We start from the raw sequence: 124075 nt of genomic DNA on the forward strand, positions 1-124075 counted from the left end.
GGGATAGTGCGTGATCCCCCCTGGGTGTATATCTCACACTGAACAGGGCTATTGGGAGACAGTCTGTCCAGGGTAGCCCTGTTTCCTGCGTCATTTTGAGCATTTTGCTCTTTAGTGTGCCATTAAGTCTCTCTACCTTTCCACTACTCTGGGGGTGGTAAGGTGTATGGAACAGCAGACTGCTACCAAGGGCCTGCCAAATTTCTTTGGTGACGTTGGCAGTGAACGCTGGACCTTGGTCACTTTCGATGACCTCTGGGATTCCGAACCTGCAGACGAGTTCTGAGAGTAGTTTCTTAGCAGTAGTCTTTGCAGTCATATTGCTCACTGCGTATGCTTCTGGCCAGCCGGAGAAGACATCTACTACTACTAGGGCGTATTCGTATCGCCCGCTCTTTGGCATTTGGATGTGGTCAATCTGGATCCGTTGAAAGGGATACATGGGTCTGGCAAGGTGTTTTGCAGGAACCCTCTCCATACGTCCTGGGTTGCATTCCGCACAAGTAACGCACGACTTACAGTATCGGTCAGTCAGAACCGAGATTCCAGGGGCCACGTAGTACTTCTGAATGAGGGCGTTCATCAGCATTTTGGATAAGTGCGTGGGTCCATGAGCCCATTGTACCACTGCCGGGTACAGAGATCTTGGAAGACAGGGTTTCCTTGAGATTTGATACAGCCCTCTTCTGTCTTTGGTAGCCCCCTTATCTTCCCAGATTTTCAGCTCTTCTGGCGTAACTCTCGCCTGTGCTTCTGAAAGACTTCTTACATCTGGGGTGGTAGGCACTTCTGGTCCCGTCCGAGCGACCATTTCCATTGGCTGATCCTCCACTCGAGTCTCACTTCCTTCGTCTGGACCTGCTGCTGCTTCTTTAGCTGCCTTGTCGGCTAGATAGTTTCCTCTAGCTTCTGGTGAATTTAACTTTCCGTGAGCCTTGACCTTCAGCACAGCCACTTGGGTAGGTAGAAGTAGCGCATCCATCAGTTCTCCGATAGCCTCATGATGTTTCACTGGAGTACCAGCTGTCGTCAGGAATCCCCTGGTTTTCCATATTAGTCCAAAGTCATGAGCCACTCCAAGAGCATACCTGGAGTCCGTGTAGATATTTGCAGTCTTCCCTTTGGCCAATTTACAGGCTGAAATCAGGGCTTGCAGTTCTGCTTCTTGTGCAGACATCGTTGAAGGCAGTCTCTGAGCTTGGAGGATGGTGTCTTCCGTAGTGATTGCATACCCCGTGTGAAACCTTCCCTTGCTGTCCGCGTACCTGGAACCGTCAATAAAAATTGTAAGTTCGGGATTCTGCAGTGGGGCATCTAGGACAGTAGGTAGGTGTGAGGTTTGTTGTTTCATGAGCTCAAAGCAATCATGTTCGGGCACCCCCGGATCATTTGTTTCTTTTTCCTCTTCTGACTCTACACCCCCTTCAGGAAGTGGGAGGAGAGTGGAGGGGTTGAGTATATGGCATCGGCGTAGAGTCACATTATCCGGAAGGAGGAGCGAACATTGCAGTCTGAGGTGTCTTGCTGCCGAAAGATGTTTTGGTTGCGTTTGATTGAGGATGGCCATGATGTCATGAGGAGCTTGAACGATCAAAGCGTGTCCCAAAACAAGGTCCGAGGTTTTGTCCAACAGGACCTGAGCAGCAAAAACGGCCCTTAGGCAGGAGGGCCCTCCTCGGGCTACTGTGTCTAGCTGTGCAGAGTAGTAGCCAACTGGCCTCATTCTGGGGCCGTGAGATTGGGCAAGGACACCCGTCGCATGTCCCTGCCGTTCGCTGACGAAAAGGTGGAAGTCCTTGTTATAGTCCGGCAGGCCCAATGCAGGGGCTGTAGAGATGGCTGTCTTCAAAAGATAGAAACTTTCAAGCGCCTCTGGTCCTAGAAGAAATGGATCCGTCTTTAAAGCATCGTACAGAGGTTGCATCAGTAGAGAGGCTTCTGGGATCCATGATCTGCAGTAGGAGATTAGGCCAAGGAAAGCCTGTAATGCCCGCGTGGAGTTTGGCACTTGTATCCTCTGGACTGCCAGTATCCGTTCGTGGGTGAGGTGCCTGGCCCCCTGCGTGATGCAGTGACCAAGGAAAACCACCGAAGTGGAGCACCACTGGAGCTTGGATAGGGATGCTTTGCAACCTTGGTCGGCCAGGAAGTAAAGCAGGCTTTCCGACGCCGCCTCAGCTGTGGGGAGGTCATCAGCGCACAGCAAGAGGTCATCAACATATTGTAGGAGAACCACCGTAGTGTGTTCAGATTGCCATGGTGCGAGGATAGACGCAATGGCTTTCGCGAACTGACTTGGAGAATTCTGGGCCCCCTGAGGCATCACAGTCCATGTATATTGCCGGCCATCATGGGTGAAGGCGAAGAGAAATTGGCAGGACGGGTCCAACGGGATGCTGAAGAAGGCATTTGCAAGATCCACGACTGTGAAGTATGTGGCGGTGGGCGGTACCCCCGCCAACAGGGTATGTGGATTAGGCACAAGGGGTGTGTCCAAAATGGTGGCCTCGTTCACTGCTCGGAGGTCCTGCACCATACGGTATTTCACTGGCATCCCCTTGGGTGTCTTCTTCTTTACTGGAAACAACGGGGTGTTGCAGGGAGATTCACAGGGTATGAGTGCCCCATTTTCCAAGAGTGCCTTCACTTGCCCTGCGATAGCCTGTGAGACAGCAATCTTGAGTGGATACTGCGGCCGACGTGGTAGGCTGGCTCCAGGTTTCAGTTTAACTACCACAGGTGGCACTCGGAGTTTACCGATGTCTTCCGGGCCTTTGGACCACAGTTTATCTGGAATTCGCTGGAGGACATCAGCCGGCACTGTATTAGGGTTTTCCGTGCTGACTGCAAGGAGTAAAGGTTCTGATGCCAGAATCATCGTATCTTCTTCCGACAAAGGCGATGACACCTTTATTCCTCCATCCTCGGTATAAGTGATGGTGGCTTGTAGCTTGGATAGCAGGTCTGCTCCCAGCAGGTTTAGCGGAGATGTCTTGTGGATCACAAACCGTGCTAACACATTAGGGAGAGAGCCAATCCGTAGGGGTTTTGAAAGGCGGTGAGAGGTAGGACGTCCTTCTATGCCCATGGTCAAGATTTCGACATTGTCCAGCAGGGTCTTGAAAGGGAAATCCGCTTCCTTAATCACACTTCTGGCTGCACCTGTGTCCAGGAGGAAGGTAGTGGGACGGCCTGCAACGGAGAGGGTAACCTGGGCTTGTGGACCCGGCAGATCAATGTTGGTATCCCGCTGAGACATGGCCATAATGGACGCAGGCTTGCCACTGTCCTATTGTAGAAGGTCAGTGGCTGGAGGAGGTGGGGGAGGAAGTTGCTCTTTGGTACTTTGGCCGGAACGTCGCCTTCTTGGAGCGCGGCAGTCACGGCGGAGGTGTCCAGGGCGACCACAATTGTAGCATGTACGCAGATCTGGTTGTCCAGGCTGTGGCACCCGAAATCTCTGCAGGGATGGGTCCTCTGCCAGCATTGCAAGTGTGTGTCCTTTTCCTTCTAGCCCCTTTGCTACCAGTAACAGCGTATCCATGGACAATGTCTTGTATTCCGGACGAGATGTGATGAGGCCTTTCCGTATGGGTTCACGAAGTCCTGACACAAAGGCAGATGAAAGCATTTGGGCATGCGCTTTGGTTTGCGTGGAGAAGCCTAGGTCATTAAACAACTGAATCAGGCGAGTGTGGTACTTCTCCACAGATTCCCCCTTTTCCTGGGTGACGTCTTGGATGGTGGTCGCTTGATCTGCAAGACGATCCTGGGCCCACACCTTGATCTGTTCACAGAACTGGATACCGGATTCATATGTAACGTCGCTCTCCACCTTCAGTGGGTCCAGGTGCTTTTCAATCACTGGCCAGTAGGTGTCTCCTGCTTTAACTTCAGTAAGGGCTTGGAGGTCCTTCCAGGTAGCACTAAAATTCTTCTGAATCTGCACCAGTCTCCGGTAAAAAGGCATCGGCTGTCTCTCCGGGTCAGGGAGACTGGTGTTAAGGGTAGACGCCTGAGTGGGAGTAAAAGAAACGTACAACACAGGAGCATCGGCTGGAAGCCGGACTCCTGCGGACTTGGGAGGCTGTTGGCTGTGGGCTAAACGTGCGGGCCCTGGCATCCGGGCCCGCTGGTCTCCACTTGCGTTAATGAAGTGTTCAAGGCGATCCTGCGCACTTCGGATATCTCTCTGTACTCCTTGGAACTCCCCCAGGAGGCTACGGGCTACATTGGCACTAGCGGGGGATGGATCTGCCCATGGATGGAGTCCGTAGCCAGGGGCAACGCTCGGGGAACCATCTTCCCCTAACATCATGAGGGGAAGGCTGCCAGAATTGAACTGGTTAGCTTGTTCTACAGTGCCTTCTAGGGATAGAGGCACAGCGCTGGATGGCACATGAAAAGAGCCATCTGCATGCAGCACTGGATACAGAGACGTCAGAGAATTAGGATTCCCGGGTGTAGCAAGATGGCCGCCGGAGGAAGGGGCGGGGCCAGGTGAGGCAAGATGGCCGCCAGAGGAAGGGGCGGGGCCAGGTGAGGCAAGATGGCCGCCGGAGGAAGGGGCGGGGCCAGGTGAGGCAAGATGGCCGCTGGAGGAAGGGGCGGGGCCAGGTGAGGCAAGATGGCCGCTGGAGGAAGGGGCGGGGCCAGGTGAGGCAAGATGGCCGCTGGAGGAAGGGGCGGGGCCAGGTGAGGCAAGATGGCCGCCGGAGGAAGGGGCGGGGCCAGGTGAGGCAAGATGGCCGCTGGAGGAAGGGGCGGGGCCAGGTGAGGCAAGATGGCCGCTGGAGGAAGGGGCGGGGCCAGGTGAGGCAAGATGGCCGCTGGAGGAAGAAGGGGCGGGGCCAGGTCCTGTCCCTGATGGGGAGGGACCGGAAGTGATGTTACCGACACTAGAAGTGGACACAAAGGAAGAAGTAACATCACGGTAGGGGCGGGGCGCCCCACAATTACTGCAGACCTCACGCCATGTGGGATTTTGAACATTACAAACAAGGCAAGTCCAGCAGGGATGGCCGCCATCATAGGGAGGGGGTATAGTGGACACAAAGGCATTACACTGTTCATGATACAAGTAATACACATCCCCCCCCTCCTTCACCTCCTCCTCCACCCAACTCTGCTCGTGTATCCCTTTTGCTACTCTATACCACGCCTCAGCAGACTGCAGCACCCCCCTATCTGCCAGAGCCCCCTTTTTGTCCTTCAAAACTTTCCTCCATTGTTCTGGCTGTAATCTACCACCCCTAATCTTCTCCCATCCTGCAGCTTTCCTGATCCTCTCCCATTGTTCAGCAAACTCTGCTCCCTCCCTTTCAGCAACCAAATCACAAGCTCTATGGCCTTTGTCCTTGCTCACTTTGTTCCCCATTTTCTAAACCACCTGCGTCTATGCCTAACCTTCTCAATCTGCTCAACTCTATTCTACCTACCAAGTCTATTCTATCCGAAGTTTCTGGACACAGTAGTGTTCCTCTTGTAAAATCTGCTTTCTTCAAATCCTTCCAATATAACCCCTCTTTCCCACTCAGATCACAATGCACATTAATTCTATAACACCGAACAAACGGTACAGACGGGATTACTGGAGAATACCCACAACGGCTCAAGGTATATGGCTCACCTACCTTAGCAACAGCCCACCCTCCACTAGTAATCCCCAACAGCACTCCCTGAACACAGTTTGGACAGGACATTTAGCTATACACAGAGACTGACGATTATATTCAGTGACCAAAGACCTCAACAGTATCCGGAGCTGTCAGCCGTCACAACGCACGGCTAAAATTCCCACGTATTCCTCCCTTTGTACAAGAGCATATACCGAGCTCAATCATACAAAAATGAATACGCGTTTTCCAAATTTACCTGCCCGCTCTCCAAGCGTATTAGAGCAACCGTGCCCTATTACCTAGGGGAGCGTGGCCCTCGGGCGTGCACCCTCAAAGCGTATAGGAACATAGACTATGTCCTGCTATACACTCGAGTCCGCCCCTCTACACACAAAAGGTTAATCCTCACAGAATTTGTCTCTTGGTCTTAGGTACACAGTCTTTAACCGTCTCAGACACAACAGCCACAGCATGCAAAATACCCCTAGACAGGTAACATGGTGATTTTTCGGGTGGACAGAACTAGAGTTATTACCTGCCTTTCAGTGAAGGTCTAGTCTGGATCAGATACAGGCAGATTTAGCAGTTAGAAATCAGATTGACACAGGTAGATAAAGCAATCTTACCGTGTTCTGTAGATTTTGGGCCCCTGAGTTCCGCGTGCTATCTGCCGGTCTCTATACGTTCCAGGCTGCGACCTCACAGATCCACCCGCCCACCAAGGGACACCACTGAACTGGAATATGGTTTTCTCCAGCGGGCTTCAGGGTATTCTGCAGCTTCCTAATTGTGTAGAAGTAGTATGCGCACACTGACCAGGTCAAACACAAGGTATCAGTCTCATGCTCAACATGGCTCTCCTGGGAGGAACATCCAGACAGGGCCTTTTATTGAAAAAGTATAACACCTGCCCTTTATGGGCGTTTAACAGATTACATCAGTAACATATATATATTCTTATTCGCTGGGTTATATAGAATTCCCCGCCTCCCCCTCTCCCCAACTCTCTCAAGTAGAAGCCTTTGTCTTTAACATGTGTCCAAATCTGAAAGTGAAAGTAGGTATCCCTTTGTTGGAGAAGGTCCTGTGTGGGGGATGGGGAGGGACTGGGAAAACACTCAATATTGAATACAGGTATATATATATATATATATATGTATAACACTAGGACCTTCAACTCTTAGAGGCTGCTTGTGTAACATATATATATATTCAGCTAACATTATACCACACATCTTTCTCCATGCCATTGTCCGGCAACTACCATGATGAAATTGTGTGGCCATTACACTCCACAGAGCTAAAAGTCATTACAATAACATAATACATTTGGTTTATATAAATCAATAGACATTTTATACTAATTATCATGTCTACTACAGTAGCGTATAATGACCGGCCGATACGCGCTCGTGTGAAAGAAGCCTTAGATAGTGGAAAGCAGGAGTAGAACTCTTCATATACGCTGAGGGATGGAAGGCGCGTTCTACTGATCCCCACTGGCCACTTCCAGACGAGCGTATTGACGCGGGTGCATAGTACGGATCCATAATAGCGCCGTGTTACGGATAACTTTGCCGCTGTACGTCATCAGTATTCCGTCTGTATTTGCTGCCATTGGTTTAATTCCCTACCGTGCAAATAAGGATCCATATTTGCTGAACAGAAAGTAGCACCGAGGAATGCAAATATGGAAGCGAAAACGGACAACAATAGGTCACGCCATGTTGTTAAAACACGGACCAAATCTGGAGTTAAATACAGTCATCAGAAACCAGAATTAGGGTGCGTTTACACGGAATGAGTATCGGAAATAAATCGCCATGTAATGTTATATTACAGCATTTATTACGCACCCATAGAGAACACTAAGGCTCTAGCCAGCGTAATACACAGTGAGATAGAACATGCTGCGCGGATGATATACCATGTATATACACAAGTGTGGATCAGCGGTAATCAATGTACTTTCATTGACTCTTTTCACCGTGATTATGCGCAGGTACATGGCATGCGTGATACCATAAATCACGTCCGTGTGAGCCCGGCCGTAGGGCGAGTGACAACGCCCGCCACAATGTACAATGTAGATGAATGACATTGTAACAAACTCCAGCCACTTACAGCAGATGGGTCTTGTGGATTCTCAGACGCCTCAGGTCTTCACCATGAACCTCACTTGTTGCACGCAGTAGCGCAGTATGCAACCTTATTATTCAGAAAACGGAATGGGCGCTGCCCGCTTTTTCTGGAAACCCAATTGAAATCAATGAGGAATAAAACGTCTCACTTTCTTTCCATTTCATATGAGTTTCTTTCCTCCAAAAACGGAGCAGATAGACAGACACCCTGAACCGCCCCCAACGCCGGTGGACCGCAGCCTCAGTGGGTGTGTTCTTGTGTGCGTCCGGTATACTCTGTATACCTTGATTATACTCTGCTCAGTCATAGCATTGTGTTATTTGGGGAGGGATTTACTGCACTCAGGGCCATCGCTAGGGGCCAAACTGGGCAATCAAAGTCACTGGGAGCGTAAACCCCCCCACAGCCACACGGAATCCCTCCGAGGCCGCTCTGCGTTTCCTGCGCACCCATTGACTTGAATGGGTGATTCTAGTCTGTTTTTCACACACCAAAATCACCCATTCAAGTCAGTGGGTGCGCAAGAAACGCAGAGCGGCCTCGGATGGATTCCGTGTGGCTGTGGGGGAACGGCCTCGGATGTTAACGCATGTGCGCTGCATTGTTCGCGAATGTTGCTAGTAGAAAAAAAAGGTTGAAAAACCTTCTTTTAGGTTTCATCTCCCTAGTACAAGAGCCGAGGATCTGCGGGACTCCAATTCGTATGTAGACCCATTACCTTTTGGTGTCCCTAAAAAGACCCTCTGCTATTGTATATGGGCCAATTACCGGTTTACCCCGGGTGTCCCTACACAAACTCACTGCTACTGAATACCGATGTTTGCTTTATTATTGGTCTTTTGACAAATTAAAGATGCTTTGTTTTAGTGGATGATTTGAAGTAACGCTGCAGGAGCCATCAGGAACAGTTTCGTCATGAAATTACAAAGAGCGCTCCGACTGGGTCTGGAGCCTCCAGAAAAGACCCTATACCTACATGACTCAGCTCATGTTTCTACTATGAGTAACAGAACTGCATAAGTAACACTTGTAACAAAAACGAACCCAACCCCCAATGCAATTCTGACCTTGACCCTAGTCTAACCCTGGTCTGACCCTAACCGTAACCCTGGTCTGACCCTAACCATAACCCTCGTCTGACCCTAACCCTAGTCTAACCGTAACCCTGGTCTGACCCTAACCGTAACTCTCATCTGACCCTAACCATAACCCTCGTCTGACCCTAACCCTAGTCTAACCGTAACCCTTGTCTGACCCTAACTGTAACTCTGGTCTGACCCTAACCATAACCCTCGTCTGACCCTAACCCTAGTCTAACCGTAACCCTGGTCTGACCCTAACCGTAACTCTCATCTGACCCTAACCATAACCCTCGTCTGACCCTAACCCTAGTCTAACCGTAACCCTTGTCTGACCCTAACTGTAACTCTGGTCTGACCCTAACCATAACCCTCGTCTGACCCTAACCCTAGTCTAACCGTAACCCTGGTCTGACCCTAACCGTAACTCTGGTCTGACCCTAACCATAACCCTCGTCTGACCCTAACCATAACCCTCGTCTGACCCTAACCCTAGTCTAACCGTAACCCTTGTCTGACCCTAACTGTAACCCTTGTCTGACCCTAATCCTAGTCTAACCGTAACCCTGGTCTGACCCTAACCATAACCCTCGTCTGAACCTAACCATAACCCTCGTCTGACTCTAACCGTAACCCTCGTCTGGCCCTAACCGTAACCCTCGTCTGACCCTAACCCTAGTCTAACCGTAACCCTTGTCTGACCCTAACTGTAACCCTCGTCTGACCCTAACCCTAGACTTTTTTCTTCTTTTTTTTGTTTGACTGACAACCTGGAGGTCGAGGAGCAATAGGAAAAGGAAGGTTTGGAGGAGTTCCCTTCCCCTGCCACCCCAACTACGCAGCCACCAGCTACGAATCTGCCCAAGCAGGGACATCTCAGGGTATGCCACAAAGGGCAAACGTAAGAAGAACTGCTAGACTGGCAGAAGACAGAGGGATACACCTTCTTCTGATGCAGAGATAGCTAGCCAGGTCCTCAAATTTGTAAGTGTACATAGATAAGAACACCAGGCAGATATCTTTGCCAAAACTATGGCCTCAAACTGCTATACATGATACCTGCCCAATCGGCCATCCTCACCATACTAGAGGAGTTCACCCCTTCGAATAACCCATCGGAAGTCGCTGTCCAGCTGGAGCACAGCTGCCATCATTAGCACCAGTTCCAACATCACATAGGCCCATGTCCGAGATGTCTTACCCCCACCCCCCCTTATTTTCAGGAGACATACCCTGTCCAATACGCAAGGCCAGAAGTTAATTATGGCCCACTTTCCATTCTGACCTACCCTCGGCAGCAGCCATCACACCAACAGTCCAAGGCTACCCACACCCTTGCTGGTGCTACACACTCCAGTCCGTTGCAGATGCTGCAACTTCACCCTTGGGATCTCCCCCACTTTTTAAAGATCTGTAATTTTTTGCTTTATCGTCACATTATGTTTATTCATTTATATCATAAGAGTTCACAAAAAAAGTTGAAATCACAAAAAGGGATTTTTGATTTTTTTTTTTTGGGGGGGGGGGTCATCATCATCTTCATAGGAGCTTAACCTCAGAGAGCCTTCTTTGCAGATTTTGCACAAAATCCCAGACTAAATAATGAATCATGCGCGGTTATTTTGTCCTGGAAGATGAAGCAGGCCGCTAAGGAAGCCAGAGGGACCTCATGAATCCCCCATTCATAGCACACTCCATTGTGTCATCACAGTAGAGCCCAGAACAGCAGGACTGTGACATCATCAGAATAAAGTCCAGGCAAACACAGTTGTAACAGTAGATACAATAGAGTTCAAGTTGGCTATATTGTGACTCCAGGGCCAGCACCATTGTGACAGTATAATAGAAGAACCTAGAAAAGTCCACCAACTTGGGCGCGGAATAAAACTCAGAAGTTCTTTATTATGTATTAAAAACATTAAAAAAATGTGCAGACATCTCACAGCTTTACCTCCGTGTGCCAACTAATGGCAGCAGGGTACACAGATGAAGAACCGAGAAGATGTATGCCACATATCACCCTAAAGGCTCTTGCACACTTGCGTTTTTCTTGCACTTTTTTCCCCGTGATATTGCTTCATTTTTTTAACGCAAATGTCAATGGGACTTTCCAATGTTAAAAACACAATCGCACAAAAGTTTGTGCTTTGCAATTTTAGTGCAATTTTAAGGGTTTTTAACATTAGAAAGTCCCATTGACATTTGCGTTTAAAAAACGCAGCGATATCGTTTGAAAAAAAAGTGCAAGATAAATGCAAGTGTGCAAGAGCCCTAAGGCCCCATTCACACAAGCATTGCGAATTTTGGCCGCCCACATCGTGGCCGAAAATCGCATGAGAAAGCCACGACCGAGTCACAGTCATGTTTTCGCGCCCATTCACATGACTGTATGCGGCTCGTATACGCTGCAGTCCGAAGTTCCATGGGTTCCTTCAACTGGCTCAATAGAGACAGCTGCTAAACTCCCTCCCCCTCTCTTTGCCAGCAGTTCCCATAGACTTCTATGGGAGCTGCCGGCTGATCGCGGCAAAAAAGATAGGGCAAGACCCATCTTTGCCAGTCGCGTCAAAATTCGGTCGCCGGAATCGGCAGTGTATGACCTATCTTTTCCGGCCAGCTGATTTTGCGCAACTAAACATCGTCCAGCTGAATGAATGCATTGAAATCGAATGCTTCAGATGGTCGCGATTTTCGGCCAATGTTTTACCGCAGCAAAAGAGCCGCAATAAAACGCTGGTGTGAATGAGGCCTTAAAAATAAGCAATAAATCATTCCGAGAGGAAACCAGCGATCCAATTAAAAAAACGGACTGCGTCATTTCTGAATAACTAAGATTTCCAGTCACTGCCCCTAATAAATACGTTATCTATGTCATAAAAGTGGACGCTGCTGATATTACAGCGGTGAAGTTCTACAATATGCCTTACTGCATCAGATCTATTAACTTGTGTTCTCTTGATGTAAAATAAGTGTTGACCAATCCTAATCCTGTATTTACGAGTCCATCCTACATATCTCATATTGCAAAATACAATTTAGAAATGTTTTTATAATCTTTGCATTTTTTAATAGCAGCCCCCCACCCGCCCAGAATCAGGATAGGGCTTATTTTAGGGCTAGGTCTTATTTTGGGGAGACATGGTACTAGGTACATGGCTGCTGCTATTTGTAATGGGCCTGGGCATATGGTTGGTTCCGAGAGTGCTGTTATTGGCACCAACATCCCAAGTGGCAGAGGCTGTGGCTTGGGTGTTTTTTTGGTCTCTTTCCACCCTTTCTTTTAATGTTCATTTCTAATTTTGAGAACAGGCGCGCAGCGCTGTGTGCACTAATGTAACTGCGCAGTACCGCACGCTGCCTTATTGATAAACCATACCCTCGCCCACTCCACTATAAGGTGCACACTGAGCTGCCGAGTCCTGCTCCGTCACGCTGCCCCTCGCAGAGCTTCTCACAGCTATGTGCACTGCCTTTTATATTGTCTCCTGCTTGGCTGAGAGGACTGTTTGCAAGGCATTATGGGCTGCCCTGAGGTCATGTGCTCCTTCTCCTGGCTGCCATGTGGCATCAGCCATCTTAGTTGGTTCTGCCAAGATGAACCGCATAGGGTCCGGGTTCGCTCAGAAGCAAACTCTTAGTAAAGTTTGACCCAAATTCCGGTTCTACGGGTTCAGTTCGCTCATCTCTAGCAAGTACCAGAATATTCCTCCATCACGGCTTCATTCCTAGATTCTCCAGCGTATACACAACAGCTAACTCTATGCAAATATACATTTCCTCTATTTATCCATGATAACTTTCCAGAGTTCAGAGGGTTAACTTTTCCAACTCACTTTCATTTTTTTCTAAAAAAATTGGTGCGTCCGTAATTTGTTTTGAAGAAGAGCTGGTTTAGTTTAGTGATTGTGACCATTATTTTACAGCACAATGGCCCAACATACTAGATTCACCGGCTCTGGGACAGCCATTGTATACGGAATATATACCTCTATGGAGAACTGCGGACCCAAAACATCCAAAATAATACAAAATGAAGAATAAAGACAATACAGAGAAAACAAGTCCTTACATGTAGCAGTCAGAGAGGCGGACACTGTAACCCACCTTCTATCTAGAGGACCCTTCATCAGGGCCCTGTAAGTACATATATGTCCCAGAGAAATACAATGGAGCCGCTGGGTGAAAGACTTGTATCCTGAGGCCATTGTGACCTGTGGGATCCCTGTAATTTCTGCTACTGTGTTTATATGATTTTGAGCTGAAGGGCTACTTCACACAAACGTGTGGTGACAGCGTATTACGTAATATGCTGTACCAATCTGCCATAGGCTTCCATGTTGACGCTCACATATATTGCATAAAATGCAGCCGCAATAAAGATCGCAGCATGTTCCCACGGTGGCCAGAATACCGTTGTGGAGCAGTACGATTATGTTGATACCAAATGTATAATCCGAGTGTGCTCTGTGGAGTGTGCTCCGGTAATGATGAACAGCTAGAGAACGTGCTCAAGAGATGCTATTCTCCAAGGTCTAATCCAATTGCTTACATTCCTAGGAGCTTCTTAATAATGGAAGGCAAATGTCAGGCCAGTAGACATCATGCAGGGTGGAGCAGATTCAACTTCTGAGCCCGCTCCTTACACCACCTGCAAGAGCCCACCATACATTAATGGTGAGAGGCCATTAACAGGTTAAAAGAAGGAGCAGCGGTGGTAGGCACGTATATCACTATAGTAAACCTCTCATCCAGTTACCTAAGTGATCACTGTATGAACCTGTTTCCAAATGGATTCCAATAATGGTCGGGACCACAGGACACCCCAGAGAGAGAGAGCCTTCAGCCTTCCACAGTACCAACCTAGGGGAGAAAACGATTTGTAGCCACTGGTACTCTGCACCGACACGTTATATACAGTTTCTAGGTATTTTGTAGTCCTAGAGGACTTATAAGAGAAAACAATCCTATATATGCCCCAGGTCTGAGAGGTCTGAAGGGCGGTCTTATTTATCAAGAAAGGATACATAAGAGGACAGCTAGATACATGTAGCTGACCCTGGCCAGTGCAGAGCATGGGAACACAGTCAGGGCCAATGAGGAGAAAGTTGTGTAAGTGGAGTCCCCAGGAGTCCAGGAATGGAAATCCAGAAAATGTGTAAAGTGTCCTCAAGGACTCTTCCCACTGGCTACAAAATCACAAGATTTTGTAGCGTTGCAACATCACTACAAGACACATGTATGTAAGGCTCATGGTTACCAATGGGTTCCTTCAGGCTACAAAACATCTCATGTGTAAGAACTAATTGGGAACCATGAGCTTCACATTCATGTGTCTTGTAGCAATGTCACATTGCTACAAAATCTCGTGATTTTGTAGCCTGTGTGAAAGAGGTCTAAAGTGTACTTGCACTTTCAGAGGACTTAGGCTGCCTATCCATGGGTGTTATGATATCCCATGGCGGATCTCCGCCGCCCGGGAGCAGGAGCCAGCAAACGGATCACCGCCACGGAGCCATCGGGGAGCAGGGACCAGCAGACAGATATCCGCCGCGGAGCTGCCGGGGAGCAGGAGCCAGCAGACGGATCACCGCCACGGAGCCACCGGGGAGCAGGAGCCAGCAGACAGATCTCCGCCGCGGAGCTGCCGGGGAGCAGGAGCCAGCAGACGGATCACCGCCACGGAGCCACCGGGGAGCAGGAGCCAGCAGACAGATCTCCGCCGCGGAGCAGGAGCCAGCAGACGGATCACCTCCACGGAGCCACCGGGGAGCAGGAGCCAGCAGACAGATCTCCACCGCGGAGCCGCCGGGGAGCAGGAGCCAGCAGACGGATCACCGCCACGGAGCCACCGGGGAGCAGGAGCCAGCAGACAGATCTCCGCCGTGGAGCTGCCGGGGAGCAGGAGCCAGCAGACGGATCTCCGCCGGTCAGCCCTATCTGACAGATAGGCTCACCGCGGAGAATCACGGCAATTTGCAGCATGCTGTGATTTGCCGGCCCCTCATGGACAGAGGGGTTGCACTTTCCATAGCAACGCTATGGAAAGCGTTCACTGCGTTCCCCATGGCTGGATTGTCGCCACGGTGAACGCAGTGAAAATTTGCCCGTGGACAGGAGCCCTTACTAGGAGAATAATACTATTTCTGGCCATTGTATGACCTGTATCCTACTTTTTCCCTTCTCTATGACCAGTTTCCAGTCTTCTCTGAGCTGGTAGATGGAGACTGCTGCTATGACGTCTGTCACACAGCCGGTGTGGACCTACGGTGAAATTGATTTGGCTTTGGCTATTCTGGAGGGGAAGTAACTAAGGTTCCCCTGATTTTCACTCTTTAACCACGCTAATTGTGATCTGCTGTTAGCCACAGATGCCCCCAGGCCGATACCCCAAGAATAGTTTGAGTTAGAAGCACTATAATACGACAACGGAGTAACAGGCAGAGGTGTAGTCCATATACAAACTCAGGGCAGTTGGAGTTCTTGTGTAACGGTGAGACAGGCAAAGGGCCGGGGCAGGCAGCAAAAACACCAATTATGGTCAAAGTACAAGCCAAGGTCAGCACAGGAAAAGATGGGAAAGCTGGGTGAATTAGGCATGGGTCAACTAGAAATCAGTCAAAACACAACAGCATCATGGAAAACTATACTAAACCAATTGCTCAGGCACCCTTTAGTGGGAGAGGGTGCCCTAAACAGCTATGGGCATGTCTAGAATGGCTGGAGATGGGAAAGCTGGGTGTGCACACTGGCTCTTTAAAAGACAGGCTGAGCACCCATGCACATGGGTGTCAGTGACCGGACGGATGGTGTGATGTCTGCACATGACAGAAGAGGGACGTTGCTGGCGGGAGGAAGGGGGAGCTGTCGGCTGCAAACAGCAGCCAAAAGTTTCCCATACACCACACATGGAGAAAGCAGCAGAATCTGCTCCCTTAGGGCTCACTCATACGGGCGTATGCCGCCTACGTACTATGCGTGTATTCTTCACGCATGTAATATGTGGTGCTGAAAGCCCATTGACTTCTATTGGATCACTCCCACCTGCTTGGAAAAAACGCAGCATGTCCTATTTTGGTGCGCATCATGCAAATACACATGTACATAGACTTGTATAGAAGAGCGCATGCACAGGGCTCTGATTCGCAGGATTCGAATCGCGGCATGCTGCGAAATGCAGCGAGTCTCTGCGGTGGTGCCTATCTGTCAGGGTAGACTTATTAGCTTGACAAAGACCATCTATTTAACGGTCGAAACGTCGCTTCCTTTTGATGATGTGATGTCTCTATGAAAATATAAAAATCTCTTATTGCACCTGGAAATTTGGACTCTGCTGCCTACTTTTCTTCTTTATTGGATTTACCTCTTGGGACCAGGATTCAGTCCCGAGCAGGCGTGCAGTACCTCTTTTGTGGAAAGGAGCCCCCCCTTATGGGTTATGGTGAGTGCTGCTGAGAATCTCTTCTTTCTACCGCAGAGAACTGTCAGTTCTTTCCCCTGCGGCGGAATATCGCTAGCGATATTCCGCCTCGCCCGTGGACAGGGGGCCTAACTATTTGGGCCGATATAGGGGGCACTAATACTACTGAGGGCACTGTGGGGGTCACTATTACTACTGGGACTAATATAGGGAACACTTACTACTGAGGCCACTGGAGGTCACTATTATTACTGGGGCTAATATAGGGGTCACTATTACTACTGAGGCCGATATAGGGGGACACTATTACTACTGAGGCCACTGTGGGGGGCACTATTATTACTAGGGCTAATATAGGGGGCACTATTACTACTGAGGCCACTGTGGGGGGCACTATTATTACTAGGGCTAATATAGGGGGCACTATTACTACTGAGGCCACTGGGGGTCACTATTATTACTGGGGCTAGTATAGGGGGCACTATTACTACTGAGGCCACTGGGGGTCACTATTACTACTGAGGCCGATATAGGGGGACACTATTACTACTGAGGCCACTGTGGGGGGCACTATTATTACTAGGGCTAATATAGGGGGCACTATTACTACTGAGGCCACTGGGGGTCACTATTATTACTGGGGCTAGTATAGGGGGCACTATTACTACTGAGGCCACTGGGGGTCACTATTACTACTGAGGCCGATATAGGGGGACACTATTACTACTGAGGCCACTGTGGGGGGCACTATTATTACTAAGGCCACTGGGAGACATTATTACTACTGAGGCCGATATAGGGGGACACTATTACTACTAAGGCCGATATAGGGGGACACTATTATTACTGAGGCCACTCTGCACGTGGCAGCAGACCTGAAGCTGACTTAGGCCGCCTGCACACGGGCGGAAATCCCGCGGCGGTATTTCCGCCACTGAAAGTTTGCATAGGAGTGCATTACAATACGCACTCCTATGCAGACGGCATGTCCTATTTTTGTGCGGGGCTCGCACTCACCCGGCCGACGGCTTCGGTCTGCGCATGCGCCAGCTGCGCGACAGCCGGCACATGAAAGAGCCGGGGCCGCCAGGCGCGGGTGAGTACGCGCTCCTCCCTGCAGGCTCTCGGGTCGGGTCGGGTCCCGGCGAGAATTCTCGCTGCCGGATCCGACCCGCTCGTCTGCAGGCGGCCTTAGGGTATGTTTACACGTGGCAGAAATGTTGCGGAATGTCCAGAGAGGAAATTTCTGCGGCAAATTACGCAGCATTTACGGCTCCAAAAAACCAGTCAAAACTCTCACCTCCTCCCCGGCTTCCAGCTCCCAGCAGCCTGGCCAGGTGTGGCGCCGCTGATCAAGTGACGCCACTACAGGCCGCTGGGAACCAGAAGCTGGGGAGTGCTGAGAGCGGGAAGCCTACGGAGGAGGTGAGGGCAAGCGATGCATGGTATTTTCAGTCTAAATCCACGGAAACGCTAAGGAATTTGCTGCCTTTTTTTTTAAGCGGCCCTGTACTTTTTATAACGACGGAGGTAATACCATGCGGTGTGATAAGCCCCGCCCCTGACAACACCCCTACGCCCCGCTTTGACCCTGGGAAAATCCGGTCACCTTATGTATATTCTCGCTGTCCACAGACTTTAATGGGCAATCTCAGCCTGTAATACAGACCACAATGGGACAGGCTGCGATTTTTTTCACGTCTGAAAACCCCAATGCAAATCAATGGAAATCAGCCGTCCGTAAAAAAATACACGCATAATACGGAGCGCAAATATGCCATGTGAATAAGTCCTTATAGACGACCATTGGGAGGCAAACATAAGGCCGCTTTCCTACGGCCGAGAAAATCGTGCGAGATTTGTGCGTTGCGAGATGCTCACATCACACGAATATACTTTCTTTTGAACAGGGTCATTCACAGGAGCGCTCTCCTAACTTTGGGTGTTCCCTTGGAACGCTCCGCCCGTTGTTTTCAATGGGGTCGGGAAAACATTGCACGGCCTGTGAAGCGCCCGTGATGCGAAAGAGGGTAACACTCCAGGATTCTCCACCGCGGCTTTCAGTCATGCTGGAGGATCGCTGCTTCCCTGATTGCTACTTTTTACATAAAACACCGCGCATCCGCAGGGAAGTGATGACTTTCATGGCCCAAAATCGTGCTTGTATGTTTTCCACATGGATGGCCCGCTGTGCTTCCACGCAGAAAAACCATGACATCCGGGATCTCCTGAATAAGCCCCCGTCTTCTGCCGCACGAGGCGCTGTGTTCAGCAAACTATCACCGCGCCCCGCAAGTCCTTGAAAACTGAACAACTAAATGAATGTCGTTTACACCAAACGAACTAACGATTATTTTTATACAGGCTGAAACGAAGCGATGAGCGACAAGCGAGCGAATACTACACGGCGGCCGTGCACTTACACGTAACGATTATCGCTCGCTTCCACTCGTTTGAATGAATTTAGAGTGATAATCGTTGCATGTAAATGAGCCTTCAGGCCCCTCACATGTATTTGTGTGACGCTCGGCGCAGCTTGTTTTTGTGGAGTGAACGATGCTTTTGTGTGCTTATCACCATATTTACGCCCCCTATTTGCGCCGGCAGGACGTGTTCATTAACCGCGGTAAACAAAGATGCACCAATTGAATTGATAATTAGTGTAATGAGTCCCAGAATTGCGCAGCTCATCACGCATCTCATAGCTGATTGCACACACCTTTGGGCACTCCGCATTGACTTCTAGGGGACCTTCTGTGCGCAAATGCACAGGAACATACGTGCCTGTGAGCGAACCGATTGGAATCAATAGGAATCTACGTATTACAGATCGGTCAGTGTGAATCTAGCCTACCAGTGGAGTCTGCAGCTGCTTCCATCACTGTACACAGTGATGGCTGCTATGGACAATGTAGTACCACACTGTATGGGGTCCATGAGGTAAAGCCCCGCTATACACACGGCCAGCGGACGCAACGGTGCTTGGGGTAATTAGCTGCACACAAGCCGGGATCTGTACAGATCCCATAAAGACTACAAGTCCCGGCATGCCCTGCGCCGGGAAGCTACACGCCGTGGTGGGAGGAGCCGCTGCCGCCGCCGCAGGGGAGAGAGCGAGCAAGATGGAGAGTAGGAAGTCTGCAGGTATGCCGGGCCGGGGACGGGGGCACGGCGGGCCGGTATATCACAGCCCCCACCTCGCGGCGCCTCCCCGTCCTGACGCCTCCTATCATACTGCGGACGGTAGGGGGCGCTCCACGAGCAGTAGCTCTTCAGCAGCCAACCCCTCAGTGAGCGCAGTGCCCCTCTTACTGATCCCACTAACGGGGTGCACAGACCTCTGCTTGCTGACCGCCAGCGGAGGAATCTAGCCGTTTAACCCCTCACATGCCACCATCCATAACAACTGCAGCATGTAAGCAGATGGCAGAGGGAAGCCGTCCCCATTTGGTACCCATCACACCTCACAGTGCGATCACAAGGTACCAATGGGTTGCCATAGCAGCCGGAATCCCGACAAAGACCACCGTTATTCACCGTGTAGCTTAGCCTGTCGGACCCCCGGCCTCCGCGTAGCCTGTCGGACCCCCGGCCTCCGCGTAGCCTGTCGGACCCCCGGCCTCCGCGTAGCCTGTCGGACCCCCGGCCTCCACGTAGCGTAGCCTAGTAGACCCTGGCAGATTGTGATCGGCTCCCCTCATAGGTCGGGTCAGATTCCGCATGCGGGGGGTCGGCAGTGAAGCCCGGCCGGTGACCCTGCGGACCTCATTAAGCTGTATGACCGCGAAGGCTCGCAGGCGGTCGTGCGTAGTACAGTTTTGTCTTAAGGGGGGGTCTTGTATTTCCCACGCCGTCGCTCAGTGATGACGCGGGTACCGCAGCCTGTACGCTATGATAATTGTATATGGGCTGTGGGTTGGACGGCCCCCATGGACATCAAAGGCGGCCGGCCGCACGGATTCTGTGACAAAATAGAGCATACTGCAATTTGAAAAAAAATTCCTTCCACTCCTGTGAACAGAAAAGCATAAATGGAGGCCTTACCCACGGAGGGCGATCGGGGATCGGCAGTACAAATCCACAGGCTTAGTAGAATGTAATGCGGTGTACCATCCTAGTGAGCGAGTGATCGCATCTTCAAGGACTAAAGAAAAGCTCAAGAAAGTTTTATTTACAGAAAAAGAAACCTTTTAATTGGATAAAATACCTAACTCCAACGCCTGAGGCCGCCTCCCACCGGCAAACGCCATTCTCACCGCAAGGAAGTTGTGGCAAAATTGGGTCTCTTTTACCCACGATTTCTGAGCGTTCGCGCTGCTTTTTCTCGCAGAAACATGGTTGCCGCTTGCGATTTTCTCACGATTTTTTAGCGCGAATGTCAGTAGGACTTTCTAATGTTAAAAACGCATCGCACTAAAATCTCAGATTCGCGCTTTGCAATAAAACGGACGCGCCAAAGGGGCGTAGGAGATGGAAAAGGGCAAAACAGAGAAAGACGGAGCGCGCCACCATTGTTTTATTTATTTATTTCTCACAACATCGCAAATGTGAAGGCAACCATTGAAAAGCATGGGTTTGAATTTTATAATTCTGCGTTTTCACTCCCTCTCGCATCAGGCGAAAATCGTGTGCCTTTTTTTTTTTTTTTTTTTTTTGCATTAAAAGTGTGAAGGCTTTCTTAACCCCTTCCCTCCACAGAACATAAGGGCACGTCATGGCAGCGGGGTACTTACTGCAACAGGGCGTAATCGTACGTCTTGGGGATAGTGTGAGATCAGAAGAGCTCTCGCGCTATCCTGCAGCAGGAGCTCGCTGTCATTGATAGCTGGCCTCCAGCTACAACAGCAGGGGTGCATTGGAGCAGGGACCCACACTGTTAACCCCTTCCCTGTCGCGATCTATAGATCGCGACATGGGAAGAGTTCACAGAGCACGCTCCCTCTGTGACCTCATCGGGCTCTCGTGATGTAATTGCAAAGAGCCCGGCTGGTTGCCATGGTAACAGGATGCCACCTACAGGCGTCCTGTATTACCATAGCCTGTGATCACTGTAAGAAGTGATAAGGCATGGCAGAAGAGAAGTCCTGTAATGCCTTATCATAGCGATCATCAGTGCTATGGTGTGAGTGACCCAGAGGAACACAAAAGGTGTAAAAAAAAAAGATCAAATTAATGTACAAAATAGATAAACGGAAAAAACAATCCCACATATTTGGTATCATCGTGTCCGTAACGACATGTACAATAAAATGCACATGCTTATCCTACACGGCAAAAAGCGTAAAAAACCCTTTTTTTGGGGGGTAAAAGCGTATTAGCATTTTACCTCCCAAAAAAACGCAATAAACGTGATCAAAAACACTGTATGTAGTGCAACAGTAGTAAAAAAAAAAAAATCTCTATATGTGGAGTCGCAGTAATCGTGCCAATCAGATAAGGAAGTTGCGTTATTTTTACTGAATAGCGAACGCCGTAAAAATAAACCCCAAATCTATGGTGTGATTTCTGGGGTGTTTTTCCATCCGTGTCTATTTCGGGACGACTCATAAGAAATCTCCCAGAGTTTTGTCGGCTGTCACAGTTATGGGGTCGTCAGTCGGTGGTGACCTATGGCATCCGGTGGCAGACCGCTCCCTGGAAGCTACCAGGAAGGACAGAGGGCTTGGGGTGTGGGGTCCACACAGGGCGGATTTGCTGGGGTTTTGCCGTGGATTGCCGTTGCATATCCGCACTGCGGCAAAACCGCTGCGTTTGCAGTGCAATGCAGCACAAATGAGATTTGCCAAAAAGCTGTTCTCACAGGACGGTGTTCTGCACAGCCGCAGTGCGAAAATGCAACTGCGTCGCAGTTTTGAAAGATGCAGCACGTCCTTTCTTTGGTCTTTTCCACAGGGCTTTTTTGTCCATAGACCTCTATGGTTGCAGCCAAAACTGCACCAAATACGCGACAAAAGTAAAAAAAAGCGCTGCGGAAAAAACCGCTTGCGGATTTTTCCGCACGAAAATCCGCAAGCCCAAATTAACCTTTGAAGCAGTTTTGCCGCAGAAGCAGTTCTTCTGCGTCAAAACCGCAAGGGCAAAACCACGTCAAATCAGCCCTGTGTGAACCCAGCCTTAACGCTACAGGACGTACGGTCACGCTCTGGGTTTGTATGGAGGGGATTGCGGGTCCCGATACAATGTGTGTGCCGGCTGTTTCTGATAGCCAGCACCCGACTACAACAGCTCCAATAAGCCACACTGCTGATTGGAACTTTACACTCTGCCGACAGCAGCATTTCAGCATGTTCGGGGGTCCCCCCTCCCCCTGCGATGAGATCGTGGGTTGCCATGGCAGCCAGGGCTGCCAATGTATATTGACCATCAAGCCATGCCAGATAATAGATTGCCTGTCAGATCGCGGTATGAAGTTCTTGTGGGAACTAAAAAAAAATGTAAAAATTTGTTTAAAAAAGTTTTATTAGTTATGAAAAAAAAGTTATACAAGTTTAAAATCAAACCCCTTTTGCCTTATTTCTAATAAGAGTCTGAATAATAAAACATAAATGATTGACTGGAAACCCACAGACTGCAGTTCAGGGTCGGCGCCTCCTTCAATAGGCCAATAGGGTAATATTAACGCTTCATGGTGATAAGCACATGTATTCTCTTCTATATGTCCTTAAACTACGTTCTTCCTTTCCTCCTCAGGTGTGTGAATAAGGGTTCCCCCCCCCCCCCTTTTTTTGCCTTTTTCCTATTTTTTTATAGACTAATCTAAGTATGGTGGCCGCAGGAAGAGCTGTGATTACCAGGAATGATCAGATGGGGCTCAGATGGGTACAGCTTTTGGCTCAGTTGATAGACAGTGATGCTGATTGCGGGTTATTAGCATCATTAGGAATGTATCACTGTCGTTCCTTAATTACCTGATTGTGTTCAGTTGTAATAAGTGGTCTGTTTAACGAGCGATGATCGGAAATCTGTAAAAACCAAAACGCGTCAAAAAATGATTAAGCAGAAAACATAAAAACATATTTGGTATCGCTGCGTCCGTAAAAGTCAGATCTATTAAAAGAACTCCTTATTTACCGCGCACGGTGAACGTCATCGTAACAAAAAATGAGGCCAAAACTGCGGGGTTTTTGGTCACCACGTCTCCAAGAAAAAATTTAAATAAAAAGTGATCAAAAAGCCTTCTGTACTCCAAAATGGTACCAATAGAAAGGACAGGACGTCCCATGAAAAATGAGCCCTCGCAGAACTAGGTTGATGGAAAAATAAGAACGTTATGGCGGCAGAAAATAATGAAAAGAAATTACATATCTGTGGGGGAAAAAAAATTGGAGCAGTGCAGCAAAAAAACCCCAAACTATATAAATGGGATGTCGTAGTAATCCTACCGACCCACAGAATAAAGTTATGTCATTCTTGTTGCAGGGTGTACGCCGTAGAAACAAGACCCCCAAAGATGGCAGGATTTCTATTTTTCCATTTCACGCCACCTAGAATTTAAAAAAAAGTTTTTCAGTACATTATATGGTACCATTTGAAAAATACAACTCGCCCCGCCAAAACAAACAAGCCCTCTGACATCTACCGCATATGCTCGAGTATATACAGTAGGTCGATTGATAAATAAGAGTTATGATTTTTGAAAGTGGGGGAACTGAAACTGGGGGGAGCAATAAAAAGGGCCTCGCCCTTAAGAGGTTAAAGTGTAACTGTCATTACATTTTTTTAAATGTACAGAATCGGTGATTCTAAGCACCTTTGCATTAGGTTTTCCTTCAAAACCCCTTTAGTCTTATGCAGCTAGTGAAATCCGTATTCACCTAACGGCATAGCAGAAGAGGGCTCTTTAGTTGTGCCTGTACTGTTCTCTCTAGTGCAGGCACAGCTGTTTCCATGTAACACTGTAGGAATGTTTTTTTTATCTATCTTTAACTTGTCCTCTTGTGCCCTGCTCCCCCACCCCCACACACTCGTGTTGTTAGTCTCGGCGACTCTGTTCCCAATGCTGTGAAGGAGAAGCCATTCTAGACTGCAGACAGCTTCTCCCCTCCACAGCGCCTGCTCTCTGCTGCGCTCTATGCACTGTCTGTGACTGTACACTTTATGAACTGAGACCCTGATGGTGCATCAGGTATACATTAAAATCAATGACAGCTACGCCTGCAGTTACAAATGCCACAGGGTTCGGTGCTGTCTGCTTCCAGTGCGTACCCCGTTATGTGTGCCTGCGTTATGACACTGACATCGGGTGCCCAATCAGCTGATTGGCCAGAGTCCTGAGAGGTGAATTCCAGCGGCTCAACTATTAAAGGGGTTTCGTCATTAGAAAAAAAGATTCTATGTTTGCCTATTCCTCCCCTGTTACTCTTCTTGCCGCATCCTCTCCTCCTGGCTCCTGCAGTCCCCAGGGTCACCTCACCTGCAGCCGTCCGGATCCTCCTCCTTCCAGTGACGAAGCATACATTGCTGGCATTCTCTTTCCTGCAGGTCAGTGTACCCGGTCACTAGTGACATAGCATTCACAGCCTAGCAGGGAGTGCCGAGCTATTGCTGAGACTGCCCATGTGCGCTGTCTCTCTGCAATAGTATATGAACTCTCATGGCGAGACAGCGGGCATGTGCAGGCTAGGCAACAGCTTGGCATTCCTTCCCAGGCAGTGAACGTTACATTACTAGTGACGTAACCTACACTGACCTGCTATAAAGAGAATGGACACTCCATAACTAGAAGAGGCCGGCTTGCGGTGAGGTGACCCCGGGGACTGGAGAAGATGCGGTAAGAAGACTGACGGGGGAGGAATAGGGAAGTACTGATTTTTTTTTTTTTTTTCTATTTTAATTTTTCCCTAATGACAAAACCCCTTTAATGTTTTATCCAGGTCATCAATAGTGTTTGCCTGGTAAACCCCATTAGGAACATTCAGCAATTGGAATTGCACAGTTCTGGTCTGTATCTCTTGTATTGGAGCAGCACCCGTACATACTCAGGTCACAGCTCTGTGCAGGGCAGGATCCAATGGTTTGCTTGGCAGCTGATCTACAGCAACGGCCTTGGTCACGAGCGCTTGGTGAATGCTACACGGCCCCGGTTAGAAGACGGACAGACAGAACCAATTTCAAGCTGCTTTCACACTGAGGTTTTGTGATCCATCTGACGTATGTGCCACGCCGCAGATATCAAACGGATCCACAGCCCCACTCATCAGACAGATGCTCCTTCGGACTCCATTCATCGGGAATAGTTTCTTTCTGGATGGAATCACACTTTCACCCAGAAACATTCGTTAAAGAAGTATCTCTGTTAAACGGACACCATAAGATTATGTTTATATGGCAGAACCCGCCGCATGGATTCCGTCTGTAAAACCGTGGAGCCACACGGCTGTTTGGCCAGCCCTTTGGGCCGCGGAGCCACACTGCTGGCTGTTTGGCCAGCCCTTTGGGCCGCGGAGCCACACGGCTGGCTGTTTGGCCAGCCCTTTGGGCCGCGGAGCCACACGGCTGGCTGTTTGGCCAGCCCTTTGGGCCGCGGAGCCACACGGCTGGCTGTTTGGCCAGCCCTTTGGGCCGCGGAGCCACACGGCTGGCTGTTTGGCCAGCCCTTTGGGCCGCGGAGCCACACGGCTGGCTGTTTGGCCAGCCCTTTGGGCCGCGGAGCCACACGGCTGGCTGTTTGGCCAGCCCTTTGGGCCGCGGAGCCACACGGCTGGCTGTTCGGCGCTTATTTTCATGTGAAGCAGTGACCTGACACTTCTTGAGGGAGATCTGCATGGCTACGCAGCCATGCAGACAATTCCAGGGCAGTTTCAGCCGTGTGAACATGGAGATGCAATTGGAAAAATCACGGCATGCTCTTATTTTGCCCCAGAATCCACGTGGATTGCCTCTATAGATGTCAATGGAGGCGTCTGACCTGCAGCCCATATGCGATTAACTTGCGTATGGGTTGTGGGTACCAACATCATTTCTAAGCGATGGTGCGGTAAGTACAAAAAAACAAACTGTACCGTGCATGACCGCCTGCCAGCCACCGCAGTCATCCACAAGAGGTACGCAGGGTCACCGGCCGGGCTCACAGCCAGATTCTGACCCGCTGAGAGCCCGGCCTAAGGCTGTATTTACACAGTCTAGCGTGATATGTCTGAGAAACTCTGACCTATATCGCGCTTGGAAACCTGCAATTTTGAGGCTCCTGCTATGTGTTCAAAAACATGTGATTTGCATTGAATTACAGCACGATTTTCATGCTCGTGAAAAAAAAATCACAGTTTTCCAATAGCTACCGGTAAATGGGGAAAAATCAACTAACGCTTGCATGCAAATCACATGGTGTGTGAGCGCTGCGGAATAAGTTGGCGCTATACAAATAAAGATTGTCCAGAGATAGGACCTCACGGGAGATCGAAAAATTGCTTGTTTTAATTAAGTAGTGGAAAGTAAAGGGTTATTTCAACGCGCAAGTTTTCTGCTTCTCGCAATCACATCAGACTGATGCATTATTTCGCCCGTAAATACTCTTGTGTTCCGCTTATTTTTCATGAGCCTAATTCACAGTACTAAAAACCCAGACCGCTTGCTGCAAGAATGCGTCACGGACAGAACTCTGTGGCGCAGAGTGTAAGGGCAGCAGAATGCAGTCCTAAGCTCTCGCTCACGACCTGAAGGTTGCGGGTTCAGGAAGCCGTCTCTAGGTCGGTAAAATGAGCACCCAGCTTGCTGGGGGGTAATAAACAAATTACCTGAATATCGCCCTTCCCCCTATATGACTATGGCCTTATAAAGCCATGGACTACTCTGAAGGTGTCCTGTGGTTTCTGTCATAAAGTACACGGCTGCCATGAAGGAGTGTACTTGGGTTAGTAGCCGTATATGCGCAGTGTAGTATGCAGTGATTAGAACCCATTGATTGCAATGGGTTAATTCACAGCTCTGTATTTGTCACGTGGCTCTCGGTCGCATGAAAAAAAACCGCAGCATATTCAATATAGGTACATATTCCACACCAAAACAGCCCATAGAAGTGAATGGGGATGTGTAAATGCACGGGAAACCTGCGTATTCGCTGCGTGTTTTCACAAGTCAATGGGATTTTGCATGATGTATTTACGGATGTAAAGAAGACGATGGGCAGAAATCCGCAGCGAATCCACCGCACGTTCACGGACTGAGATGTGCAATGTGTTCTTGCATAGCTACATGCAGTATATATGTATACGTGTTTGTTCTGACTTCAGGTATAGGTGGCAGGAGGTTTGCATCCGCCCCTCCGAAACCCGCAAAGACAAGTACATATATTCAGTATCAAGAGGAACTGATCGAGAAGAAGAAAAGAGAAATTGAGGCCAAAGCTCAGCAGCAGGCCAAGCAGTCTCAGCAGAACATCCCCGTCCGCGGCGCAGAGTAAGTTCAATGCTTTCCTTTTTTCGACAAGTAATTGTAACGCTCTTAGGCCGCTCTCACACGTGCGTTAACAAAACCACGACATTTTACCACAATTTCACATGCTATTTTTTTAACGCACTACAATGGATGATTAGCTGCGTTAAAAAACACTTAAAACAGACAAAAAAAGAGCGGACATCAATGGAGGCCATTGTACGGCGTTTAGCGCGGTGTTTGAAGCACTGCACTAAATGTTGTAACAAGTGGTGTGTGAGAGCGGCCTCAGGATGCTCAGCACTGCCAGCCAAATAGTATTGCGTGAGAGATGGCCTCCCGTGTATAGTCGCTGGTGAGAGAAGCTGGCGGAGCGCCACGCTCACGGGTACCAGGGACTGATAACTAGGAGTGTGTGATGGTTGCTATTGGCTACACGGCGCCATATTGGTAGGGCAGCACAGTATAACTAATGAAATATCAAATGCCACATGCTCATTCTAAAGGCCCTTTTACACTGGACGATTATTGTTCTGGTGGTTCAGGCGCCCGCGGTACTACAGGGTTTTGAACGATAATCGCCCCGTGTAAAAGCATGCAGAAACTGAATGACTGGACGAGAATCTTCAAGTCGTTTAGTTTTAAGTAGCTTAAAATCCCGAATGACGATCATTCAGTGTAAACAGCAGCCGTTCAGTACTGACCGACCGCTACTTACAGTGAACGGGGAGGGACGGGGGAGAGTGAGGAGAGAAATCTCCAGCTGTCCGCGCTGTGAGCGAGCCAGCGATACTCGCTCCTGTGTGACAGCACGGGAGCGAGTACATGTGGGGATGAGTGCTGGGTATGGTGTGCCTGACACTCGTCTCGTGTAAAAGGGCCTTAACAGTAGATGAGATCTGTTACCTGTAAAGTGTATTGTTGGTGCGTTGATTCTCTCTCTGCCTCCCTCTGCTTTGCAGCTCTGCAGTTGCATCTTCCTCCACATCAAATAAATTTGCAAATGACGGCAGCTTCTTACAGCAGTTTCTGAAGTTACAGAAGGAGAAGACGAGCCCTGGTAAGTTGGATATTTGTGCATTAAAGGGAATCTGTCACTTACCTTTAGCCCTATCAGCTAAACTTATGGGCTGAAAGTAGGTGACCCGCTGAGTCCGGAGATGCAAGTTTTTATACCTCTCTTCCCCCGTCGTCTCCCTAGTGTCAGTGCATTGAGCAGAGGTAGTCCGCCCATTACAGAATTAGACTGTATAGCTTATTTAGGAGACTATGGGAGCTAACAATAAATTGTCTGCATCAGAATTAATGCTATAGATGTGCTGATGCATTATGGGATAGATGGGAAAGTGAAACCCAAATCTTTCAACATCAAAATGGTGGCTGATAAGGGGGCTAAACTGTAGGAAAGGGGCTGGAATACACAGAGGAGACCTCCAGAGGGCGACAGGCAATAGCTGCAATCAGCCGAGCGGCTGATTGGCGCTATTAACCCTTTAAATGCCCCAAACGATGTTCGGAGGTCCCGGGAAATCTATTAGAATTTATAATCTCTGCAGACACATTTTATGAAGCGCTCTGCACAATTTAGATGGAAGCAGTCCAATATATGATCATTGAAACGACATTTTACAGTATTTCTAATCTGCAGTGATTTGACTTTTTTTTCCCCTCTTGTCCAGAGAATTCATCCGCGGCTTCTAGTGGCGGCTCATCGGCTACTCAGAGGAAGCCTCTTCTAATAGGCAAACGGCACGGGTCCTCCGTGGAGATGCTCAGTCAAATGAAGACTTTTACTCGCACTAAGCAGACGCCAAAGCTAAATCGTAGTTCTGTCTTTAAATCTCCTGAGGAAGATGATGATGATGAAGAGGACTATGAGCAGTGGCTGGAAATAAAAAGTAAGTTTCATGTGGGAGACTGTTGAGGAGCAGGCGGCTGACGTAGCATGATGTAGTATTGGTAGTAGCAGTATATAATCAGGCTTGCTGTGCTACATTTTGTAACGGAGTTGCACCTTTCACAAAGGCCCTCCCTGATGGAGTAGTGGGATAATTTTAATGCATTAAGCTTCCCCAATATATTATTTATTTGGCCAGTATGTGGGTAATCTCATGTCTCTGTTGAGCATTACGGCTCTTTAGTTTGCTGAGATGGACAAATTATTTTTTCAGACGTTTTTAAGAAAACTTGAAGTCTGTAAAGAGATGACCTTAGCCAGCCAATAAAGCATCTCTTAGCAGTAAGACCACCCATAGTTTACGCTGCTGTTATTGAAGCTTAGTAAGGCAGGGGCTCTTGTTCTATATAGGACTGTTTGCAGAGAGTGGAATGTATGAAAAAGTCTTTAAAAACAGCTTCACCTCTAGATCTCCAAGACAAGGAAGAATAAGACCAAACTAGAGCTCTGAACTGACATTAGTTTTGGTGAACAAATGTCATCTGTGCTGTGTGCTTTAACCCTTTGCAATCCAATTTTGGATTCAGGGTTTCCTAGTAGGCTTACTCATTCTGCCATTATACAATGGCGCCATCTGCTGGCTAGAGTCAGTACTGCGGTATGGGACTTGCTGGAGAGGCCCCTCGACAACAGAGCTGCCACTAATCTACAGTAATAATACCCTGCCGGACGTCAGAGCTGTACAGCCTTCAATCAGAATGTCTTTAGACATCAGACAGTTGATTGGAAAGGGTTAAAGGATTCAGCTGCTCTACTGTGTTTTGCTGTCTTGCATTAAACATCCTATATAGAACAAAATACATGTCCTAGGATTATGTGACACAAAACAATCCTCTATTTAAAGGGGTTGTCCAATTATCTTCTGGATAGGCAATCAGTAGCAGATTAGCAGGAGTCCCCCACACATCAGCTGTTCACTTGTCTGCTGCACTTAAACACACAGCTGGTTTCTACAGGAAGCAGACAGCTCCAATCTTACTGCAGTGGTCTGGCTTGGTACTGCAGATTTCCTACTAAAATGAATGGGAACTTGGACTGCAATACCAAGGCAGGTTACTGCAATGGGATTGGAGCTGTCTGCTCCTTGCTTGAGTTAAGCTAATTGGTGAGGGTACTGAGTGGCAAACAGCCGCTGATCTGCTATGGATGGCCTATCGTGAGATAAGCCTTCAATGGTACCTCAGATCTTCAAATAACCAGTCCTAGTTGAGTGTGGTCTACAGTCTGTCTTGATCCTGAAAAAAGAAAACTTGCACCTGGCAATTTTCTAAAGAGAAAATCTAATGTTCAGACATGATGTAACATACATTTGTTACATGTAGACCTAAAATATACGTATATCATTGTTTATACAGTCTTGTCATTTTGGTATATTATTCTTTCTATCTAATATACACTTTATGGGACACTTGAACTACATTAAATGTCTAGATACTAAATGTACATGGATGCCAGCCACGAGGGCTGACAGGTACGCATTTGTTGCTTTCTCATTCCTGCTCTGTTCCCTTCCTTTCCTTTGCCTTGGTACTCTTCCTAGCAGTTAAATGCCTGTTGACTGTTTGCTGTGTGAATTGAATCCCAGTACTGACAGCCTGCTTAAAGTTTCACCCCCAGAGGACTCAGAAACACGCAAAGTGGTGGAGCAGTTGGCTCGATTTGTAGCTGAAGGGGGCAGAGAGCTAGAAAAAATGGCAATGGAAGATTACAAGGACAATCCATCTTTTGGGTGAGTCGGACAACAGAGTGTATGCATATTGTAGGGTCAGTGGCATTGCCCTAATAAATCTGAAGCCAATGTCTAATGGGCTTTAAACTATGGCCATCTATTTATTCCATGGCGAATTTCCAACATGGATATGTTTATTCTTACCTCATCTAATTCTCTAACTTCCTGGTGCCGTACAAACTTGAAATTTGGCACAACCATTCTTTAGGTCCTAAAGAGAAAAAGTGAAGCAGTCACAACTTGATTATTTAATTCTAAGCGTGAAAAACTGTAAAAATCTACAATACATGAAATATAATTTTTTTCTCAAAAACCATAGTGCCTCGGGAAATGATTTGTATACTGAGGAGAATCTACCTCACCTTTCTATGTGTATATAACAAGGAGACTCTACCTCCTCTGTGTGTGTCTATACCGAGGAGAATATACTGAAAGGCTGTAAAGTACATAAGGAAGCAGCCATGAACTGCAGGAATGGAGCAGGCCTTTAAGGCTTTGAAGGGGCTACAACCTCCAGTCTGGGGGTAAATTTAAACAAAAAGGGGCATTACCTTTAAAGGAAAAAAAGTGAGATGGCTGGCACATGCAGCCTGAGGAGAATCTAACACTCCTCTGTATATACATATTTTATTCCTCAGTTCCTCTGAACTAACCATGACTCCATAACCTTTTCAGTGCAAACAGGTAGACAAAAAACCTGTACCAAATTAACCCGGGCCGGATATATCCGCTAGTACAATATATACACAGAAAAAGGGGATAAAATAGAAATGCCAGTCTTATGAAGTTGGTTCGATTGTTCTGTTTGTGAGGAGCAAGCGGAAATATGAACAGTCCTGTATAGAAGATACAGCTCTTTGGTCTGACAGTCTGCACCCCCCACAGTCCTAAAGCCTGTGCGCGCTGTATCTCTGATCCCCCTCTGTGACCCCAGGGAGCGGCTGGATGAGTGGATGCACTGACCTTCCAGATGAAAACACAATGCAGTATTTCGGCCATATGTCCCCAGGAGGACAACCTGACCGCCGTGTTTTATTACATTAATTTATCACATGGCTTTATTAAATCTGTCCAAACAGGGATCCAAGCAATTATTAAAAGGGCCCACAATAAATATAGGAACAGCAGGGGATAGAGCCACAAATTCCATCACCTTAATACTTTCCCTGAAAAATGGAGGGGAGATAAAATAGTTCTTCTAAGCAGTAGGATGGGTTCACACAGGACGGATTCCCATTGGAAATCTCGCGGTTTGGCCGCAGCAAAAAACGCGAGCTTTCCGCCGGGTATAACCGCCGCGGCGGCTTTGAAGCGGCCCGGCCGCATGCTTTTCCGTTGCGGCCGGCTCTCCCATAGAGGAGAGCGCGGCCGTGACATAAATAAACAAAAAAACTAAAGTAAATAGACATGCTGCTTCTTTTGAAACCGCGGCGGCCGGATTTACCGCAGCGGATTAGCCGTCCCGTGTCGACAGGGTTTCTGAGAAACCTCGTCCACATGGCTGGCTAATCCCGAGATTAGCGTCCGCGGGCGGTTTTGCCGCGGGCGGATCTGCTGCGGCAGAACCACGGCAAATCCACCCTGTGTGAACCTAGGCGTAGTATATCAGAGGGTGCATTCACACCAGTGAGGGTCTCGCAGGACGCACAACACTCGCACGGAAATGGACCCAATTGTTAACAACGGGTCTGTTTACAGGCACCATTTTTCTACAGACAACGCTGCGAGACAGAACAAAGTTCTTTGATTTTTTCCTACAGAAAAATCAGCAGAAATCTTTCCCATTGTTTCTATTGGGTGAGGGGAAAAAAATTGCATCGCATTCGCATGTACATGCGAGTTTCATGCAAATGCGATTTAAATTTTCCATTTGAAAATGCAATGTGATTTCCCCCCCCCCCCCCCCCCCACGTGTGAAAAGTGCATTCAGCCATGCAGTGAGATTCTGTCGCAAATTGCAGTCAAGCATGATATTGGTCTGAGTTTCTCAGCCACATATTGCGCTCGCCCCGTGTGAATGCACCCCAAGACACATAACTCCCCTTTGAATCTGTAAAGGATGACTCGTACCTGAAAAGGATGCTTTTATGAATCGGTATAATTACTCCACGTGAGTAGCTCGAGCGGCAGAATGAAAAGAATGTGCCTATAAGGAATGATGGAGCAAGTGTACAGTTATCTTATCTTTTTTTTACTTGGTGTATGAGTCTTTTATACACAAACAATAGCTGCTTGAAATTGCTGAATAGATAAAAAAGCAGCTTAACCCGCACATTCCACGCAATTATATTAACCTTTTGATATTCATTATGTGTCACACCTATTCGTATAATTAGATGCTGGTTGCATTGCATGATAGACATGGAGGAGAGAGAATCAAAAACAACGAACCCCATACACAGAGAGGGAAGCCAAGACCGTATTACTTTGTCACAACTAGAAAAAGATCACTTAGAGTGTTTGTTTTCTATGCCGTTTGGCGTATCCACACTACTAGCTTGTACTAAAGTAGTCTGCAGAATGGTATTCGAAGAAGCAGCTGAAGCATATAAACCAGGGCCATGCTTGCCCATCTTAATTATGAAGTGAGATAACATTAAAAGTCCCATCAGAGGAGGCAAATAAAGCTGTAGTTATTTCATAAATATTTCTTCCTGAGATTGCAGGAGGCTTTGAGTGAGCAAACTCCACTAACCTGTTCGCCGCTTCATACAGCGATCAGAATGTTTGAGTATTCCACAAGTTCAGCCTGCTCAATACTCGATGCTACTTCCATTGTCAGGCATACATCCTCCGGGTGCAGTGTATCCACTGTAGCATTCACAGATGTCTGCACCTGAGTGCCATCTTGAAGCGCACTTTCGCAGCAGCCTCTATCCTCTTCGTCATCACAGCTTCCATTGAGCAGCAGACAGGCCTCGCAGCAAACCAGCCTCGGCTATTACCGCTCCTACACTTCTTCACGCCTGTACTCTCCCACAGGAGGGATCATGATCCAACACGACTAATGGCCGAGAAACCAGTAAACACAATTGGCACAGCAGAGGTAGAAACACCACATTAGTAAGAGAGCTAAACCTAGCTCTGCAGCCGTGGCCTCACTGACTCTCTACCTGTGTTGTTGTTTTTTGTTTTTTTTTGCTTTTTTTTCATGCCCTTGTTCATCCTTACTGGCTTTCTTGGCTCCTGATGCTGTCAAGATATCAAGTGGGAGGTCCCCACTGCTCACTGTCAATAAGTAATGACGTCACCCAATGACAGTGAGCGGTGAAGACTGCCCACTTGACACATTGGCAGCGCTGGAATCTGGCCCTAAGAAGAGTCCATCTGGGTGAATGGAGGTGAAGATAAGTCAGTGGGCCATTGACTGCAGACTTATGCAATAAACTACACAGATTTTCTCTCATGACAGGCTCTGTTTAAGCATACTGCTATAGGAGCATGTTGAAGGCTAGCGGTATACTACATGTGGACATGCTAATAAGACTGATGCACAGTTTCTTTTTCTGCAGATTTCTGCATGATCAGAACAGCCGAGAGTTCCTGTATTACCGAAAGAAGATAGCGGACTATAAACAGGAAAGTCAAAAACTGAAAGCTGCACCAAGTAAAGGTCTGTGCTCTTCTTTTTTTTTTTTTTTTTTTCCCCTCTGTAATTTATTTTAGTTTAGATTAAAAATGAGTTTAGTGATTTTTTTTTTTTCTATTTTAAAGCTAAACAGGCCCCGTCCCTTTTTTATTTTTACAAATGGGATCATTATTAAAACAAACAGCAAAAATAAAGCCTCCATACTGTAGTCTACATCCCCCAAAGGATTTGCGCCCGCAATTCCAGTGTGTGGCATCCTGAACGTTCTCCCACAAGCCCTCTCAGCACCAGATGATGTGAGAACACGAGATCTCACTAGTTATGGCAAGGTCACTAATCACTGCCTTAGTAAGGCGGTAGTTGATAAATAAGCATTAACCAATGACTGCCTTATTACGGCAATAAATGGTGTTCTTGTATTTGTAATGCAAGATCTCGTTTTCAGGCACTGGTTGCTGCTGCCCCCCATCATATTCGGATGGCGTAAACAACCAGGGGACTCTGATAGCGGTATAGTGTGTTGTGTTTTTCATTGTTTTTTTTCCCTATTCGGTGAAGCATTTCTTTGGAATTGTGGGGGCTATTGAATTTTAAAATAAAAATGATAGTCAGGTTTAGGTGATGAAATGTAGAAAAATCACAACAAGAACACCTAACTTAAACTATCCCCTATATGCATGTAGACATTACAGGCAGGTTAGGTGTTTGCCGTCAATACGGTCCCATTTTACGTGTCATGCCACACAACAGAACTCCTGTCTGGATGCTAGAATACATGTATAAAACAAATGGCTTGTTGAAAGGTTCTAGGTGTCGTCCATGACTAGGAGGAAAGTGTCTGCTGGTATCTCTGTACATCCTCTTTGTAGTCCGCGGAGCGCGTGGCAGACATTGGGAAAAGAAATAAAAGCAGCTCTTTACTGACCTTCCTGAACTCATCGTATAGTAATTGTATATACATGGTATATGTATAGTATTGGCGAACAACCTTCTTATGTTCTTTAATGGAGGTTTATTAAGACTTGAGATTTCCTATTTTCGATCAGATGTTGGACGTGTCCGTCACAGTCAGCCCTCCCCACTTTTCAAAACTTTGGAGAGGACAGAAAATTAGCAAATTATAACGCAAATATGGCGTGGCAAGGCTTATTTGTACACCCTAAAACTGCCGCAAGTCATTTGATATAGTCTATTTTCTTGCGATTCATAACCATATTAAAGATGGTGTAACGTTGCTAGTGTTTTTTTTTTCAGTGGATTAAAACATTTTTTTGTAAATCTAGAATCAGAAATCTCTTACAGACCTCCAGGATGATAAGATTTCATTTTTGCTGGTGTAGTCAGTTAGTTGAGTGCTGTGTTGACTAGATACAATGGCAGTAACCTGTGATAAGTATTAGGTCTGTACATGTTTCCAGCCTCTGGATGTAAACAGGAATACTTTGCCTGTTGACAGCAAACGGAGATCTTAGAAATGTCGCCTGGCCGACCACCACTCTACACAACTTCCTTAAAGGGGTTGTCTCGTGAAAGCAAGTGGGGTTATACACTTCTGTATGGCCATATTAATGCACTTTGTAATATACATCGTGCATTAAATATGAACCATACTGAAGTTATTCACTTACCTGCTCCGTTGCTAGCGTCCCCGTCGCCATGGCTGTGTCTAATTTCGGTGTCGTCTTGCTTTTTTAGACGCGCTTGCGCAGATGGGTCTTCTCCCTTCGGCTCAGCTCGGAAGCAGCGGTGTTTTGGCTCCGCCCCCTTGTACGCGTCATCGCGTAGCTCCGCCCCATGACGTGTGCCGATTCCAGCCTCCTGATTGGCTGGAATCGGCACATGTGACGGGGCGGAGCTACGTGATGACGCGTACAAGGGGGCGGAGCCAAAACACCGCTGCTTCCGAGCTGAGCTGAAGGGAGAAGACCCATCTGCGCAAGCGCGTCTAAAAAAGCAAGAAGACACCGAAATTAGACGGAGCCATGGCGACGGGGACGCTAGCAACGGAGCAGGTAAGTGAATAACTTCTGTATGGCTCATATTTAATGCACGATGTATATTACAAAGTGCATTAATATGGCCATACAGAAGTACTTAACCCCACTTGCTTTCGCGAGACAACCCCCTTAAGATCCTGTTTCCTGAAAGCTGAATGCCTAATTCTTTCCAATTCATTGGTCATGTTGTTGGAAGGAGTCGGGGTTCTATCTGCTGGTGAAACAATTGTGGTGGACAGTGTTGAATGTTTACGGCCAACCATGGTTGGTCTGCTCAGTGGGTCAGTCACCTAAACTACGACTATGGAATGCTTGATAAGCCATTTATCACCGTAGGTATTGAGAAAAGGATCGGACCTTTTAGACATCGGCGGCTCCCAGTGATGAGACCAGTTAGAGGATCCAGTGTGATTCTGTTTGCTCTTACCTTTCAGTTCCAGAGGATGAAGAAACAAAGATGTTTGCAGAGAAGCTCGCTAGTTTTGTGGCAGATGGCGGTCCTGAGGTGGAAGCCATCGCTCTACAAAATAACAGAGAAAACCCTGCCTTCAGGTAATGCATGTATACCAAGACTGCCTGTGCCCACTGACCAAGAGATTGAGTTATAATGCACATTCATACTCCCTTTGTTCTGAAGCAGAATGGCAACTGTGGAGATGATGGAGGGGGTGTTGTCATGGAGTAATATAGTTCTACAAGAGAACTTTCTAGTTTTTTTTTTTACCATTTATTTTTGTCTTTGCAGGGGATATTTTTTGGGATTGTCATACTTAAACTACCCTATCTTGTTTCCATCACTTCAAGGTTTTTGTATGACACGAATGGCAAAGGATACCAGTATTATAAGATGAAGGTGGAGGAATTCAGACGAGCCAAACAATCTTCTACTGACAGCCGTTTCTTGCCAGATTTTAAACGTAAGTTATCCCCAGAGCCCTGTTCTGCCATCTCTCAACCCCCTGCTTCCTCATCTACTAGTAGTCCAACAACACAGCAGCAATCCTCGGAGCAAGCAGCTGCAAAGAAAAAGAGGAAGAGCCGGTGGGGGCCGGAGGAAGACAAAGTAGAGCTGCCCCCCGTTACTGTGATCACTGAGCCCCCCAATACAACTATTCTAACAGGTGAGATTTCTACTATCCGGCTTCAGAAAGCATAAATGCTTGTACCCAGTTAATGGATTCACAACTTACATTTTTATAATTCTTCTCCACTTATTTCTAGCCCAGGATCTAAAAGGCTTAGGTTATGAGAATGGAAAACCAGTGGGGTTGGTCGGAGTCACAGAGTTATCAGACGCCCAAAAGAAACAGTTAAAAGAACAGCAGGAGGTAGGATAAAAAGTCCTCCGCTCTAAAGTGAACCAAAGATGTATTATTTATACATACCTACACAATTACTGTATCGTTATGTAACTACATATAGCTATAGACTCACCTTTATGCCATATATGTAACCTGGCCGTCCAGGATTGTATGATACGAACACTCTAAAGGGGTTTTCCAAGATTTAAAAAAAATATTTAATTACCTTACTGCTTTGTTCCTGGTAGCTCCTGCAGTGGACACATGACCGCTGCAGCCCATCACCGGCATCAGTTGTCACATGACATTGATGCATATGTGACCATTGAAGTCATGTGACAGGCATGTAACCACAGCAGGAGCTTCTGTAACTGTTATTTGCCTCCCCCCTCCTTTTTCCTTTTCCCTCCACGCCACTCAGTGCTGTTGCCTCTATCGAATCTGACCATCTTGTGATTGCCGGGTGCACCATTGCATGGCAGAGCTGTTGGGCCTGGGCAGACCCATATTAGTTCTGCCAGTGATTAGTCATTAGAGAGGTCTGTTTACCCCTGTAATTATGACTCCTATGGTCGACAAGGTAGTGGGCCAAACCACCCTCTCCTCCTATAATCAGCTCTCACCCTTCCGTCCGCCCTCTCTCATCAGTTATCAGCTGAGCTTTCCGCTGTGTGAGTACCGAGAGGAGAGGGCCGAATGATGGGCCAGAGCTGTTCCTTATGGGGAGAGGTGGGAGAATAAAATTATACAGGGAAGCAGATTTGGGTATCTAATTACAAACAAACTACATACGTTTTTTTTTTTTTTTTAACTTTTACATACCAGTAAGTTCCATTTTCTACCAAATCACAGCGCTGGGTCTTTCGTTTACCGTTTTATGGTCCCTGAGGTGCATATAAAACCAAGTTCAATTTCCTGTATCACTTGTAAATTTGCTTGTGCCGGGGCCGCTGTTTTTGGAAATCGCGTTGCTCTTGAACAATAGATTCAGAATTAGCAAACTCAAGCACCAAAACTATTTCTCCTGTCATGTCACCATTTTCCTATTATCTGTAAACAATAAAAATAAAGCGTCGCAATGCGGCAGAAAATGGAACTTACTGCTGTGTCATAACTTTAACTTTGTCATAAAGTCCCCAAATCTCCGCCTGCACATGTATGTGTAAATGTTACAGATTTATTTTCCATATAGATATTCTGCATGCGTATTCCACACGTTGACTGGGAAAATTCCACATGCAAATCTGCGGGAAAAACAAAGTAAAAATGAATTTTAGAAGCGGAATTCACATGGAGTTTTTCCACAGTGAGCTCCGCCATCTGAGCATATCCTGAGGCCTTAGTCACACGGGCGTTTTTTCGCGTGATTTGCGGATCGCATGACGGATGCGCATCCGCAAATCGCGTGACCGGGGCCAAAAAAATCGCCTGAAAAATCTGCTCCTAGCCGCGTTTCATTAGAAACGGGCCGGAGCTGTCCAGCGCATTGAATTCAATGGAGCCGACAATACAGCCGGCTCCATTGAAAGCAATACGCTGCGGGCGAGCGTGGGATGAATTGTCAGGAAGGGCTTAAATATATAAGCCCTTCCCTGCAATTCATCCAGAAATGTGTAAAAATAAAAAAATATATATATACTCACCTTGTCCCGGCAGACGGAGTTCAGCGCGGCCGGCCTGCAGGGGGTGTGAGTCAGACCTGCCTCTGATTGGCTCAGCACTGAGCCAATCAGAGGCAGGTCTCACACACACCCATTCATGAATTCATGAATGGGTGTGAGTGAGAGCTGCCTCTGGCTCAGTGCAGGGACCAATCAGGGGCAGCTCTCACTCACACCCATTCATGAATTCATGATTGGGTGTGAATGAGTGCTCCTCTGATTGGCTCAGCGCAGGGACCAATCAGGGGCAGCTCTCGTTCACTCCCACTCACACCCACTGCTGGCCGGCCGCGCTGAACTCCGTCTGCCGGGACAAGTTGAGTGTGTATATATATATATTTTTTTTATTTTTACACATTTCTGGATGAATTGCAGGGAAGGGCTTATATATTTAAGCCCTTCCCGACAATTCATCCCGCGATCGCCGGCAGCCCATTGCTTTCAATGGAGTCGGCTGTATTGCCGGCTCCATTGAATTCAATGGGCAAACATCATTCTTCTCTGCCACAGCTATTACAGCTATGGCAGAGAAGAATGATTTGTCTTCTATATGTTCTCATTGGGGTCGGCGCTGCTGCCGCCGGCCCCATTGAGCGCATATAGAGAAGAGAACAGGAATCGCAGATCACAGATAGGTGCGATCTGCGATTTCTGTTCTATAATATCGGCCGAGCGCATAAAAAGTGCTCATGTGTCCGATATGGCCCAATGGTTTTAAAAAAATCGCCGGACGCATGCGCAAATCGCGCGAAAAAACGCCCGTCTGACTAAGGCTTGAGGGCGCTTTTACAAAGGTGGGATTGGACTGCAATTTTCACCACAACACATGGTACATTCCAGACCAAAATCTGCAGGACGACCTGTGGGATTGTGACATGGAAAATTGGCTTAAATCTGCCTGCAATTCCACATCAAAATCCCCAGCTCTGTGCATTTTGATGCAGAATTCTGAAACGGCAGCTTGAGCTTCCTTCAGTGGTGCATCCCAGCAGAATACTCCTGCCCATGAGAGAGCACACTGGGGGAATAAAGCAAGACTAAGTGAAAACAAACAAAAAGTGTGTGTGTGTGTGTGTGTGTGTGTGTGTGTGTGTGTGTGTAAACCTCAAACCTTCTTTATTATTTACATCCATGAAATTTTGATCCATCAAAATACCACTTTACGTACCGCGCACATTGTCAGAAAAACACCAGAGTTGCAAATTTGTGGTCACTTTGTCTCCAAGAAAAAAAGTTGTATGTGCCCCAAAATGGTATCAATAAAACGAGTCTTCACACAGCCCTATCGATTTTCAAGCAGTAAGGCCCAATGCCCACGGACAGATTTTCTGCCTGCCACGAATTCCGTAGCAATATTCACCCATAGGCAGGGGAGAATCTTTTAACCTAGCATGTCTAAGAGCGGAAATCAACTGCGATTTTCTGCTTATGGGGAAGAATCGCAGCTTGTTCCATTCTGTGCAGAAAATCGCAATGACTGTTTCCATTACAGTCAATGGAAGCCATCCGTCCCGCGATACTTCTGCAGTGAGCACTGTGGAAGTATAGCAGGAATTCGCGTCATAGCCTGGCGCGTCATGACCTGTACTTCGCTGGCCGAGACATTCGCGGTGGATCCAGACAGGCGAGTATGGGTCTCTGGGGTGCACCGGGTCTGATTCCGCTGAGAGACCCTCTAGCAGCGACGTTGATGGACAAATAAAGGAGCTACGATTTTTTTAAAGGGGGAAAAAAACGAAAATAGAAAAAGCTCCGTCACTAAGGGGTTAAAAGTTTTTTTCATTATATATATATATATATATATAATATATATATATATATATATATATAATATGCACTGACTCGCTCGCCACTAATTATCCAACTTCCGATGTCGTAGAAACATGAAATTTGGCACGAGCACTGAATATGTCATAAATAGGAAAAGTTAATGGGTCCCAACTCGATTATTCAATTCTAAGCGCAAAAGAATTAGTGTCCAAATTTTATGTACGTAATCTAATTCTCTCAATTCCTGATGTCATAGAAACTTGAAATTTGGCACGGGCATTGATTATGTCATATATAGGAAAAAATAATGGGTCCAAACTCGATTATTTAATTCTAAGCGCAAAAGAATTAGCGTCCAGATTTTACGTACAGAATCTAATTCTCTCACTTCCCGATGCAACAAACCATTACACACATTTTTGCACCAATGTACAAATGTGAAATTTGCCATGACCATTCTTTGAGTACTAAATATTGGAAATTTAAAGGGTTGCAACTTGATTATTTAATCCTATGCATAAAAGTGACACCCCCCCCCCCCCCCCCTATGTAATGTAACTAATAACACACATCTGTACTGCACAAACTTGAAATTTGGCATGGCCATTCCTATGTTATGTAACTAATAATATATCTGAACACCGCAATATATGAGACCGTTATCTTCTCAGTGAAACAAAATGCATTTATCTAAAGTAACCACGACTTCATAAGATTTTCCGTGTGAACACCAGATAAACACCAGTACCAAATTAACTCATGCGAAGCCGGGTATATCAGCTAGTGTCATATAATGGTGCACTTTAAAAACACAACTCGCAAAACAGCCCTCATGTAGATATGACACCAGAAAAATAAAGAAGTTATGATCTTTTTTTGAAAGCTGGAGGGAAAAATGAAAACTCCAAAAGGGATGCCGTGGGAAGAGGTTAAAATATATGTCGTTCCACAAGAAAAACAAGCCCGCATACAACTGAAAAACAAAAAACATTAAAGATGAAAAGTTATGGTTCTTTGAAGGTGTAAATGAAAAAACTGTTTGTGATTGTATGAGGCAGAATGAAAACAAAACCCTAAGTCATGATTGTGCCTGTAATTATGCTTACCTGTATTCTTAGAACTTTCAGTTTTACCGGGCGTTCTACCTATTATGGGGGGCTCCAGCTAGCCTAATGCTTCATAACACGGGGTGACTGTTGGCTAAACGGCGGCACAAGCTCTACGGAACATTTAGGCAAGCAGATCACCGTTGACTATCGCTGACTTGTCGCTCAGCACTTCCTATTCTACGTGACACACGGAGCGGGGAGCGTTTACACGCAGCGATCCAGCGATAGTTTTTATGCTGGTTGGAAGTCGAAAATAATGAAAAGTAAACTAATAGTAAAGAATGTTTTTGCCTTTAGCTGTAACAATTATCGCGCATTGTCTCGTGTGAATGGCCCCTAAGGCCGGCTCCGACTGAAAGACGGTAAATATTCCTACCTGTTACAGTCTGATAAACTTACACAATGTGTCATCTCGTGTTCAGATGCAGCAAATGTATGACATGATCATGAAACACAAGCAGGCCATGCAGGATATGCAGCTCATGTGGGAGAAGGCCGTGAAACAACATCAGCACGAGTATGACAGCGATGAAGAAGTCGATAATGACCTTGGCACTTGGGAACACCAGTTGAGAAAAATGGAAATGGACAAGACCAGGGGTAAAGTACATAACTGTACATGTCACCAGACCACCAACCCAACATGTGCTGAAATATACCTTGTAGTAACATAACGTCTCGCTATGCAGATGGGAAGCTGTGGCTCTAATAAGCTGTTGGACTGAAAGCACATTTGTTGATGGGATCTTTCTTTGTGTCCTGACAGAATGGGCAGAACAACTGACTGAAATGGGTCGCGGGAAGCATTTCATTGGGGATTTCTTGCCCCCAGACGAACTAGACAAATTTATGGAAACCTTCAAGGCTCTTAAGGTAACAATGCAAAAATAACTTTGTAACTCGTTGCTACAGCTTGCTGACCAAAAAGTATGATTTGTTACACGTGCAGACCCTTAGAGGGGTTATCCAGGGGGCCATGTATTTTTTGGGTTTTGAAGCATGATTTATATGATGCAGTATTGGTTTGGTGTCGAAACCGAGGATATTTGTTCGTGTGCTTTTTAAAGCTAATTGAGGCGTTGATCAGTACAATTGTGCCAGATTATGAGAACCACTTTTAACCCTTTGCAATCCAATTTTGGATTCAGGGTTTCCTAGGGGGCTTTCTCTTTCTGCCATTATACATTGGCACCATCTGCTGGCTAGAGCCAGTACTGCGGTATGTGACATGCCAGAGAGGCCCCCGACAACAGAGCGGCCAGTAATCTACAGTAAGAATACACTGCCGGACGTCTTCGACATCGGAGCTGTGCAGGCTTCAATCAGAATGTCTTCAGACGTCAGACAGTGGATTGGAAAGGGTTAATCTGTTCATCCTCTGGGACATAAATGTACATCACAGAGGCATAGGTTGGGTATTGAGTGGGTTCATGAGCCAAGGCCTCTGCAGACAGCTGCAATCAGAGCGATCTCCTATCCCAGCTGTTTGTCAGCTTAGATGCACTGACAATCCTGACCGTGGCATGAAAGCCTTCAGTTGGCGAAGGACATGCGGACAGAACGACAGACCTCCCCGTAAGCGGTTGCTGGGTGCCGCTGATGTCCTTGGTGTGATAGATCCAGCAGGGCGTTGCGGTTTTTGTTAGAAAATGCATCCTTAAACATTTACTGAGGTTTTCTCTACATTTCGTGGCCTTTGTGTTTATAGGAGGGGCGTGAACCGGACTACTCAGAATATAAAGAATTCAAGCTGACAGTGGAGAACATAGGATACCAAATGCTTATGAAGATGGGTTGGAAAGAAGGAGAGGGCTTGGGTTCTGAAGGCCAAGGAATTAAGAACCCCGTTAACAAGTAAGTCGTTACCAAAGATGTGGGTTTTAATTTACAAAAAAGGGAGCAAAAGTGAGCCTGGTAACTACAGGCCAGTAAGTCTCCCTTCAGTAACGGGAAAAATTTTCGAGGGGATTCTGAGAGACGCCATCGATGAGTACCTCAAGGAGATTAAGGGAATAACTCCTCACCAGCATGGATTCATGAAGGGTCGCTCATGTCAGACAAATCTGATCAGTTTCTACGATGAAGTAAGCTCTAAGCTGGACCAGGGAGAATCTATTGATCTTGTATATCTGGACTTCTCTAAAGCCTTTGACACCGTGCCACATAATAGGCTAATATACAAAATGAGGCAGCTCGGACTGGGCGAAAACGTGTGTACGTGGGTAAAAAATTGGCTCAACGATAGAAAGCAGAGGGTGGTAATAAATGGTTCGTACTCTGATTGGACCACAGTCGCTAGCGGGGTGCCACAGGGTTCAGTATTAGGCCCCACTCTGTTCAACATATTTATCAATGACCTGATAGAGGGGCTGCACAGCAAAATATCAATATTTGCAGATGACACAAAATTATACAATATAATTAATGCAACGGAGGACAATGTGCGGCTACAAACGGACCTGGATAAGCTGGGGGCTTGGGCAGAAAAATGGCAAATGAAGTTCAATGTTGAAAAATGTAAGACTATGCACATGGGCAAGAGGAACGGATGTCACAAATATTCACTTAATGGGGTACCACTAGGGAAAAGTGATATGGAAAAGGATCTGGGGGTATTAGTGGATAATAGACTGAGCTGGAGTAACCAATGCCAGTCAGCCGCTGCAAAGGCAAATAAAGTCTTGGGGTGCATCAAAAGAGGTATAGGGGCGAAGGACGAGAACATCATCCTCCCACTATATAAGGCACTTGTCAGGCCTCACATGGAATACTGCGTACAATTCTGGACACCGGTGCTCAGGAAAGATGTCACAGTGCTTGAGGGGGTTCAAAGAAGAGCGACTAAACTAATACATGGAATGACGGGACTGGAATACCCAGAGAGGCTATCCAAATTGGGACTATTTACTCTAGAAAAAAGAAGGTTAAGAGGCGACCAAATAACCATGTATAAGTACATGAGGGGACAACACAAGGATCTCTCCCGTGATCTGTTTACACCCAGGACTGCGACGGTAACAAGAGGACATCCGCTACGATTAGAGGAAAGTAGGTTTCATCACCAACACAGAAAGGGGTTCTTTACTGTAAGAGCAGTTAGACTGTGGAACTCTTTACCGGAGGAAGTGGTGATGGCAAAATCCATAGAGGAGTTTAAAAGGGGACTTGATGTCTTTCTGAAGAAGGATATTACAGGATATAAATTTTAGGTTAAGTGTCAATCCTGGTATATAGGCAGGTAGGAACTATTAGGGGTTGATCCAGGGAACAGTCTGATTGCCATTAGGGAGTCGGGAAGGAATTTTTTCCCCAAAAGGGCTAATTGACTTCTGGCCTTGGGGTTTTTTGCCTTCCCCTGGATCAACACAGTAGGATAGACAGGCTGGACTAGATGGACAATGTCTTCATTCGGCCTTACATACTATGTTACTATGTTACTCTCTTAACATCTGGTCACATACTTGGATTGTGAACACAAATACAGAACCTTCAATTAAATCCGTTATTCTGTTATTGTGGTTATATTGGTATCCTCCAGCAGAGGGCAGTCTTACTAAGTGCATGCCTGGTGTGTTTAGTAATGTCCGGATACAGTTACCTTTTTTACCCCCTTAAGTACCCTTTTTTTTTTTGAAATTATTATTTTCTTCTAAATCGCTGCATTCAAAGTTCTATAACTTTTTTATCTTTCCATTGGCGGAGCTCTGTGAGGGCTTGTTTTTTGCGAGACGAGCTGTAGTTATTATTGGTATCATTTTGGGGTACACGCTTTTTTTAAAATCACTTTTATTGCGTTTTTTGGGAGGCAAAAGGCTAAAAATTAGCATTTTTTGCCTCAGTTTTTAAGCTTTTTTTTTTTTAACGCTTTTTTGCTGTGCAGGATAAAAAGCATCTTCAATTTATTGTACACGTTGTTACGGACGCGTCGATACCAAATATGTGGGATTTTTTATTTTTTCATGCTAATATGAGAAAAAGCCTAAAGTTTTTTTTTAAAACATTTTCTTTTTACATTTTTATTTTTCTCTTTTTTTTTACACCATTTGTGTCCCTCTGAGGGACTTACACTGCAGGACTGCAGATCGCTACAAGAAGGCATGGCAAGACTTCTCTCCTGCCATGCCTTATTGCTTACTATAGCGATCACAGGCTATGGCAACACAGGACGCCGGTATCTGGCGTCCTGTTGGCATAGCAACCAGTCGGGCTCTCGCGATGTTCGCGAGAGCCGGCTGGAGTCAGAGGGAGCGCGCTCCCTCTGTGAACCCTTTCCCTGCCACGATCTACTTAGATCGCGGCAGGGAAGGGGTTAGCAGCGGGATGCCGGCTGCTAGTGACAGCTGGCTCCCGCTGCGGGATAGCGCGAGTATGATCCCCGCACTATCCCAATGACGTAAGGGTATGTCATTTTGCGGGAAGTACCCCGCTCCCATGACGTAACCTTACATCATGGGGCAGGAAGGGGTTAAAGTGAAATAAAAATATATTTTTACTGCTTATTGCATAAGGGAACTCTGAAAATCTAAAATACGTCTGGTTGTCGTACAGCGCAGTGATACAGCGTGAATCGATCCGGTAAAAGTTAGAATAACAAGCAGTTAAGCAAGAATTGTATAGAATAGTAGTAAACAGTAGTTGGCATGTCCCTGGGCCAACCGCCCCGTGCAGGACCAGTCTTAAGAAAATAAAAGCAGCATTTGCCTTGCTCACCAGAAGTGGTTGCCTCGTCTCACGTATATAATCCTAATCATTGTCATTTGCCATTTGCCAAAACCAGAAGGCCAAACCGTTAACCACAAAGAGCCCCTACATAACTGGTATTGCTGCATTTGTAACGACGCATACTATGAACTTATTATATTACATATCTGACATGCACCAAAAAAAGGCAAGAATCCTGCCGCTATTAATACAAAATAAAAAATGTAGAAAAACAAGTTGAATGTACCCCAGAATGGTACTAATGAACACCTCAACTCAATCTGTAAAAGACAAGCTCTCATAGAGCTCCATAGACAGAGAAATAAAAAGTTGTGGTACCCTAGGGCTGGGTTCTCAAAGGGCAGAATTCCGCCGTAAATATCGGTTCCGCCGGGAAAGCGCAGCTTCAAAAACCACGGCACTTTGCCGCGGGTTTTGCAGCGGCTTGGCCAAATGCTTTTCCGTTGCGGCCAACGTTCCCATAGAGGAGAGCGCGGCCGCAATGGGAATAAAATAGACATGCTGCGGCCGAGGAATCCGCACCACAGCGCCGGCTTCTGATGGATTCTCCGTCCCGTGTGGGACAAATCTTGCCCACATGGCTGGCCAATCCCAGGATTAGTGGCCGCAGGCAGATTTGCTGTAGCGAAATTCTGGAGGGAACCCAGCCCAATATGACAATACACAGACTTTTTTTTCTTCTGTGAAAAAATGCTTTATTGTGAAAAAGTAGTGAAGTAAAAAAAAAGGTCTATAAAATTGGTATTGCCGTAATCGTCCTGACATACAGGGTAAAAATAAGATTGACCTACAATATATTCCATATGGTAAACAGCATATGAGGGCTCAGTCACATGAGCGGTTGTACGCACGGAAAAACTTCCACACCGTGTGCGGACAAAAAGACGCATGACCAGGTCCATTGCCAGCCATATGTTCATTCTCTGGCAGGTGCGGATTTTTGTCCGCACCTGCTGTGTGGGAGTTTTTCCACACGGATCGCTTCTCGTCTGACTGAGCCCTGAAAGTAAGAACATAAAAATCTGAGGTATAGAGATATACAGCTGAGCGCTCCGAGCGGGGTGTGCAGAAGACAATCGGGGCCGCTTGTCTTCTGCATACAGCTGTTGTCTTCTCAGAGCGCTCAGCTGGTGTACAGCTGAGCGCTCCGAGCGGGGTATGCAGAAGACAGCTGGACCGCTTGTCTTCTGTATACTCGTGCTGTGTTCTCCAAGCGGGATACCAGCTGAAACAATATGATCAGCGGTATCCCTCTGAGAACTCAGCGTGCAGCACTGATAAGGCTCATCATTGTCTTTCAGCTTGCTGAAAGACAATGATGAGCGAATCGTTAACAAAATCTGATGATGGACGCGCTTTAATCACGATTATTGCTCAAAAGACGGCTTTTGAGCGAATTATGAGCGATAATCGTTGTGTCTAAACGGGCCTCTAGTCCAATACATTACATTATGGTCAGGGATATCTACTTGTGTGATTCTTAGGTCTAACCCCCAAGACATCTACTGAGCAGCAGAAGGAAGCGGCTGTGGTGCCAACGGTGTCTATGTACGTGTGGCTGCCTAATTCACATTCAGATCAGTGTCGCTAAACTACAGTTCCAGGCTTCTCCGTATGGCTCAGAGTTGTGGTGTTTTGCATAGTGGAGTATTTTTTTAACTCTGACTTATGCTTACATTTCAGAGGCTCGACTGCAGTTGATGGGGCAGGTTTTGGCATAGATCGTCCAGCAGAGTTATCGAAAAATGATGACGAATATGAAGCTTTTCGGAAGAGGATGATGCTGGCATATCGCTTCCGGCCAAATCCACTGGTCAGTTCGCATACTTCAATGTCCTTACTAAAAACGTTTGCAGTTGCTTTGGCTGCATAGGCCTATTTCTGTGTGCCTGTTGTGTTCCCGGACCGCACATAATGGGGTGACCTTCCTTAACTGCATAACTTCCTACAGCATTTTTGTTTCAAGACCCCAAATATTCCAAACCATGTTTGCCGTTTGGGACCATTGGGTGCTGGATGAAAGGAGTTTTCTTAGGCTAGTTTCACACGAGCTGGAATCTCACGTGAGTTTTGTGCGTTGCGAGATGCACAAAACTCGCATGGATATGGACTCCATTCTTTTTAATGAAGTCCTACACATGAGCGATGTTTTTCCTTACAGTGATGCTGCGAGGAAAAAAATAGTGGCATGTGCTATTTTGTTTTTGCATTCCTCGTAACACATCGCCCATTGATTTCAATGTGACCTTAAATACATTGCATGGCTCTTGCATGCTGTGCGATGTGCATGTAAGTGTGATGTTAGGTTTCCCATTGACATCAATGGGAAAGCCTTCCGATTCTCTATCACGCGTGAAACTCGTGCAAGAAGATCGGAATTTCACAGAAGCGAGAAGGTTTTGCCTGAAAACTGCCTTGCACCCCCGGGTAAAACGTATGTTGATGAGCGAGATATCGCACTCGCCCATATAAAACTAGCCTTAAGGCCCATTTAGACACAACGATTATCGCTCAAAATCCATCTTTTCATCCACTATTCGTTCATAAGTGATTTCTAGAAAATCAGCAGTCAGCGCTGATAGTATGTTTTCAGCTGGTATCCTGCTGGCAGTTCTCAGTGGGACACCAGCTGAAAGCTCCAAGAATAGAGATGAGCGAGCATACTCGGTAAGGCGATATACTCGAGAGAGCATCGCCTTTTTCGAGTACCTGCTGGCTCGTCCCTAAAGATTCGGGGGGGGGGGGGGGACCGCGGGAGTGAGCGGGGGGTTGCAGAGGGGATCGGGAGGAAGAGAGGGATCTCTCTCACTCTTCTCCCCGCTCCCTCTCGCTGCCCCGCACCGCCCTTGACCCCCGCAGCCCCTCTGAATCTTCAGGGACGAGCCAGCAGGTACTCGAAAAAGGCGATGCTCTCTCGAGTATATCGCCTTACCGAGTATGCTCACTCATCTCTATCCAAGAACAATGCAGCTGTTTGTATATGCAAAACAGCTGCTTTGTTCTTGGAGCTATTGCGGTGGTATCCCTCTCCGCTTGCATTAACTCTTAAGTAGCTAATTAGCTACTTAGAGTTATGCAAAGATGATCGCTCAAAACTCACTCAAACTGTCTTTTGAGCGATCATCTTTCAGTGTAAATGGGCCTTTATACAGAGAGCCAGTGCGAAAAAAGTATACTGTACAGTATATACATTCTTCTTACGATGAATCACTGTATGACTCCCATTACAAGCCTCTATTGGATGTATCCACACAATGGCAGATTTAGGCACGATGTATACAGAGTCTAACTGTAATTCAACCAAATACTTGTTAACATTATTCTGTTCCTCCTCCTAGAATAACCCAAGACGCCCGTACTACTAGTGGGCTGAAGACAACGGTTTCATACTGTGAGAATGTCTAGCAAGAACACTTTGCTTCATCAGTTATATGTAATGTGTTAATCTTGTTTGCAGGTGGCAATCACTTGTTTGTCGCTTTGTCTACAAAGCCATCTGTTCTGCTTGTAACGTCCCCACTCCTCCCTTAGTTCACCTTTCACTGAAGACTCTTCGGTGAAAACTTAGGTTTAATAAATGTTTTTAACGCAATTAAGTATCGTTTTTTATTAAGTCGTGTCTAAATCAGAAGAATGAGGATTGGCATTGTATCAAAAGTTGCTTAAAGGGGTTTACCACAATTTCATCTTAGTCCCTATCTACAGAATAAGACATAACTTGCTGATCAGTAGGGATCTCACCGCTGTGACCCCCACCGATCTCGTGAACGAGGGGCTTGTGTTCCCCGTTGTTCTCACTGTGTGGTTACTACTAGAGATGAGCGAACGTACTCGGATAGGCACTACTCGTCCGAGTAATGTGCCTTATCCGAGTACCGCTGTACTCGTGCTCAAAGATTCGGGGCGCTCCGCTGCTGACAGGTGAGTCGGAGCGGGGAGCGGGGCAGAGCGGCCGGGAGAGAAGGAGAGAAAGATCTCCCCTCCGTTCCTCCCCGCTCTCCCCTGCAGCTCCCCGCTCTGCAGCGCGTCCCGAATCTTTGAGCACGAGCACAGCGGTACTCGGATAAGGCACATTACTCGGACGAGTAGTGCCTATCCGAGTACGTTCGCTCATCTCTAGTTACTACGCCTCCAACAGTGAGGAGAAGACTGAACACGTAAGCGCTCCATTCACTTTCAATACGGAGATACCTAAGTGGGTGCCACTTGGCTATTTGCGTCAGACCCACTGAAATGAATGGAGCGCTGATCACGCATGCTCGGCCTGCTCTCCATTCTACGTTACGTCACTGAGACCCCCTAAAGGTGGCAAGAGAGCAGGACATGGGAATCCCGTTCTTGAGATTGGTGGGGGTGTCTCAGCGGTGAGACTCGCAGCGATCAGCAAGTTACTCCTATCCTGTGGATACATTGCAATTGTGATGCAATGAAGTGATATAGCGCTATCTATAGAGGAAAGCCCTCTGACTTGGATGTATGTCAGTCGCCTGAATCTGCTGTCCCTGCAGGGCGTACACCAATCAGCGATAACTGTAAGGGTATGTTCACACGCTGCAGATTGCGGTGCAGATCAGTGGATTTCACCCCCAAATTTGAAGAGGTGAAATTCCACATCATAAACTGACAATATGGATTAGATTCTGGAAATCTCCTCCACAATGCCTCTGCTGTAAAATGCACAACTTGTCTAATATCATATACCTCCTCCTGCCACCAAAGGTCATAGAATCCACAGGACATCAAAAAAGGCCTCTGTTGTATTTGGCACCAATAAATTAACTAAGATGTGAGTTAGGGCCTCCATGGACGGGACTTGTATTTCCAGCACATCCCATAGATCCTCAATCAGATTAAGATTTAGTAAACTTGGGGGTGAGCTGTGATGACAGGGAATGGGGTGATGGTGAGAGGCTGTTGCTGGTAATGTCATGGGTGCAGGCTGCTTCCTCTCCACAGTGGCCAATGTTAAATTACACTCCCCAAACCAGCTGTTACAATGGGTCAGAAGTGGCGATGTGTCTCCAAAAGGAGAGCACCCAGAAGGTGTGTGGAGACACCTAGTAGGTGAGTGGGTCGGGGGGGCAATCATCTCTCACACCTAAGAGGTGCGTGCAGAAGCTTATAAGGCCATCCATGCTTTTCTGGGTAATAAATATATGAAGACTTGGGAACACAGAATTATGTGAAAATATTCCCTGCTTTATTTGAAGAAAGTGCTCATGTTTCAATTCCGAAGAATCTTGTTCACCTCCTCTGGGTAATATATGCAAATACGGAAGATGGAGCAATACCTCTGCAGCGCCGCCTATTAGATGGCAGCATTCCTTCAAATCAATGTACAACTCTTTAAACAAGTCTTTAAAACAATGATAAGGAATAGGAAACCAAGCCAGAATAACCATAGACAGACAGCTGTTTCTGGGTGTTTGCCCCTCATCAGTGTGATGACCCAGAGGAGCATACATGGCCTTGTAAGTATCCTCACTCACCTCCTAGGTGTCTCCACACCCCTTTTGGGTGCTCTCCTTGGGGAGAGACTGTATCTTTTCCCCGCCAAAGACGCACTCGCCTACTAGGTGTCTCCACACAACTTCTGGGAGCTCTCCTTAAGGAGACATGATACTCCTTCCGACCCACGCCACAGCCAAGCAAGAAACCTACTGTACACTGATGAGGGGCAAACACCCAGAAACAGCTGTCTGTCTATGGTTATTCTGGCTTGGTTTCCTATTCCCTATCATTGTTTTAAAGACTTGTTTAAAGAGTTCTGCATTGATTTGAAGGAATGCTGCCATCCATTAGGTGGCGCTGCAGAGGTATTGTTCCATATCCCTTATTTGTAGCTGTTACAATGAAACTATATAGGGGTGATGCTGTAATGTTTCTCAGTACAGACCCCAAATAATGTCCAAGAACCGTGAGAAGCGGGTTTAATTCACAGTTTACTTGTTTTAAAGCTTGGTGGTTACAACATCTATAAACACACAATCCATGGAGGCACGAGTGTCCGCAAACTGTTAACCCTCTAGCTGCTATAGCATATTATAACACAACATCCAGTGGTATAATACTCAAAAAGATAAAAATAAGTCATGCATTACACATTTTCTATCAAAATTTTCCACCTATAATCATGTGAACACAACTTTGGAGTAGCACATGCATGTTTCTGGGTACCACATGACACCTTGAACTCTTGGTCATGTTCCTCAAACTACGTCTGTAGTCTCGGGGCCCATTATCCTGCTGAACGAGGTCACCACCATTGGGCAGTTCTTCTGCAAGACCCTAGATTTCCCAACAGAAGCTAACTGAGCGCATCTCACTGCAGTATTTTAGATGTGCTATTCAGAAGAGCCTATATGTAGAAAATAAACAGGAAATGGAATATAAAGTTCTTCCTGCATTGAAGGGGTTCTCCTGGCTGAAATATATATCAGGGAATTTTAAAAGAATTGAAAAATAAGCCATAATTGCATCATTATGTGGCCCTCTGGACCCGGTCCAGCACAGGACCCCCTGGTCCTCACGGCTCTGATCCTACAAGCGGCTGCAGAGGTCACATGTCCTTCATAGTGCATGTGACTGCTTACACTTAACCAATCACAGGCTTCAGCAGTCATGTGCATTTCATAGCCGCATCGACTCTGAGGTCTGTAATCGGCTGAGCAATCAAGTGCAAAAGGAAGGGCATGTGAGCACTGCTGCGAGGACCACGGCTCCTGTGCTGGGATGGGAGCGGTGCTGGACTGCTTATTTAGAATAATAAGCCCTGTCTCTTTATTTTATTACATTTCCTGCCCATTTGTGTAGTCCGGAAACAATTATTTAACACCCTGCTGTTCTTTGATCCTATTCTGTCTCGTAGTGCGATAACTAGAGAAATATATAAAGAATTATTCTTCACTTCGGCTGGAAAGCAGATTCCATCCGGCCCGCAGACATGAGTCCAAAAAATACATTTACTCACTTGTCCGGATGCGGCGTGGGTCTCCTCCATCGTGGCCGGCGCCGTGCTTTCTTTTTTTAAAAAATGCCCTGCTTTCCCGCAAATCCGTGGCACGAATGGCTTCCATTGACTTTTGTGGAAGCCCTCCGTATGGGGAAAACTGCAGAAAATGGAACATGCTGCGATTTTTATCCTGCGCGTGCGATCCGCACACCGGGTTTAAAATGGCATCCACAAGTATTTAATTACTACGTCTATAGGCATATTGAACTGTGGATCGTCCGTGTGGATTCCACAATACAATTTTGCCCGTGGACATGAGGCCCCCATTATTTTGTACAGAAGTCTGCAAAAAAGAATGTGAAAATTGCAAGCGCAGTGATGAGGGTTTTTTCCCTCGCAAAATGTGTCGCTTTTAACCCTTTCCAATCCACTGCTGACCTGAAGACATTATGATTTAAGGCTGTGCAGCTCCGATGTTACTAGATTTCCGTTGGGGGTTCTCTTACTGTATATTGCCAGCCTCTCTGCTGTCGGAGCCTATCAATCGTGTCACCTCATGCAGTACTGGCTTTAGCCAGCAGATAGCGCCGTTGTATAACTTCAGAAAAAGATTAAGCCCCCTAGGAAAACCAGGATACCAATTAGATTGGAAAGGGTTAAAGGCAAAAATCGCAGCTTTACAAGTGTGATATCGGTCTGAGTCGCACTCGCCCGTGTGAATACGCCCTAATTCAGCTTCTACTTTTCCACAAAAATGAAACTTTCTCACAGAGCTTGGGTCAAGAGTCCTGTGTGTCTGCAGGTTTGGAGATAAGAAAGGGAGCAGAGTCCAGCCACAACTCATCAAACATGCTTTGGATTTCCTCAGTAGTATGACCTTGTAGTCATCAGTAGTCCTGGACTAAAGTCCTAAACAAGGGAGTTTTCTACAGGGAATGTGATGTGGTCGCCGTAATTACCATTCTTATCAAGGCAAAGTGGTGACGACATCCTCACTGGTTACAAGAGCTGATAATGAACCCTACTGCATGTTCTGGCTTATTAGGCCGGTCTCGCACAGGCGCGTGCGTTTTCCCACGTGACACCAATAGCCCACTGATTTGTATCGGGGAACTCACACCTGCAATTTTTTTTGCGGGTGTATTACTTGCGCAAAAAATATTGCGACATGTACTATGCTGGCATGTGTACATGCCAAGTCAGTGTACGGGGATTGGCGGCACGCAGGAAGTACGCATGTCTTTACGTGCATGCTTGCGGGTGGCACGCCAGTACACGCGTTTGTATGAGCCTGGCCTTAGGCACCTTTTACACGGAGTGATAAATCAATCACACGGGCAAACTATGAAAGGAGCTCGCCCTTGCAGTCTATAAAACGAATGAGAAGTGAACAAATTCTTGTCCGTCGTTCATTCGCTGGCCGTGCTTACAATGAGCAATTAGCATTCAAATTTGCCCAATCCAACGACTTTTTGAACAATAACCGTTCTGCGTAAAAGGGCCCTAAACGCCATTATCTCAGTAGTATCCGGTGAGGAGCAAGAGCCAAGCAGAGATTTCCGCCTCTCTCAGACCTGTCCCCCCACCCACACACACTGCCCAAACAGCAGGAACGTAAAACTAGTTATGGAAAAGAACTAGAAGTCTGAAAAGGGCACACGACGGTGAGCGCGGCTCAACGACCTTTCCTTCTATTTTCCTCCAAGGTTTCTAAATACAGTGTTTGGGCACGAGAACAACAGTTATTTCCTACAACTCTATTCCTTTGTGGCAGCTATAGATAAGCCGTAACCTACGTGTTCAGTGGTGTACTGTAAATCACTTACTAGATTAGGACTGAGTCTTCCTACGACTTCACTTAAAGCGATGTGACTTTTACACACATTTCTCACCCCCGAATAAACGTACAGTCTCGGATTTAAAAAAAAAAAAAAACACCATCAAAAACTTTATAATTCACCTGTAGTGGAGTAAGGGGAGGTGTTTGTGCACGACATCGCCTCACGTTTCACGCCCCGATATTGCGCTGGCCCTTGTGAAATTAGCCTAATTCACTATAGGATTTGGGGTCCGTATGCATTTGAGGCCTTAGGCCTCATGTCCACTAGCAAAATGGAATTTCGGAATCCGCAGCGGATTTTGCCCATAGGGAATCATTGGCCATCCTCAGTCCATTAAATGGATTTTTGCACCCACGGATGGCATTTTAATAGAATTGCGTTTTTCACGCGCGGGAGAAAAAACGCAGCATGCTCCATTTTACCGCGGATTCCGCGCGGATCAGCCACATTACTATCGCATTGATAGCAATGTGTGCGGATATCTGCTGCAAAAAAAAACATTTAAAGCAAATCCACGCGGAATCCGCCGGGGAAATCCGCGGCAGATTCTGCGCGGATTGTATTTTTCTAGTGGACATGAGGCCTTAGAGTTCTGGAAGCCTGTCTTACTTTTGGAGGGCTGATGAACATTGCCATACTTGTAATTCTAGTGTTATAGGCTGCGTGCATTTGGGGCATGTAGCCATAAAAATTTGGGGCTGTGATTTTTGGCTCAGTTGACCAGAAAAAATAAGTTGGTGCTAAGGGATGTTTTACATGGAACAGTTATCATTCAGGTAATCGTTAGAACAGTGCAAAACTGACCGATAATCGTTTGGTGTAAATACGGCCAATGAATGAACACCGACCAATCTGTTCACTTAGTAGTAATTATTAGGAAATTATAGTACCAGTGTTTCTGGTGGCATAATGTGTCTCACAGCGGTACTACATGGTACATGCATTATGATCCCTACACATTACACACACAGCTCTAGTACATCCATCTTGATTCCCACACATTACACACACAGCTCTGCTACATTGAAAATTCATTATGATTCCCACACATCACACACAAGGCTCTACTACATCCATCTTGATTCCCAGACATTACACACATAGCTCTACTACATGCATACTGACCCAACACCTCACACACAGCAAATGCCCTATCTTGTCCGTGCTCTCCCATTGCAGCGCCCATTGTTCGCAATGAGGCCGGCGGCAGCACGCAGTGCGATGCAATGTCTGCCATTGAAAACAATGCTGTCTGCTGCGGCGGAGGATCCCTACTTCCCTGAAGTCATATCAGGTGGTTTTGACATTAAAATGCATGTTAAAGAGCGCGATATCGGGCCGTGATTCACAGCTCAATATCGCGCTCGCCTGTGTGTATTTAGCCTTAGGCCAGATTCACACAAGCGTATGTGATTTGCGCACATAAGTGCAGCGTTTTTGCATAGTAAAATTTTTTTTGCGTGCAGAACGGCATCATTTCACCGTACTTCCTGCACGCACGGGTCATGCGCAATCGCGTGCACAAAAAAATACGTATTGAAGCTTCCGGCCATAATTAGACTTATGAGTTCCAGATGTGTTCATTTTCCTGCACAATCACCCAGTAATCTCTGAGCGTATTGCGAACACATTTGCGCATCCCCATTTTATGTCTATGAGGACTTATGGTGCGCAACAATATGGAGGAGGCCGCATTTTTTTTTTTGCGTGACCAAAATGTGTAGAAAAATACACGCATGCGAACAAACCCATTGAAGTCAACTCTATTCACTGCGTATTGCGTGTGCGAGAGCGCAATCCATCCTAAGGCTGGGTTCACACAGGGCGCATTTGCTGCGGTTTTACTGCGTTTTTTCCATTGCGGTTTTGCCGCAGAAGAACTGCTTCTGCGGCAAAACCGCTTCAAAGGTTAATTTTGGCTTGCGGAAAAATCTGCAAGCGTTTTTTTCTGCAGCGCTTTTTTACTTTTTGCAGCGTATTTTGGTGTGGATTTTGCTGCGTCCATAGAGGTCTATGGACAAAAAAGCGCCACGGAAAAGACAGAAGAATGGACATGCTGCGTTTTTAAAAACCGCGCCGCAGTTGCATTTCTGCACTGCGGCTGTGCGGAAAAAATCCATCCTGTGAGAACAGCTTTTTGCAAAAACTCATTTGTGCTGCATTGCACTGTGTGAACCCAGGCTAAGGGCTTGTTTACAAAAAGTGTCTTTCTGCAGCGCATTATATGCGCAGAATCCATTTATCTCAGTGGGTCTGTTCATTATAAGCGTACTTTGATGTTCAATTGCATGAAAAATACGTGGCGCGCCCTACTGTGGGGTGTATTACGCACAGCAATACGCCATCGAAAAGAATGGGCCGGTGGAAATACGCAGTAACCTGTGTACTCGCTGCGTATTTGCACACTTGAGGGGCTCTTGTACCCCTTTGTCACACTTGAGGGGCTCTTGTACACCTTTGTCACACCTGAGGGGCTCTTGTAGCCCATTATCAGACCTGAGGGGCTCTTGTACCCCATCGTCACACCTGAGGGGCTCTTGTACCCCATTGTCAGACCTGAGGGGCTCCTGTACGCCTTTGTCACACCTGAGAAGCTCTTGTTACCCCATCCTCACACGAGGGGCTCTTGTACCCCTTTGTCACACCTGAGGGGCTCTTGTACCCCTTTGTCACACCTGAGGGGCTCTTGTACCCCTTTGTCACACCTGAGGGGCTCTTGTACCCCATCCCATCCTCACACCTGAGGGTTTCTTGTACCCCTTTGTCAGACCTGAGGGGCTCTTGTACCCCATCCTCACACCTGAGGGGCTCTTGTACCCCATCCCATCCTCACACCTAAGGGGCTTTTGTACCCCATCCTCACACCTGAGAAGCTCTTGTACCCCATCCTCACACAAGGGGCTCTTGTACCCCTTTGTCACACCTGAGGGGCTCTTGTACCCCTTTGTCACACCTGAGGGGCTCTTGTACCCCATTGTCACACCTGAGGGGCTCTTGTACCCCATCCCATCCTCACACCTGAGGGGTTCTTGTACCCCTTTGTCAGACCTGAGGGGCTCTTGAACCCCATCCTCACACCTGAGTGGTTCTTGTACCCCTTTGTCACACCTGAGAGGCTCTTGTACCCCTTGTCACACCTGAGAAGCTCTTGTACCCCTTTGTCACACCTGAGAAGCTCTTGTACCCCATCGTCACACCTGAGGGGTTCTTGTACCCCATCGTCACACCTGAGGGGCTCTTGTACCCCATCGTCACACCTGAGGGGCTCTTGAACGCCATTGTCATACCTGTGGGCTCTTGTACCCCTTTGTCACACCTGAGGGGCTCTTGTACCCCTTTGTCACACCTGAGGGGCTCTTGTACCCCATCGTCACACCTGAGGGGCTCTTGTACGCCATTGTCATACCTGTGGGCTCTTGTACCCCTTTGTCACACCTGAGGGGCTCTTGTACCCCTTTGTCACACCTGAGGGGCTCTTGTACCCCATCCCATCCTCACACCTGAGGGGTTCTTGTACCCCTTTGTCACACCTGAGGGGCTCTTGTACCCCTTTGTCACACCTGGGAAGCTCTTGTACCCCTTTGTCACACCTGAGGGGCTCTTGTACCCAATTATCAGACCTGAGGGGGCTCTTGTACCCCTTTGTCACACCTAGGAAGCTCTTGTACTCCTCTGTCACCGCCGTCGGCGGGCACAGCCCATAGGTGACAGGTTACCTCACGGATCACCTCAGGAGCCGCCGACATGGCGCTCCCGCTCTTATCAGCCGCTCATGTCGCAATAGCTGTGCAGTGAACTTTGTCTGTGGAGGAGGACGAGCTCCCCGCCGCCCTGCAGTCACACCGGCCGGGCACACGACCACAAGCCATGGGTCTGCCGGAGCCCAGCGGGCCCTTCTTCCTGTCCCTCACGGCTGTCCCCATCTCCTACATGGTGAACGCCATGTCTGCCGTGTCAGAGTGAGTACTGCGGGCCGGGGTGGCCATGTATTCACGGGGGAGATAGAGGCTGAAGGGGTCGGTTGCAGGACTTAACCATTTCCTGTCTGACGGACCAAGGGGCTTTCACGGTCCCATTGAAAGAGCCGTCAGTCAGCTCCGTGGCCGGATGAAGGGGGGGGGGGGGGGGGGGGGTTATTTAATGGCCCCATATACTCTGGGGTTATTGTAATGTGTTGTAGAACTTTTATTACACTCACCACGGGCGGATTTGATTTGTGGCCCCGCGCAGGAGAACCACAAATCAAGCCGCCCACAGGGCCCCATTAGCGTCCGCAGGATAGTAAAAGCATGTTATTCTCTTTTTTCCGGGCATGCGGATCCCACGCAAGCGCGGCTAGAAATGACAGCATGCTCCATTTTCCTGCGGATCCCGTGCGGACGGCTTCCATTGAAGTCAATAGGAGCCGTCCGATCCGCGGCTGTCACTGTGGACGTGCCGCGGATCCGCGGGAAAGCCGGAGATAAAAAAAAGAACAGTGTGCATGCATCGGGCGCGTCAGCGGGCTCTCCTGGACAAATCTGCTGTGCTGAAGAAAGAACATCTGTCCGTGACAGAGGAGACCAGCGCCGGATCCGGAGAGGTAAGAAAATGTCCGCGGGCACGCACGGATACCGCTGCGGCACTCAGGAGATGGAATCCGGGCGTGGCAGTGGACATTGGGCCTTAGGCTGAATGCAGACATCAGGTCCGGATTCCACCTGCAGAATCCCGCACGGAATCCAGCGCTGACCGCGGCGGGCGACCCTGCGTATCTGTTGTCTTCTTCGCCGTCTTCTGCGCAGACGTCTGGCTTCTTTGTACTGCGGATGGTCTGCACGGCTCGCCGTCAGACATGCACAATACAGGTTTTTTTTTACACTGCTGCTTTTCTCACCGGAATCCGCGGTCCGTCCGCAATGTCAGTTGTGGATCGGCCGCAGGTCTGATGGCCTCGATTTCATCAATGGAAGCCATCTGTGCGGCAACCGCAGGAATATAGAGCATGCTGCGATTTTTAATCTGTGAGCGGAAACCACAATTGGTTTTCTGCTCATGTGCAGGAAGAACCGTTTTCCCATAGCGCGCTACGGAGGGTTTTAGCTGCGGATCCCGGAGGCGAACGCCCGCTCCTGATTCCGCAGCAAAAATCCACCTGTGTGCATACGGCCTTATTTTGATAGATGTCCCCCTCCCACCCTTCCCGAAATTTCGGACAGTGTTTTGGGGTTTTGCAGTGTTCACCATTTGGTAAAAATAACCTGATAACTTTCTTATCTGATCGGCACGATTCCTGTGATACCAGGATTAGAGAAAAGTTTTATTTCTTACTACTTGTGCACAATAAAACATGTTTTTAAAGTAAAACCCCGGAATTTGCATCGCTGCGTTCTAAGGCTGTGGTCATACGGGACCAAAATCCCGGAATGACCACACGGAAATACCGCAGGAGAAATGCAGCTTCAAAACCCACAGCCTTTCATCGCAGATTTTGAAGTGGTTTCGCCGCCAGCATTCCATTGCGGCCATCTCTCCCTATAGAGAGGAGAGTGGCCGCTGCGGAAACGGGGAAAGATTTGACATGCCACGTCTTTGAATTCCGCGCGGCATGTCAATTGCAGCACGGCTTGGCCACAACGGATGAGATTTTTGCATTTTGTGTCCACTTTGCTGCTTTACCCCGGGATAGGAAGCCGCGGGTCGGAATTTCCGCGCAGAAAATCTGGACAGAAATTCTGTGGCAATTACGCTCAGTGTGAACCCAGCCTAAGACCCCGAACACTTCTGTTGTTCTGACCACGGATCTCTGCGCTCTTGTATTTTGCGGGAAGAGCTGTCCTTTTTATTGGTTCCCGTCTGAGGTACACGTGACTTTTGAATTGCTTTCTGTTGCGTTCTTTGGGAGGCAAACAAAAAAAAAAAAAGCGATTCTGGCCTCACTGTTTTAAAATTATTTTTATGGCGTTCACCGTGCGCGATAAATAACATTATTTTCATTGTCTGGGTCATTACGAATGCGATAATACTTATTATGTGTTGGTTTTTCACATTTTGTTTGTATTTTACCCATTTAAAAAGGGGTTTTGTGAAGAAAAATGTTTTTTTATTTTTTTTAAACTGGATTCTTTTTCTTTAAATGAATTTCTATTGAACTTTTATCAACGCTATTTTTTTTTAGTCCCTGAGGAGGACTTGAAGATGTGATCATTTGATCGCTGGGATGGTACACTGTATTACTTTGGCAGTGCCTAATAGGCTGCTGTCATAGGCTTAGTATAATGCACTACCTGAGGCGGGGCCTAATAGGATGATTTAGGCTGCTTTCACATCTGTGTCGGGGGTTCCATTTTATTGCTCCATTAGGGGAGCAGGAGAGGGGAATCCCCCGGCCGAACAGATCCGTCTTATGATGGAACCGAACAGCGCCGAGCGGACCTCATTGACCATAATGGTGTCCGTTCACTTACTGCTCAGCTGGCCACCATTTTACTGGAGGCGAAACGCTGCATGCAGTGCAGCACTGTTTCTTCTGCTATTTTGTGCCAGATCAGCAGCAGAACTCCAAGCAGATGTGAGACCACCCTTACATGGCAGACATGGGGGTCTTCGTCAGGCTTCCAGCTGCCATGAGAACCCATTGGTACCTTGAAGCCCATCACAGATATAGAATTAAAAAAAATAACTTTATTGAATATACAGTAGGTTAAAACTTCAGGGCAAACAAAAAGGACAATCACACATAACATATAGTGACAGGACAAAAAAAAGGGGAGACCAATATGGATAAAGGGTTCGGATAGGGGGAGGGGGAAAGGCGTGTCAATGGTATTCCACCCAACCGTATCAGCGATCCCTATAGGTCTCTTATATATACAAAAATCTCAAAAAATGTAAGAGATAATATCCCTCATTTGCATAAATCCTTCATATTTTCTCAAAGTGCTATCAAGTCCCTGTGACAAACACCTAATGCTTTAATGTATCTTAAACAGATGTACCAATACAAGTGGATGTTGTCACATGGGTTGATGCATATGTATCCTCCTTGGGACCATTTTTATTAGATCAAAGCTTTTTGCACGTTTGGTCAGAACTTTCATATTCTGGTCAAATCCTTCGTGCTCGACGCGTTTCCCTATTGGAATAGCCGATAGTTCCTCAGGAGCAGGGTCCAGATATTACCCAAAAATAGTGAAAAAAGATATGCGGATGATGTGAGGCTAGGTATGCCTGTCACTGTTCAATGTATCCTTGAGGGATATCCTCTTTTGATACAGAAGACCCACTATAAAATATCTACAGTTGTTTACAGATCAGAGACCCCTATCGGTGGTTCCAGTGATATAGGAGCAAATGTAAGAATTGCTTTAATAGATTAATTCTTATCGATATATGGAGGTGCAGAGTCTGTGCTGCTCGAAGAGCTCCTCAAAAAAGGGTTATTTTTTGAGGCTCTTTATAGATACCGCCGTTTTTTAATGAAGGGTACAGTTTTTTAAGCCTTCATATATTTTAGACCTTCAGTGTTAGATGGAGTTTAGAATATGCACATATTCCTTATGACAACCTCCAAGCCCCAATTTTTAGTCATAGAGATAGATGGTGTCATAGTCTTGCCATCCGGACTACATATAGTGTGGAAGTTGCTATACCTGGATCAGTGCCCCGATTAGATCAAAAGGGCTAGTAGTGGCTGCCCCAATGGCAAATTGCTTTCTGAGCAACCCACAAGATGCCAAGAGAGATGGCTCATAGTATAAAGATCCTGGCTATAAATAGCCCATAGAGGAATAGCCTGCGGGGTCAATACCCCATTCCAACAAAAAGAGGCTAAAAGTAACTGCCACAATGGCAAAATTGCATATTAATCTAGTTTAGACAGGAGCTGGAAGATTCAGAATAAAGTAGCAAAAATAGGTCTCATAGGAGGCGAGTATCTAAGAGCAAGGCATTAGTGGTCATGCATAGCGCCTGCGGCTCTAGTGGTGAGCAGCAGACATCTTTGGTACCTTGCACTGTGGGGTGCCGACGGGTGACAGAAGGAGCCCCATTTCGCTGTCATCTGCTTACCTGCTGCAGTTGCTATGGATTGTGGCTTGTAAGGGGTTAATCTGCCAGCTATTTGGTTGCTCCGTTCCACTGCAGTTAGAGCAGGAGCCGGGCTGTTAGTAGTCAGCTGAGCCACCGCCGTAAAAAGATGTATGTGCAGGTTTAAAGTCTAATAGTGAGGTCTGTAGGAAGGCTTACTGGTCGTCACTAAGGGGTTAAGATGCTTGCTGGATTGTTCAACTTTGAATGATATCGTTAAGTGTAAACACGGCCAACGGGTGAACGATAATTCACTTATCGTTCATTTTATGCAAGCATGAAAACCACCGTTGTCTCGTTCACTAATCGTTGTCTTTAAACACGGATCGTTCAGTCGCGCCCCTTCGCCGATACAGAGAACCGAACAATCCCGCTAATAAAAAACTGTCTGAGCGAACCGTGACGTCAGTGGCTGCGTGTAAAAGTACCCTAACATCTATTACCTAGAGGTCGCAGGCTGCATGCTACAGATCCCCTGCCTGGCACTGCGACGGCGTACACTCTTACCCATCGTACACACTGAGCCTAGGCTCATACGGGCGGACCGGATTCTGCATGCAGGAGGCCCGCAGCGGATTCCAGCTGTGAGCCCGGACGGTGACGCTGCGTACCTGAATTTTCTGCAATGCGGATGACCGAGGCGGTTCACCGTCAGCCATGCGCAGTACAGTTTTTTTTGCGGGTATTTGTATTTCCCACACTGTTGCCGGGTATCTGCGGCTCATACGCAACGTCCGTGGCGAAATAGAGCACGCTGCAATTTTTTTCTGCTCGCGGAATACGCAATTCATATCCATGACTTTAAAGGAAGAATCGAAAGTTCACGGCTTTCAATGCCCGTATTTTACCACGGATCGTATCGCGGCCGGCTATTGTGGAATCCACAATACAAGTCCGTTCGTGTGAGGCCGTCCAAAGAGGGTTACAGCTTTTTTTTTTGTGAACAAGAAAGCGAAAGTTCAGGTTTGCAATGCTTGCATTTTTACCGTGGCTGCCGATCGTGGATTCTGCAAATGGAATCCGCCCATGTGAGCCCGGCCGTAGTCGTGCAGTGAAACCATTGTTTGTAATTGTAGTTTAGTTAAGCACTTTTAGGGACCTTTTATACGAAAGCAATGAGATGAAAGCAACCCCTGCAGCGATGATTTTCGGGAAGAGGGGTGTGGGGATATTGAAAAATACACCCTACCCCGAAAATCATCCCTAGCTGTAAGAAAAAAAAATGAACTCACCTGGAAGAGCTGTCCGGCTTTTCTCTGTCCCCGTCAGTCTTTATCTGCCTTCTGGTGGCCGGGGATTGAAAAATCCCCACCTCCAGAAAGCGCTGCCTCTGTTTGGCTGAGCGCTGTGACCAATCAGAGGCATTGCTCAGCCATTCATTAAATTCAATAAATGGCTGAGCGCTGTCGCTGATTGGTCACAGCGCTCAGCCAATCAAAGGCAGCGCTTTCTGGAGGCAGAGATTTTTCAATCCCCGGCCACCAGGAGACCGATGAAAGCTGATGGGGACAGAGAGAAGAGCCGGACAGCTCTTCTAGGTAAGGTTATTTTTTTTTATTTTCAGGGTATGGCTTATATTTCAAGTTTACCCCCAACCACCCTTTGAAAATCATCGCTGCAGAGGTTGCCTTAATCCCACAGTTTTCAGCAGCAGCATCGCCGGCCCCATTGAGAGCAGTGGGATAGCATCGCGGACCTCTACCACAGCTGAGATAGCTGTGGCATCGGATTCCTTCCTTCCCATGGTCCCCGCGGGGATGAAGGAACCCCCTACCATAGCTGTGACAGCTGTGTCAGGGGAGCGCGATGTACTCCCTATGTTTTCAATGGGGCTGGTGCTGCTGCCGCTGTTCCCATTGAAAACAATGGGCGATAGAGCAGATTTATCTTAGTGCTGCAAGACTTGAGTGAAGACATCGCAAATGAGAATGAAACCATTGAAAATCATTGGTTTCATAATCATGCGTTTTCACTCACGCATTGCCAGCCAATCACAGCCAGCGCCAGATCATTCACAGCCATTCAGTGAATGACATCACTGAATGACTGTGATTGGTTCATTGAGCGCCGGCTGTGATTGGCTAGCGCTCGATCCAATCACGGCACTTACTTACACAGCGCTGATGGCGGGGGAATTCAAAGCCGAGTCAGGGAGATGACAGCAGGGAGAAGTCTCAAGTAGCCTGCCACACCGCCGGGGAGACAGTCGCGCCGGGGACACAGACGCCAAGCGGGGAGGTGAGTATTGTGTTTTTTTTTTACCTTGCCCCTCACTCGAGTATAAGCCAAGGGGGGCTTTATCAGCAAAAAAAATATGCTAAAAAAAGTCAGCTTATTTACACTAATTAGCCACTTAAATCGGTGATTCTCTGCTTGCTGTGCGTAAATGAACATGTCTTACGGGCGCAAAAAGTACTGTAAAATACGCCAAAATGCACGCAAAAAGTAACGTTTATTCCACAAATCCGCGGGTTTTAGGCTCACACAGGTATGCATTCGCTGGTGTGAATCCAGCCTCCATCTGCTCCACTCTCTCCCATAAACTGGGGCTGCGCCGTGTGAGATCTCGGTCCGGCACCTCTCCCAGTGATCGGCCACGATGCGGTGGAGCTGAGCAACAGAAGTTATGGCACCGATGTGAGCTCAGCCTGCGGTATCGTCAGTCAGGATGGGGGAAGCAATTGTAGTGATTTGCACCCAATAAATTGGACGTAAGCTCCGTATCCTTGGTGATCGCCCCACTTTTCAAATATAACAAGAAAAGTTGCTTTTTTTTTTTTAAGCCAATTTGGCATATTCTAAATGGACCGCCAGACTTTCTGGTATTGTAGACGGAAATGGCCCTTATTTCACCCAATCTGTCCTGTAGATACACTTTTCTTGCGGTTTCATGAATAAAACATGAGGCTATAATACTCTTCTCATTCCTGTTAAAGTTGCTGATTCCAGGCAGAAGCATCAAATAATTCAGTTCTTGGAAAATGGATATTATGCAGCAGCTTGTAAAAATGAGTATTAACCAATTGTAATTTACCTGGGAGTCGCTTTATGGTTCGGGATCCATATCCCTTTCAGAAAGAGAGCAAATTACATTTTCACTGCAAAGCAGGCATCTCGTATCTGCCAAGTGAGGCGAGCCAACAAGTGGCCCCTGTTATCGACCCGGTCACATGGAGCCGTACTGACGGGTCTTCGCCTCTCAGGTATGAGATGGATGCAGTTATTCTGCACATTTAGTATGGATACGGCGCTGCCGCTCTGCACCACTTTAATCATTTTAGTGTCTTTTTTTCTAAATCAGATCATTTTTATTGAAGTTATATTTTTGAATATAATTACCCATTAATTTCTACGCACTTAGGCCGACCGCACACGACCGGGTCATAGGCCGACCGCACACGACCGGGTCATAGGCCGCAGCGGAATCCAACCCTGTGCCCGGCCGGCGTCCGCGCGTATCTGACATTTCTCCTTGTGTACTGCACTGCGGATTGACCGCGCGGCTCGCTGCCGGACATGCGCAGGATAGTTTTTTTTCTTTTTCAAATCCTTGCTTTTCCCACATCGTCGCTGAGTGATGACGCACAATCCGCGACCTTTCTGCAATGTCGGACGGCTTCCATTGACTTCAAGCCGCTCTATTTCGTCCTGTAAATTCCGTACTGCTGGCTGGACATTGAATGGATCCCATGTTTGTCAATGGGGGTCCATTGGGCGCTGTTTGGTTTCGTCATAAGATGTAAGCCGTCCGCGTGGAATCCGCGCAAAAATGGAGCATGCTGCGTCTTTTCCTCCATTTGCAGAAATTGCATTTAGTTTGTACAAGTGTGCAGGAACAATGGGTTTCCCATAGCGTGCTATGGATGGTATTGGCTGCGGATCCACGGCGCGGACGCGTTAAGCCCCATTTACACGCAACGATTATCACTCAAAATTCGCAAAAACAATGTCTTTTGGGGCTTCACTGGGGCTTCTTTACACCGCTGTTAAGGTGCGTTTGGATGGAACGATAAACAACAGGGGAGAATAACTGTTCAGTGTGAAGACGAGCCAACGACAAATGGTAATAGTCCACTTGCTGTTCATTGTTCATGTAAGGCCTAATGCCCACGGACGGATTTCTGCCACGTTTCCTGCAGCTATTAGCTTCTATTGAACCTAATAGCATTCTGTCTTTCAATGTTCACGGCATTCCGCAGTGTGAAAGAAATCGCGGTATGTTCTAATTGTGGCGGAAAAACGCGCAGCCGGCTTCCATTGATTACAATGTGAGCACAGCGAAAGTATCGCGAGATTATGCGTCTCCGCCGGCCACGTTATCGCCCACTGCTAGCGCATCATGCATTGCACTGCGCATGTGCGCCGGCCCGACGAACGGGACTCGTGCGGCAGATCCGGAGAGGTGAGTATGGTGTCTTTGTGGGGCACTGCGCCGGACTCCGCTGGCGATGTTCCGCTGGAGGAGTCTGCCACGGCCGTGGGCATGAAGCCTTATGTAGCATATAATGCATCGTTGGCTCGTTCACTTCTCTTCAGTTTACCCAGCGCTCGCTCAGCCCTCTCAGTCACTAATACAGCGAAGGTCAAAGACTGAGTGATTGTCATTGGAACGAGCTGACGATGTATCTGCTGTATAAACAGGCTGCTCTGATGTCATTCGCTCGTTCAAACAATAATCGGCTCGTCTTAAAGGACCCCAAGGCTCGGTTAACCATTTCCATTTCTCTGTTTCATTGCCATTTAATTCCATTTCCGTTTTTCAGACTGCACAGAGAGACAGAAATGGTTGCTGATGGAAGTGTAGACAAGCCCTGACATGTATTACAGGTTCAGTCTAGGCCGGGCTCACACAAACGTGTCACCTGCGAGAGATGCACGCGGCATACAGCTAGTACCTAATGACGCTGCGTACTTGCTGCGTGCCGTAATCACTGTGCACTATATTGGCGTAATACGTGCCAACATAGAACATGGTGCAGTTTTCTAGTGCGCGTATTTCATGCAATTCATGTGAGCTGCAACATGGCTGCCAATGGGAGATTGGTCCAGTGTATTCCATGCGTAACACCGAATACGCTATCCCAACACGCTGGTGTGAGGCGGCCCTCACAGCCATTCCATAGAAACTCTGAAAGACAGAAATTCACTTTAACAAATCTTTCAATGTCTAATAACACCTTTTTTTTCTCATTTCAGCCCAGTTGTGGTCGCCGGCATCGGGGTATTGGTGCTGCTGTCTTTGTTTGTCATTTTATTTTTCTTTGCACAAGGAAACCCACCCAAAGACCCCTTATTTTATGGTAAGCGGACCACCAACTGTGCTTTCCTATACCTGCAGCTATGGATAGGCTTGTGTTACAGATTAAGGCTATATTCACACGGGCAAACAGGATATCTTGGCCCTAAATTGCTCTTAGCAACATGCGGATTTCACACCATTGCAAAGCCTTGGATCACTTCTGTGACATTTCGATCCTCAAGCGCGCGTTTCACGCAAGTTAAAAAAAACGCAAGTATTTCCCATTGATTTTAATGGGAAACATCACATTGCACTCGCATGCACATCGCACGGCGTGTCTTTTAAGGCCACTGGGTAAGGTGTTCCGCAGGAACGGCCAAAGATAGAACATGCAGAAATGCTTTTTTCCTTGCAGCATCACCATATGACTAAATCAATTCAAAACCATAGATTTCATATTCAGGCGAGTTTTTGCGTACCGCATCGCTCGAGAATATCGCTCACGTAAATAAGCTCTAAAAGTATTAAACTCCAGATAACTGCTGTGTACTAACCGTGTCAAAACTGCCTGTTTATGGCACAGAATGCAGATGTTAGGCCAGGCCCACACAGGAGGCCCGCAGCAGATTCCTGCTGTGAGCCCGGTCGGTGACCCTGCGTACCCCACTAACCTGTATTGTGGATGACCACAAAGGCTCGCACACGCTCCTGCACCATTGCATTGATAATTGCTCATGCGCTGCGGGTGGGATGGCAATTGTTAACATCAGTGGAGGACATCTGCTCGGAATGCGCGTAACATGCGATTTTTCTTCTGCTCACGGAATAAAAAGTTAGTATTCGCAAGTGTAAATGAAAAATCAAAAATGCATGCCTTTCAATGCCCGTGGATCGTCCACGTGAACGGCGATCGCGGAATTCACAATACAAATCCGCCCCCAGTGTGAATCCGGCCTTAATTGGGGGTGAAATTTATTGGCTGTAACATTCCCGGTCAGACAGCGTGTGCCATCACTCCTCCCTGTGAGAGTTGTATCTTCAGGGGTCCCCCTTCTGGTGCAAGTGTCGCTGACCTCTGTAATGTGCTCCTTCCCCTCCACGCAGGGCCGCACTAACCCATGGCTACAGATTAGCCTCCGTCAGGATAATATATGCCATTATTTTGAGCGCAGACAAATTATTGACAGGACGGCGCCGTTCTCGCCGGTGCTCAGTGGTCCCTGTGACAGCTGCATTTTTTGGACAGAGCATTAGCAGTTTACCAGTAGCCCCAGGAAAACTATAAAAGCCGTCCATCTGGATGAATCTTGTATTCTGCACTTCTGTCTACCAGCGAGCGATGAAGTGGGAAGATTTGTTTCAACTCATTTTTCTTTAGATGGATTTAATGTGCCTTAAAATGCTCTATTTTTCATTTGGTGTTGAGAGTAAGGAAATCTTTCATTTGTTTAATGTCTCCGTCCTCTCGCTCGTCTATTAAACATTGGCATGCCACTTACCAGTTTATGAATTTTTATTTCTTCCCTTTCCTTTTTTCAAACATGTTTAGTTTTTGCTATCTTCTCCTTCACAAGTGTCATTGACTTAATCATATGGATGGAAGAAGACGGCTACATCAGCGGATTTATGGAGTTCTACATGCAAGAGGTGAGCATTATCGTCAAGTGCGCAGTCACTGCAGATGTGCCGCGCTCTCCAGCGGTTCCAACAAGTAGAGTTAATGAACTTCTAGGAGAACTCTTTAAAAGGAATGGCCACCTGCGTTGAGTTGTTGCCAGTTTCGGCGAGATTCATATTGACATTTCAGCCCGCTTTGCATTTCATTTTGGGAACAAGAAAAATATATTGCAGAGACTGAAAAGCTAAAATCTGCCATAAAAATCAGTAAACTAAAACTTAGGAGATCTACATTCTGGGCACTAAAAAAATACTTAGGAAACACTTTTGCTGTTGATGCCAAAAAGATTGGCTCTAATGAATAGAAATGTCTTCCATTCGTAACAGGGGGGAAAAAAGGATGTAATTACAGCATGTTTTACAGCATGTTTTAGCGCACTCCATCATGGTGATGGGTGAGGAGTAGAGATGAGCGAGCAGCCGAATCTTTTCTTCCCAGCGGGCAGGTACTCACTAAGGGCAATGCTCGATCGAGTAATTGCCCTTAGCGAGTATGCTCGCTCATCACTAGTAAGGAGGTGCGCTAAACGTGGGAAAGTAGAGCAGAAAATTGCGGCACTGGAAAACACCGTCCGGCGCCGCGATCGAGCGCGTGTCTGCGAGGCCCCATTGAGATCAAGTGCATGTGTGAGAGTGGCCTTTCTTAAGATGTGCTATTTGTGCCAGTTCAATAGCAAATCTGCCCCATAGTGTATCCAGCCACAGTATCCAGGGATATGATTATATATTAGCCTGTAGTGTCAGAGACCTTTTTTGTCTGAACGAAAGGCACATTTCAGGTTTTATGTAATCGGGTATGCCGATTTCAAAAATCAAGACGAAAAAAATCTCCGAAAACTAGGGTCATATACATGAGCAATTGATATTCTTTTTTACCCCGCATTGCGGTGCAGAAAAAAATTTGCAGCATGTCCTATGTTTGGGCGTTCGCTTGGAACGCCATGCCTGTTGTTCTTAATGGGACTGGAAAACGCATCACACAGCGATATGAGGTTTTCCATTGAAAACGATGAGAGATACTTACCGATCTCCAGCCGCGACGGAGGGTTGCAGCTTCCAAGAAGTGATAGGAGGTGGTTTTGACACAAAAACACCTTGCATCCGCGGGGACATCACGCAAGCCTGATATTGTGCTCGCCCGTGTGAAATTAGCCTGAGGCCAGTTTTACATCTGCGTCGGATCCTCCTGTCAAAGGTTTAGAACCGGGTGAAAATAGCGGAAGAGAAAGTGTTGAATGCAGCGTTTTTCTTCCGTTTAAAAGCTGTGCAGAAAGCAGGCGGACGCCATTATAGTCAATGCAGTCTGTCCGGTGCTGCTCGGTTCCGTCAAGAGACGGAGCTGTTCGGTGCAGGGATTCCACCTTTTTGCTCCCCAAAAGGAAAGCGGAATCCCCAACGCATGTGTGAAACCTCCCATGCAGTAGGGGCGTTTACATACAGCGTTACTATTGACTGCACCTGGAGAAAAGTCTGCTGTCATCCCAAGGACATTGTTGTAACATGAATGCTTACCTGCAGATGGCAGAGGCCGCAGACTGGTTGGCATTGGCAAAGCTTGGGTGGCATTTAGCTTGCATACTAGGAATTATTAGGAAATTATAGTGCCAGTGTTTCTGGTGGCACAGTGCGCCACTGACTGATATAATATAGTGAAAGGGATTAGAGTTGTAAGCACACTGCTGGTTTAGGACCTGTGATGACATCACCATCATTGCTTACATACTTGTGACACAAGGCTCTGCTATTTTTTCGTGACGAGCAGCACATGCAGCTCTACTACGTGCGCGTGGCATGCAGCACACACGGATCTGTTACATGCGCTTGACACCGAGCACACAGGGATCTGCTGCATTCGTGTGACACGCAGTACACACAGTTCTGTTGCATGCGTGTGACATGCAGCACACGGATCTGCTGCATGTGTGTGCCATTCTGCACACACGGATCTGCTGCATGTGTGTGACAGGCAGCACATGGGGCTCTGCTGCATGCTCGTGACATGCTGCACACAGGGCTTTGCTACATGCATGTTGCGTGCAGCACACTTGCCTCTGCTGCATGTGCGTGACACGCAGCACACATGGCTCTGCTGTATGCACGTCACACGCAGCATGTGCGGCTCGGCTGCATGCGCATGACACCGAGCACACGCAGCTCTGTTGCATGTGTGTGACATGCAGCACACACAGCTCTGCTGCATGCGTGTAACACGCAGCACACACGGCTCTGCTGCATGCGTGTGACACGCAGCACACATGGCTTTGCTGCATGCATGTGATACGCAGCACACATGGCTCTGCTGCATGCGTGCTACACACCACACATGGGGCTCTGCTGCATGTGTGTGACACGCCGCACACAGGACTCTGCTACATGCCCGTGGCATGCAGCACACGTGCCTCTGCTGCATGCACGTGACACACGGCTCTGCTGCATGCGCGCAACACAGCACACACGGCTCTGCTGCATGCGCGTGACACAGCACACACGGCTCTGCTGCATGCACGTGACACACAGCACATGGGGCTCTGCTGCATGCACGTGACACGCAGCTCTGCAGCATGTGCATGACACCGAGCACACACGGCTCTAATATATACTTTGTTCATCGGCCTCTGCTAGTTTAGGATCTGTGATGACATCACCATCATGGTATCAGAGGGCTGAGGTAAGAGCCCGTGACTTCATCACAGGTCCTGTCAGCACACGGCTGCTGGCCTGCTCTGCAGGTTTTTAATACAGTGAAACACCTGTGAAGACGTGACTATCATGTGATCAGGGGCAAAGGCACACAGCTGCTGTCAGGTTCTGCATGTTTTATGCTTTGGGACCTGGGATGACTTCACCGTTATGTGATCAAGGGTGGAGTATGTAACACACTCACTCACGGACAAGTCGTCATTAGCACTTTGACTACGATGCAGAGTGGATTAGTACAGTAATGTGTCGCAGTCCTGAGAACAGTCATGTGCAAAACTACAGATTCTAAGCGATTTATCAGAAGGAGTAACCAAGTGCGTAATCAAAAGCAGGCTGAAGTTAGAATGTAGGAGAACTTGGGTGCGGCACGACATGAAGCAGCGAGGCCAGACAGTCTGCGGTCAGATGCTGCAATATCAAAACGAGGATTATCCAGGAACTGGGTCAAAGGTAAGACGGGTCAGGTAGTTGGAAGTCAATCATATATATCACATCTGAGTAGTGGCAATATCCTAGATGAGCTAATTAGTAACTAATGGGCCCAGAACCAGAGAGAAAACAAAACCCTTGCTAGGCTGCAACTACTGGATGAGGTTACAAAGCCGAGTCAGGATCAGAAGGAACAGCAAAGTAGAGTTAGGGCCTTTTTTACCCTAGACGACTTGTTGGGCACAGATGCCCTAAATGTCGTCCCAGCGGTGGTTACTGTGCTTTCACACAAGAATGAGCATCGCTGATGTAATGGGGGTGGAGTGCCAGGGATCATTCCAGCTCACCTGCCTCTATTCACAGTAAGCAAGCAGTCCTTCAGAAGTGAGCGACTGCCTGTTTACATGGGGTGATTCGTTCTTCAGAAACCGAACGATGAATGAGAACGAACAAATTCTCATTGGCCGTTCAGTCGGGGCATTTACACTGAGCGATAATCGTTCAGATACCTGCTGTATTTAGGCATCTGAACTATTTATTGGCCCTATGTGAAAGGGCCCTTCGAGACGGTGGCTTCATAAGCCTTTCACAATGCTTTGTAGATACAGCTGAAAACAAGATAATTCTAACTATGTAATCTGGAAATGTCAGTCGTAAGAGTTGCTGGTATTATTTTTTTCCTGTAGGGGGAGCCATACCTCCGTACCGCACATGGAATACTCATTTGCCTGTGGGATGGGACTGTGCATTACTTGCTCTACTTGATTATGTTGGGAGCAATTGCTCGTGGGTAAGTACAGGAATAATTTGCTTTGGGATTTGGATACTTAGTAATTGTGCATTTATAAGATTACCAGACAGTTCTAAAACTTAGTGCAGATAATAGCATTAAAGAGACTCGTGTCACCTACTTTTAGCCCTATAAATTAAGCTTATGGGCTGAAGTAGGTGACCCGCTGAGTCTGGGGATGTAAGTGTTATACTTACCTCCCCCGTCGTTCCCACGATGTGAGCGCTGGAAGCCGCCGCTCCATGCATTAAGCAGCGCTGCTAAATAGTCAGGCCATTATAAAATTAGAACGTCCGGACTGCTTAGCAGCGCTGCCTAATGCAAGGATGGGGGAGGTAAGTATAACACTTACATCTCCGCACTCAGCAGGTCACCTACTCTTTGCCCATGAGCTTAGTTTACTAGTCTAAAAGTAGGTGACAGATTCCTTTTAACTTCCGACGTGTCTCATGACCTTTTCCCATAAATCTGCAGAATCTTGGAAGACCCCATTCTTGCAAGATATGTGAATATAGCAGTAGAGCAGTTCTTAAGCATCTCTGGCTTGGAATCTTGAGAACCCGTAATAATGAATGCACGGGCCAGGTGGGACAAGCTCTGCCTATGTGCCCCATTAGGGTATATGGATGTCATAGTATTAGTGATGAGTGAGTTGTTCAATCAAGAATTGCCCTTAGCGAGTACCTGCCCGCTCGGGAGCAAAGATTCGGCTGTCGGCGGCGGGCAGGGAGCTGCGGGGAAGAGCGGGGAGGAACGGAGGGGAGATCTCTCTCTCCCTCTCCTCCCCGCCCCCCCTCGGTTCTTGTTCTGCTGGTATTATATGGCCACCCCTATGCAGCTACAGGTGGAGTATGTGCCCAAATTGTCAGCTGTCAGTTAGCAGCAGAGTAGGTTGCACTTGAAAATGGGTTGTCGGTTGGGACAATCCCGGTAGGGTGTGCTCACACAGGTGATTTTTCATGTGTGCGTTTTGTCTGATTGCGATATGGATGAAACTTGCATGAGCAAAACAACACATCAAATGAAATGAGTTTATTCACTAGCGTTTTTATCTCTCGGGTGGACGGTCCAAGATAGAAAGATTGCAGCATGTCCTACTCTTGGGTGATTCTTGTTTAAGAATAGCCCATTATTTCCTATGGGAGCCTGAAATAAAAATTGCATGTAATTGCGAGTGCAGTGCAATTTTTCTATTTTTACTACTGAAAAAAGATGTGATTTTTATGCATGTGCTGCGACATGAAGCGTTTTTTTTTGCAAACACACAGCAATCGCAGGCACAAATCACAGGTTTACCAGCGTGATATTTAGCTGAGATTTTCGTTCCAATATCACACTTGCTGGTGTGAATACACCCTAAGCTGGCTGTACATGGAACATTGTGACTCTGGTCTGATGAGCCTTACAAGAATCTTTATAAGACATGCCAAAAGAGATTTCCCACGCTTAGACTATATTCACACAGGTGAGTGTCATGTCGGGCCAAGAAGCGCTCCCCGGTCTCAGGCTTGCCAACGTGTGTTTTTCACTCAAAACCGCCTCACATCTCTTCTGTGAGATTGCGATCCTCCGGTGTGTGTTACACTATTGCAAATGTTTCTCATTGATTTCAATGGTAAACATCACATCGCACTCGCATGCACATCACACGGCTGGCGATGCTCATTCAGAATGGGCGAGGCGTTCCCAGGGAACGCCAAAAGGTACCACATGCTGTGATTTTTATCCTGACTGTATGACTGCGAAGGAAAGAATCGCTCACATGAATAAGTCCAATCAAAAGAATAAAGTTCATATTCGTGCAAGTTTTGTGCTTAACGCATAAAACACGCATGAAATTCTCTCCGGTGTGAATAAGCCCTCAGAATAATTTTCCCCATGGAGAAGTGTTTGGTTTCAGGGAGACCTCATATGCTTTGCCGTAATGCTCCAACCACAAAATATACAAAGCATGCAGATAAGTGTTCTGAAGGAGTGAGCAGGTAGGTATTTTCTTATTGCTCAGTTATTTTAGCAATATATAGACTAAGTTTCCACGAAAATAAGCCCTACCCGGAATTTTAAGGCGGTTTGAAATATAAGCCCTAGCTGCATTACATTAAAAGAAAAAGAATACATTCCTAGCAGGCTCAGTCCAGATCCCTCCCGCTACTCTACGGAGCTCCGACGTGCGTCTTCCAGTGCTCGACTGTCTACAGCAGATCACTTCCTGGTTACGGGATTCATCAATCCCACCCCCAGAAAGCGATGGCTGTCATTGGTTCTTGAGCACTGCTCAGCCAATCAATGCAGTGCTCGATGAACCGATGCAATGGCTGTGATTGGTTCATCAAGTGCTGCATTGATTAGCTGAGCGGTGCTCAAATCCAGTCAGAGCCATCGCTTCCTGGAGGCAGGATTTATGAATCCTATAACCAGGAAGTGATCTTTTGTGGGCGGTCGAGGATTGCAAGAAGCACGTCGGAGCTCCTCAAAGCAGCGGGAGGGACCTGGGCGAAGCCTGCTAGGTAAGACATCCCCTGAAAATAAAACCTAGCGCCTCTTTCGGGGCAAAAATTAATATTATATAAGACAGGGTATTATTTGGGGGGAAACATGGTAGTAATAGCTGGTCTAGATCCTCTTTTGCAATCAGATTGTTAATTTTTATTAATGTTCTTGGTACTGTTGTGCTACTGCAGCCTACTTTATCACAAGAAAGGGTTTATTTTCCTGTTTTTGTACCCAGGGAGAACTACAAGACAGTGGGCCTTTTCTGGTTGGGTTCACTTCTTATGAGCATGCTGGTATTTTTACCTGGGAATGTGGTTGGTAAGTTAAGACCGACATCTATTATTTACCTCTGAGAACTTCCTTCTGGACTTGGCCATACAGTGGATGCTTACCAGGCACAACTCTCCTTCCTTGTTTATCAGGTATGACTCCATACATTTGGTTGTGGCTGTATCTGGTAACCAATGAAGGGGCTATGACCCCATCAGCCAGCTGGTCGGCAGGGGTGTCAGAGCCAAACCAATCCAAAGGATAGGCCAGCAATATTATGGTCCTGGAAAAGAAGATTTTTGTACTTGCTGTGAATTCTCTTTTTCGTTTCATTCATTCGGGGAGGGGGTGGAGGGACAACTTTGACCATGGGTATAGCTACTGCCACTAGGAGGCGGACATTAAGCAGAAAAACGTATGAGCCCTCTTACTAGCTATATCTCTCCTGCAGATACCAATCTAACCAGTTTGTATGCAAACAGTAGCAGCAGCCAAGTAGGATATGAAAAAAACTGTTGATATAACAATACTAGTGATTATTAGGAAATTATAGTACCAGTGTTTCTGATGGTGCAATGACAGCTCTGCTACATGCATGTCATGCACTCAGCACTGCTACATGTACATCACATACAGCTCTGCTACATACATTCTTCATCCCATCACAAGCAGCACAGCATTCGGGATGAAGGACCTGTGATGATGTCACCGTCATGCTCCACCCCTGATCATATGATGGTAACATCATCACAGATCCTTCAACCCGAGTGAGTTACATGCTCCGCCCCTGATCACATGACGATGAGGTCATCACAGGTCCTTCATCCCAAGTGAGTGAGTTACATGCTCTGCTCCTGATGACATTACGATGACGTCATCACCGGTCCTTCATTCCTGTGCAGATTACGAGTGGACTACATTCCTTACAAACCCCCTGCTGCCTCAGTTGCTATGGAATACTTACGAACACCTAGCCAGACAGAAGCCGTGTGCTTAAAGGACCTTTGATGATGTCACCGTCATGTGATCAGGGGCAGAGCATGTAACTCACTTGGGATGAAGGACCTATGATGACGTCACCGTCATGTGATCAGGACAGATAGGTGGTCAATAGTATTTTGATGAATACTGTAATTCCGAGTAGCACAATGTGCACTGTCAAGAACTGACCCCCCCCCGACAGGGAGGAGCACATGTAAAGTACTAATAACAGGCTGGGTGGGTGCTATGTCCCCCAATGAACGAGACGAGAAGGAGATTCTACTGTAAGTACAAAAATCTTGTTTTCTTGTGTGTATAATTGGGGGACACAGCTTTGACCATGGGACGTTCAAGAGCAGTCCCTGGGGTAGGAAGATATATCAGGATGTAAGTGGTCACTTAGCCATCCGGAAAAAAACACACCAACCGAGGGAGGCATCTGCAGTTGCAAAGGTATGCATCCATTAAAAAACTTTGAAGACCGTTGAAAAGACAGGTCTACCTCCTACAGACACTAAGCTAAAACTGGTTTGCTTGGTGCCTGCAGGAGGGGTATAGCCCATAGGACGGCTTAACACTTTTTTTCTGCTTAGTGTCCACCTCCTAGTGGTGGTAGGTATAACCACGGTCAAAGCTGTGTCCCAAAATGATAGGGACAAGAAACCCCTGTAAATATAGCCAAGTGTACTATTTCTTTATCTCCAGACGCCAGGTGCTTATGTCCATATGTCTACTTTTTGGGTTTATAATCCTATTTTCTTAGAGGAAATGTTGCATTTTGTGTCAGCTTCCTTCGAAACCGGTTACACCTTAATGAACGTATATTTCAAAATGTAATTGAAAACACAGAAAGAGAATTATTAGCCGAATCAATAGTAGATTGACTTACTGCAGTAGTTACAAATATTGAACATAAAGTATCACGCTGGGCCACGTTTAATGGTAAATTGGCAGCTGTAGGAGTACAAATTGGCTTAATGTGGCACAGCATTCTGTCCGTTTCCTAAGTACATGTGGCACTTCCAGAGCCTCCATAACCCTAATACATTCATAATACATTCACTAGATTTGTAAATAGATATGGCAGTATCTGCATTAGACGTAGACTGGGACACATCATTTCAGCCAGGAGAGATACTCAGCAATCATATAGTGCTGCCGGTCTCTGCATTCTGGCAGGAGTATGCGCCATTATACATACTCTATATTATTTCTATACACGTCAATGGAATAGCACAGGAACAAAATACACGCAGCCACAGTATTGCTCTCTACTCGGGCTACCCTCAGGGACCTGCCGTGTATATACAGGTATATTATTAGATCAATCAACACTGGACTGTTTGACCAATTTAGATTATTAGTGCATTGCAGCTAGTTTTATAAGGTACTACCACTGAAAATTCAACTTTTGACATGCCTTTTATCAGTCACTTTTTGCAAGACCAGAAAGGCTGCTTTCACATCTGTGTCGGGGGTCCGGTTTCCTGTTCCATTTGGGGAGCAGGAAATGGGAATCACCTGGCTGAATGACTCAGTCTTATGATGGAACAGTGCTGAATGGACCCAGTTGACTATAATGGGGTCCATTCGCTTTCCGCTCAGCTGCCCTGCATTTTACTGTAAGAAAAAGCGCTGATGTGAATCCAGCCTAAGATTTTCATTTGTGTTGAAAAAAGGACTCTGTCAAATTTAGCATTTTTTGTAATCATTTTCTGCCATTTTTCTTTTCAGTAGTGTTATAGTGGCATATCTTAGTAGCTGGCCTTATTCCTGTAGCATCCATATGGCAAACTGTGGAATGGAAATTGGGAGGGCGCAATATGATCATTAAGCAGCATTAAGATATATATCTTTATACCCCCATCTCCAGCTGCACGGCCCATTAGATATATCATTGAACCTTAATGGGATTCTACAAGATTACATGAAATCTCACAAGACCACATTCAGACACAAAGATAACCTGTTGGAAGATTTAAGGACATTGTAAGAGTGTATATTTCAATATTTCGTGTTGTCACTGTATTCTGAGCTGAATATATATATATATATATATATATATATTCAACTCTAAACGGAGCAGCATAGTGCAATTTAAAACGAAGCAATTTGTGCACGAGCAGCCGTAACCGTGATCCTGTGACAAAGCAAATACCACATAAGGTTCATGGCACTCCCAGAATAATTGAATACAGTTCTTTACTTGCCCAGTTCAGCGTTTAATCCCACCAAAAAGGTTTGAGAAACATCCCACTGGGTGAATAAAGAAAATTAGGGCCTAACTTTACACCACCTATTAGTTGGCTTTGTTTATTCTGAAAATTGCACCACAATGAGGGATAGCTAACACTAGAGAAGAGAGAGAGGATTCAAAAAGATCTGGACAAGCTTGGAACAGTGGGCAGTGACTAACAGAATGGTATTTAACAAGGAGAAATGCAAAGTCCTACATCTGGGCAAGAAGAATGAAAAAAGCACATATAGAATCGGAGGAATTGGGCTAAGCAGCAGCACATGTGAAAAAGACTTGGGTATACTAATAGATCATATACTGAACATGAGTCAACAATGTGATGCAACAGCCAAAAAGGCAAACACAATTCTGGGATGTATTAAGAGAAGCATAGAGTCTAGATCACGTGAGGTCATTATTCCCCTCTACTCTTCCTTAGTCAGACCTCATCTGGAATACTGTGTCCAGTTCTGGGCACCCCACTTTAAAAAAGACATAGACAAACTGGAGCAAGTTCAGAGAAGAGCTACCAAGATGGTAATTCCACATCTGGGAATGTTTGGCTTACAGAAGAGAAGGCTAAGAGGAGACTTAATAGCTGTCTACAAATATCTCAAGGCTGTCACAGTGCAGAGGGATCAGCCCTTTTCTCATCTGCACAAGGAAAGACTAGAAGCAATGGGATGAAACTGAAAGGGAGGAGACACAGATTAGATATTAGAAAAAACTTTCTGACAGTAAGGCTTCACACGGCAAGATTCTCGTGTTGCAAGACGCACAGATACCGCACAAATATGAACCCCATTCGGGGTCATACACATGAGAGATCGTAGCACGTCTTATCTTTGTGCATGCCCTCGCATCACCTTGTCTATTGTTTTCAATGGGGCCAGCGACCTCATTACACTGCGTGCTAGGTGCACGCGAATGCGATGCGAGGTCTCCCATTGATAACAATGGGACACACCCCACGATCCTCTGCTGTGGCAAAATCGCATGTTGGCGAGTGCAATACCAGGCCATGATTCACGGTCTGATATTGTACTTGCCCGTGTGAAGTAAGCCTGAGGGCGATCAATGAGTGTAACAGGTTGCCACAGGAGGAGGTGAGCCCTCCCTCAATGGAAGTGCTCAAACAAAGGCTGGACAGACATCTGTCTGAGATGAATCGTGCCCTGAGCAGGGGGTTGGACTCGATGACCCAGGGGGTCCCTTCCAACTCTACCAGTCTAATTTGGTTCAATTTTTGTCACAGTGTCACATCTAGGCCACAGCCCTGTTCACAAAGTCACGCCTTTGACAGACAAGTGAAAGTGTCTAAAAACACCTGATAAATGCGGTGCATAGCATGTAAGTCGGTTTTGGCTCCCTTCCAGTAGTAAATTGGCCATATTCTATTTATGTATCCTGAGAGCGCTGAGAACTTTACGGAGTTTATAAACATATGTATTAACGTTTAGCAGATACAAGGGGACGTGTACATTTATTGTGTATCTTCGTGGGATCCTAAATTTGGTTATTGGTAAATCTCTCATTAGACTTTGCAGTTTGAGCTCCATCAGTGACTCATAGCTCAGGATGAACTGTTAGAACTAATGTCTGATTTCATGAGGCTTGGGAATAAAACTTGTCTCCTATATCCCACTGTGTCACTATGATTTATGTCTAGATGTGTCATAGTGGCCTGAGAGACAAACGTGTGCTTCTGTCACTTGCAGGATGAGAGATGTTGGATCTGGGGGCGTATATGCCTTATTGTACGGCAATGAGATCTCACTAGGGGCCCATGACTCAGTCAGTGTCACTTCTATTGTACTCTGACATAAAGAGAGATAGTTTGCTCTTGTTCGTTTGTGATAGAATTCTTATCTCTTTGCTGCAGTGTATTTTTACAGAGTCGTGTGATTGTATTTCAGGGAAATATGGGACAGAGGTTCGCCCTGCCTTCATCCTTAATGTCCCCTACCTGCTTCTTCCTGTCTGGGCAGGAATGAGGATATTCAGAGAAAAGCATGCCTTTACCAAAATAGCCGCTGAGAAGGTAACATTGGCAGGAATGTGACGCAGAGTATAAAACGGTTTTTATTTTGCCTATAAATGTATGTTTTTTGTTCTTCCTTTCAGGTGACAATGGCGCACAGTGAAGGAATTTTTCAACGCCCTTTAGATATTGCACTGATTTTGTATCTGTTAGGAGCAATTACATTTACTCTTTTTAGGGGTATGGTAAGTATAAATATAATGATATTTCATGCACTGTTGCCTATTGTGCACGTACTTGACGAGGATACTTTCAGCCATGTAGTCAAGAAAATAGTAGAGAGCGCCACAGGTAGGTGTAATCCAAGACTGAAAGGATATGCTTAAATAACTCAGATGAATCTTTTCCTCAGTACTCCGATCCTCTGGGTCAAAGGAGAGCTGCAGATACAAACCGGGGGGTCTGGAGACCAGAACTCCCCCAGGTATAACAGAAAGTAGGATGTCAGAAAAAAGTCAGCGCTCAAATTTGGAGTGAAAACGAAGGATGACTTCACATACAAGAAGTGGTTTGTTGTGACACTTACTTGGAAGGAGGGGGGTATGATGCACAAATGCCCCCTCCTATGAGTGTCTTCCACAGGATACAAAACTATGTTCCAGAGCACATAGTGATAAACAGGATACTTTAATCAGGCAACGCGTTTCGGTGCAGTGTAAAGCACCTTTCTCAATCCATACCTATGGCTTTTGTATGTGAAGTCGTCCTTAGTTTTCACTCCAAATTTGAGCGCGGACTTTTTTCTGACATCCTACTTTTAGCCATGTGTCACTATATTGGTGTCAATAGCATTATGTCAAGCTGATGTACCTCGAGACTGAACGTGTGATCTGGAGCCTCCTGATGTACTCAGATGTGCATATTCACAACTACTGTCTTGTTTAAGATGGCTGTTCGGCTGGGCTCAAACTGGGCGGATTTGCCGCAGAAGTTCCATCCGAAATTTCGCCGTGGCAGATCTGTCTGCGGCCGGTAATTCCAGGATTAGCCAGCTATGTGGACGAGATTTCTCAGAAATCTCGGCCACACGGGATGGCGAATCTGCCATGGCAAAGCGGATTTGCCGGCCGCAGTATGTGCCGGCGAAGTGCCGCTGGTTTTGAAGCGGCGAATTTCCGGCGTAAATCTCGGGTTTTTTTGCTGCGGCCAAACCGCGAGATTTTCGCCCGGAATCCGCTCAGTGTGAATCCAGCATTCAAGTTCCAGTAGTTATAAAGATAAACGACGAAGGCTAGTCTCACACGACTGGATTTGCATTGCAAATTCCGCGGTTGCCGTCCGCATGTATTTTCTATTTTTTCTTCACACTTGCAGATACGAATTGCATGTTCCGCGAGCAGAAGAAAAATCACAGCATGGCTCTATTTTGCCATGGAATCCATGCATACGGCCTCCATTGAAGTCAATAAAGGCATCCCACCCACAGCCCATACTCAGTTAACATTGCAAATACGTCATCGCTAAGCAGCGGCGCGGGAAATACATACGATGACAAAAAAACTGTACTGCGCATGACCGCCTGAGAGTCTCTGCGGTCATCCGCAATAGAGTTTAATGAGGTACACAGGGTCACCGGACGGGGCTCACAGCCGGAATCCGCTGCGGGATTCCTTAATGGAGCCATAAAATGTCCATTTGCAGAGCCATTAGGGTATGTAATGTTGTATTCCCAACTAGTGGATGTGCATTAATATGCTATATTCTGCTGTAATTTGCATCTATAGCTGGCACTGGACTGCCCTTCTGACACCTGCTTCACCTACATCTACCAATATGAACCATACATAAGGGACCCTGTGGCTTATCCTAAAGTTCAGGTAAGTGCTCAGTTTTCACTGTCTGCTTATTTGCACCAAAATCCACATCAAAAACCGCACCATTTGTTGTGGTTTTTGATGCAGATCTGCAGATGATATCACGCCTTCAATTGAAGGGGTGAAGTCTGTTGCAGATCTGTGTCAAAATCCGCATCAGTGGTTTGGATTTTGATGCGAATTTTCTGCAACATGGAGCTGCCGTTGGACGCGTGTTCATTCCAGGGATTCTCAATGCGGATCAATAGCTGCATCTGACGACTTCCTGGATGAACTGCCCCTATCATAGAAGAAGGAGGCCACTTCCAGTACACTTTCCTTACTTCAATAGCAGCAATCGCAAGAGACTTAGGCTGCCTGTCCACGGGCGGGTTTGAATTGCGTTCCCTATTGCGATAATCCATCTGCGGGGAACACAGTAAACGCTCTCCATAGCGTTGCTATGAAGAGCACAGCCCCCCTGTCCACGAGCAGAGAATAATTGCGATTCTCCGCTCACTGGCGGCAATTTGCAGCATGCTACGAATTACCGCGATTCTCCGTGGTCAGCCTATCTGTCAGATAGGCTAACAGCGGAAATAGTGTGCCATCTCCTGCTCCCGGGCAGCGGCTCCTGCGGCGAGATCCGCCACTATACTGCAACACCTGTGGACAGGCATCCTTTGAGAGACTTAGAAAGTAGATTGCTGCTTCTCACATGCTAGTCTTCAACTTTGCAATTGGGTTTTACTCTCTATCTCTTACAGGGGCCACAACACAAAATTGAAATCCATGTTCCGGGGCCCATCTATCATACTATCATGTAGCGCATCCATGCCTTCCTATTATACAACTCGATTGCCATTTTAATGTCAGATACCAGTACTGATATATAGCACTGGATCAGTCTTTTTGACTACAACCTGTATACATCCCTCTATACTAGGGTGTATCAACAAGGGTTTCCCTGAACCCTGGAGCTCCTTGAAAGCTCCTTAAAGGGGTTGTCCCGTGGCCAAAACGAAAAAATGTTCACACCCCAGTCCCCCATGTTAAGCAAGCATCACAAACTATCCATGTAAATCGTTTTTTTAGAGTGTTTCTACTCACCATGAAGCTGTTTCATGAAGTTATAAAAATCTTCTTCCAAGATGGCCGCTGTCATTTCCCAAGGTGCACCGCTGGTCTTCTCCCATGGGGCACCGTGGATGTTCTTCTCCAGTCTGAGCTCCACTGCCGATTACAGCCACCTCATTGGCTGATCGGCACCACGTGATGGGGCGGAGCTACGCGATGACGTGGAGAAGGGGGAGGAGCCAAAATGCAGCTCGTGAGCCCGGACCCTCCAGAAGAGGATTCTTCTCTGCGCAAGCGCGACTGTTGCGGCGACCAGAGAAGAAGTTTGGTCGTCGCCATGGAGACGGGGAGGCTGGCACCGGAGGGGGTAAGTGTATAACTTCTGTATGGCCAATATTTAATGCACGATATATATTACAAAGTGCATTAATATGGCCATACAGAAGTGTATAACCCCACTTGCTTCTGCGGGACAACCCCTTTCAGGACTCCTCAGAAAACAGCAGCAGCAAGACCTATCATTTTCACAGAAGAGATGCCCAATTATCAGCTTACAAAGAGATGCACGGATTGGAGTCAGGCAAAGCAGCCAACAAATAGAGAATGCATTACTTCCCCCTACATAAAGTTTCTTTGAGGGAGAAAAAGGAGTTACGGGTTCCTTGAGAGTGAAAATGCTTTTCAAGAGTTTCCTGATAGTAATATGGTTGAAAATCATTGTTCTACAGTGAATATACTAACATATTAGGGAATAGCCGATAATGCTTGAAAAGTACACATATTCTTTAAAACAGGAGCTGCTGAATGTCTTTCTACATTCCTACATCATTCACAGATACGGATACATATAGAGATGCTGTGTATCATATAGAGACCTTTTTTTTTAATTTTGACTTTTATAGTGTCTTTGTGAATTTGCAGATTAGTAGAACAATCTCTTGAAGTATATTCATTGAGAGCAACTAAAATCCACAACGGCGCCATTTGATATGAAGAGTCAGCAAAAAGCATGCAGAAAAAATTGAGGGCATGCAAATGTAACATTATTTACAGCAGTTCATTGCCTGTTCTTAACCCCTTCATACCACATGTATTTTTGATGTTAGGTCCAAGCAATTTCATTGTTAAATTTCATAACTTTTTTTTTCTGTCGCTATGGTTATGGAAGCTCTTGTATTTTGCAGCATGAGTTGTAGTCTTTACTGGCGCTGCTTTATAGTACATGTAATTTACTGGTTTAGGGCTCATGTCCACAGGCGGGTTTGAATTGCAGAATCCGCGCTGGGCACCGCAAATCAAGACGCCCATAGAGAAACCTGGGCATCTGCAAATAAATAATTTAGTCCTGAAGAAACCGCAGCACGCTCCATTTCAGTGCGGATCCCACACGGATGGCTTCCATTGAAGTCAATGGAAGCCGTCCAATCCACGGCCCGTCTGCAATTAAATTGAGGCTGGGCTGCGGATTCCACACATATCCGCAGTAAAGAAGGTAGAAGACCCGGGCAGGGAAGCAGAAGACCCGCAATGTCCTCGGCCGCTATCTGGGTCGGATTCTGCTGTGGGCTCCCGCATGCGGAATCGTATGCACCGTGGACGAGGCTTAACTTTTATACAACTTTATTAAAGGGGAAGGGGGTGCAAAAATGACAATCTTGCCTTTTTTTCCCCCCTATTTACCAGGTGGTAGAAATAGCAAATTGACTTTATTCTATAGATTAGTACAAATACTTCGGCATCAAATGAGTATAAGGGTGCTTTCACAAACACGGAATTGACAGCACCAGCTGTGTGGATAAGACTTAAGACGTCTTGTCCACATGGAGTGAACAGTTTTTGCACAGAATATGCATCGTATTTGAAATACGCTGTGGATTCTAAATCCACAAAATGTCAATTTATATTGTGGTTTTCAACAGCGGATTTCAACCTTTGAAGGGTTAAAACCTTGCCGAAATCTACACCATTTAGGCATCATGTCCACGGGGAAATTATATTTAGCAAATCTGCATCCCATAGAAAAGCATTTACCATCCGTGGTTAATTAAATAGCCGCGGATGGTATTTTAATAGAGATGAGCGAACATACTCGGTAAGGCCGATTTCGCAATCGAGCACTGCGATTTTCGAGTACTTCACTACTTGGGTGAAAAGTACTCGGGGGCGCTGTGGGGCGGGGCGTGGCGTGGTGGAGCGGGGGGGGGGGGGGTAGCAGCACGGAACAGGGGGGAGCCCTCTCTCTCTCCCTCTCCCCCCCCACTCCCCTCTGCAACCCCCCGCTCACCCACAGCGCCCCCGAGTACTTTTCACCCGAGTAGTGAAGTACTCGAAAATCGCGGTGCTCGATTGCGAAATCGGCCTTACCGAGTATGTTCGCTCATCTCTATTTCTTACCCAAACAGTTTCTACAGAACTCCCAGCTCTGAAGCTTGAATCTCTGTGGAGATTAATGTTTTCCTAATATACAACACAACACCTCCTCGTTCGCTCATCTCTATATTTTAAGTGATTTGCGTCTTTCGCGCACACAAAAAAAAACCCGCGACATGCTCCATTTAAATGCGGATCACGTGCAGGTGGGCTCAATTGTCCTCTATCTCAATGTATCTCCCGCATGCAAGAAAAAAAAAAAGATAATTTAAAGTGTATCTGCAGCAGAAATCCGCGCGGGCCATATTTTCCCGTGGACATGAGGCCTTAGGAGCAGCTTTCGCCGATTTTGTTGCATATTCACTGCCATTTTGCCATTGTTGAGGGTCAGCATCAAATACGCCTCGTGTTAAAGGCAGCTGAATAGTTCTTTAGTAAGGAAAAACACACAGAAAAAAAAGATTTTTTTTCCATGTTCTGAGAGCCATAACTTTATTTATTTTTCTGTCAAACTAGTCCTTCGAAGGCTTGTTTTTGTGGGATGTACTATTTTTGGTACCTATCATTTTTATAAATATGTTTTTGATGGGGAGGGGGGTGGAATGTGAGAAAAAATATAACGATGGAAAAATACTTTAATTTTTGCGAATTTGAACAGTTTTTTCCTTAATAATGTTCACCTTTTTTCAATGAATTGATTGCGTTGTAACCTTTCCCTGGAGAACGATCTGACGGATATCTCTTCTTTCCAGATGTTGGTAAATCTGTTCTATGTGCTTCCATTTCTGTGCATGTCCATCTATGCTCTGCTGGTTCCTGGCTGTACGTGGATGTTGGACTGGACGGTTGTCTTTGCTGGTGCCATGGCACAGGTAGGTTTCGGCTTTTTAGTACATCTGAAACGTTATGGAGTTGGTTGCCATCGGCAGCAGCTTTATTTTTGAACACTTTAGTTTTATACTTGGGACCTTAGAACTGATTAGTCTGCTTCTTTCTTGATAGGGTCAGTTTGCTCACATAGGATCTTCAGTCTACCACAGAACACCATATACTTACCGTGTTCCTCAGGAAGCATGGTGGGAGTTCATGATACTGAATGTTTCGTACACCCTGGGAATGCAGCTACTGGCTTACCGATGTGTTAAAAACCGAGCCTACTTCCTTAAAGACACAACGCAAACTGTGGAGGAAGGCAAGAAACAGAATTAATGCAATTTATTATTGGACTACACTGTAAGACTCGATCATGAACACATCTTTTCAAGGCACACGGGACTCTAGGCTCCGATCTTAATAATGTGAAGAAGCAAATAAGGACTTGCTAACCTTATAAGGGACCCTCAAAGAATGTTTTGCACTGGATTTCTTCTAATAAATAAGATTTCTCTAATTCTGGTTTTCAGTTTTTATCTCGTATATTAAAAACATACTTGTCTTTAGAACCTTCCTTTCTTAAAGGGGTTATATGAGATTACTAAAATATGGCTGCCTTCTTACAGAAACAGCACCACTCTTGCCTATAGACTTTGTCTGGGATTGCAGTTCAACTCCATTCATGTCAATAGATATAATCTGCAACCTATATATATGCCCCGTGAACCAACCCAGTGCTGTTTTTAGAAGAAGAGAGTAGAAATATGTTTTTAGACTCCTAACCGCCGTTAACATTGCTGCTCTCTGTATTTGATCACAGGATAGATAGTAGTATGACAACAGGCACTTGTTTTTCATCCTGTGGTAGTAGCAGAGTGGTTGGTTGTAGCATACAAGTATATAAGATATAGTGTGCAGGATTTTGTCTTCATCCAAATGTATTTTGGCTTGCACAGTAAACATGTTGTAAACTTAGCGACTAAGGCAATGCGCCCAAGAGCAGGAGCCGCCGCCGATTGTCCGCCGGTCAGCCCTATCTGATAGATAGGCTGACCGCAGAGAATCGGGGCAATTCGCAGCATGCTGCGAATTGCCTGCTGCGAGCGGAGAATCGCAATGATTCTCTGCTCGTGGACAGGTGCCAGCGCTTTCCATAGCAAGGCTGCATGTCCACGGGCGACGATCACGCTGTGTGAAGCTTTTCATAGTGTTGCTATGGAAAGCGCAGCTCCGGCGTCCAATTGCGGAGAATCATAGCAAGTCTCCGCTCACGGGATCTAAATCGCGGCATGCCACGATTCTCCGCGTCGAGCCTATCTGTTAGATAGGCGCACCGCTGAGACCTGACAGCGCTCCCCCCTCGCTTAAGTGGCGGAATATCGCTGGCAATATTCCATCATAGCCGTGGACAGGGGGCCTTAACAGGGTTGTCCAGCATGAAAAAATATGTCTGCTTTCTTCTAGAAACAGTGCCGCATCTGTTCATGGGTTGTGTCTGGTATTACAGCTCAGCTCCATTGCAATGAATGGGGCTGAGCTGGCTGTTATGTGGCTTGTATCCTGTACTTTTCACCAGTTTCCCACCTACAGACTGTATATCTAATTTTCAGTTCCCTCTGACCTGGTGAGAGTAGGCTGCTGCTATGATGTCTTCCATACACTGCACACAGAAAGAAAAAAGTTTTACTCTCTGTAACACACACAGGTAAATAAAAGCATCATGTAGGACACTACAGCAGTATTGAGCAATGTAGATGTGATTACAGTAACTGTGGAAAAGTGAATATCTCAACATTAGCTTTAGTAGCCATGTCTGTGTGAGTCATTCGCCTAATGGTGTAGATTTTTCAGGGCAAGATGTCATTTTACGTAAAATGATTTGCACTTTTGCTAGGTATCACATTAGTAACATACTTAATGTCCATTAAATTCAGCCTATCACCCCCCTAATGTGGATCCAGAAGAAGGCAAAAAAAAACATTGAGGTAGAAGCCAAATTTCCCCTTTTAAGGAAAAAAATTCTTCCTGACAGTCAGAATTATCCCCGGATCATTGACCCTTCTGAAGTAATCAGTGATAGAACATGTAATATTGTAACACTCAAGAAAGACATTCTGGCCCCTCTTAAACTCTTTTATCAAATTCATCATCACTTTGTCCTCAGGCAGAGAGTTCCGTAGTCTCATTGCTCTTACAGTAAAGAACCCCCTTCTATATTGGTATAGGAATTTTCTCTCTTCTAAACGAAGAGGGCGCCCCCTTGGTACAGTCACAGTCCTGAGTATGAACAGATCACGGGAGAGATCTTTGTATTGTCCCCTGATATATTTATTGTGACAGTGCAGTAGCAAGAGTGGCCTGTAGGGGGCCTCTGAGCGCAGTCACTGTGTTTGGTTTTGTTCACCTGCACCTGCAAGAGTGTGGCTACACAGTTTAAATTTCCCCTCCCTTACAAACTTAGGGTCTTTGAAGCTGGTGGAGCGTAGGTCCATTGAGGCCTGTGGGGCTTGAGGTTTATGTAGACCTGGTGCTGGTCTGTGAGGGACCTGCAAGCATGGAGCAGACAGGGGGTAGTCGGCCCCTCGCTCATCGCCTGTCGGGGTAAAGTCACCATCCTGGAAGGTCCTCTGGAAAAAGCTGTATGCGTTGCTGTGTGAACTGTGACAGACAACAGTGTGAAGTTGCAAATGATATGCTGGACTGTATGTATATTGAATACGCTGCTATGCTGAAATAAACGCTGGAGGAACCAGCATTTGGACTTTACCCTGTGTTTTCTGGACATCATTGCAGTCCTGCCACCTCTGGGCAGGGGAAAGTAAGCAGGAGATCCCGGGCATGTACCCCCGACTTGCCACACTATACATAGTTATTAGAGCGCCCGCTTGTTACAGTGCTGGGTATAAATAGATGATGGGAGAGATCTCTGTACTGACCCCTGATATATTCATAGTTATAAGAGCGCCCCCTTGTTACAGTCCTGGGTATAAATAGATGATGGGAGAGATCTCTGTATTGTCCCCTAATATATCTATAGACAGTAATTAGAGCGCCCCCTTGTTATAGTCCTGGGTATAACTAGATGATGGGAGAGATCTCTGTATTGTCCCTCTGATATATTGTACATAGTTATTAGGTCAACACTCAGCTGTCTTATTTCTAAGCTAAACAACCCCAATTTTAATAACCTCTCTGGGTATTATAGTCCGTCCATTCAATTTATTACTTTAGTTGACCTCTTTTGTACCTGCTCAAGCTCTGATTTGTCCCTCTTGAGTACTGGTGCCCCAAAATGTCCCCAATATTCCATGTGTGGTCTGACCAGTGACTTGTAAAGAGGAAGAACGATGTTCTCGTCATGTGCTCCTACATCTTTTTTAATGCCCCCCATGAGCCTATTTGCCTTGGCAGCAGCTGCCTGACATTGGTTGCTCCAGTTAAGCTTTCAGTTAACTACAATCCCCAAGTCCTTCTCCATGTCAGTGTTCCCCAGTGGTTTTCCATTTAGTGTGTAATGGTGACATGTATTTCCTCTGCCCGTGTGCAGAACCTTACATCTACCAGTGTTAAACCTCATTTGCCACTTTTCTGACAAAGCCCCCAACTTATCCAGATCCTCTTGTAACTACATTCTGTCCTCTTGTGTTAATTTCATTACATAGTTTTGTATCATCTGCAAATATTTCTGTTTTACTGTGCAATCCTCCTACCAGGTCATTAATAAATATATTCAAGATGTGATTGTTCCCAGCAAGAGAAACCACGTAATCTTGTAGACACGATACCTTTTAATGGCTAACAAAAATACATGATGTAATTGCAAGCTTGCGAGCCTCTCGGGCTCTTCGTCAGGCTTTTAGCTTCTCTTTCTTCCAGTAGTCTCAGTGTTACTGTGTCTAGCTCTTTCACCCAGCTTGTGGGGATTTGTAATCCGCTTCCTATTTAAACTCTCCAAAGACTTCTCACAATGCCTGCTGTTGTTGCTCATTCCCTGGGTGACTCCACGCAAGCTGCCGATGCAGCTATCTCATCTGTATACAGTTCTGTGTATCCTTTAATAGTTTATATTGTGTCTTTGTGTTCCCAGTTCCTTGTGTGTTCTGCCTCTGGGTTCTGTTTGTCTTCTCTACATAGGACTGGCTGCAGTTTTCGTCTTGCATCCTTTCCTGCAAATCTGTGCGGCTCGGTACATCTGCCTCTGGATTCCCACCCTCACCAGGTTGGTAGGGTGGTCTAGGAGACAGGGTCAGGAAAGGCAGCCTGGATCTCTCCACCACCAGGAGTATCAGGAATATCTAGTTCAGTACAGGGTGAGGCCCATTCTCCTTCTCTGTACTAAGTACCTGCATTTCCTCAGTCTTCTCCTCAGTGTCAGCTCTTTATCCTGCCGAGTCATCCCACTCGGCAGGACAACACAGTGGATCCACAACACAATACATTTCAAATCTTTTTACTATGTACTGTATATAGTTGAAGAACAGTTTAGGGTTAGTTTTACTCTCTTTGGCAATAAGTCTCTTTGTCTCCATCTTTGCTGCTTTTATCTGATTTTTATATACCGTATATACTTGAATATTAGCCGACCCGAGTATAAGCCGAGTCAATAAGTTTTATCACATAAAACTGGTAAAACTTATTGACTCGAGTATAAGTCTAGCAAACTCGAGTATATACTAGGTTAAAAAAAAAACGCGCAATATTCACCTCCCAGCCATCGTCTGTGTCCCCAGCGCGATGGTCTCCCCAGCGATGCGGCAAGCTGCTTCAGACTTCTCCCCGCTCTCATCTCTCTGCTGTGATTGGATCGAGCTCCAACCAATCACAGCCAGCACTCGATAAACCAGTCACAGCCATTCAGTGAGGTCATTCACTGAATGGCTGTGAATGATCGAGCGCCGGCTGTGATTGGCTGGCACTCGATCCAATCAAAGCGCCTACCTACACAGCGCTGACGGTGGAAGAATTCAAAGCTGACCAGGAAGATGACAGCAGGGAGAATTCTCAAGCAGCTTGCCGCACTGCCGGGGAGACCATTGTGCCAGGGACACAGATGCAGGCTGGGAGGTGAGTATAGCAGGGGTTTTTTTTTGTTGGTTTTTTTACCTCACTCGAGTATAAGCCAAGGGGGGCTTTTTCAGCATAAAAAAATGTGCTGGAAAACTAGGCTTATACTCGAGTATATATGGTATTTTATTTTTTTCCTTATAGGTTTAAGTGCTTCTTCGCTGCCTCCTTGTTTTAGTCGTTTAAACAGCTTTTTGCTGTTTATTGCCCCCTTTACACCTTTATTGAGCCACATTGGTTTTCTCCTATTCCTAACCCTTTTATCCCTGTAAGATATGAACCTCTCACAGTAAGTAATTAGGATGTTTTTAAACATTTCCAATTTATTGTCCGTACTCTTATTTTTGAGGACATTGTCCCAGTCAATAAGATTCGGGGCATCTCTGAGCTGATCGAACTTTGCCTTCCTAAATTTTTAGTATTTTCATAGTTCCCCTATAAGACTCTGTCTTGAAGGACAAGTTGAAATGTATTATATTATGGTCCTTAATTCCCAGGTGCCCCCCGACATGCACCCCTGTTATTTTATCAGGTCTGTTGGTTAATATTAAGTCCAAAATGGCCGTCCCTCTAGTCGGGTCCTGTACAAGCTGGATAATGTAATTACCTTTAGCAATTGAGGGAAACTAGTTACCTTTATGAGGTCTGCAGGTTTTGGGTTCCCAGTTTATATCCAGATAACGTCCCCCATAATAATTACCTTACTGTGATTTCACATTGGCTGTCACATAAGCACAAGTTGTTTGAAAAGTTAGTGATCACTTAAGTACTCTGCTTATGTGTTACAGAGCTAAAGCACAGTTACTGATACAAGGCTGTGCTGAAAATATAGTCATATTATAAACTCTAGAATGCCATTGTGCCCATGCTGAGGCAAAACCGGAAGATTTGTATAGCAGGTAGAAATGATTGTCAACTTCCATTTAGAGAGAATAACCTGTGTAGTTATGGGGAAGCAAGATAAAATGAATGAAAAGGCCTCAAATGAAAGACGAGGAAGGTCAGTATTTCACCACGTCCATCCTAACAACAAAAGAACTATGAGTCCATTTACCGTCATGGGAGGAGCGATGGAAGTTGGTCCTTGTACACCTGTGGCAAAACAGGCATTCTAAACCATTGGAACAGCAAAACGTCACCTGAGCAGAACATTGTGATTACGATATTTACTTTAATTCATTTTACTGCCCCATCTCTTAGAATATTGTTGGATTTCCAGTAACAGAAATCAGCACTGCACAGCGGCAAATGCTTTTAACCCCTTAGTGACCAAGCTTTTTTGTTTTTTTCACCCATTTTTGTTTTTTCCTCCCCCCTTTAAAAAAATCGTAACTCCTTTATTTATCCATCGATGTCGCTGTCTAAGCGCTTGTTTTTTGCGGGACGAGTTGTATTTTTAATGGTGCCATTTAATGTACCATATAATGTACTGAAAAACTTTAAAAGAATTCTAAGTGGAGTAAAATGGGGAAAAAAATGAAATTCCGCCATCTTTTGGTGCGTTTTGTTTCTATGGCGCACAAACTGCAACAAAAATGACTTGACAACTTTATTCTATGGGTCAGTACGATTACTGCGATACCAAATGTGTATAGTTTTTTTTGTTTTGCTGTACTACTTGTATTTGTTTTCAATGATATTTATTTTTTTCAATTATTTTCTGCTGCCATATTCTGCGCGCAATAAGTTTTTTATTTTTCATCGACATAGTTGTGGTAGGGCTCATTTTTGGCGGACATCCTTTAGTTTGCGTTGATAACATTTTGGAATACATACGACTTTTTGATTGCTTTTTATTGCATTTTTTTTCTTGGACACAGGGTGACCAAAAAAGCGCATTTCTGGAATTTTACTTTGATAGATCGGACTTTTACAGACGCAGCGATACCAAATATGTATTTTTGTTTTATTATTTAGATAATTTTATTATAAATATGTCAAAAGGGTTTTTTTTTTTAACTTTTATTACTTTTTTTTAATGTAATTAGTGAAACTTTATTGATCTTAGTTTTACATTTTCTTTTAGTCCCCAGGGTACCACAACATGCAATACTTTAATCACTCCTACAGTATCATGTAATGCTATAGCTATATGCTATAACCTTACATCATACTGCAATCTAACAGGCAGTCTATCAAGCCACCCCTCGGGGATGGCTTGTGGGCACACTGTCAAGACAGCCCTGGGGCCTCCCCAGCTGCCATGACACCTGCACGGCTCATCGCAATGAGGCCATACAGGACCCCCGAACATCGTTAGGGGAATTTAATGCTGCTGTCAGAATTGACAGCGACATTTAAAGGCTTAACAGACCCGATCGACTGAGCAGGTCGTTGGAGGTGTTACCTGTGGGTGTCAGCTTTAATAAACAGCCGATGCCCGTGATGTATGGAGGAAGGTCGCAGGGTAGTGCATGATCCTATAAGCCAGGTGGACTTAAAGACCCTTCAAAGTAATTACCATCTGACGAGTAGGACAGATCAGCACCCAGGAACTCGTTCAGGAAAAATATATAAAATCTTTTATTCCTCCAGCAAGTAAAAGCTGCGACGTTTCGACCTGTAGTCATGCTTGACAAAGACCTACTACAGGTCAAAACGTTGCAGCTTTTACAAGATTTGATACAGGTGGGCATGGAGGCTCTAGTACCCTGTTGTACCGCCTCTAGCTTGGATACAAGATGTGATACGGGCAGACATGGAGGCTCTAGTACCCTGTTGTACTGCCTCTAGCTTGGATACAAGATGTGATACGGGCAGACATGGAGGCTCTAGTACCCTGTTGTATCGCCTCTAGCTTGGATACAAGATGTGATATGGCCGGGCATGGAGATTCTAGTACTCTGTTGTACCGCCTCTAGCTTGGATACAAGATGTGATACAGGCAGGAATGGAGATTCTAGTACTCTGTTGTACCACCTCTAGCTTGGATACAAGATGTGATACGGACAGGCATGGAGGCTCTGGTACCCTGTTGTACCGCCCCTAGCTTGGATATAAGATGTGATACGGGGGGCATGGAGGCATACAGGTTCCATACAGTATTCTGTGGCATATCACTACACATTTTATATAACTGAGCCTCTAAATTGTGCAAACTCGTAGGCTGTTGCAGTTGGTGTCCCAGTTGGTCCCATACATGTTCTCTTGGTGATAAATTTGATGACCGGTCAGCTACGGAAGTGTGACAATGTAGTAGGGACTTCCTGTGACATCCTTGCTGAGGCTGAGCATTATCCTGTTGCCTCTTGGAAGCCGCCATGAGAGAACACATGTGGCTGCAGGATGTCCTGAACATATCGCTGAGCTGTCATTGTCCCTCATACCACTACTAGGGGCGACCGACTGTCATATGCAATGGCCCCCCAGACTATCACATGTGCAAGGGGCAGTGTGCCGATCCACAGCAAAGGCAGGATTGAAACGCTCATCCCTACAGACACACACATAGGCGTCATCAGTGCCCAAACTAAACCTGGATTGGTTGATGAAGTGAGTGTAGCAGTCAAGTTTCGTCGTTCATAATACCACTACAAATGGAGGCAATGCTGGGTGGATATGAAAGGCCGTACATGTAATGGGCGCCGTGAGACCAAGTGTCCTTCAGACATGTACCTAGTAATAGTTCTGACAGACACAGGGGTGTAGCGATGGTGCCACCTGTCTCTGGATGGCGAAAAATGGAACCATTGCAGCTGGTCGTGCTTGTCAGACAATCACATTTCTCTACTGGTGGTCTGTCGGGGGGTCCTGGGCCCGGTCACCTTGTGTGCCCTCATGCATCCAATGGTCCCAACACCTCCTAACAGTCAGGTTAGAATGGCCCAGATGGTGGGCAATTAGTGAATAGGACCATCCAACTTTTCACAATGCAATAATGCGCCCCCTCTCAAATACTGAAATCTCTTCTCTGCGTCGTAGAGGCGTCTAGTGGTCAACAAGCACTACACAAGCGGAAAAAGAGGTCACTACACACAAGGAGCCTCTGGGAGCCTTTTTGTAGGCCAAGGATGGAACCATTTCAAATGGTCAGGTCGTAAGACTGTTCATCTAATCACACTACAACTCTCATCATGCCAAGAACTCCTTCTAGGGGCTTGATTAGACACAATAATCCCAAAGATTAGGGTTTAATCCGTATGTTGGGACATTGGGTAGAGTCATGGAAATTGTTCTTTCTCCCTTGACCTAACACACTGTAGTGATATATGTTTAACCCCTTTTCACACTGCAGCATACTAGTATGCCATGGATGATATGCAGTTAGCATGAGCTGCCATAATATTATATTGCAGAGATGACATTTGTACCTGAAACTCTAATGCAAACAGATCTTTACACACAAAAACAATGTAAAAATAATAGATTAAAATATAAAATGCCCATACATACATTAACAAGAGCTTGTGCTCTCAAACCTGCAGAAACAGATGCCATGCAATATGTGGCTGTCATCCACCGCAAGCAGGTACTTTGCTACCAAAATTCACATTTTTGGAGAGTGCACACCATGTTGTGTATAAAAATACTACTCAATCATTTATACACACAACCACCTTCACACAATTTTGCATCAAAACAGCAAGTAAAGATTGCCTGACAATTCAAATTAGCAACTAAAGTACTTAGTGTATGTGCACACATTAAAGTAATTTTCTGCAAGTACGGGTGGCTTCACACGAGCGTGTTTTTGTGTGTACATAGGAGCGCACCTATGTACGCACAAAAACACACATGTATAAAGGTCCGTGCATTGCCTTTAATGGAATGGGTGAATTCATAATTGAGTGAGTGCTGCCTCTGATTGGCTGAGTGCAGGGACCATCAGAAGCAGCTCTCAGCTGTCATTCAATAGCTGAGGGCTGCCTCTGATTTGTCACAGAGCTCAACCAATCAGAAGCAGCCCATTCAGCAGGTGGAGATTTTAAATCCCCGCCTGCTGAATACTCCTCAGAGCAGTGCAGGAGAAGAGCCGGCTGGACTCTGCTGAGCCCCGGCAGCTGCAGAGGTGAGTATTTTTTTTTATCACCATTTTTTCTTGTTTTTCAGGGAAGGGCTTATATTTAAAGCCCTTCTTTTAAAAACAATTACAGGATGCCAGCAGCTGGATCCCCTACCGCAGCTGTCATCTGTGACAGCTGTGGTAGGGAATTCTTTATTCCCCGCAGGGATGAAGAATTTCTTTGCTGTATCTGTCACAGATGTGGCAGGTGCAGCAGGGAATTCTTTTTCCTCGTGGGGATGAAGGAAACATCTGCCGCATGCAGCTGATGTGTTCTTCATCCCTGCGGGGACATGGCAGCAGCGAAGGGTAAGTATATATATGTATTTTTTTGCAGCCGCGGCTCCATTGAAGACAATGCGTGCATTCACTATGGTGCACGCATGTCCTATGTTTACAGGCGCGCACCTGTAAAACACGGACATGTAAACACAACATAGGGAATGCGTTGGTTCTAATAGAAGCGTGTTTTTGTACGCGCGTATGCACACGCTGGTGTGAAGTCACCCTAAATCTGCACAAAATCTGCACATGGTTGTTGCGGCTTTTTGTGCAGATTAAGCTGCGAATTTCACTCATTACATTGCAATGATTGAAATTTGTATTGAAAACCAATGGCATTTCTGTGCGGACCCCACTAATATTGTACTGTACTTTGTTACGGAATTTCAATGCACGTTCTGCAGCTAAAATTCCACAACAAATTTGCAACATGTTCACATCCCAGTACTCAAGTGGCCCCTTCAAGCAAACAGAATGTGAACACGTGAGGTGTTCATAAATACCACACGTCGACTTTCACAGGTGCCCGTATTAAGGAAATGCCAAATATGCAGGGATGTGCCAACCAGTTTTTGCATACAAATTGTACTGTACTGTTTTAACTAAGGTCGCTCTCAGACAGGCATGAAGTAGTCCTTTATTATTATTTAGAACTCCTGAATTTCCTGTGATTCATCAGAACTAAAGTTAGATCACCATAACTCTATTTCTGATGAACAGTGTTTCAGGTATTGGGTTTGTAACATGTGGAACTGGTTAACAACAATTAGGGCCCCTGTCTACAGGCAATCTTGCATTGCGTTACTCAAGGTGATAATCCAGCTGCGAGTAACTCAGTGCATGCTTTCCTAGCATTGCTATTGAAAGCGCAGCCCCCTGTCCACAAGCGGAGAATCATAGCGATTCTCCACTCGTGGGACTCAGATCGCAGCATGCTGCAATTTGCTGCGATTCTCTGTGGTGAGCCTATCTGCCAGATAGGCTCACCGCAGAGAACTGTCAGTTCTATCCCCTGCTCCCAGGCGCCTCGCCCGTGGACAGGGGGGCTTAATGTTGAAAGTCGTTGGGTGAAAATGTTTTTTTCTAACTAAGGGTGCCTACCCACTTGTGATTTTTTTTCCTGTGATGTTTTGCATTTTTTCTCAAGAGCAATTAGTATAGAATGTGTTCTTGTCCTTCTGGGGTTTTTTTTCCATTTCGTGGGGTTTTTTCACATAGGAACTGTCAGTTGCATATGTGTCCTTATTTTTCTCTTAGCCGAAAACGCCGCGTTTTTCACGCGCGAAAATCGGCAACGCAAGTGGGTAGGCGCCCTTAGGGTGCCTTTCCACTAGCATTTTTTTTCCACTGCGAATTCACTGCGGTTTTTTTCCATTTGTCAATGGGATTTTCTAATGTTAAAATCGCAACGCACCAAAAACACAAGATCAAAAAGATGAAGCTTTTACTTCTACCTCATCTGTCTCAGGTTGTATTACAACTAGAACCATAATCCCTATCTTGGTTTTCAACAGAAGCAAAATTAAAACTCAAGCTATAATACAAGCTGAGATAGAGCCATTAATAGTAAAGATGTATCTCGCATGCCCTTGGCTAATGCAGCAACTCCCTACAAGGAAGTATAAGATACATCCTTGGCAGGAAAAAGCATTAGCACTATTTTCTCCTTTCATACTATTTTGTCTCACAAATAAAGTTTTTTATTTTTGTAGGAGTCCTAGGAGATCAGCCATGTCCCTCCTTGTCACAAAACTGTGTCTACTGCAACAGGAGTCTTTTCCAACTACTGTATCAGGCCGCAGTTACTGCACAATTATGTGGAAGTTGGTGTGACCTGACGATTGCAAGAAATCATAAGCCATTGGATTTCACACAATTTTTGGGCCATGGTTACGCCAACTTGCAAGCCTCAATGAGACCATATTGACTTCCAATATTTTGCAGTCTCACAGGGCTATACTAGTACCTTTAGCTGTGCAACGTTAGTCAACTAAGGAACTTGATCATATGATCACTTGAACAATACACCGCAATACTACTGCAAGATATTGCACCTGCAGCATTATCCTATTACACCTTGCTAGAGGCAGGGTCTAAAAAAACGTAAGGGGGTGGTACTGCCACAGTAAATTGTAAAATGCTGCTTTATCAAGTTTGCAGGTTCTGTGGCACAAGCCACAATCTGTCTAGAGATTGTCCTCTGATTGGTGCAGGGCTCAAGTTGGAGGAGTCTCAGATGATGATGATGCGTGAAGAAGGAAGTGCCAGTTGGTTCAGCCACCGTTTTGAGGATAGATGAGAGCTGTTAGCTGGTAACTAGAGATGAGCGAACACCAAAATGTTCGGGTGTTCGTTATTCGGAACGAACTTCCCGCGATGTTCGAGGGTTCGTTTCGAACAACGAACCCCATTGAAGTCAATGGGCGACCAGAGCATTTTTGTATTTCGCCGATGCTCGCTAAGGTTTTCATGTGTGAAAATCTGGGCAATTCAAGAAAGTGATGGGAATGACACAGAAACGGATAGGGCAGGCGAGGGGCTACATGTTGGGCTGCATCTCAAGTTCACAGGTCCCACTATTAAGCCACAATACCGGCAAGAGTGGGCCCCCCCCCCTCCCAACAACTTTTACTTCTGAAAAGCCCTCATTAGCATGGCATACCTTTGCTAAGCACCACACTAGCTACAACAAAGCACAATCACTGCCTGGATGACACTCCGCTGCCACTTCTCCTGGGTTACATGCTGACCAACCGCCCCCCCTCCCCCCCACAGCGCACACCAAAGTGTCCCTGCGCAGCCTTCAGCTGCCCTCATGCCACGCCACACTCATGTCTATTTAGAAGTGCGTCTGCCATGAGGAGGAACCGCAGGCACACACTGCAGAGGGTTGGCATGGCTAGGCAGCGGCCCTCTTTAAAAGGGGCGGGGCGATAGCCCACAATGCTGTACAGAAGCAATGAGAAATAGAATCCTGTGCCACCGCCATCAGGAGCTGCACACGTAGGCATAGCAATGGGGAACCTATGTGCCACACACTATTCATTCTGTCAAGGTGTCTGCATGCCCCAGTTAGACCGGGCTTTTTAATTCATAGACACAGGCAGGTACAACTCCCTATTGTGAAGTCCCTGTCGACCCACAGCATGGGTGGGTGCCAGGAAGCCACCGGCGGTACATAGAAATATCCCATTGCATTGCCCAACACAGCTGAGGTAGTAATGTCGTGCTTAATGCAGGTGGGCTTCGGCCCACACTGCATGCCCCAGTCAGACTGGGGTTCTTTAGAAGTGGACACATGTAGGTTAAACTCCCTGTGGACCCACTGCCTGGGTGGGTGCCAGGAAGCCACCGGCGGTACATAGAAATATCCCATTGCATTGCCCAACACAGCTGAGGTAGTAATGTCGTGCGTAATACAGGTGGGCTTCGGCCCACACTGCATGCCCCAGTCAGACTGGGGTTCTTTAGAAGTGTACAGATGTATTAAAAACTCCGTGTGAACCTACAGCATGGGTGGCTCCCTGGAACCCACCGGCGGTACATAAAAATATCCCATTGCATTGCCCAACACAGCTGAGGTAACGTCAGCTGTAATGCAGGTGGGCTAAAAATTAATTTGATTACACTGTAGGCGAGGGCCCACAAAAATTGCTGTATCAACAGTACTAATGTACATCCCAAAAATTGGCCATGGCCAGCCAAGAGGGCAGGTGAAACCCATTAATCGCTTTGGTTAATGTGGCTTAAGTGGTAACTAGGCCTGGAGGCAGCCCAGTGTAACGAAAAATTGGTTCAAGTTAAAGTTCCAACGCTTTTAAGCGCATTGAAACTTATAAAAATTGTTCAGAAAAATTATTTGAGTGAGCCTTGTGGCCCTAAGAAAAATTGCCCGTTCAGCGTGATTACGTGAGGTTTCAGGAGGAGGAGCAGGAGGAGGAGGAGGAATATTAGACACAGATTGATGAAGCAGAAATGTCCCCGTTTTGGATGGTGAGAGAGAACGTAGCTTCCATCCGCGGGTGCAGCCTACGTATTGCTTACGTATCGCTGCTGTCCGCTGGTGGAGAACAGAAGTCTGGCGAAATCCAGCCTTTGTTCATCTTGATGAGTGTTAGCCTGTCGGCACTGTCGGTTGACAAGCGGCTACGCTTATCTGTGATGATTCCCCCAGCCGCACTAAACACCCTCTCCGACAAGACGCTAGCCGCAGGACAAGCAAGCACCGCCAGGGCATACAGCGCTAGTTCAGGCCACGTGTCCAGCTTCGACACCCAGTAGTTGTAGGGGGCAGAGGCGTCACCAAGGATGGTCGTGCGATCCGCTACGTACTCCCTCACCATCCTTTTACAGTGCTCCCGCCGACTCAGCCGTGACTGGGGAGCGGTGACACAGTCTTGGTGGGGAGCCATAAAGCTGGCCAGGCCCTTAAAGACTGTTGCACTGCCTGGGATGTACATGCTGCTCGATCTACGCACATCCCCTGCTACCTTGCCCTCGGTACTGCGCCTTCTGCCACTAGCGCTGTCGGCTGGGAATTTTACCATCAGCTTGTCCGCAAGGGTCCTGTGGTATAGCAACACTCTCGAACCCCTTTCCTCTTCGGGAATCAGAGTGGGCAGGTTATCCTTATACCGTGGATCGAGCAGTGTGTACACCCAGTAATCCGTCGTGGCCAGAATGCGTGCAACGCGAGGGTCACGAGAAAGGCATCCTAACATGAAGTCAGCCATGTGTGCCAGGGTTCCTGTACGCAACACATGGCTGTCTTCACTAGGAAGATCACTTTCAGGATCCTCCTCCTCCTCCTCCTCAGGCCATACACGCTAAAAGGATGACAGGCAATCAGCCGGTGTACCGTCAGCAGCGGCCCAAGCTGTCTCTTCCCCCTCCTCCTCATCCTCCTCATGCTCCTCCTCCTCCTCCTGTACGCGCTGAGAAATAGACAGGAGGGTGCCCTGACTATCCAGCGGCATACTGTCTTCCCCCGCCCCCGTTTCCGAGCGCAAAGCAGCTGCCTTTATGGTTTGCAGGGAATTTCTCAAGATGCATAGCAGAGGAATGGTGACGCTAATGATTGTAGCATCGCCGCTCACCACCTGGGTAAACTCCTCAAAATTACCAAGGACATGGCAGATGTCTGCCAACCAGGCCCACTCTTCTGAAAGGAATTGAGGAGGCTGACTCCCACTACGCCGCCCATGTTGGAGTTGGTATTCGACTATAGCTCTACGTTGTTCATAGAGCCTGGCCAACATGTGGAGCGTAGAGTTCCACCGTGTGGGCACGTCGCACAGCAGTCGGTGCACTGGCAGCTTAAAGTGATGTTGCAGGGTGCGCAGGGTGGCAGCGTCCGTGTGGGACTTGCGAAAATGTGCGCAGAGCCGGCGCGCCTTTACGAGCAGGTCTGACAAGCGTGGGTAGCTTTTCAGAAAGCGCTGAACCACCAAATTAAAGACGTGGGCCAGGCATGGCACGTGCGTGAGGCTGCCGAGCTGCAGAGCCGCCACCAGGTTACGGCCGTTGTCACACACGACCATGCCCGGTTGGAGGCTCAGCGGCGCAAGCCAGCGGTCGGTCTGCTGTGTCAGACCCTGCAGCAGTTCGTGGGCCGTGTGCCTCTTATCGCCTAAGCTGAGTAGTTTCAGCACGGCCTGCTGACGCTTGCCCACCGCTGTGCTGCCACGCCGCGCGACACCGACTGCTGGCGACATGCTGCTGCTAACACATCTTGATTGCGAGACAGAGGAGGAGGAGGAGGAGGGTGCTTTAGTGGAGGAAGCATACACCTCCGCAGATACCACCACCGAGCTGGGGCCCGCAATTCTGGGGGTGGGTAGGACATGAGCGGTCCCAGGCTCTGACTCTGTCCCAGCCTCCACTAAATTCACCCAATGTGCCGTCAGGGAGATGTAGTGGCCCTGCCCGCCTGTGCTTGTCCACGTGTCCGTAGTTAAGTGGACCGTGGCAGTAACCGCGTTGGTGAGGGCGCGTACAATGTTGCGGGAGACGTGGTCGTGCAGGGCTGGGACGGCACATCGGGAAAAGTAGTGGCGACTGGGAACTGAGTAGCGCGGGGCCGCCGCCTCCATGATACTTTTGAAGGACTCCGTTTCCACAACCCTATACGGCAGCATCTCAAGGCTGATGAATTTTGCTATGCGGACGGTTAACGTTTGAGCGTGCGGGTGCGTGGCGGCGTACTTGCGCTTGCGCTCCAACAGTTGCGCAAGCGACGGTTGGACGGCGCGCTGAACTACACTGCTGGATGGGGCCGAGGACAGCGGAGGTGAGGGTGTGGGTGCAGGCCAGGAGACGGTAGTGCCTGTGTCCTGAGAGGGGGGTTGCATCTCAGTGGCAGGTTGGGGCACAGGGGGAGAGGCAGGGGTGCAAACCGGAGGCGCTGAACGGCCTTCGTCCCACCTTGCGTTGTGCTTGGCCATCATATGTCTGCGCATGGTGGTGGTGGTGAGGCTGTTGGTGTTGGCTCCCCGGCTGAGCTTTGCGCGACAAAGGTTGCACACCACTGTTCGTCGGTCGTCAGGCGTCTCTGTGAAAAACTGCCAGACCTTAGAGCACCTCGGCCTCTGCAGGGTGGCATGGCGCGAGGGGGCGCTTTGGGAAACACTTGGTGGATTATTCGGTCTGGCCCTGCCTCTACCCCTGGCCACCGCACTGCCTCTTGCAACCTGCCCTGCTGATGCCCTTGACTCCCCCTCTGAAGACCTGTCCTCCTGAGTAAGCGTTGCACACCAGGTGGGGTCAGTCACCTCATCGTCCTGCTGCTCTTCCTCCGAATCCTCTGTGCGCTGCTCCCTCGGACTTACTGCCCTTACTACTACCTCACTGCAAGACAACTGTGTCTGATCGTCATCGTCCTCCTCACCCACAGAAAGTTGTTGAGACAGTTGGCGGAAGTCCCCAGCCTCTTCCCCCGGACCCCGGGAACTTTCGAATGGTTGGGCATCAGTGACGATAAACTCCTCTGGTGGGAGAGGAACCGCTGCTGCCCAATCTAAGCAGGGGCCCGAGAACAGTTCCTGGGAGTGTTCCCGCTCCTGAGCAGGTGTCATTGTAGTGGAGTGAGGAGGCTGGGAGGAAGGAGGAGCAGCAGACAGAGGATTCGGATTTGCAGCAGTGGACGGCGCAGAACTGCGGGTAGACGATAGGTTGCTCGAAGCACTTTCTGCCATCCAGGACAGGACCTGCTCACACTGCTCATTTTCTAATAACCGTCTCCCGCGTGGACCCATTAATTGGGCGATGAATGTGGGGACACCAGAAACGTGCCTCTCTCCTAATCGCGCAGCAGTCGGCTGCGACACACCTGGATCAGGAGCTCGGCCTGTGCCCACACCCTGACTTGGCCCTCCGCGTCCTCGGCCGCGTCCACGTCCTCTAGGCCTACCCCTACCCCTCAGCATGCTGTATTACCAGTGATTTGATTTCACAGGCAGCTAATAAATTGGCGCAAGACTGCAGGCCAAATATAATTTTTTCCCTTTTTTGAAAACGAAAGGCCCCACTGCCTCTAGTGAATGTATAATCTAAGTTTAATAACTGTGCTGTTTTCCTGCTAATGTGTCACAGAACGTGAGGGTAGCAGAGTTATTAACTGTGGCAGAGCAGGTATTTTTTTTCCCAATTAAGGAAAGCAAATGGCGAAGCCAGGAGTAAAACGTAGCTGGGTGCGTCTGATTTTTACAGGTTGCACACGCAGCCGACACGTGTCCACCGCCCTTAGGACGGACAGAGGCAGGACAAATAGAATTATTTTCCGTTTTTTTGCACCAAAAGGCAGCACTGCGTATATTCTATGAACATGAGAAGTTTAATAACTGTGCTGTTTTCCTGCTAATGTGTCACAGAACGTGAGGGTAGCAGAGTTATTAACTGTGGCAGAGCAGGTATTTTTTTTCCCAATTAAGGAAAGCAAATGGCGAAGCCAGGAGTAAAACGTAGCTGGGTGCGTCTGATTTTTACAGGTTGCACACGCAGCCGACACGTGTCCACCGCCCTTAGGACGGACAGAGGCAGGACAAATAGAATTATTTTCCGTTTTTTTGCACCAAAAGGCAGCACTGCGTATATTCTATGAACATGAGAAGTTTAATAACTGTGCTGTTTTCCTGCTAATGTGTCACAGAACGTGAGGGTAGCAGAGTTATTAACTGTGGCAGAGCAGGTATTTTTTTTCCCAATTAAGGAAAGCAAATGGCGAAGCCAGGAGTAAAACGTAGCTGGGTGCGTCTGATTTTTACAGGTTGCACACGCAGCCGACACGTGTCCACCGCCCTTAGGACGGACAGAGGCAGGACAAATAGAATTATTTTCCGTTTTTTTGCACCAAAAGGCAGCACTGCGTATATTCTATGAACATGAGAAGTTTAATAACTGTGCTGTTTTCCTGCTAATGTGTCACAGAACGTGAGGGTAGCAGAGTTATTAACTGTGGCAGAGCAGGTATTTTTTTCCCAATTAAGGAAAGCAAATGGCGAAGCCAGGAGTAAAACGTAGCTGGGTGCGTCTGATTTTTACAGGTTGCACACGCAGCCGACACGTGTCCACCGCCCTTAGGACGGACAGAGGCAGGACAAATAGAATTATTTTCCGTTTTTTTGCACCAAAAGGCAGCACTGCGTATATTCTATGAACATGAGAAGTTTAATAACTGTGCTGTTTTCCTGCTAATGTGTCACAGAACGTGAGGGTAGCAGAGTTATTAACTGTGGCAGAGCAGGTATTTTTTTTCCCAATTAAGGAAAGCAAATGGCGAAGCCAGGAGTAAAACGTAGCTGGGTGCGTCTGATTTTTACAGGTTGCACACGCAGCCGACACGTGTCCACCGCCCTTAGGACGGACAGAGGCAGGACAAATAGAATTATTTTCACTTGTTTTACAAGCAAAAGGCAGCACTGCGTATATTCAATGAATAATAACTGTGTTGTGGCCCTGCCTATACAATTCTTTCCCTGCAGTATCAATGGAGGGTGCAATGCTCTGCAGAGGCGATTTTGAGAAGCAAAAAAAAATGCAGCACAGCTAACAGCAGCCTGGACAGTACTGCACACGGTTAAATATGGCCCTAGAAAGGACCGTTGAGGTTCTTGAAGGCTACACTCACTCCTAACACTCTCCCTGCCTATGCAGCACTTCTGTCCCTAATGCCAGGTGCAACGCTCTGCAGAGCCGATTTTGAGGAAAAAAAAAATTGCCACTGCTAACAGCAGCCAACACACAGCTATCAGTGGCCCTAATAAGGACCTTTGGGGGGTCTTGAAGCCTACACTAACTACCAATTCTTTCCCTAGAGCAGCTCTGGTACAAACAGCACTGTCCCTCATCTAACTCACACGGCATCTGAGGCGAACCGCGGGAGGGGCCGACTTTTATGTTCGGGTGACACCTGATCTTCCCAGCCACTCACAGCAGGGGGGTGGTATAGGGCTTGAATGTCACAGGTGGAAGTTGTAATGCCTTCCCTGTCTTTCAATTGGCCAGAAAAGCGCGCTAACGTCTCAGGGAAGGAAGTGAAAGTAACCAGAACACCGCATGGTGTTCGTTACGAATAACGAACATCCCGAACACCCTAATATTCGCACGAATATCAAGCTCGGAAGAACACGTTCGCTCATCTCTACTGGTAACATATATTCTAAGTCTGAAAATTGATTAATTATTTAAATCTGTGGACTCAGCCAGTGAGGCGATTTTAATACAGCGAAGCGAGGGCCAGTCAGACTGTGGTTTACAGTAGAGCCGTGGCTGTGATTGGTTTATTGAGCGCTGCATTGCTTGGCTGAGCCGCGGCGCTCAAGAATCGATCAGAACCAGCGCTTCCTGGAGGCGGGATTTATGAACCCCTGATCAGGAAGCGGCGGCTGAATACTGCAGGCAATTGTGTCAGAGCTTCGGGAGGAGAAGTGCCTGCGGGGCGGACAGCGCCTGTTAGGTAATGTATTGTTTTTTTTTTAAATGCTGCTTAGTTTAGGGGCAAACAGTAGGACTTCCTACTGTAAAAGTTGCATCGCACCACATGAAAACTGCGATTTTGTGCAATGTGATGCAATACAAAGGAAGGCTTCATAGGGAAACATGGGCTATAAAACATCACAGATCGCGGCTGTATAGAGCATGCCACGATTTTATTTCGGATGTAGCAGCCTACAAAATATCGCTAATGTGAAGGAACCCATTGGAAAGCATGGGCTTCACATACATGTGATTTGTAGCGCTGTCAAATCACGAGAAAATCGCACGATTTTTGTCACCCGTGTGAAAGTGGCCTGAAGGTGAGAGCCGTCAAACAATGAATCAGATAACAGCATATTGTTACGGTATACTACCCTTGATACGCTAGCTCTGGTTGCCCTGGATCTCACCCACAACCCCTGTCCCTGCCTGCTTGCCTCCACTCCTGGCTAACCCCAGGCGGGCAACTGGGCGGCGGTCCATGCTCTCTAGGGACCGAGAAGGGACGCTGACGTACCTGATGGAAGGATAGAATACTGACAGAAAAGGCAGATGAAAAGCAACCAATACGAACAAACTAATCAGAACCAAGGCAGATGGAAAAACTTGGCAGGTGGTAGCAACTATAGCAGACAAGCTGATAGAGGCAGGAGACCTACAGAGGCAGACTAGCTAGCACACTGAGGGAAACCAATAACTGGCAGTGACTGCAAGTCCCTGCCAGACCTTTGAACAAAAGCCTGTGCCCAGGGGCGGAGAGAGGGAGACAGCCCACTCCCAACAAATCATAATGAAAGGGAGCTCGTGCACGGGGCCGCTCGCCACCAGCACCACGCTGGCCAGGCACCCGCGCCCCTGGCAACCGGACAGCAAGCCTAGGGAAGCACCCCGACCGTGGGACCCCGCACACCGCCGCCCCGGGAGGACCAGCAACCGCCGCATGGTAACACATATAGTACAACATTGTGTATGACCTTAGCAGGCTACCTTGAGCCTTGTGCTACATTACCTTTTACTTATAATATTAGGTACAATTTTAAATAAAATAATGTTTATATGTTACAAAGTATTTTATTATATGACTCTAAAATGATTTGAGCAAAAACAAAACAATCACTGCCGGGGTCATGTGTAGTTGCTAATGCACAACATATCATTACATAATATTGTAAATAATGAGTCCTAGTGCCAAGGCCAAACTGGAACTGGAAAGCAGTCCTCAAACACAACCTACCAAAGGCCCATATAAAATGTAGTGCCCCCTCAAAAGAAAAAAAATATTGCAGAGAAATAGTGGCACACAATGCAAATGTGGCAAATTTGGTTTACATCATCACACCCTCACCACTCCTTTAAAGGGGTTGTCCCATCAAAAACACTTATCCTGTGGATAAGTGATAAATGTTTGGTCACTGGATGTCCAACCGCTGAAGCCCACAGAGATCACAGGAATTACGTACTCCAGTCCCCTAGGAGAATGGATTAGTGGTATGCATTAGAGATGAGCGAACGTGCTCGGCCACGCCCCTTTTTCGCCCGAATACCGCGATTTTCGAGTACTTCCGTACTCGGGCGAAAAAATTTGGGGGTCGCCGTGGCGGCGCGGGGGGTTGCAGCGGGGAGTGGGGGGGAGAGGGAGAGAGAGAGGGCTCCCCCCTGTTCCCCGCTGCTACCCCCACGCCGCCACGCCTCTCCCCGCCCCCCGGCGCACCCGAGTACTTTTCACCCGAGTAGTGAAGTACTCGAAAATCGCGGTATTCGGGTGAAAAAGGGGCGGGGCCGAGCACGTTCGCTCATCTCTAGTATGCATGGCTAACCAGTGCTCCATTCACTTCTATGGGATTCAGGGAGATAGTAGTGTGCACCACTCTCCCAGGAGATTTGCCGTTTGTGTGATCCTTGAGTGTCAAAACCAAGAATGGATTGAGTCTACCATGGGTTCCAGGCTATATGAAGATTGTGGGCCCCAAGTAGTCTAAAGTTTTAACCTTTTCAATCCAATTTGTATCCTGGTTTTCCTAGGGGGCTTACTCTTTTTGTGCCATTATACAACAGCGCTATCTGCTGGCTAAAGCCAGTACTGCATGAGGTGACACGTTGGATAGGCTCCGACAGCAGAGAGGCTGGCAATATACAGTAAGAGAACCCCGACGGATGTCTTCCAACATCGGAGCTGTACAGGCTTAAATCATAATGTCTTCAGATGTCAAACAGTGGATTGGAAAGGGTTAAAATAATCTAACATTCACTACATAGATACAGTACGAAAACGAAGCTTGCAACATAGATACAGAAACAAATTTATTATATAGATGTAGTACCAGGATCAAACTTACTACATAGATAAAGGTATCAGATCAAAGCTTATTACATAGATACAGTACCAGAACCGAAAAATTCTAAAGTGTGTGTATTAAAAAAGTACTCTTTGTCTTTTCTTGGGAGACCCTTTCAGCTATAGAGATGATTATTCAAATGAATGAAATTTAAGAAGTTTTCAATGTTTTTTTTTTCAGAAGCAAATTGCAGTGGCCAGAGATTTACATGCATATGAATAAAATAAAAAAAATGTACATATTTTATATTTGCAAACGCATTTTTTTGGGCATGCTGCAATTGAAAAATATAAAAATTCTGAAGAGATGAAACACCATAGAGGTTTCTTTTTTTGCATGCCGTTTAGCAATGCAGTTTTCTATAAAAGCACTTCCAAGAGCCCTTTTTTTCTATGTCCATTACTTCTGAGGCCTTAGTCAGACGGGCGTTTTTTCGCGCGATTTGCGGATCGCATGACGGATGCGCATCCGTAAATCGCGTGACCGGTGCCTGAAAATCTGCTCCTAGCCGCGTATCATTAGAAACGGTCCGGAGCTGTCCAGCGCATTGCATTCAATGGAGCCGGCAATACAGCCCGCTCCATTGAAAGCAATGCGCTGCGGGCGAGTGTGGGATGAATTGTCGGGAAGGGCTTAAATATATAAGCCCTTCCCTACAATTCATCCAGAAAAGTGTTAAAATAAAAAAAATATATATACTTACCTGCTCCTGGCAGACGGAGTTCAGAGCGGCCGGCCTCCAGTGGGTGTGAAGGGGGTGTGAGTCAGACTTGCCTCTGATTGGTTCAGCCCTGAGCCAATCAGGGGGCAAGTCTGACTCACACCCACTGCAGGCCGGCCGCACGGAACTTCGGCTGCCGGTAGCAGGTGAGTATATATATTTTTTTTATTTTAACACATTTCTGGATGAATTGCAGGGAAGGGCTTATATATTTAAGCCCTTCCCGACAATTCATCCTGCGCTCGCCGGCAGCCCATTGCTTTCAATGGAGTCGGCTGTATTGCCGGCTCCATTGAATTCAATGGGCAAACATCGTTCTTCTCTGCCACAGCTGTTACAGCTGTGGCAGAGAAGAATGATTTGTCTTCTATATGTTCTCAATGGGGTCAGCGCTGCTGCCACCGGCCCCATTGAGCGCATATAGAGAAGAGAACAGGAATCGCAGATCGCAGATAGGTGCGATCTGCGATTTCTGTTCTATAATTTATCGGACGAGCGCATAAAAAGCGCTCATGTGTCCGATACCATTGCAAAGCAATGGTTTTATAAAATCGCCGGACGCATGCGCATGCGCAAATCGCGGCAAAAAACGCCCGTCTGACTAAGGCCTAAGGCGTGACTATGCTTGATAATCTGTTGTTTTCCCTTAGTCTTAATAGCAGCACAATTATGGGGTATTCTGCCCCTGTGTATTGTCAGGACAGATGGAATTTTTAATGAAATTTGAATAAACTGAAAAGCTTCCCCTCTCATCCTGCTTATATAGGGGCAGTACTACTATACTCCCATGTGTTATAATAAAATAAATACGAAGGTCAGTAAGCTTGTGCTGCTGGTAGGACTAAGAGAAAACAGATTATCAAACATAATCCACACTTCCCTTACGTCTAACAACAATCCAATAATGGGAATATTCCAGGTAACAACCTCAATTTGAGGGTCCTCCTCCAATACTGCATTCAGTACAGAGCGATCAAACCATTCTGCTACTCTGTAGTGGTTTAGAAAGTTCTTATGCCAACTCCAAGTCACTGCTGTACAAAGGTTTTTCAATGGTATTAGGCTCCTACCTACCCAAGACATACAGTTAGGGCCAGAAATATTTGGACAGTAACACAATTTTCGCGAGTTGGGCTCTGCATGCCACCGCATTGGATTTGAAATGAAACCTCTACAACAGAATTCAAGTGCAGATTGTAATGTTTAATTTAAAGGGTTGAACAAAAATATCTGATAGAAAATGTAGGAATTGTACACATTTCTTTACAAACACTCCACATTTTAGGAGCTCAAAAGTAATTGGACAAAAAAACATAACCCAAACAAAATATTTTTTTTTTCAATATTTTGTTGCGAATCCTTTGGAGGCAATCACTGCCTTAAGTCTGGAACCCATGGACATCACCAAACGCTGGGTTTCCTCCTTCTTAATGCTTTGCCAGGCCTTTACAGCCGCAGCCTTCAGGTCTTGCTTGTTTGTGGGTCTTTCCGTCTGAAGTGTGGATTTGAGCAAGTGAAATGCATGCTCAATTGGGTTAAGATCTGGTGATTGACTTGGCCATTGCAGAATGTTCCACTTTTTTGCACTCATGAACTCCTGGGTAGCTTTGGCTGTATGCTTGGGGTCATTGTCCATCTGTACTGTGAAGCGCCGTCCGATCAACTTTGCAGCATTTGGCTGAATTTGGGCTGAAAGTATATCCCGGTACACTTCAGAATTCATCCGGCTACTCTTGTCTGCTGTTATGTCATCAATAAACACAAGTGACCCAGTGCCATTGAAAGCCATGCATGCCCATGCCATCACGTTGCCTCCACCATGTTTTACAGAGGATGTGGTGTGCCTTGGATCATGTGCCGTTCCCTTTCTTCTCCAAACTTTTTTCTTCCCATCATTCTGGTACAGGTTGATCTTTGTCTCATCTGTCCATAGAATACTTTTCCAGAACTGGGCTGGCTTCTTGAGGTGTTTTTCGGCAAATTTAACTCTGGCCTGTCTATTTTTGGAATTGATGAATGGTTTGCATCCAGATGTGAACCCTTTGTATTTACTTTCATGGAGTCTTCTCTTTACTGTTGACTTAGAGACAGATACACCTACTTCCCTGAGAGTGTTCTGGACTTCAGTTGATGTTGTGAACGGGTTCTTCTTCACCAAAGAAAGTATGCGGCGATCATCCACCACCGTTGTCTTCCGTGGACGCCCAGGCCTTTTTGAGTTCCCAAGCTCACCAGTGAATTCCTTTTTTCTCAGAATGTACCCGACTGTTGATTTTGCTACTCCAAGCATGTCTGCTATCTCTCTGATGGATTTTTTCTTTTTTTTCAGCCTCAGGATGTTCTGCTTCACCTCAATTGAGAGTTCCTTTGACCTCATGTTGTCTGGTCACAGCAACAGCTTCCAAATCCAAAACCACACACCTGGAATCAACCCCAGACCTTTCAACTACTTAATTGATTACAGGTTAACTAACAAGGGAGACGCCTTCTGAGTTAATTGCAGCCCTTAGAGTCCATTGTCCAATTACTTTTGGTCCCTTGAAAAAGAGGAGGCTATGCATTACAGAGCTATGATTCCTAAACCCTTTCTCCGATTTGGATGTGGAAACTCTCATATTGCAGCTGGGAGTGTGCACTTTCAGCCCATATTATATATATATATATAATTGTATTTCTGAACATGTTTTTGTAAACAGCTAAAATAACAAAACTTGTGTCACTGTCCAAATATTTCTGGCCCTACCTGTAGACACTATCTGTGTGGCGTGCGCACTAACAAATGCCGGTGGCTCAGAAAGAAGATGGAACATCAACTGCTCTTCCCTGTGCTATTTGGGGAATAAAAGAATGCAGGCTATCTGTAAACAGAGAGATGGTGAGGGAACACAGAGCTAACTTACATGAATTCAAGTCTCCAGTTCCAGAGGAATTACACCCTAGGACAGGGGTGTCAAACTCATTTTCACCGAGGGCCACATCAGGCTTATGGTGACCTTCAAAGGGTCGATTGTAAGGCCGCCTGCAAACGGCTGGGTCGTATCCCGACCCGAGCCCCTGCAGGGACCAGGGCGGCACTCACCTGTTGCCGTGGCTCCGGCTCTGTGATGTGCCGGCGCGTGTGCAGAGTGGAGCCAGCGGCCAGGGAGTGACATTTCTGTGTGGGCCTCTGTGAGCCCCGCACAGCAGTAGGACATGCCGCGCTTTGTTTTCGACACGAGATTTTGCGTGGACAAACCGCGGCCATCTGCATAGGATTGCGTTTTCTAACGCAATCCTAGAGCAGCTTCCGCGGGCGAAAATTCTGCCGGAAATCCCGCCGAGGAATTTCCACCTGTGTGCAGGGGGCCTAAGACAGTACAGTAAGGGCCTGTTCACACAAGCGTATTTGCGTACATAAAATGCAGTGAATAGAAGCCATTGATGTCAAGGAGTTCATTCACATGATGTATATTTTCACACAGCAGGACCTATTTAGTTCTGTACTATGCACCCCAATAGGCGATTGAAGGGAATGGGTCTCGCAAATACGTGGTGAATGCGCAGGAAACCCATGCATTCACTGCATATTTGCGCACCATTTCAGTGGGCCCATCTGCATTCTTTTTTGCGTACGCAAATATACAGGCATAAGCGATTTTCGATTGCGCAAATAAGCAGCGTATTTCTGCAATCAAAATACAATTACATCCATGTGAAGGAGCCCTAATAGTGACCCCTATAGTGGCCCCAGTAAAAATAACGACCCCCATAGTGGCCCAATTAGTAATATTAACCCCCTCAGTAGAAATACCCCCATAGCAACATTAACCCCCCCTCAGTAATAATATGCCCCCTCAGTAATAATAATTAGCCCCTCCTTAGTAATAATAAGCCCCCCCAGTAATAGTAATAAGCCTCCCCTCAGTAATAATAAGCCCCACCCTCAGTAATAGTAATAAGCCCCCCTCAGTAATAGTAATAAGCCCCCCTCAGTAATAGTAATAAGCCCCCCTAAGTAATAATAATAAGCCCTCCCTCAGTAATAGGCCCCCCTCAGTACTAATAAGCCCCCCTCAGTAGTAATAAGCCCCCCATGAGTAATAATAAACCCCACTTAGTAATAATAGTTCCCCCCCAACCCATATACTTACCCTATCCGCAGGCCTTGTGTTTGACACATGTGCCCTAGGATATTGAAGGAAGCGGCGGAGGTAATTGCTGCACCACTCGCCATAATCTTTGAAAATTCCTGGAGAACAGGAGAAGTCCCAGAAGATTGGCAAATGTTGTCCCTATCTTCAAAAAAGGTAAGAAGGTGGATCCAGGAAACTACAGGCCTGTGAGCCTGACTTCTATATTGGGAAAGATCTTTGAACAAATTATTAAACAGCATGTATGCAAGTACTTGGATGAAAATGGAGTAATTAACCAGAACCAGCATGGGTAACAAACAAGTCATGCCAGACGAATCTAATTTCCTTCTATGACAGAAACATCGACTAGGTTGATCAGGGAAAAGCGGTGGATATAGTATATCTTGACTTTAGTAAAGCATTTGACAAAGTATCTCATACCAAACTTATTGAAAAAATAACCAAATATGGGATTGACAAGGCAACTGTTAGGTGGATTCACAACTGGCTGAGCGATCGTACTCAAAGAGTGGTCATAAATGGCTGCACATCCAAGTGGAAGAATGTATCAAGTGGGGTACCACAAGGCTGTGTCCTAGGCCCAGTGTTGTTCAACATTTTTATAAATGATCTGGAGGAGGGAATTGATGGGAAACTGGTCAAATTTGCGACACAAAGCTAGGAGGGATAGCTAACACTAGGGAAGTGAGAGAGAGTATTCAAAAAGATCTAGAAAAGCTTGCACAGTGGGCGGTGACTAACAGAATGGTATTTAACAAGAAGAAATGCAAAGTCCTACATCTGGGCAAGAAAAATGAAAAAAAGCACATACAGAATGGGAGGAATTGGGCTAAGCAGCACATGTGAAAAAGGCTTGCGTATACTAATAGATCATAGACTGAACACGAGTCAACAGTGTGATGCAGCAGCCAAAAAGGCAAACACAATTCTAGGATGTATTAAGAGAAGCATAGAGTCTAGATCGGGTTAGGTAATTATCCCCCTCTACTCTTCCTTAGTCAGACCTCATCTGGAATACTTTGTCCAGTTCTGGGCACCCCACTTTAAAAAGACATAGACAAACTGGAGCAAGTCCAGAGAAGAGTTACCAAGATGGTGAGCGGTCGGCAAATCATGTCCTATGAGGAACGGTTAAAAGATCTAGGAATGTTTAGCTTGCAAAAAAAAAGGCTGAGAGGAGACTAATAGCTGCCTACAAATATCTGAAGGGCTGTCGCAGTGCAGGGGATCAGCCCTATTCTCATTTGCACTAGAAGCAATGGGATGAAACAGAAAGGGAGGAGACACAAAATAGATATTAGAAAAAAATTCTGACAATGAGGGTGATCAATGAGTGGAACAGTGGTGAGTTCGCTTTCGATGGAAGTCTTCAAACAAAGGCTGGACAGATATTTATCTGGGATAATTTAGTGATCCTGCACTTGAGCAGGGGGTTGGACCCGATGACCCTGGGGGTCCCTTCCAACTCTACCATTCTATGATAAACTTTGAGACATATGTCAAACGAATGGTATCCTTAATTCACTTACTTAGAGTAGACTTGGATGCCTTACATCCCTTCTGTTTTGATGAGAATAAGATTAAAACATTCTCATCAAGCTTTTGATGCTTTGCAATCTGCGTAGGTAGATCCTTAGATGTCTACCTAAGTCCAGAGAATGCAGCTTTGACTGTTCTTCTGAAGAGGGATCTGGAAAGAAGGTTGGGTGTGTAATTATATAATTTGTATTAACAAAGGAAAAGACTTTTGGTCTGAAGGTAGGTAGGAACCTCAAAAGGACCTTTGTAGGCAAAGAGCTGTTATAGGGTTCTGCAGCTGAGAATGCTTGCAGCTCTCCTCTACTTTTGGCTGAGGTTATAGTCAAGAGAAATGTTACCTTCATGGAAAGATATTTGAAATCCATTTGTTGAAGAGACTCAGATGGAGGGAGGCATAATCCCTTTAGGACTATTGCTAGATCCCACTGGTGAATTGGTGTAAGGGTAACTGGTTTTAGCCTTACTGCTCCTCTAAGGAATCTCTTTACCAAAGGATCCATAGAAATCTGTTTTTCTTAAAAGGCCATCATCGCTGCCTCTCGAACTTTCAAGGTGGCTATACTAAGTTTTTTCTCAAGGCCATCCTGCAGAAACTCTTAAGATTTTGCTAACAAGGAGGTCTGTGTAACATCCGACCTGGGCTGTTGTGGTGTTTTCAAGACTGCTTGTGATATCCCTCTAGCTTGTAGTAGGGACTCATCTGAGGGCAGAGCAGTCTAAATATTTTCTGCAAGGACCGGCTATTGGTCTGTGCAAATAAGCATCCTTCAGGTCCAGTGTAGCCATGTAGTCTCTTGGCTGCAGGATGTTCAAAACTGATTTTATAGTTTCCATTCTGAACTTCCTCTTCTGTATGAACTGGTTCAAGAAGCTCAGATCCATATCATTCTCCACCCTCCAGTGGACTTAGGAAAACTGTAAAATAAGCTCTGGATCCTTTCTCTCACTGAGGCACTTCCTCTAGTGCCCCTTTGGCTATGTATTTCTTATAGCACTTTCTAGGCCAGTTGTTTTTCTGTGGGCAACCAACTGGAGAAAACAAATCTGTTTATTGGAGAGGAAGAAATTTCTATGGTATACCTGATCTGAACAATTCTTAGGACTCAATGGTCCTGGATTAGCATCAAAGAAGGTAAGACGATCTCATACTGGGGCATCTACTGCAGCACAAGTGCCCAATAATTTGGTATCAGAGCTCCGTCTTCTTCTCTTTGGTCTGACCTCTAGAGCATCCGAAAGAGATTTCCCTTTATCATTTTGTCTAGCTTTGAGCCAAACAATTTTTCCTAGCTCATGTGGTAGACTACAGAGGTGATATTTGAATGCGTTGTCTCTCAACCAGGGTCATATTGCCCTTCTAGCTGCTGTGGATAGGGCCACGCTCTTGCAGCCAGTTTTATTTGTTGAGCAGTTACATCACAAAGAAACTCTACATCTGAGGTGAATATTCTAAAAGCCACGAGGATTTAATCATGAGGGACTCCACTATTAGTATCTCTTTGGACCTGAGCCAGGTCCTTTCTAAGGGCATGTGTGACTTCATTAGTTCAATGAAGGTTCTAAGGTTCAATGTGTGTTTTTTACCTTGTCTTGTGTTTCTGTCAGTTTCAATCCATGGCAAGCCAGGCCCTAGGTTCCAGCGTGGGGCTGTCCCAATTGGGACGATCGCCCCACTTGTAGGCAGTACTCCCTCTGGGTTTTAGTGGTCTTGTTAGAGTGGAGACTCAAAAGACAACAATGACCCTTGACATGGGCTTAAATATTGTGGCCAAAATACAACTAATACCTCATATGTACTGATTTATTAGATATTTCCATCTGTCTGGGCGTTATGGTACATTATTAAGCATTTTGGCTTCTGCTGCCTATTGTTGTTTGTATGCACATCCTTCTCTCCTTTCCTCTCTCCAGCCCTTGTTTGGGTTGCCTTCATGTAGGTTGTTGTCCCACGACTTGCACGAATGTAACACTCACTTTACCAAAGACAAGAAGACCCTGCCATGGCTGCTGTCTCCAGAGATTTGCATCTGCCAGCCCATTGCTGCAGAGCGATGTTGAGACACCCTGATATCTACACCACAGTACAGGTCAGCAACAACGGGGAAGTAAGAAGGGGAGTAAGGAAAAAAATGCTGATGTTCTGAACATTAACTACCAGGGAGTACCCTAATGATGTCTAGCTAGATCCATCTGTCTTCTCAGCACAGGACAGAAAAAGAAAACCACATAGGGTGTAGTAATACTTCCCCTATATAGGAAGGTTGGAGCAGAATACCCCATTATTGTGCTGCTATTAGGACATAAGGTATTGCTGCTTTGTGTCGCATAACAAAATGTGAATGAATTCACTTAGCTTAACTATAGTGAATGTAACCTGCTACACTAAAGTAAGAAATAAGCAACATGTCTTTGAATTAGTGGTGGAGATCACAAATTCCCCTTTACGATGACACAGCTGTGATTCTCTGTATAGCACTAGTTCTACACAACTTTACTCGTTTGTTCTTTATTGTAAAAGTATAATGAATCTAAGACAAATTACCAAAGGTTTTTGTACAGAGATGGATCCCCCCATGTGGTCGGACAAAGATAAGATAACCTTCCTTTCCTGAGATCTTTCCATATGATCATTTAAAATTCTGTCAGATGTTCCATGGTAACAGACAATAACTGTGAACAAAACAAAGGTTTGTAGTTTGTTGCCGAGGAGTGATGAAAAGAATCTTATAGGAATACAGAAAATCTTAGTCTTCGTGAAAAACATTGTTATTTTTGAGGACAAAAATGTTTGTTTTTCTCTTGCGGACAGAGAAGTGGGGAACATTTCTGTAGCCACGGCCTCATACCCCGTCAGAGACAACGTGACAAAATCTCTGCTACTTCGGCAACATTCTTGATTACATTCATCAATATTGACCTGAGATCAACATTGTCGCATAGAAAAATGGACGTTGTGCTACATTTATCAAAATGTACCATGCTACATAATACTGAAAAATACTAAAAGGTGGAAAAAAATCGCTGCATGTCCTTCTTTGGGGGGCGATTCCTCGTAAGGAATGGCTTGTTATTTCCTATTGGAACTTTAAGAATACTCGCATCACACTTGCATACCATGTGCTTTGCATGTCAGTGTGATGCGGTTTTTACCACTGAAATCTATTGGAAGCACTTGCGATATTTTTTTCACACGTGTAAAAATCACAAGTGCATGGATGCAAGTTGATGCATGATTTTAAGCAAAACACCTTGTGCTTATATCCGGAATTGCAAGTTTACAAGCGTTATATCAGTCAGAGTTTCTCGGGCCGATATCGCCCTCACCTGTGTGGATGCAACCTAAGGCCTCATTCACATGACCATTTTTATGCAGCAGTTAAGCGGTGATAAAACGTTGGCCGCAAATCGCAACCATGTGAAGCTTTGGATTCCAATGCATTCATTCCCATGGGCGATGTTCGGGCGTGTGAAAAAAATCGCACCATCAAAACATGAAATCAGCAACCGCTTTTAGTCGCCAAGTTTTCACACTGCGTCAGAAGATAGGTCTTGACCTATCTTGTGACGGAAAATGCTGGAAGCTCCCATAGACTCCTATGAAAGCAGGAAATGAAGGGGGAGTGGGAAGTCTACCTGCGTCCGGTGCTCAGAAAGGAACACAGCTGCCGCTATTTAACCCCTTCCCACTCCAGGACGTACATTTATGTCCTGGAGCGTCGGGGTATGTATGCAGAGAGGTCGCGGGGCGACCTCTCTGTATGCAGCGCGGGCGTCAGCTGTTTACCGAACGGCCGATTGCGGCTATTAACCCTTTAAATGCCGCTGTCAATCCTGTCAAGCAGCATTTAAATCCTCCGAACAATGTTCGGGGGTCCCGCACCCCCCCCCCGCGGTGAGATCGGGGGAGCTGTGCAGGTGTCATGGCAGCCGGGGGCCTTTTGAAAGGCCCCAGGACTGCCTTAGCAGAATGCCTATCAAGCCATCCCCGTGGGGTGGCTTGATAGACTGCCTGTCAAATGGCAGTATGACGTAATGCTATAGCATTACGTCATACTGCAGGAGCGATCAAAGCATCGCTGGTTGTTGTCCCCCAGGGGGACTTTAAAGTAAAGTTTAAAAAAAATCAATAAAGTTTTATTAATTGTAAAAAAAAAAAAAGTTATAAAAGTTTGAATCATCCCCCTTTTGCCATATCGATTATTAAAAAATCTAAATCATAAAATAAAAATACATGTTTGGTATCGCTGCGTCTGTAAAAGTACGATCTATCAAAGTAGTGCATTATTTACCCCGCATGGTGAACGTCGTCCGAAAAATAAAATAAAGAACGCCAGAAATGCACTTTTTCAGTCACCCTGTCTTCCAGAAAAAACGCAATAAAAAGCGATTAAAAAGTCATATATATTCCAAATTGGTATTATCGGAAACTACAGGACATCCCACAAAAATTAAGCTATCGATGAACCACGTCGATGGAAAAATAAAAAAGTTATTGTGCGTACAAGAAAATAATTGAAAAAAATTAAATGTCTTTGAGAAAAAAAAAGTGTAGTACATTAAAAAAAAACTATACATGTTTGGTATCGTAGCAATCATACTGACCCATAGAATAAAGTTATCATGTCGTATTTGTTTTAGTTTGTGCGCCGTAAAAACAAGGCGCACTGAAAGATGGCGAAATGTCTTTTTTTTTTCATTTTACTCCACTTATAATTTTTTTAAAGTTTTTCAGTACACTATATGGTACTTTAAATAGCACCATTAAAAAATACAACTGGTCCCGCAAAAAACAAGCCCTCATTACCCTTAACCCTTTCCAATCCACTGTCTGACGTCTGAAGACACTAGGATTTAAGGCTGTACAGCTCCGATGTTGGAAGACGTCCGTCTGGGTTCTCTTACTGTATATTGCCAGCCTCGCTGCTGTTGGAGCCTATCCAACATGGCACCTCATGCAGTACTGGCTTTAGCCAGCAGATAGCATCGTTTTATAACATCATAAAGAGAGTAACCCCCTAGGAAAACCAGGATACAAATTGGATTGGAAAGGGTTAAAACTAAATACTGCACCCAAAAATGATAATCCATCTGATATTCCCAGGTGGGAGCAGCGCGCTCTTCAGTGATAGGATTTATCTGACAACTGGGATGTTTCACGTAAATTCACATCATCTTGAAAGGCAGAACCTGTGTACTGACTCTAAGGGCTCCTTCACACTGGCGATCGCGATATCACCGTGAGAAAATTGCGGCAAAATCGGGACAGTTTTTCCTGCGATTTTTGAGTGTCATCGTTGCTTTTTCTACTAAGACATCGCAGCTGCTCACGATTTTGCACGATTTTGCTGTGATTTTTTTAGCACGAAAGTCAATAGGACTTTCTAATGTTAAAAACGCATCACACAAACATCACAAGTTCGTGCTTTGCGATGCGATAAAAAGGAGATCCATAGGAAAACATGGGAGATTTTGAAAATCGCACATCGCGATAGGACGTGCCACGATTTGTTTTTTCACTCCACATCGCATGAGTGAAAATTATGCAAATGTGAAGCAAACCATTGAAAATCATGGGTTTCATAATGACACGTCTTAAAGACTCACTCTCACAATGTGCAAAAATCACACAAATTTCTAGGCCCTGTGAAGGCGCCCTGAGGCCAGATTCACACTGGTACATGCGTATTTGTGTTCACATTAGCGTATCGTCTTTGCGGATTGAACAATGCTTTTTTT

The 124075-nt window shown here is 46.4% G+C and overlaps 2 protein-coding genes across 2 annotated transcripts; both read left to right on the top strand.

Annotated features, from left to right (window-relative positions):
- Positions 1-19340: 19340 nt before the first annotated feature.
- Positions 19341-51053, top strand: SUGP1 (SURP and G-patch domain containing 1). Its single transcript, XM_066604527.1, has 14 exons — positions 19341-19400; positions 27485-27650; positions 28589-28686; positions 29306-29524; positions 31189-31312; positions 34825-34925; positions 37333-37450; positions 37703-38019; positions 38120-38226; positions 43162-43339; positions 43506-43612; positions 44448-44593; positions 49145-49274; positions 50800-51053. Exons 1-14 carry the CDS (start codon positions 19379-19381, stop codon positions 50824-50826), a joined length of 1860 nt encoding a protein of 619 aa, XP_066460624.1. The 5' UTR covers positions 19341-19378; the 3' UTR covers positions 50827-51053.
- Positions 51054-59968: 8915 nt separating this feature from the next.
- TM6SF2 (transmembrane 6 superfamily member 2) lies at positions 59969-89807 on the top strand. The gene is made up of 10 exons (XM_066604528.1): positions 59969-60213; positions 69518-69621; positions 71110-71207; positions 75053-75156; positions 77885-77967; positions 83053-83177; positions 83261-83362; positions 84902-84994; positions 89170-89289; positions 89420-89807. Exons 1-10 carry the CDS (start codon positions 60122-60124, stop codon positions 89624-89626), a joined length of 1128 nt encoding a protein of 375 aa, XP_066460625.1. The 5' UTR covers positions 59969-60121; the 3' UTR covers positions 89627-89807.
- The last annotated feature ends 34268 nt before the right edge of the window (positions 89808-124075 follow it).

Source organism: Eleutherodactylus coqui, chromosome 5 (assembly GCF_035609145.1).
Source record: "Eleutherodactylus coqui strain aEleCoq1 chromosome 5, aEleCoq1.hap1, whole genome shotgun sequence".
Classification (NCBI taxonomy): Eukaryota; Metazoa; Chordata; class Amphibia; order Anura; family Eleutherodactylidae; genus Eleutherodactylus; species Eleutherodactylus coqui.

Bases quoted from the DNA above. Each gene is read 5' to 3' on its own strand.
- SUGP1 (XM_066604527.1), top strand. From the start codon at position 19,379: ATGGAGAGTAGGAAGTCTGCAG. The intron at 28,687-29,305 runs GTAAGTTGGATA...CCTCTTGTCCAG, and splicing joins GAAGGAGAAGACGAGCCCTG to AGAATTCATCCGCGGCTTCT. The intron at 34,926-37,332 runs GTCTGTGCTCTT...CTTACCTTTCAG, and splicing joins GAAAGCTGCACCAAGTAAAG to TTCCAGAGGATGAAGAAACA.
- TM6SF2 (XM_066604528.1), top strand. From the start codon at position 60,122: ATGGGTCTGCCGGAGCCCAGCGGGCCCTTCTTCCTGTCCCTCACGGCT. The intron at 60,214-69,517 runs GTGAGTACTGCG...TTCTCATTTCAG, and splicing joins GCCATGTCTGCCGTGTCAGA to CCCAGTTGTGGTCGCCGGCA. The intron at 83,363-84,901 runs GTAAGTATAAAT...TTGCATCTATAG, and splicing joins TTACTCTTTTTAGGGGTATG to CTGGCACTGGACTGCCCTTC.